The 144179-nt window shown below is 39.3% G+C and overlaps 2 protein-coding genes and 1 pseudogene across 2 annotated transcripts; all 3 read left to right on the forward strand.

Moving 5' to 3' along the window:
* The first annotated feature begins 35090 nt into the window (after positions 1–35090).
* Positions 35091–97135, forward strand: MTPN (myotrophin). Its single transcript, XM_032643038.1, has 4 exons — positions 35091–35521; positions 72295–72408; positions 73311–73394; positions 93920–97135. Exons 1-4 carry the CDS (start codon positions 35450–35452, stop codon positions 94004–94006), a joined length of 357 nt encoding a protein of 118 aa, XP_032498929.1. The 5' UTR covers positions 35091–35449; the 3' UTR covers positions 94007–97135.
* Positions 94167–96662, forward strand: LUZP6 (leucine zipper protein 6). The gene is made up of 2 exons (XM_032642556.1): positions 94167–94223; positions 96453–96662. Exons 1-2 carry the CDS (start codon positions 94167–94169, stop codon positions 96624–96626), a joined length of 231 nt encoding a protein of 76 aa, XP_032498447.1. The 3' UTR covers positions 96627–96662.
* A 5259-nt stretch (positions 97136–102394) lies between the features above and the next one.
* LOC116759904 lies at positions 102395–102505 on the forward strand (annotated as a pseudogene).
* The last annotated feature ends 41674 nt before the right edge of the window (positions 102506–144179 follow it).

The following is a 144179-nucleotide window of genomic DNA, read 5'->3' on the forward strand; positions in this document are numbered from 1 at the left end:
ATGTATATGTATAACTAAATCACTTTGCTGTACATCTGAAACTTATACAACATTGTAAATCAACTATGGTCCAATATAAAATCTAAAAATTTTTATAAGTCAAAAGAAACTGAAAACACCGTTTGGAACACACAGAAGTCTCATTACCTTAATATATAAAAAGGTCTTTAAAAATATTTTCATGCAGTAAAATTTTTTAAAAATACAAGACATTTATCTTGCTGTAGAATACTGAAAATAATAATAATAACTCACCTCTAGTTTCTGTAGAAATCCCAAAGGAATGGGGGGTGTGAAAGGGTGGTAATGAGTTAGAACAGCTAAGATAATTTTGAAACTAGTGTAACTGAAATAAAATAGCTTTATTAGATGTTAAAACATATTACAGAACTATAATAACTAAAAACATTAAATAAGAGCTATAAACTTAGAAAAGTAAGGGACAAATATTTGCAAATGATATGATTGTATACTTACAGAGCCCCCAAAAATGAGATAAAAAATGGGAATTTAGTTGGAGGACTGACACTAAACCCAGCTTCAAGACTTACTATAAAGGTACAGTAAACATGACAATGTGGTAAGAGTGAACGATTAGGTAAATAGATCATTGGAACAGAATAAAGAGCCCGGAAATAGACCAATACAAAATAGTCAATTGATCTTTGACAAAGGAGCCAGGGCAATACAATGGAGAAAAGACAGTTTTCTCAACAAATGGTACTGTAATAACTGGACATCCATATGTGAGGAAAAAAGGAATTTAAATACAGACCTTACACCCTTCACAAAAATTAACTCAAAATGGATTGTAGACCATAATGCAAAATACAAAACTGTAAAACTCCTAGAAAATAATATAGGAGGAAATTTAGATGACATTGGGTTTAGTGATGACTCCAAAGGCATGATGTATGAAAGAAATAATTGATAAGCTAGACTTCATTAAAATTTAAAACTTCTGCTCAGCAAAAGACACTGTCAAGAGAATGAGAAGACAAGCCACAGACTGGGAGACAATATATGCAAAAGACACATCTGATAAAGGACTGTTATCCAAAATACACAGAGAGCTCAAAACTCACCAATAAGAAAATGAACAACCCCATTTAAAAATGGGCCAGAGAACTGAACAGACAGCTCACTAAAGAAGATATACTGATGACAAATAAGCATATGAAAAGATGCTCTACGTCACAGGTCATTAGGGAAATGCAAATTGAAACAACAATGAGATACCACTACACACCTATTAGAACAGCCAAAATTCAGAACACGGCCAACACGAAATGCTGGCGAGGATGTGGAGCAACAGGAACTCTCATTCACTGCTGGTGGGAATGCAAAATGCTGCAGCCACTTTGGAAGACAGTTTGGCATTTCCTTACAAAACTAAACATACTCTTACCTTACAATCCAGCCATTGCACTCCTTGGTATTTATCCAAATGAGTTGAAAATTTATGTCCACGCAAAACTCTGCACATAGATGTTTATAGCAGCTTTATTCATAATTGCCAAACCTTGGAAGCAATCAAGATGTCCTTCAGTAGGTGAATGGATAAATAAATTATAGCATGTCCAGACAATGAAATATTATTCACTGCTAAAAAGAGATGATTAAGCCATGAAACGACAAGGAAGAAACCTAAATGCATATTACTAACTGGGAAAAGCCAATTTGAACAGGCTACATACTATAAGATCCCAACTATATGACATTCCAGAAAAGAATGATGAAACTATGGAGAGAATAAAAATTCCGTGGTTTCTCGGAGTTAGGGGAGAGGGAATAATGAATAGAGCATTGGGGAATTTTAGGGCAGTAAAACTATTTACATTTTTCAAAACTCATAGAATGTACAACACCAAGAGTGAATCCTAATGTAAAGTATGAACTTTGGCTGACAGTGATGTGTCAATGTAGGTTCATCTGTTGTAACAAATGTACCATTCTAGTGGGGATGTTGATAATGGGGGAGACTATGGTGGGAGCAGGGGAGTATATAGAAAATCTGTACCTTCCACTCAATTTTGCTGTGAACCTAAAACTGCTCTAAAAAGTAAAGTCTATTTTTTAAAATGAGGGTTTAGTAAAATTACAAAATAAATATGGAAAATAAACATAAGAATCTATATTTTAAAAATTGATTCTAAGTAGTAACATATAAAAACAACATCTGTAGAAACATAACATTAAATAAATAAAGAGACATACTTAGGTATTTGGTAGGAAGACAACACTGAGAAATATAAATTCTTCCCAATTTTTCCTCTAAGTTCTAAGTAATCTCATTCAAAATGGAACTTGACAAAATTATTTTAAAGCTAATCCGGAAGAATAAACAGTCAGTAAATTTCTTAAGGAAGAATGTAATGAGCAGAGTTCTAATATACCAGCTATTAAAATGTATCACAAAATATTGCAAAAAACAGGTCAGTGGAGGGAAAATAGAGTTCAAAATATACAACGGAATTTATTTTCTGATGAAAAGGCATTGCAAATCCCTCAGTAAAAGAAGAACCAGGGTGTTGAGTCAATTGACTAGTCATTTAAAAATAAGCACACACACACACACACACACACACACACACACACACACACAGAAATGTAAGCAAAACTGCGGAAATCTGACTAAGATTGATGGATTGTATGAGTATCAATATCCTGGTTGTAGTGTCATACTGTAGGCTTTCAAAAGGTTACCATTGAGGGGAAGTGGGTGAAGTGAGCAAGGAATGTCTATATTATTTATTACAACTGCCTGTGAATCTATGGTAATGTCGATAAAAATTTCAATGAGAGAGAGAGGGTTCCAAGAGTATATAACTTTTTACAGCAAAACTTTTTCAGACGGCCATTGTATTTACATTTATTAAAAGAAAGAAAGAGCAGAGAGGGACAGGGATCTGATTAACTTTTAATTTCATTTTTAAAAATTTTATTTATTTATTTTAGTTTTGGCTGCGTTGGGTCTTCATTGCTGTGTGCGCGCTTGCTCTAGTTGTGGTGAGCGGGGGCTACTCTTTGTTGCAGTACGTGGGCTTCTCATTGCGGTGGTTTCTCTTGTTGCGGAGCATGGGCTCTAGGCACATGGGCTTCAGTAGTTGTGGTGTGTAGTCTCAGTAGTTGTGGCTCACAGACTCTAGGGTGCAAGTTCAGTAGTTGTGGCGCACGGGCTTAGTTGCTTTGCCGCATGTGGGATCTTCCCGGACCAGGGCTTGAACCTGTGTCCCCTGCCTTGGCAGGCGGATTCTTAACTACTGCGCCACCAGAGAAGTCCCTAACTTTTAATTTCTAAATCAGTAATTTTCTTTTGATTCTGGTGTTTATATATACAATATTTTCAATGTAAAGAAATGACATTGTAAAGGAGTCCTCTATTTTACCCAATCTGTTGTCACTTACTGATTTATAGCTAGTATTATATTTATGATTTTTTTTTTTTTTTTTTTTTGCGGTACTCGGGCCTCTCACTGTTGTGGCCCCTCCCATTGTGGAGGTTTCCTATTAAGGGCTTTGGGAAGCTTAGGGAAACCCTCCATAGTCACACTAGGTCGTTCCCTTTAGGTAAAATGTATATGTTCTTTAAGGACACATGCGTATCCAAGCATATATCGTAAATTCCTTACAGGGATTGCTTAAGATGGTGGAAGAAGTAAGTACAGAGAAATGGGATTGTATTCGTTTCCTATTGCTGCTGCAACAAATTACCAAAAATTTAGTAGCGTGAAACAGCACAAGTTTATTTTCTTCTAGTTCTGGAGGTCAGAAGGCCAAAATGGGTCTCACTTGGCTGAAATCCAGGTGTTGGCCAGGCTGTGTTCTTTCTGGAGGTTCTAGGGAGAAATCGTTCATTGTCTTTTCCTGCTTCTAGAATCCGTCAGCATTCCCTGGCTCATGTTCACCTTCCATCTCCAAAGCCAGCACTTTCATTACCCCTGACCTCTGCTTCTGTTGTCACATCCCCTTCTCTGATTCTGACTCTCCTCCCTCCTCCTTTCATTTATAAGGACCCTCGAGATTACACTTGGGGCTACCTGGATAATCCAGGATAACCTCTTCATCTCAAAACCTTTAATCACATCTGCAAAATCCCTTTTGCCATATAAGGTAACATATTCTCTGGTTCCAAGGATTAGGGCATGGATATCTTTGAGGGGGAAGGTGCGATTAGATTGCCTACCATAGTGGTGAAGGAGGAAAGAATGAAATAGAGTGAGAGAAAGATAAATTAACAATAGAGATAACAATGTGTCTCTTAACTCCCTGCATCTGAGGTTAGAGAATCCTTGTTTCACCAGAGGACAAATCAGTGATTCTCAGACTTAGCTACACATTACAATCACCTAAGAAGTTTTAAAACCTCCCAATAACCAGTTCACACCCTATGCCAATTAAATCAGAATCTCTGAACATGGGACACATCAGGAGTCTTTAATGTTCCTCAGGTGACTCCAGTATGCAGCCAAGTTTGAAAACCCGTGGTGTAGGTACTTGGTGATTAGTGAAGGCCTCTTCCTGTGGGTTTTTGATTAAAGACGTGTTCCTAATAGGTTAAGGGATCTGCGGCTCTCCCAGTTGGCTGCCACCTACTTCCAGATACTTTTCAACCCTGACTGTTTCCTCCATTCTCGGGTGAACGGCACCCTGTCCTAGTCACTGTCTCCAAGGGCTTCTGTGTCCTCCTTTGGATCCGAGCCTCCAAGCTACCAGGATCCAGTCCACCATCTCACTGAGCTCTCCCCCTGCTTCATGATAGAAGCTGCTGCCTAAATCTCTTCTACCCCGTCCTAGCCCCCTCCCAAAGTGTGGTGACAGTGCTTTGCTTTCTGGAAAGGTCATTCCCACTTCCTCGGCCCAGTCTCTGTTTCAGGCTTCCGACATCCAAGACACCCAGAGCAGAGCGGCACAAGAAATACTCAGAGGGTGGAAGTGAGGATGTGGAGTGAAACACAGGAAGAAGACAGCTGCCTAAGTGCCCAAAGAATCGAGAGGTTAGCTCCAGATGGAGTGTGTGTGCGCGCGTGTGTGTTTTAAACTGCACGTGTAAAAAGTACTAGTGGTTTTCATTTTGAATAACCAATGGGAAGAAAAACTGTAACATCTCGTCTTGATTCCATAAAAAGTAATACCAAGTGCTTTTCATGAATTGTTTATTATTTGCATAATCATTATGCAACATGAATATTTTATATATATTATATATAATTTTGTGCTGCATAAATATATGTGTGTATATATCAGATTATAAATTTCATTTGACAGTGATGCTTACAGCTCCTTGTATTATGCATATTACAGGTTATAGGTTTGTAACATATCAAAATTTTGGTATATGAGGTTCAGTTTTGAAATCTGTTGTTTGACCTACAACATATCCAGTTAGTACAAACTGAGTCCTATTCTATCCAGTGATTCTTCACAGAGCTTTTTACAATATTCTGTCTGATAAGGTGCCACCCTTTCTCTGTGACCTGGTCTAGAAACAGGACTGATTAACTGAAATATTTTCAGTACCCTGCACATAGCTATAGATAGTGTATAGAATATCCATTCTTCCAGCAGGGGGCTCTCTCATCATTAGAAGTATAGATGGGAAAAGTTATTTAAAATTATTCACTCCGTTGTTCATTCATTCATTTGCTCATTCGCCAAAATATCATTGAGTTCCTACTAACTGCCAAATTATGTTACTTTCCAGGAATAGAGTAGGGAGACCTTTGTTCTCAGGGAACTTAGAATCTGATTTTTAATTTTTAGCTACCTCTACTGGAAATAATCAGTTTCCTATGTAAAAGCTTTTATTACTAGGACATTCATTTGGGGAGGGGATGATTCTGGTTGCTGAGAAAGTAAGTACTTTGAAAAGACTTGGAGTACACATTCAATTTTATTTCGTTCTCCTCTGTACTCTGAGAGATGTATTCCCTCCTGCAATTAGAAGAGAAATTGCCTCTGTTCCTTCGATAGCCTCTCCTGAGATCCAGCCAATGCTGGATTCTGAGAGGAAATGACTGATCTAGAGGTAGAAGCTTCTTGTGCCAACAATTTCAAATTTCTAGTCTTAGAATCTATTATTCTAAGAGCAGTAAGGGAATTAGAAACAATATTCAAGATGCAGAGATCATAGACATCATCTAGTACAACGGTCGTCAAATGGTTTTATACAAGGACCAAATCAATCTCAAGATTTTTGAGATTACATTTTTGTCTTCCTTCCAAATGATAATGACATCATTGCTTCTTATGGGAGGAAACCATTCCTACAACTCGGATTATCCACTTTAATAAATTTTTTACATGTGAATGAGAAGATTGGTACTGTTTTATGAACCAGTAAAACATTAACATGAGAACATATGTGAAGGGTAAAACATGGTGGCAGCTTCTAATCTTTCTACTTAACACTTCAGGCTGGGCACAGCTTCAGGGCCACGGAACGTACCTTGATCCTGTGTCCAAACATCTCATTTTGCAGATTAGGGATCTAGAGGCCAGCGAGGAGTCAGGACTTGTCCACGTCATGCAGTGAGTTCTCAGGGCATCTTTTTTCAGGATTAGTTCTTAAAGATTGTGAAATCAGAGATTCTATGAGTTAAAACATGTCTTAAAACCAATCCATCCTGCCCAAAGCGAAAGCCAGTTCAGGAGCCCCTCTGAAAAGACATCATTTAAGCAGGGACAGAATACTAACTGTCCAGATTCCACCCCTCAAAGGGACCCACTCCATCCTGAGAATTCCCATCATATAAAATCACACAATGGGCCCAAAGACAACTTCTCATTGTTTCTAGTTTTGTTTTCTGCTTCTGTATAAAGGGTTGCACTGCCATTATTTAAGAACAATGATCATAACTTCAGTTCTCTTTTCCAAGTTAAACACCCTCAATTTTTCAGCCATTTTCCATGTCATAGTTTCTCCTCAAATCCCACCCAGATCCTAAAATGTGGTATGTAATGTGAAGTTATTTCAGATGAATCTGACAAGCAGTGAGTACAAAGCAGTGAGTGGGATGTATGCAGATACAAAATATGTCCATTTCCCAGAAAACATTTTATCTATAGATGAGCGAATAAAGAGTAATCACTCTGAACAACGAAAAGAAAAACTGCCTTTCACGCCATTTCAATCTATGGAAGGCTTTTTCAGTCTAGCCAGTTCTCCAATCTAAAGAACGAGTTTATTTGGAAAAGAAAAGTCAAGACATTTCATCAATATGATAGCAGTACAAATCAACCCAGAAATTCCAAACGCCGCTATCTCCACCCCAAAATCCCAGGGCCTGAGTTCAGGGTTAACTGTGTCCAAATGGATCAATGAGTGCCTAGAGATTCAGTGCTCTCCTGGGGACATTTCATTGTCCTGAAGCACATATTCTCCAGTATCTAGGGATATAACTATAAGGCGTCTTTTGATTCAAATAATAAGCATACTAAAAACAAAACCACCAAGGAGTCAACAGTGCAAACTGCTTCTATTAATAAATAATATATTGATACGTATATGCAAATCAATGAGTAAAAAATACCCATTGCAACATTTTCCAAATAATATGCAGTTCCTAAAACTTGTTTTACCTAATTAACCATAGTAAAAACAAATCCATTGTCCTCAATCTTGCTGAAACTCCTTATGATACTTGGAGCGAATCAGCAGTTACTCAAAATAGTCCCAGCTTAAGGCCAGAAAGTCAATATTGGAAGTTGCTCAAATTTCACACTAGCCCCCAACTACTTACATGTTTTGTCCTCTGCACCTTTTCAGCCAGAAGCCAGCCACGTGTTCACCTTCTTGTCTGTGTGTCAGGGGAGACTTTCCTTTCAGAGACTTATAGTGACCATATCCACTGAGTCAAAAAAAAGTTGACTTATGGGAACAATGGGACAAAATATTTGAATTAGTGTCCTCAGAAAATTTGGAAGTCACATGACTAATGCTCATCCACATTTGGACTTGGACTTGTTCAATTTGCTGAGATCATGTCTTAATGGGTAAACTATCAAAATATTGCATGCACTCAATTTACTTTCTTTGGGAGCATTTTAACCCCCAAACGTGGGACATTAAGATAGTAGCTAATAATATACCTAATGGGATTTGTTGGGTCCCTTACTTAAACTGTTTCATTTTTCCTTCATAAAACATATTTTCATATAGGTACTTTATTCATCCACATTCTGCAGATGAGAAAACTGAGTTTTAGAAGAGTGAATTCACTTGTCCAAGGTCACCTAGCTAGGAGGCGACAGAACTGAGAACTGGATCCCAGGTCTGCCTCTAGAGTTTATGCAAAGTACCACACTTCACAAAGTATGCTTCTCATTAAGGAAGAGAGCATCTGGCTGTGGCTCTGTGTCTTCTGCTTGGAAAGAGTAAAAAGTACCTGGGCTGGGAAGGACTCACTTCCACTTTTGACAGTTTCCCTAGACAGCAAACCAAATATCTATATCCGCTTACAAAACACTTATTTTTGAAAATCCTAAAATCACCTTAAACTCATTGTTGAGATCCAAATCTGTTTGCTCTTCCACACAGAGGCAGCTTTGTGGAATGAAAATTCTACAGAATTGGAAGTCAGAAAACTGCATTCTAATTCCACCTTCCCCATCTACTACTGTGGGTAAGTTATTCCTTGGAATCTATTCCCTCAAACCTAAAATGAAAATAATAATGTTATCAAGTTTCTAGAGTTGTTATAAGTATTCAATAAGAATAATATATGTAAAAAAAATATTTCTCGAAATCCTACATGAACATTATAATTATTATGCTTTGTGTTTATATGATTTTCTCCTTTATTCATAAGCTATAACCATCTGGAATATTTTCATATTTCCACCTTTATTATGGCTAAACAATAACAAAATGTCAACATAGTGAAGTAATTTTCAAATGTTAATTTTCATAGTTTTCCAAGCATCCAAAAAGAATGCTCTAACTTTAATGTTCCTACTATTTTATTTTACATGTTCTAACAAGTATAGAGAATGGATTTAGCTAAGAATGATTTCAGATTAACTTCTCTAACATAAAGCACTCAACTTTTATAATATATGTGGAGCAAGTAATAAGCACAGAAATATGCAATTGCTTTTTAAGAAATAATTGTTTTCATTTTATTTGGTTTCAGAGTAATATGGAAGACTAAATTATATTATTTTAAATGGTTGTTTGTCAGGTAAAACTTTCAGGATCAGTAATAGATTAGGAAATAGAAGCATAGTCATAGAAAAAAGAAAAATAAACTTTAAAAGCATTGGACCTTAAGCTCTACCATTATTCCATAAACCACAAGAAGACCACACAGTGATTATATAATATTCCTACCTACAGTTAGTTGTGCCCTGTTATTATAACTTTTTTTTTTTTTTTGCGGTACGCGGGCCTCTCACTGTTGTGGCCTCTCCCGTTGCGGAGCACAGGCTCCGGACGCGCAGGCTCAGCGGCCATGGCTTACGGGCCCAGCCGCTCCGCAGCATGTGGGATCTTCCCGGACCGGGGCACGAACCCGCATCCCCTGCATCGGCAGGCGGACTCTCAAACACTGCGCCACCAGGGAAGCCCTATTATAACATTTTTAAGTGTAGATTTTAATCCAAGGTTTTCTTTTTTATAACCAAGAAATAAATGTATATGTGTTCATCTTGATGCTAACTTATAATTTCTTTCATCCTGCATCTTATCTTCATGCTTTTTTAAAAAAAAATCATATTTAGGAAATGCTGTTCAATGTATACCCGTAGGGTCCTTCTGACCCACATGTTTGGGTGACCCGCCCCCATTTCCTCTGACTTTACACTATTCCTGAACTAAATTCTCAGAATTTCCTTACTCAACGTCTGCTGTTATTTGCAGCATGTCCCTCCTGCCAGGCCCTATCCTATTCTAGCTGCATCCAGCTGTTTGCTTTGTGCACCTAGTTATCTGCAGGCCAAACTGCTCCCTTCATGGAACTAATGAAAGACCAGGTAGACAGGATATCTTCATCCTCAAAAGAAAAATCCGACTTCAAAAATAGCCTTAGCATGCTCCCTGCCCAAAAGTAGGGATGCTGGATGGGCCTTAGAACAATCATTTGTGCATAAGTTCATTCCTTTAGCGATGATGTAACCAAGTGGCAAAAGCACCATCTCTAGAACAACTTCCATTCCCAACTCTGCCACTTATTAGCTGTGACCTTGGGTGACTTAACCTCTCTGTACCTCAGTTTCCTCACCTATAAAATGTGGGAAATAATTGTACCTATCTCATAGAGTTGTTGCAAGATGTAATTGAGTTAATATGCGTGAAATACTTGAAGAGTGCCTGGCGCATAGCATATGCCCAGTGTGTTCCTATTAGTATTACTATCATTTTTTGTTTTTATTCACTCATTAAATATCTACTGGTCTCTGCTAGTGCTGTTACTCTAGGCATTATAATACCACCCTGAGCAAAGCAAACAAGAAACAGCCCTCATGGAACCTACAGAGAGACAAACACAAATCAAATAATCTCACGAATATATATAATAATAAACATGATATACATGCATGAGGGATGACTGCCCCCCTAAAAATCATGAGTCTATCTACCACAGTTCTTAACACCTGCAGTGCCTCTAATTTTTCCAGGTGACAGGAAGGAGTCTGCTTGGTTACTGACTAGTGAACTAGTAATGACTTGCTTATCTGATTCCTTTGTGCCTTATTTCCAAGAAAAGGCCTGGTTCCCACTCCTCCCCATCTTGTTTTGGAACAGCCCTATTCAGCAGTAGAACCCATATCTCATGCTTCGTCCGTCTCAGAGCTGCCCCTTTGAAACTCAGCCCAGGCCCTGACTCTGTTTAAACCAGCAGCCCTCCCGGGTTCTGCCACTCAGAGGGCAGTGCAGCCTCACTGTTTGCGTACTGCTCCACGTTGCCCATCTTCCTGCAACCTTCTACGGCACACGTTTTAGGATACCTGGATCTGGCTTCAAACGCTGCCTCTACCGTTTGTTACTGTGTGAGTTTTCCAGGTTACTCAGCTTTTCTCAGCTTTTGTAGTCTCATCTGTAAGACAAGAATAAAAATATCTACTCTGTAGGCCTGAGCAGCTTTACCTCTTAAACAACTTTTAGGTCTAACATTCAATAACTAAATTCGTTCATACAAGTATTTATCCCCAGGCACGGAGGATATTTATCCAACCAGTACTTATCCCCAAGCACTGAGGGTACAAAGGGAAAAAAAAAAGACATCAATTGGTCTCTTCGTTTGTGAAGATTATATTCTATCAGGAGAGGCAATTAAAAAGTAAAATAATGTCAACTGTAATAAGTACTATTGGTGAGATAGAAAAACATAGGGACCTTACTATAGGTAGAGTGGTCAAGAAACCAGAGGTGGCCAGAGGAAGGAGGACGGAGCAAATATCCCAGAGGTGGGAAAGATTAGCAAGTTTGAGGGTCTGAAAGACCACAGCAGCCAGAGATTGGTGAGCCACGGGTGGTGTGGCACAAAATGAGATTGGAGAGTAGACCTTCTAGACCTACATGAGAAATGGTTTGGGGCTTCCCTGGTGGCGCAGTGGTTGGGAGTCGGCCTGCCGATGCAGCGGACGCGGGTTCGTGCCCCGGTCCGGGAGGATCCCACGTGCCGCGGAGCGGCTGGGCCCGTGAGCCATGGCCGCTGGGCCTGCGCGTCCGGAGCCTGTGCTCTGCAACGGGAGAGGCCGCGGCAATGAGAGGCGCCCGTGCCACAAAAAAAAAAAAAGAAAAAGAGAAATGGTTTGGCTCTTTCTTGTAAGTTAATTTCTTTCCCTCCTACTACCACTTCTAGGCCCCAGTTTTGTTCTCTAAATAACAGATAGGTATTGTTACACAAAAGTCTAGTCGATCTCCATTTTAGGAATTAATTTTGTTACTACTAATCCAGTTCCTTATGGAATAAAGAAGGGAAAAGGAGAGCTGGACAGTGTGATATACATAATGTTCTTCTGTTTTCTTCCTTCTCTTCAAATGGTTTGCCCTAAGGGTTCAGTCCTACATACATGCTTTCCCTCGTAAACTCCTTCAATTCCATGGTTTTCTGTAGCATTGATATGGCAGTGACTCCAGTTTATATAGCCAGCTCTGACCTCCCAGAGCTCCAGATGCTTATCTAACAAAGGGTCCGCTCTACCTCACTACTTGGGTGTTCAACAGGCAACTCAAATTTAATGTGACCAGAAGAGAGACATTCATCTTTGCCCTCCAAACCTGTTCTGCCCCATCTTCCCTATCTTTACCACCATCCAAACTTTTATTCAAATCAAAATTGCAGATAAAGTCCTTGACCCTTCCTCATGCCCTCCCCCATCTAATCCATCAAGTCCTATAAACAGTACATCTAGGGACTGCCCTGGTGACACAGTAGTTGGGAATCTGCCTGCCAATGCAGGGGACCCGGGTTCAACATCTGGTCCTGGAAGATCCCACAAGCCACGGAGCAGCTAAGCCCGTGCGCCACAACTACTGAGCTTGCACTCCAGAGACGATGAGCCACAACTACTGAGCCTGCGCACCACAACTACTGAAGCCCGCGCGCCACAACTACTGAAGCCCACGCACCTAGAGCCCGTGCTCCGCAACAAGAGAAGTCACCACAATGAGAAGCCTGTGCGCCACAACGAAGAGTAGCCCCCACTCACCGCAACTAGAGAACGCCCGCGCACAGCAACAAAGACCCAACGCAGCCAAAAAATAAATAAATTTATTTTTTAAGAAAATAACAGTACTTCTAAAGTAGATCCCTTATCTATTTCTCAATCTCAACAGCCATCCCTCTCCCCTGGTCAGTCTGTAATCACTTGGACTACCTGGGCTACTGTAATAGTCTCCTAAATGACCTACCTATTGCCCCCATTAATCGTTTGTTGATTGTTATCCCTGACAATCAGTTCTCCGCGCACCAGCCAAAGTGATCTACTGAGAGCATGAACACGAATCACACCATATTACTCCCCTACTTAAGACTTCCGGTGCTTCCCACTGCACTTAGAATACAATCCAATCTCCTGACTCTGGACATGAGACCTTACTGGCCCCTTAGCTTCCCTCTCCTGCCTTACCTACGACTCCTACTACTCCTCTCCTCCTGTATTGCTAAGCTCCCACCACACTGTCTTCAAACACACCTGTATGGTCAGGCCACTCAAGATGGCTGTTCTTTTGCTCTCTATACATCCTCAGGTCATGCCTAAACATTTCTCTCTCAGAGAAGCCTTCTCTAGCTTCTCATTTTAAAGAAGTCCCTCATTCTCCCAGTCATTTTCTACAATAGCACTGCCTAACAGGACTTCCTGGGATGGAAATGTTGGAAATGTCCTAAAACCAGTGCTGATCAATATGGTAGCCAAGACCCAAGCCACATGTGGCTATTGAGCTAAGGAACTGAATTTTTCATTTTATTTAATTTTAATTTATGTTAATATGAACAGTCCCATGTACAGCTCTATAACATCACCATATTTTCTTTTTCTCAGTGCACTAGTAACTACCTGAAGTTATGTTCATTTCTTTCATAAGTCCCATGAGGGCAGGGATCCGGTCTACCTAGAAAAAGTTCTGGACCCAAAAATGGTACGGTATCGGTTATCTATTTCTGCATAACAAATTATCACAATCTCAGCAGCTTAAAACAAGACTCATTTATATCACAGCTTCTGTGAGTCAGGGACCCTGGGCATGGCTTAACCAGGATGCTCTGCTCCAGTGTCTCTCACAGGTCTGCAGTCAAGGTGTTGACCAGGGCTGGGGTCTCACCTGAAAACTTGACTGGGGAAGGATCTGCTTCCAAGCTCATATCATTGTTGGCAGAGTTCAGTTCTTTAAGGGCTGTTAGAAGGAGAGTCTTCTCCTAGCTGGCTGTTGCCTGGAAGCTGCCTTCAGTCCCTGGCTTTGTAGGCCTCCCCAACATGGCAGCTTATTCCATCTCAGCTCAATTTATCAAACATTCAAGCCAAGAAGGAAATGAAGAGATTGTGCTAGCAAGAGAGAAGTTGCAATCTTACATAAATTGATCATGGAAGTGACATCTCATGACGTTTGCTGCATTCTGTTGGGTAGAAGCAAGTTACTAGGCCAGCCTACAAGCAGCAAGAGAAGATTACTCAAGTACATGAATACCAAGAGGCAGAGATCATTAGGGGCCACTTGAGGGGGTCTGCCTGCCACAGGTGGTTATTAAATGTTCTCTGGATGAATGAGTGAATGAATGAAGACTCTATTCTGGTGAGTGGTTTTGCCAGGTGTAGCACTTTTATTTCTCACCGTGCAGGGTAAAGTCTCTTGAAGTGATCAAAGAAAAGATAAGGGGATCCTTCCCTGAGGAAATATGAAAAATTAAAAGAGCAATGGAAAAGGAAACTTCTTACCAAATTAGGCCAGTCTCTACTTGATAACTGTTAAGAGCATGGGCCCTCACATCAAATTGCTCAGGTTCAAAGCCCAACTCTGCATTTTCCCAGTTGTGTCCATAAGTTGTCTGTGACTCAGTTTGCTCATAGGATGGTTGTCAGGATTCAATGAGATAATAGATGTGGTGAATTTTGAACAGTACCTGGCAGAGAATAAGCACTCAAGAAGTTATTATTGGGCTTCCCTGGTGACGCAGTGGTTGGGAGTCCGCCTGCCGATGCAGGCGACGCGGGTTCGTGCCCTGGTCTGGGAGGATCCCACGTGCCGCCGAGTGGCTGGGCACGTGAGCCATGGCCCCTGGGCCTGCGTGTCCGGAGCCTGTGCTCTGCAGCAGGAGAGGCCACAACGGTGAAAGGCCACCACTTTAATGGACATTCTCCTTTAAAAATTATTTTGGCAGTCCAGCATTGGAATGCTCATCTTATGTTTTAGAAATTCCCCTTCTAATGAATCTTGGGAGGAGGCAGGCTTAGCCACAACCATAGAAGAAGATGCTACATCCTTGCTATTCTGGCATCTCTCTGAGACCTAGCCTCCATCAGTCAGATGGTGCCAGCTGAGAACCCAAGCCAGCCACGTGGGGGCTATGAGACTTGAATTCTGTGGTGGTGACAGCCGAAGGAAGACCAAGTTCCTCAGGGCAGTTGGCTGTATGCAGCATCTGGAACTTTACAATAGTATGGAAAAATGCTGAGATACGATTCACGTGCAGGTTGTAAAATTGAAGTTTAAATCTTCATTATGTAATTCAGCTTGTTTCATCTTTTTTAAAAAAATAAATCTAGTTATTTATTTATTTTTGGCTGTGTTGGGTCTTCGTTGCTGCTCGCGGGCTTTCTCTAGTCGCGGTGAGCGGGGGCTACTCTGTTGCGGTGCGTGGGCTTCTCATTGCGGTGGCTTCTCTTGTTGTGGAGCATGGGCTCTAGGCGCACAGGCTTGAGTAGTTGTAGCACGCGGACTCAGTAGCTGTGGCTCACAGGCTGTAGAGCGCAGGCTCAGTAGTTGTGATGCACGGGCTTAGTTGCTCCGCAGCATGTGGGATCCTCCCAGACCACGGCTCGAACCCGTGTCCCCTGCATTGACAGGCGGATTCTTAACCACTGCGCCACCAGGGAAGTCCCAGCTTGACTCATCTTAAATAATGGTTCAACCAGGGCAACTTTGCCCCTTGGGGGGCATTTGGTAATGTCTGGAGATATTCTGTTTGTCACAGCTGGGGACAGGGAGGGGCAATGCTACTGACATCTAGTGGGTAGGGACCAGGGATGTTGCTTAACACCCTGCAATGAACAAGACAGCTCCCTGCGACAGACAAAAAAATCCTTCCACCCAAGATGTCAATAACACCCAGGTTGAGAAATCCTACTGTGAACACAGTGACTTTCAGAGGCATCTCCAGTTTTCCTTCTTCACTCCCTAGTCCTTTCTCTTCCTGGCTAGAGATCTCTTCTGGCTCTCAGATCTTTGAAGAAGCGAGATTCTTTCTGAGTGGTCGCCCCAGAGCTCATCCTCATGCTTGAACTGTAGTAAATGATGCTACCGCCTGCTTTTCCATTCTGAAAATTCTTTGAACAAATTTACCTCAGTAAATACTCCTTGGGTTTGAGCCTTTTCTGAAACACTCAATTATGTGTATTTGAACCTGAGATTTAATACACTTAACTCCTGTTCTCACCAAAGGTGCACATCTACCCGCCTGTTTCTCTGAACAGTATAGTCCTCTTTGGGCTTCCTGCTTCTCCACCTAAAACTCATGTGGCCTTGGAAAGTCATACAAGCTCTCCCTACTTCATTTCCACACCTGCAAAGTAATATAATAAAAGTAACTTCACAGGGTAGTTTGATGCTCAGATAAAATAAAGTAAAAGCATTTAATAATCTATGAAACAGTAGAATGTTTTTGCCATTATTATTCTTTTCCTCACCAACTCTTTTCCATACCTTACTCCCCTGTGGTTAATCTGTGTAGGCCTCCTTGATAAGGATGTCACACAGCATGCCAGTTAAACATTTGCTTTTAGCGACAAAATCAGCATATCTGTAACATGCTTTTTTGTTACCCTTGTTCCTACCTATATCGGCAGTGAATCTACGTAGTTATGTTTTGAAGAGCAGAGTGTGGATGACACTGCAACTGGACCCTCCCCAAACCTAGTAGGAAAAAAAATTATAGATGGTTCAGTATTTTTACTATAAGATACCTGGGGATAGAAAATAAAATGAATCACCACAAAATACTATATTTTCTCTTAGGAACAATCATGATTTGTGGTTTGGTGGGGGGAAAATGGCATCAAATAAATCTAAAAAGGAACAAATGATAAACAAAATTCTATAACCTTTGAAACAGAAATTTACTCCAACCAATAGAAAATAAACATAAATGTGTCATTCAGATTGGTGCATAATATTTGTGTTAGTCTTAACGTTTATAAAACTTTTTTATTGATGACTTGGATAGTTTATGTTTTGAAAACACAGCTAATGAAAGTTTGAATTACTGTCTTCCTTTTCCCTTAGTAAGTTTCTCTAAACTTAGCAGAAATCATCCATTTACCTTGGAGGGCCTTGAGTCACTCAGTATCTAAGCATTTGAAGCTCTCCCAAAGAACCTGAGTTCCCCATTGCCTCTGTCCTCCACTATTGGATGGGAAAACCAGCCACATAAGGAAAGCTATAAAGAAATGTGTGGCATAAAGGACAATCCCAGTCCTTTGGCTGTAAACATTGGAGGGTATTAATGAGTCAACTGTTGATGACAGAGCCTTTTGAGCAGCAGGTCATGGAGACCCATCCTCTCCCCTCATCATGTTGCTCCCCGAGTTACTGCCCAGAGACAGCAGCATGAAACACTACTCCAGAGACTGCACGATGAGTGAGTCTGTTCACAACAAAGTGAATCCTGGGGGTCAACCATCCAGTTACACACATTAGTATTTATTTGTCTCTATCTCCTAGTAAACCAACTTTCAATTTTATAAAATTTGATTCCTTCTCCCCTATATGTATTCTTTAGTAAGTATATACGAAGAAGACATTTCAGCATTATTCAGTCAGGAATGCTATAAATGCAGATATTTTGATGTGTGTGTCTTGAATGGAAAATTCACTTCCCTGCAGCTACAAGCCTTTTTCTGGAAATTATTCTTGATGCATATGATCAGACTTTATGCTGTGTCTCCATCTTGTTACCACAGTCAGCACTGGCCATCTACTGATGCCGCTCTTGAGGGCAGATTGTTGTTTAATAGTCCAGTGAGATTTCAGCTCTTCCTTTAAGAGGTCATTAGTTGTGTCATGAACTCAACTCAATGTGGCAGACTTTGCAAGCTAAATCTGTGTTTCTTAATCCATCCTGTGTCATCTAGTTCCCTAAGGGTCCATTTCAGCAATTGCTGTCACTTGCGGCAGCATGACATTTGCCTTTTCTATCTTAGGTTCAGGATTGCAAAATTAACACCTCAGAGACGATTCATCTCAACCCAGGGATGTGCCTGAAAATTCAAGTACTGCCGAAGGCGAGTAGTAGTGCCTGGCGCTAGGATCCACATAGGTATGGACTGATAAAAGGAAAAACAGCATCCTTTCCAACTGATTGTATTTTGTTTATAACAATATATTTGCTTCTATAAACCAAGGCAGTAACAATAAATTATCCTTTAATAATTAAATATAAAGTGAAACATAATTCAGAACAAAGAAAAATTTTAAATATCTCAGTAAATTCTCACAAATAGACATCTGCAGTAAGTCAGGATCTTCCCTTGTCTCTAAACTAAACATCTCTGTTTGGTCAAGTTAACTCATCATCTTCCTAAAATGGTTGAGGCTGTTCAAGTTCAGATGACTGCCACTCTAAACATGAATCTAGATCCTTTGAAGTGGAGGCACCTAGACGGCTCTAGCACCATACTGATAACTCGAGTTGTGTGCCCAGCCCAAATGTTATGACCTCCCAGATTCATGGCCATCCCCGTTCGCCCACACATAAGCACACACAGCATGGTCGGTATGCTGCCCCCCGGCCCAACTTTGGTCTTGGACTATCAATCTTCAGCACCTGCTGCCTGGAACTCAGTGCTGATACCATGTGTTAGTCTTAGAGCACATAATCAGGGCATGGTGAGGAACGGGGCTCCTTGAAACTGTTTAACTATAAGGATCTTAACTCTTCATGACGTGGAATCTACCTGAGGCATATAACCTAAATAAGAACTCGAGGGAAGCCAGAGAAAGAGGAAACTGAATTTTATACTCATTAGACTTTCTAGGTGATGTTAGTGGCATTTTAGCACTGCACTGTCCTTACCACAGTGGAAAAGTTTGTCAGTAATATATTCTGCAGGTCAGACTTTCTTCTCCTCCAAGAAAATCCCTGCAACACATTCAGTAAGTCCACATTACTGTTAGGACTTGCCCTGACTATTCACTTACACATACCTACTCTCTGAGCACACCCAATCCCTGATTCTGCCAAGCCTATACCTGTCTTGGCCTTTGCAATTGCTGGTCCTTCTGCCTAGAGTGCTCTCCCTGCAGAAGCTTGAGTGGTTCACTCGTTCTCATCCAAGTCTCAGCTCAAATATTCTGCTCTCAAAGAAACTACCTTTCACCACCTTATCTAGCTAACGTCACCCCCCTCCAACAGCATTCACTATTATAACACCTTTCTCTACTTTCTTCATAGCACTAAATGCTACCTAAATTATCTTACTAATTTACTTGTTTATTATCCTCCACTTGACTACTTATCTCCCTGAGAACAGGTATCTTATCTGTTTTAGTAACTACTTTCTTCTCAATTCTCCAAACAGTGTCAGGCATATTTATTGAATTAATTATTTGTTGTAAATTCATATTATGTTTGAATATCTGATAAAGTTATGTCCACCTCATTACTCTTTCTTGTCACCTCACTTTATACACTTTTGTTTTATCACAATGACTGCAACTCATTTAACTGAATTGGACATAAGTTCTGCTCTACCTAGATATATGACTTAATAAAAGTAATTTTATTTTTCTGATTCTTAAATTCATATTTGCTGATAGAAAACTTAGAAAATACAGGAAAGTATAGGGAAGAAAGAAATCAACCAAACTCCCATAACTCAGAGAATGGCATAATTAACACACACACAATTAAAGGTTCTGTATCCAATTCCATTGTATATGGGGAGGAGGTAGGGGGAGGATGAGAGAGGGGTTCTCCACACCAACAAGAAATGTTCAGATACCAGCTGGGTGTCCTACAGTTCAACCTAATTATGACACTATCTACCAGGAGATAGCATCAGATTCCAGAGGTTAAGGGTTCAGTCCTACAAGACTGCCCCGACCCCCTCAGTTTCAGAAGTCAGTCGAAAGCCTAGGTTGTTATCTATGCTTCTGACTGACTGGCTATAAATCAGGGGTGCCTTGACCATCTCCTTAGGTTTGGTTACTTTGCTAGAGCAGCTCACAGAGCTCAGAGAAACATTTTACTTACCTGATTACCAGGTTATTATAAAAAGATATAACTCAGGAACAGCCAGATGGAAGATATGCATATGGCAAGGTATAGGGAAAGGGCATGGAGCTTCTAAGCCCACTCCAGGTAGGTTACTCTCCCAGTACCTCCACACATTTACCAGCCCAGAAGCTCTCTGAACCTAATCCTTTTGGTTCTTATGGAGGCTTCATTATAGAGTAATGATTGATTAAATCATTGGCCATTGGCAATTGATTCAACCCCCAGCTCCCACTTTCCTCCTCTGAGGTCAGGGAGTGGGGATGAAAGTTCCAACCCTCTAATCACATGGTTGGTTCTCCTGGCAACCAGCCCCCATCCTTAGGTGGGGTCCCAAAGTCATCTCATTAACATAATATAATTCACCTTTATAGCTCTCACTGTTCAGGAAATTCCAAAGGTTTCAGGAGCTCTGTGTCAGTGACAAAGACCAAATATATATATATATATATATATATATATATATATATATATATATATATATATATTTTTTTTTTTTTTTTTTTTTTTTTTTTTTTTTTTTTTGCAGTACGCGGGCCTCTCACTGTTGTGGCGTCTCCCGTTGCGGAGCACAGGCTCCGGACATGCAGGCTCAGTGGCCATGGCTCAGCGGCCCAGCCGCTACGCGGCATGTGGGATCTTCCCGGACTGGGGCACGAACCCATGTCCCCCGCATCGGCAGGCAGACTCTCAACCACTGCGCCACCAGGGAAGCCCCTATATTTCTAATTATAAATCACAGTATCACAATAATCTTATAAGTTCATTTTTATATGCTTTACTATCTCAAATTTAAAGTGCATACCATAGTTCACCAGTTCTGCTGAACTCTGTCAGTGCTTACCTACGGGAAAGTAAGTGGAATGATGTAAGAGGGAGATCAGAGACTGCAAGAAAGGGTATTTTCACTTTTTTACTCTATGTACAGTGATGTTTTCTTAAAATTTAAAAAATAAGCATGCGATCATGTGGTACTTTTTAAATGGAAATTAAAGAACATGGCCTTAGGTAAAATTGTCATGGCCCTACTTAAGATTATTCTTACTGTATGTATTTTGAAGCAACCTCAAAATTCGTTTTGAAAACTCTTTAGGCCCTGTTTGCTGGCATTATCTTGGTTCATCATCATGCAAAAGTGAGGTGACTCTTCAGGCACGAATCTTGGTTAATTAAAATTAAGGTCCCTAATTATGCTAAGAGAATTCACCCATGTATTAATTCAAGAAATATTTATTGAGCACCTACTATGAGCCAGTGTAGTGATAAATATCTGGTATAAAACTTACAGCAAGATAGACAAGATTCTTGTTCTCATTAGGCCTACTTTATAATGCAAATGGCAGACAATAAATAGGTATTAATCCGGGTAGGCTAGATTATTCTGCAGTAATATACAACCACCAAAATTGTAGTGACTTAAAACAAAAGACTTATTTCTCATTGATACTACATATCTATCACATGTTGGCAGGGAAATCTGCTTCTCATGGTTACTCAGGAACTCAGGCTGAGGGTTGCCACCCTATTGAAAAAGTATATTGGAGGAACTCACAATGCCAATTAAATGTTTGAATGTTCTTGGGAATTCCCTGGCTGTCCAGTGGTTAGGACTCAGCACACTTTCCCTGCTGTTGCCTGGGTTCAGTCCCTGGTCAGGGAACTAGGATCCCACAAGCCACACTGCACTGCACGGTGGAAAAAGAAAAACAAAAAAAACATGTTCTGGCCCAGAAGTGATATATCACTTACGTTCATGACTCATTTACCAGAACTAGTCACATAGCCCTACCCAATCACTAGGGGGCCAGAAAGTGCTCCAAAAGAGGCAGCATGAGCAGGCAAGACTAGTGACCACCACAGTCCGCCCTGATCATCAGATATCAGGGTTACTTTTCTTCCCACATGCAAAATATATGCGTGCTCTCTTCTAGAGCAATAACACAAAAAGTTTTATCCTATCACAGTATCAAGCTCAAAGTCCAGGATCTCACAGTAGTCAGGTCTAGTTGTACCGTCTCTTGATCTGGAGACATATGAGGTAAAAAAAAAATCTGTGCCACACCCCGTACCTAATATATAATGGCAGAGTAGGAAGAGGATAACTGACATAAATGCTCCCATTTGAAATGGTGAAGAATGGGATAGAGATAGCAATCACTAGTCTATGGCAATTGTGGAATCCTACCAGGCAGAAGTTGCAAGGATCCTCTCCACTAGTGTGGGGAATGTTTCTTGATTAGGCCCCAGTCCTGATCCACGGTAGGCTCCCCTCCCACATTGCATTGTTTCTCTGTGATCCTTAGGCTGACCTTCCACTTTTTAGGGAAGTTCTTTTTAATCATCCCCCCATGTTCTTATATTAAGTGAGCAGAAATAATAAGTCCTCCTTAGATTTTGAGCAGCATTCTCAGACTACTTCCTGACCACAGAAAGCTGAGGCCCAAGGGTCATTTTAAGTCTCATTCACAGTTGCCTGTAGCACTTACTGGTAGATATTTTGGCACTACCCAAAAAATTTAATCATCTTCTATATTTGATTCAAGTCAGTCCCATGTGCCATAGTCACAGCCACTATATTTTCTGAGATACAAATTTTTTCTTTTATTTCTCTCTGTGGGTAACTCGAGCCCATCAGGTTTTGTTAATGGGAAGACCTGGACCATTTTATCCAACTTACTGGGAACCGGCCCTGAACCAAGATGGCAGAGAAGAAGGATGTGCTCTCACTCCCTCTTGTGAGAACACCAGAATCACAACTAGCTGCTGGACAATCATCGACAAGAAGACACTGGAACCCACCAAAAAAGATACCCCACATCCAAAGACAAAGCAGAAGCCACAATGAGACGGTAGGAGGGGTGCAATCACAGTAAAATAAAATCCCATAACTGCTAGGTGGGTGACTCACAGAGTGGAGAACACTTATACCACAGAAGTCCACCCACTGGAGTGAAGGTTCTGAGCCCCACGTCAGGCTTCCCAACCTGGGTGTCTGGCAAAGGGAGGAGGAATTCCTAGAGAATCAGATTTTGAAGCCTAGTGGGATTTGATTGCAGCACTTCAACAGGACTGAGGGAAATAGAGACTCCACTCTTGGAAGGCACACACAAAGTAGTGTGCGCATCAGGACCCAGGGGAAGGAGCAGTGACCCCAGGGGAGACTGAACCAGACCAACTGCTAGTGTTGGAGGGTCTCCTGCAAAGGCAGGGGGTGGCTGCGGCTCACCGTGGGGACAAGGACACTGGCAGCAGAAGTTCTGGGAAGTACTCCTTCATGTGAGCCCTCCCAGAGTCTGTCATTAGCCCCACCAAAGAGCCCAGGTAGGCTCCAGTGTTGGGTTTCCTCAGGCCAACAGGGAGGGAACCCAGCCCCACACATCAGCAGTCAAGAGGATTAAAGTTTTACTGAGCTCTGCCCACTAGAGCAACAGTCAGCTCTACCCACCACCAGTCCCTCCCATCAGGAAACTTGTACAAACCTCTTAGATAGCCTCATCCACCAGAGGGCAGACAGCAGAAAAAAGAACGACAATCCTGCAGCCTGTGGAACAAAAACCACATTCACAGAAAGATAGACAAGATGAAAAGGCAGAAGGCTATGTACCAGATGAAGGAACAAGATAAAAACCCCGAAAAACAACTAAATGAAGTGGAGATAGTCCACATTCCAGAAAAAGAATGCAGAATAATGACAGTGAAGATGATCCAGGACCTTGGAAAAAGAATGGAGGCAAAGATCGAGAAGATGCAAGAAATGTTTAACAAAGACCTAGAAGAATTAAAGAACAAACAAACAGAGATGAACAATACAATAATTGAAATGAAAACTTCACTAGAAGGAATCAATAGCAGAGTAACTGAGGCAGAAGAACGGACAAGTGACCTGGAAGACAGAATGGTGGAATTCACTGCTGTGGAACAGAATAAAGAAAAAAGAATGAAAAGAAATGAAGACAGCCTAAGAGACCTCTGGGACAACATTAAACACAACAACATTCGCATTATAGGGGTCCCAGAAGGAGAAGACACAGAGAAAGGACCCGAGAAAATATTTGAAGAAATTATAGTTGAAAACTTTCCTAACATGGGAAAGGAAATAGCCACCCAAGTCCAGGAAGCGCAGTGAGTCCCATACAGGATAAACCCAAGTAGAAACACACCAAGACACATAGAAATCAAATTAGCAAGAATTAAAGACAAAGAAAAATTATTGAAAGCGCAAGGGAAAAAAGACAAATAACATACAAGGGAACTCCCATAAGGTTAACAGCTGATTTCTCAGCAGAAACTTTACAAGCCAGAAGGGAGTAGCATGATATACTTAAAGTGATGAAAGGGAAGAACCTATAACCAAGATTACTCTACCCGGCAAGGATCTCATTCAGATCCGATGGAGAAATCAAAAGCTTTACAGACAAGCAAAAGCTAAGAGAGTTCAGCACCACCAAACCAGCTCTACAAAAAAGGCTAAAGGAACTTCTCTGAGTGGGAAACACAAGAGAAGAGAAGGACCTACAAAAACAAACCCAAAACAATTAAGAAAATGGTCATAGGAACATACATATTGATAATTACCTTAAACATGAATGGATTAAATGCTCCAACCAAAAGGCACAGGCTTGCTGAATGGATACAAAAACAAGATCCATATACATGCTGTCTACAAGAGACCCACTTCAGACCTAGGGACACATACAGACTGAAAGTGAGGGGATGGAAAAGATACTCCATGCAAATGGAAATCAGAGGAAAGCTGGAGTAGCAATACTCATATCACATAAAATAGACTTTAAAATAAAGAATGTTACAACAGACAAGGAAGGACACTACATAATGATCAAGGGATCAATCCAAGAAGAAGCTATAACAATTTAAAAAATATATGCACCCAACATAGGAGCACCTCAATACATACGGCAAATGCTAACAGCTATAAAAGAGGAAATCGACAGTAACACAATAATAGTGGGGGACTTTAACACCTCACTTACACCAACGGACAGATCATCCAAAATGAAAATAAATAAGGAAACAGAAGCTTTAAATGACACAATAGACCAGATAGATTTAATTGATATTTATAGCACATTCCATCCGAAAACAGCAGATTACACTTTCTTCTGAAGTGCGCACAGAACATTCTCCAGGATAGATCCATCTTGGGTCAAAAATCAAGCCTCAGTAAATTTAAGAAAATTGAAATCATATCAAGCATTTTTTCTGACCACAATGCTATGAGATTAGAAATGAATTACAGGGAAAAAACCGTAAAAAACACAAGCACATGGAGGCTAAACAATATGCTACTAAATAACCAAGAGATCACTGAAGAAATCATAGAGGAAATCAAAAAATACCTAGAGACAAATGACAATGAAAACACGACAATCCAAAACCTATGGAAGGCAGCAAAAGCAGAGGGAAGTTTATAGCTATACAAGCCTACCTCAAGAAACAAGAAAAATCTCAAATAAACAATCTAACCTTACACCAAAAGGAACTAGAGAAAGAAGAACAAACAAAACCCAAAGTTAGCAGAAGGAAAGAAATCATAAAGATCAGAGCAGAAATAAATGACATACAAACAAAGAAAACAATAGCAAATATCAATAAAACTAAAAGCTGGTTCTTTGAGAAGATAAACAAAATTGATAAACCATTAGCCAGACTCATCAAGAAAAAGAGGAAGAGGACTCAAATCAATAAAATTAGAAATGAAAAAGGAGAAGTTACAACAGACAACACAGAGATACAAAGCATCCTAAGAGACTGCTACAAGCAACTCTATGCCAATAAAATGGACAACCTGGAAGAAATGGACAAATTATAAGAAAGGTATAACATTCCAAGACTGAACCAGGAAGAAACAGAAAATATGAACAGACAAATCATAAGTAATGAAATTGAAACTTTGATTAAAAATCTTCCAACAAACAAAAGTCCAGGACCAGATAGCTTCACAGGTGAATTCTATCAAACATTTAGAGAAGAGCTAATAACCATCCTTCTCAAACTCTTCCAAAAAATTGCAGAGGAAGGAACACTCCCAAACTCATTCTATGAGGCCACCATCACCCTGATACCAGAACAAGACAAAGATACTACAAAAAAAGAAAATTACAGACCAATATCACTGATGAATATAGATGCAAAAATCCTCAACAAAATACTAGGAAACAGAATCCAACAACACATTAAAAGGATCATACATCATGATCAAGTGGGGTTTATTCCAGGAATGCAAGGATTCTTCAATTTTCGCAAATCAATCAATGTGATACACCATGTTAACAAACTGAAGAAGAAAAACCATATGATCATCTCAATAGATGCAGAAAAAGCTTTTGACAAAATTCAACACCCATTTATGATAAAAACTCTCCAGAACGTGGGCATAGAGGGAAACTATCTCAACATAATAAAGGTCATATATGACAAACCCACAGCAAACATCATTCTCAATGGTGAAAAACTGAAACCATTTCCTCTAACATCAGGAAAAAGACAAGGATGTCCACTGTCACCACTATTATTCAACACAATTTTGGAAGTCCTAGCCACATCAATCAGAGAAGAAAAAGAAATAAAAGGAATCCAAATTGGAAAAGAAGAAGTAAAACTGTCACTGTTTGCAGATGACATGACACTATACATAGAGAATCCTAAAGATGCCAACAGAAAACTACTAGAGCTAATCAATGAATTTGGTAAAGTTGCAGTATACAAAATTAAGGCACAGAAATCTCTTGCATTCCTATACACTAATGCTGAAAAATATGAAAGAGAAATTAAGGAAACACTCCCATTTACCATTGCAACAAAAAGAATAAAATACCTAGGAATAAAGCTACCTAGGGAGACGAAAGACCTGTATGCAGAAAACTATAAGACACTGATGAAAGAAATTAAAGATGATACCAACAGATGGAGAGATATACCATGTTCTTGGATTGGAAGAATCAATATTGTGAAAATGACTCTACTACCCAAAGCAATCTACAGATTCAATGCAATCTCTATCAAATTACCAATGGCATTTTTTATGCAACTAGAACAAAAAATCTTACAATTTGTATGGAGACCCAAAAGACCCTAAAAAGCCAAAGCAGTCTCGAGGGAAAAAAATGGAGCTGGAGGAATCAGACTCCCTGACTTCAGACTATATTACAAAGCTACAGTAATCAAGACAATATGGTACTGGCACAAAATCGGAAACATAGATCAATGGAACAAGACAGAAAGCCCAGAGATAAACCCACGCACCTATGGTCAACTAATCTATGACAAAGGAGGCAAGGATATACAATGGAGAAAAGACTGTCTCTTCAATAAGTGATGCTGGGAAAACTGGACAGCTACATGTAAAAGAATGAAGTTAGAACACTCCCTAACACCATTTGCAAAAATAAACTCAAAATGTATTAGAGATCTAAATGGAAGACCAGACACTGTAAAACTCTTAGAGGAAAACATAGGAATAACACTCTCTGACATAAATCACAGCAAGATCTTTTTTGATCCACCTCCTAGAGTAATGGAAATAAAAACAAAAATAAACAAATTGGACCTAATGAAACTTCAAAGCTTTTGCACAACAAAGGAAACCATAAACAAGACAAAAAGATAACCCTCAGAATGGGAGAAAATATTTGCAAACGAATCTACGGACAAAGGATTAATCTCCAAAATATATAAACAGCTCATGCAGGTCAATATTAAAAAAACAAACAACCCAATCCAAAAATGCGCAGAAGACCTAAATAGACATTTCTCCAAAGAAGAGAGATAGATGGCCAAGAAACACATTAAAAGCTGCTCAACATCACTAATTATTAGAGAAATGCAAATCAAAACTACAATGAGGTATCACCTTACACCAGTTAGAATGGGCATCATCAGAAAATCTATAAACAACAAATGCTGGAGAGGGTGTGGAGAAAAGGGAACCGTTTTGCACTGTTGGTGGGAATGTAAATTGATACAGCCACTATGGAGAACAGTATGGAAGTTCCTTAAAAAACTAAAAATAGAACTACCATGTGATCCAGCAATCCCACTACTGGGCATATACCCTGAGAAAACCATAATTCAAAAAGACACATTCACCGCAGTGTTCACTGCAGCACTATTTACAATAGCCAGGTCATGGAAGCAACCTAAATGCCCATCAACAGACAAATGGCAAAGAAGATGTGGTACATATATACAATGGAATGTTACTCAGCCATAAAAAGGAATGAAATTGGGTCATTTGTTGAGATGTGGATGGATCTAGAGACTGTCATACAGGGTGAAGTAAGTCAGAAATAGAAAAACAAATATTGTATATCAATGCATATATGTGGAACCTAGAAAAATGGTATAGACAAACCGGTTTGCAGGGCAGAAATTGAGACACAGATGTAGAGAACAAACGTATGGACACCAAGCGGGGAAAGCCACGGGGGTTTAGGCGTGGTGGTGTGTTGAATTGGGCGATTGGAATTGACATCTATACACGGATGTGTATAAAATTGATGACTATTAAGAACCTGCTGTTTAAAAAGATAAATAAAATAAAATGAAAAAATTTAAAAAACCCAACTTACTGGGAACCACTTTAATCCACTCAGAGGTTTTAGTCATGAGTATGACAGTCATATCCTTGATATGATCCTTGACACACGGATGAGTTCTAATCAGCCTTTGTTGCTCATCTCAGTTAAAGATGAGAATCATTTGTATCTTTCAACTGTGCAAGTCTCCAAATCTCTGGACTCTCTGTAATCTCCTCCATTTCTAGTTGCAAGCTCAACAACTATTTTCTGATTCATCTTTTCCTATAATAGCTTATGTAATCAATAATTACCAACATCCAAATGTACCTAACAAACATATACAGAACTTTCCATTCAACAGCAGCAGAATATGCATTCTTCTCAAGTATGCATGGAACATTTTTTAGGATAGATCATATGTTAGGCAATAAAACAAGCCTCAACAAATTCATGAAGATATAAATTATATCAAGTATCTTTTCCAACCACAGTGGCATGAAACTAGTAACAGGAGGAAAGCTGGAAAATTCACAAATATGTGGAAATTAAACAAAACATTTCTGAACAACCAGTGGGTCAAAGAAGAAATCAAAAGGGAAATTTAAAAATATCTTGAGACAAATGAAAGTGGAACACTACATACCACAACTTATGGGATATATCAAAAGCAGTTATAGTGAGAATGTTTACAGATATAAATCATACATCAGGAAAAAGGAAGATCTCAAACAAACTAGCATTATACCTCAAGGAACTAGAAAAGAACAAAATAAGCCCGAAGTTAGCAGAAGGAAAGAAATAATAAAGATTAGAGCAGAAATAAACTTAGAGAATAGGAAAACAATAGAAAAGATGAACAAAATAAGAGTTGGATATTTGAAAAGATAAACAATATTGACAAACCTTAGCTAGACTCAACAAGAAAAAAAAGAGAGAGGACTCAAATAAAATAGAAATGAATGAGGAGACATTACAGTAGATGCCATGGAAATATAAAGGATCATAAGAGACTGCTATGAGCAATTATATGCCTAGGTTGTTCTAGACAATCTAAAAGAAATAGATATGTTCCTAGAAACATATAACCTACCAAGACCAAATCATGAAAAAATAAAAAACCTAAGCAGACCAATAACAAGTAAGGAAGTAAGGAAATTGAATCAGTAATCAAAAATCTCCCAACAAAGAAAAGTCTAGGACCAGATGGTTTCCATGGCAAATTCCACCAAACACTTAAAGAAGAATTAACACCAATCCTTTCAAACTCTTACCAAAAATTGAAAAAGAGGGAACACAATGGGGGAAAGTGGTGGTGGGGGGGGGTGTGATGAATTGGGGAGATTGGGATTGACATATATACACTAATATGTATAAAATGGATAACTAATAAGAACCTGCTGTATAAAAAAATAAAATAAAATTCAAAAAAAAAGAAAGTTCACCAAATCATCAGACTAGAAATGCATAAATGCCAGCTGGTAAAATAGCCATGCTGTAGCCAAGAAAAATGGGAAAGAACATTTGTTTTTCCCACAGATCCCCATCATTCAACAGCACCACCCTGTCACAGATCTCATAAACCTCCCGACACTCACTCTCACCCAATACTGACTCCAGAGACCCTCCCCCCATCACACACCCTACACACCCTCCCATCACTCCAAATTTCCCCATCATTCACCCTACGGATTCCCCCATCACTGACTCTAGAGACCTCCCATCACAGACCCCACAAATGCGCCATCACATACACCCACACACCCCCCCAAAAAAAGAAGAGGGAACACTCCCAAACTCATTTTACAAGGCCAGCATTACCCAGATACCAAAGCCAGATAAGGGAACTACAAGAAAAGAAAACTACAGGCCAATATCCCTGATGAATATAGATGCAAAAATTCTCAACAAAATATTAGCAAACTGATTCAACAACACATTAAAAGGATCATACACTATGGTCAAGTGGTATTTATCCCTGGGATGCAAGGATGGTTCAACATACACAAATCAATAAATGTGAAAAATCACATTAATAAAATGAAAGATAAAAATCATATGATCATCTCAATAGACACAGATGAAGCATTTGAAAAAATTTAACATTCTTTCATGATAAAATTCAAACAGGGTATCAGAGATGTCTGCATTCCCATGTTCATTGCAGCATTATTTACAATAGCCAAGAAATAGAATCAACCTAAGTGTCCTCTGACAGATGAATGGATTAAGAAAATGTGATATACTATACAGTGGGCCATGAAAAAAAGAAGGAAATCCTGTCATTTGTGATAACATGGATGAACCTTGAGGGCATTATGCTAAGTGAAATAAGTCAGACAAAGACAAACACTGTATGATCTCATTTACATGTGGAATCTAAAAAAACCCAAACTCACAGAAACAGAGTAGATTGGTGGTTACTAGGGGCTGCAAGGTGGGGGAAATGGGTGAAAGTGGTCAAAGGGTACAAAATTCCATTTACAAGATGAATAAGTTCTGGGGAATCTAATGTACAGCATGGTAACTATACTTAACAATACTGCCTTGTATACTTGAAAGATGCTAAAAGTAAATCTTAAAAGTTCTCACCAAAGGAAAAAAAAAGTTACTATGAGGTGATGGATGTGATAACTATCCTTGTTGAGGTAATACTTTTGCAATACATACACATATCAAATCACCATGTGGTATATCTTACACTTATACAATGTTATATATCAATTATATCACAGTAAAACTGGAAAGAAAGTAAATAAAAACATGCCCGCCCTCCCCCTCCCCTTCCCCTCCACCCCAGGCAACACACAAAAATAGCTCCCAACACATGCCACCAGCTTTCCATTTCCCAGCCTCTTCCACTAGAGCTACAAGTATACAGGGTACGTTATCTGTCTTCCATGCATCACCACGCTATCACAGGAGATTGTTTTGCCAAATGTTTCACTCCTGTGAAAATGACTCACTATCTATATGGCTTCCAATATCACTTCCTTTGTTGCGTACTACCTAGGCCCTAAATCAATGCCATGTATTTAAGGTTTTTGTTCGAGTAACAGCTCACTTCTGACAATAATTTCTGTGTCAGTCAAGACTGACTCAGGGGCTTCCCTGGTGGTGCAGTGGTTGACAGTCCGCCTGCCGATGCAGGGGACGCGGGTTCGTGCCCCGGTCCGGGAGGATCCCACATGCCACGGAGCCGCTGGGCCGGTGAGCCATGGCCGCTGAGCCTGCGCGTCCGGAGCCTGTGCTCCGCAGCGGGAGAGGCCACAACAGTGAGAGGCCCGCGTACCGCAAAAAAAAAAAAAAAAAAAAAAAAAAAAAAAAAAAAAGACTGACTCAGTGTTGCTGCAGTAATAAACACCACAATCTCAGTGGCTTGAAACAACAAAAGTTTAATTATTATTTTACTGGATATCCACTATGGGATGGAAGAGGAGTACTGTTCATTGTAAGTTGCTCAGGAACCCAGGCTGACTGCAGCCACTGTTTTGAATATTGCTGGCTGCTGTGGGAGAGGGAATAAAGCACTCTGAAGCGTCTTGCATTGGCAAGCCTGGAAGTGACTCATGTTACTTCTGCTCATAACTAATAGGCCAGAATTAGTTACATGACATTATCCAACCACAAGGAAGCCAGCAAGAGCAATTCTCTCTTATGCCTAGGATGGCAAACAAAGGGAAATATCTGTTGGATACCTGCCAAAATAGGTAACAACAAGAAGAAACAATAGTGAAAATATTTATGATAAGTGAACTTAAAGAGGTTAAAAACAAAAAAAGTGGACTATATGGTAGACATGATTGAGGGACCTGTTTAAAGTGGATGGTCTGAGAGGCCTCTCTGAAGAGGTAACATTTGCACTGAGACCTCAGGAGTGAGCAAGAATTAAAAGAACATTCCAGACAAGAAGAAACAAGCATAACAGCCCTAGGGTGGAATAAGCTTGTTTTTTTTCTGAAACTGACAGAAGATGAGATCTATGGGAAACAAAGAAGCAATGGGGTGGGAGGGGAGTGTCATGAAATGGGAGAGACCATCGGGGTCAGATCACAGAGGGCCCTGAAGGCCATAGCAAATAATTTAGAATTTTATCCTAAAATGCAGTAGGAAGCCATTGAAAGGTCTAAAGATAAGAAATGCATGTTTGGGGCTTCCCTGGTGGCGCAGTGGTTGAGAGTCCGCCTGCTGATGCAGGGGACACGGGTTCATGCCCCGGTTCGGGAAGATCCCAAATGCCGCGGAGCGGCTAGGCCCGTGAGCCATGGCCGCTGAGCCTGCGCGTCCGGAGCCTGTGCTCCGCAACGGGACAGGCCTCGAGAGTGAGAGGCCCGCATACCGCAAAAAAAAAAAAAAAAAAAAGGTAACTGGCTATGTGGTGAATTAATTGGAAAAGGGTGAGAGTGAAAATGGGGAGACCAGCTGGAGACGACTGTATCAGTGCAGAGATGACAGGGCTGGGAAGGGTCTTGTGGGGCCAGCAAGCTGGGAAGATGGTGAGAAGTGAACAATTTAAGATATATTTTGAAGGACTTACTGATGGATGGAATAAGAGAAAGGTTGGGAGCAGCAGGGGTTATATATGACTCCCATTGTCAAGGATGAACAAAGCAGGGCACTAGTTAAAGTGGTAAGGACAGATTTTTATCAGTAAGAAATATTGCTATAGGGAAAAAGAGTCCAACGTGAACTGAACAAAACTTCCATTTGTATAGAGATGAATAGGTGTTTTGAAGGGAGAATGAGGGAGGGGTGGTGGAGTGGGGGCTCTGTAGAGTCAGGGAAGTAAAAAATTACAAAAGATTAGTCAGTGTAAATGCGATTAGGCCAGCTGTGTCTGCTAGCGGCAATCATTGAAGTTAGGGTTCTACCCTCCTACACAGACTGGGGGAGAGAGGTCCCATCCTCAGGTGTTGACTGGAACAAACAGGGGCCTTGGCAGCCTTGAATTTTCTCATGCAGCCACTTTAAGGGGGACTGGCATTATTTTAGGATGTGGCCTTGAGCTGATAGGGCCTGTGTTCATGTTTATTCAAGTCTTTATAGACGAAGGTTGAGGCCTAGTCAAGAGGGCTCACAGAGGCCTGGATAGAGTTTGGTTTTAGTGACAAGGTGGTTGGTGGTGTCATTCACAGAGAAGGCGTGGTCCAGGGGACAACTAGGTTTAGAATCTAGAAGAGACCAAATCCTATTTTGGACATGTTAAGTTTGAGACATTCAAATGGGTGAGAAGTTGAATATCAGAATGGATCACATAAGAGAAGTCTGGGCTAGAGACATAAACCAAGAGCTGTCAGCAGGATGTAACTCAAAGATCACACAGGTGGAAATTAGAAAAGAGATAGGAACTCCAGGATTTACCTAGCAAATTCATCCTTGAGATTTGTTCTCAGAAATGTATCATCATTAGGTATATGAAGTTGCATTTCTGTCAGAAAGTAAAATTAACAGAATAACAATCAAGGTAGCTATTAAATATTTGGAGATTTTTCTTTTGATTTGAATCCTATCTCTATTTGCTAGTTCTAAATCACAGGCGTATATATATATATATATATATATATATATATATATATATGCGCTTATTGAACACTACTGTCATATCCCTTTAACAAATATGGAAAACTGAACAAGGCAGGGTTAAATAACTTGCTTGAGGTGACACAAAATTAACAAAGGTTGGGTCCTGTATTCAAAACTAAGCATTCTGTTTCCAGTCTGTGTTCTGAACCCCTATTGTATATGGCAAGCCTAGTAAAGTAGTTTATCATTTATCCGTTTAGTGGGTCATAAATAATGGACTATACATATATATATAATAGTTCCAGTAAGCATTTTTATTGGCTTTCTTTATGTTCATGTGTGCACGCCTGGGTCATTAGGGTTGAGGCACAATTCATTTGGTGGCTGTGCCCCAGGGTATTACAGCCAAACTCTAGGAAGAGTAGAACCGGTTTCACTAGAACGGTCCTGAAGCTTCAAAGCATTAAAAACAAACGAACAAAAAAATTTTAAAAACACAAATTGTACCGGTCAGTTAAGTTTGCTCTGCCCTATGGCATCAAACTGAATTCCTAGTCTCTGGATATCATTTGCTGGTCGGGGAGATGAGTAGAGTTTTTCCCTCCACAGAACATTACACGTAGTATTGGCACACTGACTTCACATTGTTGTCATAAGTATGGAAGCGTTCCTTGAGGGCAAGAATTGGTTTATGCCATCTTTCTTACTACAGCCTCTGTGCCTAGCAGAGTCTGACATGCAGTAGGAGCCTAAAGGATGCTTGACAGTAGAGGAAGGAAGGCAAGGAGCAAGGAAGCGAGGGAAGGAGAAAGAAAAGGAGGGGAGGAGGGAAAGAAAAGAGAAGGCAAGGAATTCAAATCAAACATTCCTACTGCACACTAGGAAGGTGAGCAACATGCCCTCCAAGGCTGTGGGTTTCTCTTAAGTTTTTCCCGCTTATGGGGCACAGAAACGTCCTGATCCCCTCTGGAACACCCTAAATCTCCCGCCACACACTTTCTGCCCTTCCTGACCTCCCACCCCCTTGTTTGGCCTCCCAGACCCGCCCACTCCTCCCCCAGCAATCTCCGCCAGCCGTCCCAGCCACTGCGCCTGCGCACGCGGGGCGCTCGGCCGCGGGCCGTCGGGGCGGGGTCCCGAGCGGGGCGTTCCGCCGACGGGAAGAGGAAGAGGAAGTTGGGGGAGGGCCCTAGCGGGGAGTGAACCGGAAGTGCAAGCGCTCCAGCTTCTCTTCGGCCAGGCGGAACCTTCTCAGCTGGGCCCGGTGGCCGCAAAAAACTTTCTTTCTCCCGCCCTAACGGTCGCCGCGGCCAACTGCCTCGCTCGCCTGCCAGCCTACCCCGCCTTCTCTTTGCTCCGGCTCCGCGCGGCCCTGTCTCCAGCTCGCCCGGCGGTATCCGCTTGCTGCTGCCACCGCCTCCTCGTTTTCTGCCTGGCTAGCCGGCCCGCCCCGCTGCAGTAATGTGCGACAAGGAGTTCATGTGGGCCCTGAAAAACGGAGACCTGGATGAGGTGAAAGACTATGTGGCCAAGGTACGTGGGGATGAGTGGAGTCGCGAGAGCACGGAGGTGGGATGGAGGGGAGGCTGAGGAAGCTGCTGGGAGCTGGGCTGGCGGGGGCGGGGGTGGGGGAGACCTCCCGGGTGGAGGCGGCACCGAGAGAGCCGGGAGGCAGGGAGCCTCCAAACTGAAAGATGGGTCCACACAACGCGGTCGCGTTCTGTGTCAGGTAACTGCCGTGGTGACACAGGCAGGCTCTTCTTGCCTTCCCGACCTCTTGGGGGAGGGGAGAGTGGTGAGCCGCTCTTTTAGAGTCACTTACGAGCCCTGATGACTTGAGTTCGGCCCTTTTCTACTCCAGAGTTACACTTAAATCTTTTTCTGGACGAGGTAATTCTCCATCTTGGACCTGCCCACTACTGAATGAAGTAACAAGTGATTAGGATCAGAGGAACGTTTTCTTTAACTTTGGGCCTGTTATGAATTTAAAGTATTCATTGACCGTGAAAAAGAGTACCGAAAATAGCAGTAGTTAAAATTCTGAAACTTGGTATCACTTCACTGTGAAGTCGTTTAACTTTGGGTGTGGCCTTTTCCCTCTCCCCCGCTAAAACAAATAACTTCTTTGCTTCCAGTGGTAAGGTTGTCATTTAGCATCTGGGTGTCTTTAAGTTATCTGAGCAGTTTTCAAACAAGTGTGTGAACTTTGGTTACTCTGTCTTTCTCCTTGATTCCATCAGAAATGCTTATATGTGTAATAAATAGTAAGGCAGTTTAGTCACAGTACTCTTGGGGGTAGAATCATGATGAAGAAAGCTAATCTCAAACCTAAACCCAGATGTGAATCCACGTTGTGATCAAGTGGTAAACTTAAAATTCCAAGCTGGCCTGCCTTTGGACCCTGAAATTGTGCATTGTGTAATTAGGAGAGAACTTACATGTGATTTTAATATGGTGATCTAAAAAGAAATCTTTCAAAACAAAAGTATGACTTTATTACCTAAGCATGGAGCACATCTTGCTTCTAAAAAGTACAGCTTTATGACATGATCAGGGAGGGCATCTTGCTCACCTTCTAAAAGTGTAAGAAGCCAATCCAGATTTTAGTTCTTGAAAGGATATGACCACTGGTTTGTCGCTATGTTTTTGCTTCAGAGTTCTGTTAGAAACAAGTAACCAGAAGCAGAGTTTCTTAAAACTTACAGGACTGTGCAAGGCAAGCTACTGATAGTTTTTACTCTGTTTAGTACCATTACAATTTAGACTTTTCGCATAGTCTGAAATCGGACTTTTTGGATGTTTCCCTTAAGATTAAAGGAAGGAAATTACTTGGAACACTTCAGTCCATGGTATGGTTCCAGTGGTGGGACACTGAAGTACTCTGGAAGTGAGTGGGCTTTTGTTTTTCTGTTAATGGTGGAACCTAGGTTATTTGATATTCTTGAGATATGAAAAGTTCTTAAGTACTGAGCTTGCAGCTATAAAAATAAGTTTATATAGTGTCTTCCTGTTATATTATTTAGTATCATCCTTGTGAGTCTTGTAAAGTAAGTCCTTTTATTAGTCCCATTTTACAGATAAGATCACTGAGATGCAGGGTACTTAAGAGAAAAAAAAAAAATCCAAAGTTATAGAGAGAACAAACGAAGGCAGAACTAAACTGCTGACTCCCAAACTTAGACTCCTTAACTTCTCCATGCAGTCTCTCACAATCTAAACTGAAAATTTATGATATCAAGATTTCTAGCAGGACATTCCCAAGGTCCACATCCAGGCAGATTATGCATAGTTTTCAATCACACAAAAACATTTTTGTAAAAATATGTGCGAATACCAATGGATTAATTTATTTTCAGTTAGTTTTTAAATTAGGTCATTCTATTCAGTTTGATTTTGATTTTTTTCCCTATTACTACCATACTGCTTACTCTCATTAACAAAAAAGATGTGCATGAGAGGGCAGGATAGACAGTCAAAGCAAAGTAAAAGAAAGTATTACGAACTGGTTTATCCAAAAAGGTTTGACTCTAAAGTAATTCTATGAACAGACCATTGAGCTTTTTCCTTTCTTAGTTTTTATTGGGTAACCTGAGTCTCTTCAAATATCTTTTGCTTTGTTAATGAAAAATAATAAAAAACAAAACAACCAAAAACTAGCACTCCATTTTTTTCTGACTGAGCTCCCTTATTGTGCCTTTTCACATTTCAGGTCCTCATAACATGGTTTCTTCTGCTCAGCCTCTATCTTCCCTGTTTATTCACTGATTTACCTTTTTCATCCACCAATTTATGCACACATTATTATTCTCTAAGTTTATGTAATGTGCATTTATCTGAGTGTGTACAAAGAAAGTACATAAAGAAACATTTGGACTTGTGTAGTTTTCTTCTAAGGGGTAAGAATCTTTAAAAATACTCTTCTGAGTACTCCTGTGAATATCTCTCACATTGCTAACATTTAAGAATGGACCTGTGGGTGAAGCATTTTAATATTTCCCTTTTTTAAAATTAATACTTTAAAAAACAATAATTGTATTTTTCTATCTGCTTCTGACTTCTATACAGAAATCTGGAGTATGGATAGGCATAAATTGTTGGTTTGGGGTAACTTCTTGAATTCTGAAAAATAAGTTCAGAGTTCCAAAACCACTGAAAATTGTTATGTTCCTAAATGGAAAAAGCAGCATATAAAGAAAAACTTAGATTACTCCATATTAAATATTCATCTGTGTCATTAAAACAATATCTGAAACAAATTGGTTTCTTGACTGGCCAAAAGACCATATTTACTTAATTCATCCATTTTTCTTGGGCACCTTTCAGGCCCCCAGCACTTTGCTAAGCCTGGCATAATAGTGAAGAATTTGGACGCAATGCTCAGAAAACTCATATGTTTATATTAAGCAGACCTATGTGGAAAAGCGTTCATGGCTTTAAAGTAGCATGCAAAGTAAAATAACATCTCACTTTTGTAAGCAGTTTGTCCAATTGGAAAACAAGAGAAAGACGCAAAGTAAGATATTCATGAGCAGTAATAGTAGATATTCACCCATCTTCAATCTGTATGATTCCTCTTGGTGCCTTATTTTTGCCTTCCATTTCTGCCTTTATGTTAATTTCTCCCATTGGAGTTAATTCGGCCCTCACTTGAGCTCCGGACTGCCTAATGGATAGCGCCATTCAGATAAATTCCAAATTGAGCTCACATTTTCTTCTCAAAAATTGTTTCTATTTCTCTTGTCCCCATTTTGACTAATGACATCATGACCCAATCATTTGCCCAAACTAGAAATTGGGGAATTTTCCCAAATTTCTGAGTGTTATCAGGACTCCCTTTCTTAGTCTCTCTCATCCATTCCTTATTCTACATTCTTATCATCACTACTTTAGATTAGTTGCTGCTGCTTAACCATCTGGACTGTATTTTCCTTGACTGTAGTTTCCCCCTCTTTCCTGATCAACTTGAACATCTCAGCTGGAGGGATCTCTCTCTAATACGAATCTGAGCATCTTATCTTTTTCAGCCAACCTTCTTCACTGCCCTTATACTTTTGTGATTCCCCATTATTTATTTTAAAAAAGGGCCAACTCCTCCTTGGTTTGGCTTACTAGATCGTGAAAATCTGGCCTATGCTTGCCTTTTTAAACTCTCTACACGCTCTCTGCTCCAGACCCTGCTAGGCTGTTTCTTACTTGTGTATCTTCACATGTGCTCTTTCATCCTCTTTGACCAAGTCAGCTCACCTCAGTCCCTAACTCCCAACCTGGTGAGCTATTTTTCCTCTTAGCTTAAATATCATCTCTTCCAGAGAAGCATTTTGACTTCAGATGGAGTGCTGCTTCTTTTACAGTTTCACTTATCAAATTGCTGTGATTTTGTTTATATGTCTGTCTTTAATTAAAGGCTGTGAGCCTCTGGAGGATAGATACTATATCCTTTTTCATCTTTGTGTCTCCAGTATAGTGCCAAGGAATTTCACACATTAAAAGCATATGTTCCAAGTAAGAAATTCTTTTTATTCTTAACTTCACTATAGTTTCAACATCTTGCATTAGTTATATAATAATAATTACCATTGACAGGATGACTTATATTGCCAGGTACTAGAAAGCATTCTGTAAGATTTTTACGTAAATTTTCATTTGCCCTTTACCACAGCCTTTCAATATAGGTAATAGTATTCCCATTTTGAAGATGAGGAAATTGAAGCTTAGAGAAGTTAAGTAATTTAACAAGGTCACAAAATAAGTAGCACAACTGGGATTTAAACCCAGAGCTGTCTGAATCTACAGCCCATTTATTTTTCACCAGATCAGTCTGCCTTGAAATGGTTATCTGGCTTCTTAGCTCACAGTTGCTTAGCATGAGCACATTAAGAAAATGAGAAAGGGGCTTGCAAGAGGCAAGCACAAGTTATCTCTGTGAATAAGGAATAGTTAAAGGGGTACAGTTTTTTAAATTTTCAACTGTTTAATTGTAAAATTGTTACATTTGGAAATAATTAGCATGGAGACATTGCTATAAACTTTAAGTCTTGTCAGGTGCTGTCTTTCTCAAAGTGTCTGTAAAGAAACTGATTGATTGATTGAAAGCTTGTGGAAACTTTTTTGTATGTGTCGTCATGCATAACCTTATAATTTGTATTAATAATTATGATCCTGTACAGTACAGGAAAAGTTAAATTGTGTCTGTTTGCCTTAAGAAGAAACAAAAGTTAACTGAAGTATTGAGACTTCTATTCAGAATGGTTTAAATTAAACAAATGGCACTTTTTTCAAAAGATATGTTCTTAAAACTTTATATATTTGAGTACTGTGATGCCATGTACAGGTATAATTTCATTTATTTATCACATCAACCCATGAACATAGTTAATATTGTTAACCCAATTTTAGAGATTTTAGAGATGAAGAAATAGAGGCAAAGATTAAATAACTTGCCCAAGGTCATAAAGCTCTTGAGTAATGAAGCTGAGATTTGAACTTAGTCTAGAGCTCTGACTTCAAAGCTCCTTGCTATTTATGTCAGCATACCATTGACTTTCATGTCTCAATAATGCTAGGTAACTCAGGGAGTACTGTATTATTGAGTAAGTATTAAAAATAATCACAGCAGGATGGTAATTATCCATTGAGACTACTTAGAGGTGAGCTTTGTGATTAGTTTTCAGGATCCAACTCTCTTAGAGGTGAATGCATGTGAGTTATATTGATAAGTAGTACCTTAGAATCTACAGTAGGTCTGATATATATACTCTCTTGTTTACATGTGCTTCTGTTTCACTTACTGTGAAATACTATACATCAGGCCTCTAACTTCCCTTTCTCTGTGGTTTCCTTTCCCTCTCCAGCCCCCAATCTAATTACACCTGCCTTTGACACTCTGGTATGTTTGAAAAGCAACAATAGTTCACCTTGTGAGAGAAAATGATCTCTTGAACCTGAGAGAAAAGTATCAACTCTAATCTTTAGAAATTGCATGACTTATTGGGATCACTTTTCACTTTCCTAATAAAATAGGCAATTGAAAAGAGGTCCTGATTCACACTATCTTCCATGTATCAGTTTTATGCAGTTTCCTTTTTTGTTGTTTCTTTTTGTTTTGTTTGCTTCTTTTTTAAATTATCAGTTTCTTTCTTATAAAAATTTGTCTCTGTGTTATGCCCTTTCTGCAGCAGGGCTTGTGACCCAGTCAGAAAGCCAGTAGGTCAGCTTGTATAAGGTGCCCTCGGTAGATACAGAAAGTTTAGTATAGATACTTTTCTATTAGTCTTTTACTTTGAATTTAAAATAATGCAAGATCTTTTTAACATTGGAAGACAGGTTTTCACTCAGATGTCCATATGTAGTGTTTTGCTTTGAGATTTTAAACGTTATCAAACTAGGGCAAACAATTTAAAGTGTAATATGTTAAAGCTGATTTAAATTTTAAAATGATATATGCTTATTATTTAAGAGATAAAGCTGTATTGATAGAATAAAGTGCAACAAAGGGTCCCACTGCCCATTATCCCTACCCAGGTGGTTTTTTTAATTTAAAATATAGATTTTATTAGGTATTTTTAAGACAGAAAAGTATTTAAAAAGGCAAAAATTGGCCCACAATTCTACTCTGTAGATTAATTCCTATTAACTTTAAAAAGTGACATTAACTCGGGAACAGATTAGAAAATGCAAGACCTGTGGCTCTCTGCCCCAGTCCCTGTGAACAAAGTTAACCACACTTAACAGGTTCACATAATTAATTCCAGAGAAACATTGGAAAACCAGCTTACTCATCCACTTCCCCACTTAAAAATAATTCTATACACACTTCTGCACTTTGCTTATTTTAATTCCTTAATAGTTTATTTTAGATTCTACATTGAAATTTATTCATCCCCCTGCCTTTTTAAATGGTGCATACCTCCATTTTATGGATATACCATAATTTATTTAACTAATGCTCCATGATAAACATCTTTTTCCAGCGTATGTTATGATGATTACCTTTGTACATATGCTTGACAGCTTCTCAGGCTATATCTGGATGACCCTCCCGATGAATTTTATCAACTTAGACACACATCAGTAGCACTTGAGACTGATCATTCCCTAAGACATTGCGTTTTTGCCATTTGAATAGGTGATTTGCATTTCTTTAATGAGGAAATCAAACATCAGAACTTTATTAGCATTTGTATTCATTTCCTCAGATTTCTTGTTTATATCTTTTGTTCATTTTTCTAGTAGGTAATTAGTCTGTTTTTTATTGATTTGTATGAGCCCTTTATGAATTAAGGAAGTTAGTTTTTGGGGTTTGTTTGTTTATTTATTTATGGCTGTGTTGGGTCTTCCTTGCTGCGTGTGGGCTTTCTCTAGTTGCGGGAAGTGGGGGCTACTCTTCATTGAGGTGTGCGTGCTTCTCATTGCGGTGGGTTCTCTTGTTGCGGAGCACGGGCTCTAGGCGCGCGGGCTTCAGTAGTTGCGGCATGTAGACTCAGTAGTTGTGGCGCACAGGCTTAGTTGCTCCGCAGCATGTGGTATCTTCCCTGACCAGAGCTCAAATCTCTGTCCACTGCATTGGCAGGCAGATTCTTAACCACTGCACCACTGGGGAAGTCCAGGAAGTTAGTTTTTTTATCATATGTTTTGCAAATATTTTTTCCAGTTTGTCTCTTGGCTTCATTTTTTTGGTTGTTGTTTTACAACAGTCTTTACTTTTTATGTGGTTAAGTATATCCCTTTTTCCCCCTTTTGTGACTTGGATTTTGTGTCCTATTTAAAGAGACCTGTTTATTCTCATCTATCAGATTATGAATAAATTTGGTCTTTCTTCCAGAACTTCTGTTTTTCATTTTTTTGCATTTTAGGCATTTGATCCTTCTGTTACTTATTTTGAAGTAAGGCATGAAATAGGAATACAGTTTGTGTATTTTTTTAACAGTTTCTACATTTATTGTAATTCCTCTTTACCTGCTAATCTGAACTATTTATCATAAAGAAAATTCCAATATGTGTTTGGATTTCTTGCTCTTTTTCTATCCATACTAAACTGTTTTAATGGTAGTTTCATAATATGTTTTAGTATGGGATAGAGCCACTTTCTCTCTTATATTCTCTTTAGAATTTTTGCAGGAGGGTTCCTATAAGGATTTTTCCTTTTTTCTATCATTTCAGGGAAACAAGGAGCATTTTTGGAACCTACCTCACATTTAACCCATATGACTTCATAAACATTAAACTTTTTTTTTTTTTCTGGCTCGCTGGCAGCATGTGAAGACATGATGCTTTAGATTTTAATTCTTTATGAAGTATCTTAAGAGGATATGGTACAGTACAGCAATATTCTGTGTCAAAGTATTTGAAACAATAAAGTTGTGCTTAGGTCTTCAAATCACAGCTGAATTGATAATTAAGAATTACTTTATGGTACTACATCAAAAGCCACCTTGTAATGAGAAATATGGCTGAAAGTAATTTTTTTGCAACTTGATTTATTTTTTTAGTCCAGAAACCATTATAAGGGTGTAGAGGACCTATGGTTAATGAAAGCAGTGAGAGAAGAAACAAAAACATAAGCTGACCCAAGAAAATGAAGAGAAAAGAGTCACATTATCTTAAAGTTCCACAGAACCATACAATAATTAATATGTATAAATGTAACCTTGAGCTTCAAGAAAAGTTAAAATTTGATCTACTTTTATCTAAACAGAGATGTGTATGATATATTTTGGAAAGATTTCTATTTGACCATATAAAGTAATGAATATTTTGATACTTGGGTCTAAATTCTTGGCCCTCTGAAAAATTTAGATATCAGAAAAAGGTAGATAATAAACATATTACCCATAGCATAATAAAAACCATAGTAGCAAATTCCCTGTCCTTAGGGAATTTGGAATTTTGTGATTGGTTTAACTATGATTGAATGTATTGGCTTTGCAATCAAATCCTCCAGCTGTGGCTCTCTTACTAACTGGATCACTTTGAATGAGTTAGCTAACTGCTCAGAACTTGAGTTTCCTCAATTGGGGAAAATGGGGATAATGATACCTACCTAATATATGTAAACTGTATACTATTTTCCCTGCCATATGGTGAGTGCCAATAAATGATAACCATTGTGATTAATAATAATAACCAGAAATTTGTTTAGTAGCAAAACTACTTAAAGATCATCTAGTCCGTCTCCCTTATTTTGTAGATGAGGAAAAATCAGATGTTAAAGGACTTGACCCAGATTATACTGCTAATTAGCATTGGGAGTTTAATTCACTTTTCCTGACCTGAACAGGTGCCTTTTTCACCACACTACAGTGTTTTCTAATGAAGTGCTTTATACTAGCTGTTACCTCTGTTGGAATATTCTTTTTTTGCCCCACCCTATTTGCTTGGTAAATTTCTGGTTATTTTAAAGTTTTTGTTCTGCATAGCATTCCCTGACTGTAGTTAATCCCTCGTTTATGCCAACATGGTATCTAATATAGAGCTTTCTTATTACATTATGTTTTAGTGTAGTTTCTTAAACTTGAGAGCTATGGGCTCCTGACTTGACTGACAAGTCCCTGGACTTGAGTTTGAAAAACTGAGCAGCTTAAGAAACTCAAATCTTGCTCTGTGAAATATGTCTTTAAGTTTTGAATGTTGAAAAAGAGTTTTGTCTTAATGACTGGTTAAAAAAACAAAGGTGAATGTATAGGAGTATATCACTTGTATTATTTAAGTATTTGAATAGGTATTTGAGCACACAGAGACTCCCCCTCAAAATATTTCTGCAAATCTTGATTTAAGATACAGTGTTTGTAGAGGGGGGCTTGTTTTCTTGGGGGTGGGGCTTCCCAGCCTTTGAAGCCCCTTCCTGTGTTTAAGGAGTTCCCTGCTATATAGTATGAATCTTGGTGAAGTGCAAGCCCTGGCTCCCACTACACAAAAGCAAAAAAGGACAAATAAATTGCTTTCTCGTGCCCAAACTTTAGGAAATTGGCTCATAGCCCAAACATGACTAATTGGATGCTTTTATCTGGAGCCTGTGTGGGCACAGTAAAAGATGTAGTGGCAGCAATAAAGCATCCAGTTTCCAAAAGGAGAAGTAGTGACATCTCTTCTGTACTCAGGTGGTTCATGTCACAGATTTTGATTTTTATTTCTTGCCTTTAAGCCTTCTCGCTCAGTTCCTGCCTGTTTACTGAGTGCGGTTCTTCAAACTTCCCAGCAATTCTGAGAACTACTTTTAATACCTGTTTAATGCATTACATTTCTGTTGATCAGTATGAATTGGTTTCTGTTGCTTGCAGTTAAGAACCCCATATTAATTTTTGCCTGCCTGTCCCCTGTTGAACTATGAATTTTTTAGAAGGTATCTTTGTACTCCCAATCTTTATCACATTGTCTTTTATCCACCTATATAGTTTAGTTAAATTTGAGTTGAAGCCATATCTCTAGGAATTAACCCTTCCTTGCTTTGTTGTTTTCAAAGTTGTTTTACCACATGCCTCTTTAAAACAGATGTTCTTAGTGTAAATGATATTCCTGCATTTCCTCACTTAAAAATAGCTCAGTTTTCAAACTTTGTTCACTTTTTCCTCACTACTGTAATAGTTGTGAAATACAGTAATAGTGATAGCAGTTGTATAAATATAATACAAACTTCCACTTGTAACCTCTCATGGCCATCATTTTAGAATTTCAGTTAAGAATTTTTAAATTCTTAATTTCATTGCAGCAGTATTTACAGTAGCCAAGATATGGAAGCAACCTAAATGTCCATCAGTAGATGAATGGATAAAGATGTGGTGTATGTATATACAGTGGAATATTACTCAGCCATAAAAAAGAATGAAATCTTGTCATTTGCTACATGGATGGGCATCAAGGGTATTATGATAAATGAAATAAGTCAGAGAAAGACAAATACTGTATGATTTTCATGTATATGTGGAATCTAAAAACCAAAATAAGTGAACAAACATAACAAAACAAATGGATGCATAGATACAGAGAATGAACAGGTGGTTGCCAGAGGGGAGGAGAATGGGAGGGGTGAGTGAAATAGGACATTAAGAGTTATAAACTTCCAGTTACAAAATAAATGAGTCACAGGAATGAAATGTACAGTGTGGGGAATATAGTTAATAATATTGTAATAACTTTGTATGGTGACAGATGGTGACTATTATGATCATTTTGAAATGTATAGAAATATCAAATCACTATGATGTGCACCTGGAACTAACATAGTGTTGTAGGTCGTTTATACTTCAATTAAAAAAAAATAAGATTACATATATGAAAAGTGCTTTGAATAAAGACGTGAAAATACTGTTACTCACTGAGGAAAATACTAAAATCTATAAATGTCTTAAATGTAAATGTTTCCATTTTATTTACTATATATATTAATAATTGCCTTAAATTGTCATTTAATCCCAATATAACTTAAATTGTTAAAAAAAAAAAAAAAGAGGATTTCCCTGGTGGTGCAGTAGTTAAGAATCCACCTGCCAACACAGGGGACATGGGTTTGATCCCTGGTCCAGGAAGATCCCACATGCCACAGAGCAACTAAGCCTGTGTGCCACAACTACTGAGCCTGCGCTCTAGAGCCTGCAAGCCACAGCTACTGAGCCTGTGTGCCACAACTACTGAAGCCCGCATGCCTAGAGCCCGTGCTCCACAACAGGAGAAGCCACCACAATGAGAAGCCCATGCCCTGCAACGAAGAGGAGCCCCCGCTCGCCGCAACTAGAGAAAGCCCACGCACAGCAATGAAGACCCAATGCAGCCAAAAATAAATAAATTAAAAAAAAAAAACCCTCAGCTTTCTCATCTGAAAATAGGGATTACAATAAGTACCCAATTCACATGTTTTAGCCATAAATTTTATGCAAAAATTTTACCCAATTTTTAAAAGAGATAATTAATGTAAAATTTAACAAAGCAGTGCCTAAGATATTGTAACTGTGTAGTAAATATTTGCTATTCGTGTTGTTTTTATTTAGACCCTTTCCTAAGGGGAGGCTTAGAGACATCAAGGCTCTCTTACAGCCTGGACTTTGTAAGCCATACAGTCTCTATCACAACTGTTCATCTCTGCTGTTGTTAAAAAGCAGCCATAGATGTTATGTAAACAAATGAGCATGTCTGTGTTCCAATAAAACTTTATTTACAAAAATAGGCAGCAGACGAGGTTTGGTCCCACTGGTCATAGTTTACTCACTCCTGCATAACATTGAAGTTACAAAAACCAGGTTGTCCGATAAACTAAATTTCATTTCTTTCCCCTTGAGTTTTTGAAATCTAAAATAATTAAAATATATGATCAAATATAAAACTTATTTTCGGGATCAGCCTTTCCAAAAATATGATCTTTATGGTTTAAAGGTATTGAACTGTAAGGAAAAGCAAGGCATGGGAAGCCATGTACAGATAGGGGGAAGAGAGAAGAGAGGCTGAATGAAATTCTTTAAAAGAAAAAGTATAGTGTTTCTACAGTAAATTTGAACCTTTAGGCAAGAGGCCTAAAATTATTCTGAAAATTAGGAATCATTACTTATAAACATGCAAAGAGAAACTAGATCTTTAAATTGTGAAAGGGAATTTTACAAAATCTTCTCAGCTATCAAAGGTCATACATCACCAAAAACGTGCCAGAATTCTTCTCTTTCCGGCCCTAGTGCCAGTCGCGTGACCTGGCTTGATTTCCAACTCTAGGAGTGAAAGAGAAGGTTAGTTAGCACAGTTCTCACTGGTTCATTCACAGTTCATTCATCAAATATCATTTGAGACCTACAGTGCTGGCCAGTGTATTCAATAACTCTTCTGAGGATGAGTTTTCTTTGGTAGGTTCAGATAAAAGGGTGTACAGGACAAACAACAAATAAGATAGATAGTTGTATGGGTTCTCAATAAATTATTTCCCTATTTAATACGTGACATATGAAAAGAACTTAGAAAGCAACTATACAAACATGTTAAGAAAACATACAACTATATAAAAAGAATAGATTGCTGTAAGAGCCAGGAAATCATATTTGGTTGCAATATAGAGGAGAATGAATGCTATAGAACATCACATTCAAAATGGAAGATAACGAGAACAGAATGCCTTCCCTTTGAGTACTCACTCTATGCCAGGTATGGTCCCACGTAATAAATATACATACAGATATGTATGAAATTTAATCCTCACATCTACCCAGGTAGGCCTTATCTCCATTTTATAGTTAGCGAAATGGAAATTAAGTAACTTGCCTGCAATCCTACAACTAATGAGTGGAAGGATTGGATTTGATCTGATTCGTTCTAGAAGAGTATTCTTTCCACATCATTTGTAATGAAATGTTTCAGAACTACATGTGAAATACTAGATGGAAAAAAAATCAAGATTAAGTATTACAGTAGGTAAAACATTGAGATCAAACCAGCAGAAGATAGGGAAGAACATACAAGTTTGAACTGATAAATAGAAATACAAGTTTTCAGAAAAAAGACCCCAGATTGGAAATAGACAGTCCCTATACTTCTATTCAAAATTAATAAACCCAAATGAAGAGCAAGATACATGCTGGCTAAAATGATTATGAAATTTTTTTCTTTTTAGTCTGTAAGCTTCTGGGCAAAATAATAACATTAATTTCCAAGGGGTTAAAAAAAAATCATCTTACCTTTAGATTATTTTCTATGATGGTACTGGAAAACAGTGAAATAAGCAGTTCTGTCAGGAATAAAAGATGAAGAAATATATTTAAGTTGTCATTCATGTATGATGGTGACAAAAAACAATCTTAAGAAAATATATAACCCCCTTCCCACTCAGCAGATTTCTACAGAGATCATGCCTGAAATTTTAGGGACTGAATTTTTCTTTCTCTTCCCTTTCTTCTCTCTTGCCCTGTACTTTCCTCCCTTTCTCCCTCTCTCTCCTTATCATGGGATTATTTACAGATACAGCCTTTAAGAATATAAACCATTGGAACAGAGTACAAGGGATTTCCCAGGCTACATAATATTTTTAGGAATTTATTCCAATTATGGAGCCATGAATTAGTTTCTTGAAAATGAAGCTACTTTTTGATCATATTAATCTTTTTCCACATTGAGATACTGCTATAATGTTTTGGATGGATTTTCTTAATTTTGGTAGTCTTTCTTCATATAGAAATATATATTTTGTTAAATTAAAATTGTAATTTTATACCACCAGTAAAAATTTTAATACTTCACTATTTTCAATTAGAAAATGTCTAATTGCTTTTAAACCTTTCAAAGAAGAAAAGTGTGCTTTTAATAAGTAAATCAACTATATAAAACTAACTTAAATGCCTGAAGTAGTCATTTTGAAAGAAAAAAAAAACTTGAAAGTTCCAGATAGATGTATAGATGGTATATATGGTAACATACCATAAGATTTGGGACCTTAATTATTGCAGGCTTCCATTTTAAAACGTTTTTTTGTTAGTAAGAAAGAAAGATGCTTAACACTTTTATGGATTAAAAATACTTATAAAGACTTATACATTTGCACTTAACATGTTTTCTGGTGCACATTTTATTTCTTTGCCTTCTGTGTGATGCTGCTAATAAGTAAATTAATGAAAATGAACCTATAATTTGAATACATACTTTCAGAACCTTGAATAGTCCTAGGTTAAGAGTCCCAGAGACAGAGATACATAATTATTTGTAAAATGGTGTTAACACAGGACTTCGTTTTATTTTGTAGTTCTCATCCTTAAACAAGTTATATGTGTTTTGTTTGTTTTTTACTGCAAACAGCTTTTTTCTTTTTGGCCAGATTCTCAGCCATCACAACCATTGAAGTGTGTCAAAATTACTACCACTCATAGTAATTTTGTCAGTGAAAATAACCCTCAATTGGGAACATATCTGAGGTGACTCATCTGTTGGATATTAGAAGTTGATCACTTTGGTCAGGATCAGCCTAGTATGGATTTTTAACTAGTAATAAGAAACTATTGTGTAAAACGTTTAAAGTGCTTTATGAAGCTGTATCTTCATATATTACATTTATTAAAGAGATGCTCATTAAATGATTATTTGTTATGGGTATCATTGTTCATTACTTTGAAATGAGTTCATATTTATAACATTGAGAGTTCGATGCATTTGGTGTGACAGAACTTTACTGTTAACTTTGTAGAAACTATGTAGACTAAGAGCAAGCTGATTTTATTTTATACTCTTCTCAGACTTTCTACCTTTCTGTTGTGCCATCTACCTATATTCTGTATCGTAAAGTTTCATATAATATTATCTGCAACTCTGGTACTGGTATTTATAACTCTGGTACTGGTTTTACCCACTAATGTCACCAATGCAGTAATATATGATTTTTCTTGGCAAAGTTATATCCTAAGGTAAGGACTTTTAACCTTGAGTGGCAGGGGAGGGAGGAGGACAGAGGGAGGGTCATAGGAAAGGAAGGTCCATAACATTCATCCAGTTCCCAAAGGATCTGTCATCATAAAAATACTAAAAAAGAAAAACAAAAAAAAAAAAAAACTAAACACCCGAGTCTTACAGTCTTTGAATTCTAAGTGGGGACAGGTAATACTTAGCTATAACTGAATTACTAGGGACATTGACTCAACTGTATAGAATTTGTTAAATTTAATAGTTTTGCTACATTCTACAATCAGTCAGGTGTCCAGTATTAATTTACGTGCTGCACTACAAAATGGTCACACGTATGCTAATTTAATCTACTCTTTGCTAAGTAGCTTTTGAGGACACTGGTTTCTTGTGACAGTAGAGTATGTACTTATGCCTTAGAGCTCAGTTGCAGCAACGTGTACATATCTTAAAGATCAAAGGAAGAGAATTAGTCATTTCTTTTCACCTGAAGAAAAGCCTAAAAAAGTAGGAAAAGCCTAAAATAGTAGTTCTCTGCAGGAGCCAGATTTCATTTAGAAATATTTTAAAGAACACTATCCCATCCGAATGTTTATTATTCAAATGAACCTCATCCTGTGTAGTAGAGGCCTATAAGAAGTACTGGATCTATAGTAACTATCTCCACCAAACTATACTTTTGAGATGCATTTTAAAAATGTTGCTATTAAGGATAGGAAATCTGAAACTATTAAAAATATGTTTTTATTCCATATTAAAGCCATGTAGGAGAGTGGGGAAGGCAAAGGTTGAGAAAAACTAGGGGAAATCTAGTGAAATGAAGAGTTAGACATCTAAAAATATAGAAATACTAAGTAAACTAGACTGTTGCTGATTTACTCTCTATTTGGATTGTGGGTGTTAGAGATAGAACACTTCCTATCATAAAGCCCCTTGAAATTTCTTTACTGGTGTACCTAACCTATTACCCTTTGTTTGCCTTAAACTTCTAGTAGCTGCACTTGCAATGAAGTAGTAACAGCAGCCTACCAGAAGAAAATTTGCTCTCTGGACCATATAAGTGATTAGACTAGTAATATCCATAGAACACGGATAAAGCAAACCAGAGACCTAATTTTTTTTTCTTTTCTATTGAAGTATAGTTGATTTACAATGTTGTTTTAGTTTCAGGTGTACAGCAAAGTGATTCGGTTTTTATATATATATATATAAATTTTTTTCAATTCTTTTCCATTATAGGTTATTATAAGATATTGAATATAGTTCTTTGTGCTATACAGTAAATCCTTGTTGTTTATTTTATATATGGTAGTGTGACTATGTTAATCCCATACTCCTAATTTATCCCTAACCCCCCTTCCCCTTTGGTAACCATAAGTTTGTTTTCTATGACTAGAGTCCTAATTTTTGCACTGTGCTATGAAATAACAATAATCACAATATCCCAGTGGCCACTGTTTAATGTGAGGTTCTTTACTGAGTGCTTGTTTACTGAGTGCTTGGTCTATATTTTTTTGTTTAATTGTCAGAAAATTTTGTTTTAAAAAAGACCATAAAAGACTTTTTGCAGATGAGGTAAATGAGACTTGAAGAAATTCAAGTAACTTGCCCAGGGTAACCAAGCTAGTAAATGGCAGAGCCAGAATTTATTTCTGGATCTATTAGATTCCAGAGAGCACTCTTGTTCCATTACAGGAACATGAGTATTATTATTTTTTTTAATTAAGGAGGGAGAGGAAGAATGGAGTTTGAAGTTTTGTTTGACTTAGCACAAACTGTTGTCTAAAGAGAAACTTTTAGAACCACAGTGACCATAGTCCAGCTCTTGCTGAGCAGGTTACAGGCCATTACTTGACCTGATGAACTTTGCCTGTTTTGTTCACTTCTGTATTTCTACCACTTAGAATAATGTATAGCTCATAGTGGGAGCTCATAAATATTTGTTGAATGAATGAAGGAATGACTAAATAAATGACTAGTGAATGAAAAACTCTTTAAAGCTTCAAGGTCTTATGAAAGATCTACAGCTGTGTATACCAGGGTAAGAGGAGTTTATGTAGAAAGAGCTTGCAGCTATTCTCTATCCAGAAGGCAAAATCAAGATCAGATTAAGGAATATCAGGTCAAGGTGAAAGTCATTGGTAAAATTTAGAGTCTAAATGACAGGAAAAGAAGAGCATCCAAAGTCTGAATAGGAAAGAGGGCATTAGCAGAGTCCAAGTGAACCAATTCACCTCCTTCTTGACGTTAGCAAACTGGCAGATAGGGTGTCTGAATGGGGAGGGGTGGGGGGAGTAACATCCTTATAGGATTTAACTCTTGCCACCCAGTGCATTAGGGGGGTTCTGTGTTCTTTGATACTTTTAACTACTTCTAAGGTGTAAGTAAGACAAAGGACGAGGAGATCAAATAAAAAAGATGCCAGGCCGCTTTGACTTAATCATGTAAAAAAGTGGTTCAGCATTTCAAGCTTCATAATTAAATAATAATTTAAGTCCTTGTAAGACTTCTTTACCTTTGGCACAGAATGTTGCTCATTGTTTTCCCATAATTTGTTATTCAAGAGGAAACAGTCAAATTGCTACACAAGATCACCAAAGCCAGGTATTAGTTTGCCAGTTTTGTTTAAAATGAAAAGTGAATTGAGCAAGTACTTTGGCTCCTAGACTTTGATTCAAAATATTAAGACTTTTTTTTTTTTAATTAGCTTGGAGATTTTCTGCAGTTAGTGCTGTAATTGCTGTATATTGTTCTTAATTCTTTTCTTCTGTTCTGAATGTTCATTTTTTATAAGGATATATATAATTTGAACAGTGTCAGGTTTGGGAACAATTATTCTAAAGGAAATATTGATATATTTTATATATGTACGCATATATATATATTTATAAATATATATAAATATTGGGGGGTTTCTCAAGCATTAGGAACTCTAATGAACTCTTATTAACACTGATTTTTACAAAACTAGAAGGATAGATCTTTCAAGTCAGATGTTCTGAGGTTAATTTTCTTAGGAAGCAAGATGGATTGAATGGTGTTTCTATACAGACTTTTTTATGGACTTCTAAATTTGTAAAGATTGTCATTACCTTTCAGCTTATATGAAAAGTTATCACAATTAGTGTACTTAAAATTTTTGTTGTTATTTCAAGACTTAAGCAGAATTATAAATGTTTTCAAAATCTAATGTGAAGTAAAAGAATTGTGGCAGACTTTAAAAATCCATACTTTTAATTTAACCATCTCACAAAAGCTCACTTGGTTTTTCACAGTTTTGGTTCTGTCTATAAGTAATATTCTTTAATATAATTAACATTTTTACCTTATTTTCAAAATAGTCTTAATTCTAGTATTGCGTTCCTCTTTACTCCATCAGTAATTTAGGACATTAAGTGTTGGTTTGGTTGTGTGTGTGTGTTTGTGTGTTGTTTTGTGTGTTATTTTTGTTGTCTCCTTGGTTTTTTTGTTCTGTTTTGTGTTTGTGCTAAAGCCTTTGGTACTAATTTTTAGTTTTACTGCATTGGGATTAGAGAATGGGTTCTGTAAGCTCCTAAACTTGGGAATGTATTGAGGTTTTCTTCGGTCTATTATAAATGAGTTTTGTTAATAGTCAGTGGAAATAGAATTGTAGTTTCCATAGAGTCAAGAGTTTGATATATATTAATTCAATCTCATTAATTATTAATCAAGCCTGGCTATATTCTTACCTGCCAAAGACTGAGATTATTATGATAGTCCCTCACTCCAATGCTGTTTTTTTAATGTATACTTCATTTTGCGGATTCTTTCTTCTTCTTTCCTCAGCAATGGTTATAGGAGATTGATAGACCTTTTTTTTTGAAGTATAGTTGCTGTAAATGTTATATAAGTTACAGATGTACAATATAGTGAGTCACAATTTTTAAGGTTATACCCTATAGTTATTATAAAATATTGGCTAGGGCTTCCCTGGTGGCGCAGTGGTTGAGAGTCTGCCTGCCGATGCAGGGGACGTGGGTTCGTGCCCCGATCCGGGAAGATCCCACATGCTGTGGAGCCTGCGCGTCCGGAGCCTGTGCTCTGAAATGGGAGAGGCCACAACAGTGAGAGGCCCACGTACAGAAAAATAAATAAATTAATTTTAAATATATATATTGGCTATACTCCCCATGTTGTACAGTTATCCTTGTAGCTTATTTTTTTATTTTTTTTGTAGCTTATTTTATACATAATAGTTTGTATCTCTTAATTCCCTACCCCTGTATTGCCCCTCCCCCTTCCCCCTTCCCACTGGTAACCATTAGTTTGTTCTCTGTGTCTGTAAGTGTGCTTCTCTTTTGTTATATTCACTAGTTTGTTGTATTTTTTAGATTCCACATATAAGTGATACAGAGTATTTGTCTTTTTCTGTCTGACTTATTTTACTTAGTGTAATGCCTCCAAGTCTATCCATGTTGCTGCAGATGGCAAAATTTCAGTCTTTTTTATGGCTGTGTAGTATTCTATTGTGTGTGTGTGTGTGTGTGTGTGTATACACATACATACACACCACATCTTCTTTATCCATTCATCTGTCAATGGACATTTAGGTTGTTTACATGTCTTGGCTATTGTAAATAGTGCTACTATGAACATTGGGGTACATGTGTCTTTTCAAATTAGTGTACTTGGGTTTTTTTGGATATATACCCAGGAGTGGAATTGCTGGGTCATATGGTAGTTCTGTTTTTATTGAGAAACCTCCATACTGTTTTCCATGGTGGCTATACCAATTTACATTCCCACCAACAATGTACGAGGGTTCCCTTTTTTTCCACATCCTCACCAACATTTGTTATTTACATTCTTTTTGATGATAGCCATTCTGACAGGTGTGAGGTGCTATCTCGTAGTGATTTTGATTTGCATTTCCCTGATGATTAGTGGTGTTTAGCATCTTTTCAAGTGCCTGTTGGCCATCTGCATTTTCTCTTCGGAAAAATGTCTGTTCGGTTCTTCTGCCCCTTTTTTAATTGGGTCGGGGTTTTTCTTTGTTTTGTTTTTTTTTTAATGTTGAGTTGTGTACAACACTTTCTGTCAGTCGTTTTCTTGATATTCTTCAGATAAAAATTCATGACTAACGTCTACATTTTTAAAAATGTAAAATGAATATCTTTTTCCCATTTACTTTTCTTTGCCTTTAATTCTACTTTGTCATATATTAATATTACTCTTCTTAGTTTTTTTTTTTTGTTCTTTTTTGGTTTTTTTTTTTTTGCGGTACGTGGGCCTCTCACTGTTGTGGCCTCTCCCATTGCGGAGCACAGGCTCCGGACTCACAGGCTCAGCAGCCATGGCTCACGGGCCTAGCCGCTCTGCGGCATGTGGGATCTTCCCAGACCGGAGCACGAACCCATGTCCTCTGCATCGGCAGGCGGACTCTCAACCAACCACTGAGCCACCAGGGAAGCCCCTCTTCTTAGTTTTTTAGATATATGTGCCTGTTGTATTTTTGCCCATTCTTTTATAATTTTCTCATATTACTTTGTTTCTTAGGTGTGTTGCTCAGTAACAGCTTCTAGTTGGATTTTTTTGTTTGCTTTTCTTTTTGTTGTCATTTAACAAAATTCAAGGTTCATTCTTTGATAGGTAAACCTATTCACATTTATTGATATAACTGATCAATTTAAACTTTCTGCTTTTTAGACTTTGAATTCACTTTTAAACTTGCTTTTATTTTGCCTTTTTTAGCTGTCAGAATTTATTTTATTCTTTGTCTTCCAAAAAGTTACTAGAACTTAAATTTATCGGAAAAAAAAATGTTTAGGTCTAGATTTTGCTAAGCAGTAGCCTTTGATTTTAGTTTTTCAAAACAATAATATCTATCTTGCTTTAATCTATTATAAAAGTAATGCATGCTCATTTTTAAAAAATGTAATACTACTAAAATAAGAAAGTATGACTATCCTCATAATCCTCTTCTCTAAAGGTAACTACTAATAAATTTGTTGTGTGTATTCTCTGAAATTTTATGATTATGTATAAGCATATTTTTCTAAGTTTTGAAGTAAACAGGATCGTACCTGCTTTACTGACTCAATAGCATGGTAATCTTGCATTTCAACAGTACAGAACTTGTATGAGTTACCTTCTCTGTGCCTTAGTTTCCTTGTACAAGAACAGTAGTACTAGCTTCCTAAGGCTTTTGTGATAATTAAGTGAATTAATACCTGAAAAGTACTTGTAACAGTGCCTGGCACATGGTAAGCATTCAAGGAGTATAAGCCACTCTTCATTTTCATTTTGAACAATTCCGCATAGTATTTCATGGAGGTTATGCCATCATTTATTTAAAAGCTTCCCATGTACAGCATTTAGTTGTCAGTGTGTCACTTAATAAGACCTTGTGTCTGAGAATCTAGTAGGCTTTTTATTTCCTCACCTACTTTCTACTTTATATAAATGTGTGATTGTTTATACTTGTTAAATTGTATATCTGCTCTCTCAAGACTTATTTTTTAATCATATATGCTTAAGGCTCATTTAATTTTACTTTTCATTATTAATTCTTTTATGCCAGAATTCCCCATTCTTGTGTTCTAATTTTGAATTCCTCTCTTTTGTTTCACTGGAGCAGCAGTTCTCAAAGTATTGTAGATCTCCAGGGGCCCCAGAGACCTTTTCAAGAGATCCATGAGGTCAAAACTCTTTTCATAATACTATTAAGACTTTATTTTCTCTTTTGATTGTGATCATAATTTTACTGATGGTGCAAAAGCAAAGGCAAGTAAAACTGCTGTGTGAATCAAGACAGTGGCACCAAACTGTATAACTGCTAGTCATTGTGAACTTTACCTACACACGTGTAGTTAAAAAACATCCCCTTGAGAAGATTAATAATAATTCACTTCTACTAAATCTTGATTGTGGAGTACACTTCTTTAGTATTCTATGTGAAGAAATGGGAAGTGTTCATAAAGTACTTCTACATTCGTTGGGGTTGCAGCTTGCTTGCACTAGCTGCTTTTTTTATGAAACACAATTTTAAAAAAAATCCACTGACAAATTATAAATTCAGCTATTCAGACTTGGGTATTTGGCAGATACTGTCTTGAAGATGAATTTAGTGAGACTGTCAGTTCAAGGAAAACAGCTGATAATTTTTATTGCCAAAGACAAAATTCAAGCTTTAAGAGAGAATGCAAATTTGGAACATTTATATCTGCCATTTTGAGTTTGACAGCTTCCCAGTATTTAAAGACTTTTCCAGTGAGATCTGAAATGATATCATTGAATGTGATGTTTTGATATTGTATAAAGAAATTTGTCAACATTTGGAAGATCTGCATAGCTCAGTAAACCAATATATTCTAAATTACCAATGCATGAGATTACAGAATCATGCTGCATGGATAAAAGAGCTATTCAAAGTGTAAGTAGATGGATGGATTTTAATGTAACAGAGTATGTTACATTAAATACATTTAATGTATTTGAGTATGAATAAATACATTAAATAAATAAATACAGAATATGTTACATTTTAATGTAACAGAGTATGAAGTTTGTTGATACAATTTCAGATTCCACATTGTAAATAACCTTTAACAAACTGCCACTGTTGAGTTTTTAATATAGTGTCAAAGAAGAATATCCATAATTGACCTAAAAGACTTAAAATTTTTTTTACTTGTTCAACTACATATCTGTGGGAGGCCAAATTTTCTTCATCTATTTCAGCCAAAACAGTATGTCAAAACAAATTGAATGTGGAAGCAGATATGAGAATTCAGTTGTCTTCTATTGAAGCGAACATTTTAAAAATTTACAAAAAAAATTGGGTCGGCCAGAAAGTTCATTCAGTTTTAAGTAAAAATAAAAGACATATTTTTCATTTTCTCAAAGAACTTTATTGAACAACGTGTTCGCTAACCAAACGAACTTTTTGGCCAACCCAATATAATACAGTGCCATCCTCCTCAGTTTTGGGGTGGGGCAAGTATAGTTATTTTTTATTAAAATTTCATTTGTTAACATGTAATGTCTTTTGTTATTTCTAAACGAATTAATAAACATTTAAAAGGCTTTCTAATTTCAAATTTGATCAGTACTTATAGATATAACCCATATTTTTTAAAAAAAGAAAACCCTGGGATCCTGAGACTAAAATGTTGGCGAATTACTGCACTAGAAGTCTAAGGTTTGCCTCCCTCTCTCAGGGGAGCACGGGTGACATACCTGCTGATTTGCTGATACCCAAGACTGCCTTTACACATAAATATTGATTTGCATAATTTATTCTTTCCAAACTGCAAATCAGAAATTCTCAACCTTCTGCCTACATCCAACACCTCACACGTTTCCCATTAGTATAAGTGTCAGTAACTCTCCTCAGGGGATTATACCTGATACCCAAGCCTCCTCCAGATATCATTATTGTAGATAGTTTCTCCCTCTTCTTTAGAATTCAGTGTTGTAGGGAGGTCAGAAATAAGAGATCAGGCTAATTTAATTTTCTTTCCTGTTAATGTATTTTTTACTTTTTATTTTATTTTTATAAAACAGAAATTGTAAAGCTATATTAATGGAGGGGATCTATTCAATTTTGTCTGTAATCTAATGACCTTTTATGATCTGTAGGCTCAGGTCTTTCTTGAGCTCAAAAAAAATTTACTTTTATAACTAGTTTGGTTCCCTTTGTTCTGGTTCTGTATTATTTATAGGTTTCAACTTTAATTATACCAGTCATCTTTTTCAAATTATTTTTTTTCTTTATCAGCTCCGTATTATGGGAAATTTCTTAAGCTTGTTCTCAATTCTTTATTTAATTAAATTTTCTTAATTTGAGTAGTGCTGCCCAACTCTGCTGACTTTGGTGCAGATTTTAATTTTGCAATTGCAATTTCAGTTTCCTTACTATATTTTACTTTCTCAGCCAGCTTCCTTTTCTTATCAGCTGGCATCTCAGTTGTTCACTCTGTATGTTTGCCTCTTTTCTTTTTAAAATACCTTTTTCATAGAAACCATGTCTTTTGGATTCCATTTTGGTAACTGTGCTTTCTAAAATTGTTGAGTTTTCAGTATGATATTCCTTTTCTTTTGCTATATGATTAGTTTTCATACATCCCCATATTGTTTTTCTTCTGGTGGTTCCTTTTTTTTTTTTGGCCACGCCATGCAGCGTGTGGAATCTTAGTTCCTCGACCAGGGATTGAACCCTTCCCCCCGCTCCTCCCCGCAGTGGAAGTGCAGAGTGTTAACCACTGGACTGCCAGGGAAGTCCCAGTTACTCACCTATTAAAGAGGGAAAGCTATCCAGATTCAGGGTTGTGAACAGATAGGATGTGAGGATTGCTTCTGACCATACTTATCACCTGCGTATGTGCTAGAAGAATTCTAATTTGGGGTGCCTTTGTTGGCCTGATGTGAGATCTTTTTTTTTTTTTTTTTTTTTTGTTTTTGTTTTTGTTTTTGTTTTTTCCGGTACGCGGGCCTCTCACTGTTGTGGCCTCTCCCATTGCGGTGCACAGGCTCCGGACGCGCAGGCTCAGCGGCCATGGCTCACGGGCCCAGCCGCTCCGCGGCATGTGGGATCTTCCCGGACCGGGGCACGAACCCGCGTCTCCTGCATCGGCAGGCAGACTCTCAACCACTGTGCCACCAGGGAAGCCCTGTGAGATCTTTTATACTCTCTATTGCCTGCTTCTAATACACTATGTAAAAAATTCTGTCTTAAGGCAGGAATGTGCCTATGTCTCTCTGACTCTGTCTCTGCTTAAGATGATCCTTTGTGGGTGGAGAAATAGTGGGTCACTTTTTTTCCCTCTGACGGGAGCAGACCCTGCAGCTAAGAATGAATATGCAAGTAGTTGGCCAATACGCTTGGTTTTCTGAGCTTTTTAGGGTAGTCTTTTTCTGTCTGTTTTCACAGAAGTTGGGACAGGCATATCAGGGAATGTTTCCTTGAGGATATATTACTTATACTAGAGTTCAGTTTGCTTTCCTTTTAAGTCTGTGAACATAAAATTCAGATGATGTCAGAACTTCCAAACATTTAGTATTAGCGTTAGGGTTTAATGTGTTCCTATTGGGTTTAATTTATTTACATTTAAAGCATGAAAATTCTGTTTAATTTTTGAGCTAAAATTAATTGATGGCACACTCACCCAAATTTCATAAGAATAATATCAACAGGTCCTACTTTCCATGAACTTCACCATTTTATGTTCTCCAAATTCAGCATAATTTAATTCTGTACTTCACATTTTAGCATCTTGATCCAGTCATTTATTAGTTTCCGTAGCAAAGCAAGGCATAGGCAATGACTGTTAGTGTTTTTACAAAGCATATAATCAACCCATAACCCCTTTCCCCACTCACCAAGGTAAAGTGGTAAGACTTTATTTTCTCTTTTGTGACCTGATTTCAGACATGTTAAAAATACAGGAAAATGTGTGCTTTGGAATTGATGAAATATGATATTGTTATGTTCTGTAAAATAAGAACTTTAATATAGGGTATTTGGTATTAACCTACATGTCCAGAATTAGGAGAATATTTAAGTAAACCGGCACATCTATTTAACAAAATATTATGTGGCTTTCAAGAATGATAGCAAGATATTTCATATATAAAATAATAGTGTGATTATAACTTTTTCAAGCAGCTACTTTCATAGAAAAAAAGTAAACAGAAGTACAGCAAGGTAGTAATAATGGTCATATTTTGGATCGCAGGATTCACTAGAAGAAACATCTCTTATTTTTCAAATTTTATTTATTGATCATGTTACTTTTTAAGTGTGTGTGTATGTTAGTAGTAGGGTTGTTTGTAACACTTACAAAGAGATCACTTAGACCTTAAGTTGTGCCGTAATAATTTCCATTTTTGCAGTTCCTAGACTGTTAGATAAAGGAACTCTCAAGCATTTCATTGAAATTTGGATGTTTTAATGGTATGCTTGGGGGCGTATGGGAAAGGATAGTTAGATGAGAGTGTGATGAACTAGATTTAAGACTGTTTGAACAGTAGTACCCAAATACACTACCTATCTCTTTATGTAGCAAACTGAAGGAAGCTTCCTGACACTGGTGGGGCTCATTCCCTAGTCTTTTCTTATTTAATTTTAATGTCTTTAGGTGACCATCTTGAAGATAGGTGAGATGCAACTGGAGGGAGGGGCAGATGAGGACTAACAAATTCCTTTTAATAAGACTCTAGAAAGAACTTGGCAGCCTGGAAAAATAAGATGACCATTTTAAGATGCAATTTAGTAGCAGTTAATGTAATGGCCCTCCATGTATACTCAAAAAGTCAGTAATCCAAGTTCAGGATAACAGCAAGTCATATAGAAAAGATTTCATTTTAGTTACTATGTCATCTGACTGCTAAACAATTAATAATCTAACATGCAAATAGGGACTCCTTGTTCCATGTGTCCCCAGAGGATAGGATCAGAACCTGTAAAAAGTGAATTTTCCAGCATTTAAATAAGGAATAGACTGATTTGTAAGGTCTTGAATTGCCTTTCATTAGAGAGATTCAGCTATGTGTTGGGCATGCACAAGCAGGGATTCAAATGCAATATGGGTGGTTGAATTAGATGACAGAATCCTTTCCAACAAGGAGATTATGTGACTTTCAGACACTCTTAACAGTGTTTTTTAAATACATACCTCTTTATATTTGTTTTGTATATGTATATGTTTTGGTAAACAACAGGTTACATAATATGACAAAGATGGTATAAATGATTACACTAATTCTTTAAATTGGACTTTTATGCACAAGTCACCCACAGACATTGTAGACAATATATATAAATAAGTAAAGCATTGTCCTTTCTTTAACGGAGTTATATCATTGAAATACCTAATTAAATAAACGTAAATGTAGTAAGAGACATATAAATAAGAACTATGAGGATTAAAAGGAGGGAATTTTATATCAAAAGTATAGTGGGCAGGGGAGTATCAGGTAAAAGTTTTAGAGAGAAAATAGATCTTGAAGGGTAAGTGGAATCTCATTACACCAAGACATGAGTGGAAGTGGGGTGACTATGCCAAAGAAAGGTGACATCATGAAGTTTTCCAGATGTGGGAAAGCACTGGTGTGTTGGGAGCGCAGTGTTTCAGAATAAAAAAGCCAGAGTGGTAAGTTGGTGTTGAATTGAAGATGAGTATCATGGTGAGTGAGGATTTTCTGTTCAACAAAAGGGAGCAGTTGAAATTTTTTTGCTTGAGGAAGAGGTGTGATCAGTGTTACTCTTTAGGAACTTTAATTTACTTGATTTACATTTGTTGAATTGTTGAAGGTGGAAAAATTGAGTGGAAAGCTATTCAAATGAGAACCATTGAGGCCTCTAATAATAATAATATTGGTTGACATTTTTTGAGTGCTTGCTGTACAGGTACATTATGTTATTTCATTGAAGCCTCAAAACAGTACTGTATATAGTAGATGCTTTCCAAATGAGCACCTCTTGGATTTCCAGTTGGCCTATGAGAATTCCATACACCATAATATATCAATTAATTTCTCCAGGCACCATTCTCGCATATGCGTACCTCCACACTCTCCAAATCAGTAGACACCCTGTTGAATACTGTTATTTCTTAATTTAGCATTTTATACTATGCTATTATAATCAGCAATCAAAACAAATTTTTATTGAGGTTTAAAAATACCATATTTGGAATTATGGTAGAAATGAAAAGTGTAAGATGTAGTTTCTGACCCCTAAGGACCTTTAAAGTCTAATTAACACCACAAGATAAAAATACATGAAAAACTAAATGGCAGTAAAAGATGAATTGCCCACACACTAAGTTATTGAACATTCTGTTCATTAAGGCTCTTCTGTATTTTGTAGTACTCAACTAAATGGCATTCATTTATTTGCCTGCTAGCTTCCCAAGAAGGCAGCAAATTCTTTGAGTCAGAGCTGGGCCTTTCTATTTTATCCCAAGCAAGTAGCACAGTAGCAAGTAGGCTCGTTAAGTATTTGTTGAATTAAATTAATTGTAAATAGTGTATCTTTTTCAAATACTGTATTTCATCATTTTTAGATCCATGCCTACTTTTGTTAGTAAAACAACTCAAAGTAATAATAGATTTGAAAGAAAAAAATTTTTAACTTTGAAATGTATGTATATATTTTTTACATTGTTCATGTTGTTGTATTAAATCTTCTTGCTTGAGCCAACTTTTGTGGAAAGTTAAATATACCTACTGTAGCAGCCATTTTCAGCATCCAGTCTCTTAAACTACTTTGTTTTCATGGCCAGAAGTACAGAAACACCTATTTCTTTGGTCTAGAATATAAGAGGGGGCGGGGGGAACAATTGTTCCCAGATGCATTTAACCGTAAAAGTGAGCTAACTGTAAAAGACTTTAGAGGTCATCTCCTCCAACCACAGATTTTTCAGTGAGGAAACTAAGGTCTTCCAAGCTTCTTACTTCCCCATTGTGGGCAGTAGCAGAGGTAACTTAGAGCCGAGGGCTTCTGTTTGGTGTTCTTTCCACCATTTAATACTACTTCTCTTCATAAAGTAGAAAACTAGGCAGTGAACGTTAGAGGAAGGGGTTCCTAACCTCTCAGGGGTCATGGCCCCCTTTAGACTCTTTACCTAGAAAATTTTATGCACACACAAAGAATTAGTAAGCTTTTTGAAAGTCTGTTCACTGATTGCCTGGTGGTCTGTAGATCTCAAGAGGAAAGGTACACAAATTAGCATACTATATTCATGGCATCAGAAATAGATGAGACTGAATTAAATTGTACTGTGCTCTTCAATAGTCAGCTTATGGTCTTCCAAGGAGTTACTCTAAGCCATAGAGTACACATGGCCCAAATTCCTGAAGCATCCTTGGGCAAAACCCATAGCAGTAGCTATGGGTTTTGAGCTGTGGCTTTTATATTAAAACAAACAGAACATACATATGTATATGTGATACATGCATATTTGTGCAGATGTATTTGAATGAATTTTTAATTTGTTTAGGATTCTACTTTCAGACTCAGAGAAGCATATATTTTCTATCCTTTGCTATTTGGAGTACTTCAGTGAAAAAGTTTGAGAAGTACCGGGTGGAGAGTTAGTAGGGTAGGTTATTTTATATTTTTGTGAGTGTATTAGGTAGATAGATAGATAGATAATAGATAGAAATTCATACATATTTTGTTAAATTAGTTAATAGTGAAGAGTAAAGTTCTTGTGGGCAGAGACCCACAATTCCACTTTCTTATACCCTTAGCATGCCTAGCACAAGGCTAGGAACATGGTTTCTCAGTAAATGCTAGTTGATTTATTGATATTAAAGATAGAACTAGATCACTGTACCAATATATTTCTAGTCAGATAAGAGAATTTATCAGTATAGCTGAGGCTCATGGTTATTTAGAGCAATGGTACTTGAGAAGTAAAAAAAAATGACCAGCTTTCTCAAATGCCAATAACGTCATTATTGAGGAGCATCAGGAATCAACACATCCTAAAGCATTCATTCATGGTCACTTCGTGGTTCTGGATAGAGTATATTAATTTAAACTACTCACCAGAAAACATCATGAAACAGTATTATTTCATATATCCAATATTACATATATATTATATATACATATATAACATCTGGAATATGTCATATTTAGAAAAAAATAGCGTCAAAACAACTTTCTTGGTACAAGAAAAATATGGTAAAAAGTACAATTTTAATGTAATAAAAATCTGTTGTATATTTAACAACCAACAGGCTTCATAGTGCAATGACAGGAAGGAGATTAAAATGAAACTGGTTAAATTATTCTTGCTAAAAAGGGAAAGGTGAAGCTAGACAAGCCTGGATGTGGTGACAAGTTAGATTTGTCAGCCTCCTTTACTTGAACTGCATATGGCAAATAGAAGCTGTGTGCAGAGTTACTTGTCACCTGCCTGGTTATTTACACCCATATCATGGTGAGGATTTATTGCTGCCCAACTCTGTGACAGTGATATTACTGCATGATGGTGTCTTTAAAAACACATAAACATTGTCACTAAGGAAATCCCCCCAAATTCTGTAATCAAGGTATTCCTATAAAGATACTATTACAAGACTATAAGGCTAACCAATTTTTAGCAACTGTTTGAATTATAAATATATGATGATAATCTGAATTCATAACCAGGATTTCAAAAATTTGTTTTAAACATGTAGAAGTGGACAAGTCAGAAGAGGAGACGAAGGAATAGAGAGCAGGAGGAAAACTACAATAATGTGGTGTCCCTGAAATCAAGGGAAGAGAGAGTGTTTAAAAAAGGAAGGAGTGATCAACTTTATCACTGTTGGGAGGTCAATTAAGGTGAGGACTAAGAGATAACCTTTGCATTTTGCAACGTGGAGGTCTTTGATCTCAGCAAAAATGGCTATGGCATAGTATTGAGGGTGGAAGCCAGATTAGAACAAGAAGTAAGAAACTGGAGATAGCAAATACAGACAATGCTTTTGGTAAGTTCAGCCGTGAAAGGGAGGAAAGAGAATAGTAACTAAAAGGTGAATATCAGGTCTAAGGATAGTTTTTTGTGTTGCTGTTTGCGTTTTTAGCCGAAGAGTTGAGAATGGCATATTTCTGATGAGAAGGAGCCAGTACAGCAGGAGAGGTTGAAAAACACAGACAAGAAAAGGGATAAATAAAGAAATAAGTTTAAGAAAACAAGAAAGGATGATATCCAAAACTTAGGTGAGGGATTGGCTTTAGATAGGAAAGGATTTGTCAGTTGCAGGAAGGTGTGGTAGAGAGAAGCTCGGGAGGAAGTTCATGTCCGAAGACAGTTTTCTGTTTGAAGAAGGATATGAGGTTATCTGCTGAGAATAAAAAGGAAGCAGGAGGCTTATAAAAAAATTAAAGAGATTTAAAATAGCCAATGTGGAAGGTAGAAAAGCAAGATAAAAAGGAACATGGTAAGATTGTCATGTAATGCTAAGGGACCTGTTGAAATTGTGCATCTCTCTCTTCTATCCCCAGAATCTGGGAGACAAAATTAGGGTTAAATTTTTCTCTGTAGATGGTAATGTTTCATGAAGTTAGAATGAAGATTATAGAATAGGTGTCTAACATCCTCTCTTCTGATGTAACTCACTAATGCCAAGGGTGAGGAGAAAGGAACTAGATAGAGCACTATCTTCCCTCCCTATTTCACTACCACTACTGAAGTTACCACCCATCCAGACTGCTGGAAAGCTGGTGAAATTGTCATTCAAACCCCTACATCAGTAAACATACCACTGATCTCAAGTAACTGCTGCTGTTACTGGATAACTAATGCATTATCAGTATTTGCTTGAAATAGAAGATGACTTACTTCCAAGTCTTTTGCTTCAGCAATTTCACCATTTGTTCAGTCTAAAAGCTTCTATCATGTAAAATTTAGTATGTGTCAGAGGTATACTAGGCACTGGAGCTGCAAAAGTAAATAATAGTGACATGATACCTGACCTGTGTTCACAGAGGATACAGACAGAGGCAGGTAAGTAGAATGTGACAGGGAAATACAAGGTGCTTTGGGCACCCCTGTGAAGGTCGTATGACTCAAAGTTGCAGTAGTTAAAAGATGACTTTCCAGAGGAAGTTTGATTAAAGCTTGATTCTAAAGAATTAATAGGAATTAACTGAACAAAGGACAGTGGGGAGGAGTGCTGTGAGAATTAAAGCTGGAAAGGTAATCACTGGATATAGATCACTCCAAGTCTTGTAAACCGTGTTTAGACCTATTCTCTAGGAGCAATGGGTGGTCATCAGAGTACTTTTAAAAGGGGAATAATGTGACCACATTTTGTGTTTAGCAAGATCCCTGTAGCTGCAGAGTAAAGGATGGAGTAGGCATAATGGGGGCTGGAAGTTGGGGGTGCTAAGAGGTTTTTTTCAGCAATCCAGACAATTGTTTTGACCTCTAAAGCCCACCCAGCTAGTAGGAGTCGTATGGATCCACTCTTATGCCACTTAAAAACTTCTTGTTCTGTGTAGTTTGTTGGTTACAGAGGTAAGGAGCTTTTCATTCAGCACTAACAATGAAGGAACTTGACCTCAAATAGCTTTTGCTCTTTAAGTCTCCCATGAAGGTTCTGTTACTCATTCCTACACCTATTCTACCTCAAATATTGATTTGTTAGCATCTCATTTTACAAGAATTAGAGCCACAGAGACTTGATTTAGGAAAATCTATGTTACTGAGGTGTAATTGAAATGTAAGAAACTGCAGATATTTAAAGAGTGCAATTTGATAAGTTTTGACACGTATACAATCATGAACCCATCACCGTAGTCCAGATAATGACTAGATTTCATTACCCTCAAGTGCCCCTTCATAGTCCCTCCCTTCTGTTACCCCCAAATAAGCAACCACTAATCTGCTTTCTATCAGTATATATGTTTGCATATTTTATAATTTTATGCCAATACCATGCTTTCTTGATTACTGCAGTTTTTAATAATTCTTGAAATCAGGTAGTGTTAGCTCTCCAAATTGTTCTTTCTTTTCAAAGTTGTTTTGGCTGTTATAGATTGTTTGTATTTCCATATGAAATTTATAGGGTCAGTTTGTCACTTTTTAAAATTTTTATTTATTTTTGGCTACGGTGGGTCTTCGTTGCTGTGCACAGGCTTTCTCTAGTTGCGGAGAGCGGGGCTACTCTTTGTTGTGGTGCGCAGGCTTCTCACTGCCGTGGCTTCTCTTGTTGCGGAGCACGGGCTCTAGGCGCGCGGGCTTCAGTAGTTGTGGCATGCGGGCTCAGTAGTTGTGGCTCACGGGCTCTAGAGCGCAGGCTCAGTAGTTGTGGCACATGGGCTTAGTTGCTCTGCGGCATGTGGGATCTTCCCGGACCAGGGCTCGAACCCGTGTCCCCTGTATTGGCAGGTGGATTCTTAACCACTGCGCCACCAAGGAACTCCTGTCAATTTCTTTTTAAAAAGCCTGCTAAAGTTTTAACTGGTATTGCATTGACTCTATACATCAATCTGTGGAAAACTGACATCTTTACAGTAATGAGTCTCCCAATCCATGAACATGCTGTGTATCTCTCCATTTATTTCTTTAGATCCTCTAATTTCTCTTCAGCAGTGTTTGGTAGTTTTCAGTATATAGATATTGTACATTTTTTGGTAGACTTACTAAGTATTTCATAAATTTGTATGCTATTGTAAATAATATTGGTTTTAGTTTTGATTTGCAATTATTAATTGCTAGTGCTATATAAAAATGCAGTTGATTTGGTATATTGATCTTTGTCCTTCAGCATTGCTAAAATTACTTATTAGTTCTAGTAGCTCTTTGGTAGATTCCATTGGACTTTCTGCATAGACAATCACACCATCTGCAAATAAAGACAGTTATACTGCTTCCTTTTCAAAAGAGATGGGGTTTGTTTGTTTGTTCCCTAGTTGCACTGGTTAGAACCTCCAGCACAGTGTGGAATAGAAGGTAGAAACTGACATCTTGTCTTGTTCCTGATTTTAGGAGAAAAGCATTCAATCTGTCACAAATTAAGTATGATGTTAATTGTACTTTTTTTGTAGAAGCTCCTTATTAGGCCAGGGAAGTGTCCTCCTTTTCCTAGTTTACTGAGTTTTTATCAGTAAAGGATGTTGGATTTTGTCAGATACTTTTTGAGATGATTATATGATTTTTCTTTGTTTAGATGTTAAAATAGTGAATTATGTTGACTTTTTCAAATATTCAACCAACCTTGTATTCCTGGGGTAAACACTACTTGGTCATGGTCTATTATACTTTCTATATATTGTTGGATTCAGTTTGCTTAAATTTTGTTTAGAATTTGTGTTCTTGAGGGACATTAGCCTGTGGTATTCTTTTCTTGTAAGTCTTTGTCTCGTTTTAGAATCAGAGTAATGCTCACTCCGTAGAATGAGTTTGGGTTCTTTCTGTTTTCTGGAAGAGTATGTAGAATTGGTATTACTCTTTTTTCCTTAAATGTTTGGTAAAAATTTACCAGTGTAGCCACCTGGGGCATGGGAGTTTCTTTGTGGGAAGATAGTCTGTGAAGTCTAATATTAGCACTTTGTCTTTTTTTTTTTTGATCATTCTGGCTAGAGATTTATCAGTTGTATTGATCTCAGAGAATCAGATTTTGATCTCTATTATTTTCCTGTTTTCATTTCATTGATTTCTGCTTATTTTGAATTTAATTTTTTAATAGACTATTTTTTAGAGCATTTTTTAGGTTCATAGCAGAACTGAGCAAGGTACAGAGATTTCCATATGTCATTTCTCCCCCTAGTTTCTTTCTTTTTTTTTTTTTTTTTTTTTTTGCGGTACACCGGCCTCTCACCGTTGTGGCCTCTCCCGTTGCGGAGCACAGGCTCCGGACGCGCAGGCTCAGTGGCCATGGCTCACGGGTCCAGCTGCTCCGCAGCATGTGGGATCTTCCCAGATCGGGGCACGAACCCGTGCCCCCAGCATCGGCAGGCGGACTCTCAACCACTGCGCCACCAGGGAAGCCCTCCCCCCTAGTTTCTTAAGGTAGAAGTACAAAGATCGTTAATTTGAGGCCTTTCTACTTTTCCAATACAGGCATTTAGTACTATAAATTTCTCAGTAAGTACCGCTTTTGCAAAGGCCTGCAGAAGAAAATCCTTTCTTTCCTGTCATTCACACAAAGCCTTTCCAGTATTGTCACTTTTGTCTGCTAAAATAAGAATTGTAAAGCAGCATCTGCAGGGATAAAGGAGAAAGTTTAAACTCACAACAGTTCCTTTTCATATGCATTTTGCATGCTTGTACTAAGTAAGGAAGGAAGATATTGCGTATTTTGACTCAGGAAAATATCTTTTCTGCGGTACGCGGGCCTCCCACCGTTGTGGCCTCTCCTGTCGCGGAGCACAGGCTCCGGACGTGCAGGCTCAGCGGCCATGGCTCACGGGCCCAGCTGCTCCGCGGCATGTGGGATCCTCCCCGACCGGGAAACGAACCTGTGTCCCCCGCATCGGCAGGCGGACTCTCAACCACTGCGCCGCCAGGGAAACCCAGGAAAATACCTTTTTGACAAAGCTATCTTGTTGAATACTTACTGCAGTTATTTCTTTACTTTGTTTCACTGAAAAGCCCTATCCAGTTAATCCTCTCCAGTTAATGTAAATAATGGAAAGGAAATAATAATGAAAGGAAAACTAGTTTTATCCAAATCATTTGAAGGAGTACCTCATTGCCTCAAAGCCTCACATTTCTACAGTTGTGAATAAAGACTAAGGTGGTACACCAAGTCACCCTTACGTTTAAATTTGTTTCTGAATATAAAGTATATTATAATAAATCATATCTTTGTATTTCAGCCATTATGCAGAAACCTGCATTAACCTAATTTTGGATAATCTTTTAGAACCAGTATAAACCAACATTAGGAATGCACAGCAATAATACTTAACCTCTATTAAACATATTACCCTGTGAGGTAGTGTGTTAGATACTTTACATGGATTATCTCATTTGATGATACACTAAAACCCCATGAGGTTTATTTTTAGTCCCATTTTACAGATAAGAAAACAAAGATTTAAAAAGTAACTGGTCTAAGGTCCTACAACTGACTGGTAGAATTGGAGCTCTAACCCAGCCTTCGTTGATCTTAAGTATGTTATACACCTTTCTTCTATATTCATATACTTTATAAGAGGCCCTATTTTACTGTAAATATCACATGTTGACTTGAATAAACAACCCATTAGAGGTTACTGCTGTGAATTACTCAAGTACTCTTAACAGAAAAGGGTTGTTTTATCATTAATTCAAAAGAGGACAATTATTTTTGATGAAATTCTTGATCCTCCACAGAGACAATATATTTGAAATGTACATCTGGCCTGGAACTCGGGAACACTCTGTGTAATTTCGTTTCCTGACTTAAAGCTCTGATACCTCCACTGATTGTTGTAACAGGCACGTGATCTCACCTCTTGGAATGCTGTTTGTTTGTTTTTTTTTTTTTAAGTACCAGCCCTTGAATAATAAGTAAGATAATATAGCTCACTCTGATACTTACTGGAGGATGTAAAACCCTGGAGTTAAACGTTTTCCTTAACGGAAAAAAAAAATACCTCTGTATATTTAAAGATTTCAAATTGTTTGAATTTAATAACTTCATTGTTTGAAAAACTGATGCATTATCTTTATAGTGACCCTTAACATTAAAAAGAAATTTTCTTTTTAAAAAGAAAAGTAATCCACTGAGTAATGGATTTCATTCAGAATTTGAGTATATCTCATATGTACATAGGTAACATAATAATAGCTAATCATATTTCTATTAATATTAGCTATAATATCTTAAGTGCTCTACATGGATCATTTAGTTTAACCCTCACCACAACTCCATTAGATGTAGGTATTGTTATCTCCATTATGTTTAGTCATGTCATTATTTGATTAAAATCTGCCTCCCACACTGGATGGTAAGCTGCGTGCAGTCAGCAGCCATTTCTGATTTTGCTCACTATTGTCCCCTGTGTGCACAGAGCCGGCCATACAATAGCGCTTAAATGCTGAATGAATGAAATGAATTCTTAATTGCTAATACTCATTACCTTGTGATGATGATGTCTGCCTCCATCAAAGTAGTGATGCTTTCTCTGAAGTATTAAAATACATGTCATATGATCTGTGTAAAATCTAAGTATTTGAACTCATCAGTCTTTGGTGGCCACATCTTGACATCGTGCTGATTGAACTCCTTAGAAATAGAAATAGAGCACAATAATAGATTTCATTACATTTAGCATTTTTTTATTGTTTTCAGCTTGACTAATCATGATTTGAATTGCTGTCATACTGTGTGCTCTTTGTACAGAATTTAAAGTTCTTGGTTACTTATTTCACTTTGCAAGAAATGTAATTCTTTCATGAAACCCTTGCAGCTTTAAGAAAGTAAAAATAGCAGGTGCCTCAATTCCCTTCTTCAGTCTACCATCCTTATGCATATTGTTTTCATTTGGCTTCTCTTATAAGGGAGAAGACGTCAACCGGACACTAGAAGGTGGAAGGAAGCCTCTTCATTATGCAGCAGATTGTGGGCAGCTTGAAATCCTGGAATTTCTGCTGCTGAAAGGAGCAGATATTAATGTATGTAAAGAACATTGTCATTCTAGAAAAAATTCTTGTATGCTTTTGGGTAATTGTTTTCTGTAGATTTATAAAATAGTTACTGGTGGAAACCTCATATGAAGTAAGAATATAGTCTGAAATTATACCAAATTTCTGTAACTTAGAAATACATAGTTGTGACTTTATTTAAAATAAGCAGAACAAATTGATTTTTTTTTAACTGATAAAACTGGGGGGTAGATGTTTCCTTTTCAAGTTCTAAAGCAACGTGAGAGTTAGCACTGTCTGTAGGTGGCAAATAGCTATCACCCAGTGGAGCATAGGACTGCAGTCATGAGAAATCTAAACTGGAGTTTTGGACAAAAGTCAGACAGCAGTCGTCTCTTGACTCTTGCCTTTTGTAGCTGTTGCATTTCAGAGTTTTAGAAAAATGTTTAAGTAACCATGAGAGCAAGTGAGATGAACTTTTCACATCTCAGGGGATACCATGTCACGTTTCACATCTCAGGGGATACCATGTCACGTGGCCCAATTGTGGCAATCTTTTACCTCTTCATTGGCTATGTTCCACCCCTCTCGAGATTCCCTTCCTGCACCACATTGGCACATCTACAGTAATGCGGAGTTGAGGCTCAGAGAGGTTAAGTAATTAGTCATGCAGTAAGTGGCAGAGCCCAGATTTGAGATGGGGTCAAAGCCCTGCTCCATCTCTTTCACTAGGCTGACTCCCAAGGAGAAACTGCGTGTGGGCTTGGGCCTCTAGCAGCTCCTAAGAGGCTAAAAATGGGTAAACACTGATTTTGAAATATTTATGGGTAAACGCTGATTTTGAAATATTTATGAGCATTCCCTAATTAGATCTAGAAGGAAGGAATAAATGAAAAATGGATGAGGTGATCTATATCTTTATTATTTCATAGGCTCCAGATAAACATCATATTACACCTCTTCTGTCTGCCGTCTATGAAGGTCATGTTTCCTGTGTGAAATTGCTTCTGTCAAAGGTGAGGTCAATTGCTGATTTTTAATTGCTTTTTCCATTACTATGTAACTGTTTAAGCTAAGTATTTGGTTGTTAATTTAAATTTTGTGTGGCATCAGGGACAGAAAAACTAGAGGTAATATCCAAAATTGAGGTCTAGAGCAATGTTGCTCAAAACAGCTGGTCCACAAGCTGTTTGTTACCAGTTCATGGTGGGTAAAGAGGTTGGGCTAGAAAATAAGTCAACACAGTCTCCTTCATCAAGAATATCTTGCTATTTAAAAAAAGTTAGCCAAACTAGGCATTGTAGTTAATAATCAGTAATATAGAAAATGTTGTCCCATGCTAGTAACAGTTTGCAGACTGGTACCATATTCACATACCACGCTTTGAGTAACGCTGGTTTCAAATTTGTAAGAACTTCATTTTCTGTAGTACGTACTGAGCAAGATTATTAGAGGCAGATTGCTGTAAGGGCTCTCCAAGTCATCTGGTTTCTTGATGTGATTGAGATCATGGTAAATTTGTAGTTTTCCAGTGTTTTACCTTTGCTATTACAAGCTCTTAGATGAAGTTCAACATCCAGCCTCAGAAATTAACCAGTCAGTTGCAACCATTCTAGGTGTATAAGATGGGACCTGCAAATCTTGGAAGACAAGAAATCTTCATAAAATAAGGCACCAGTATCAATCCCAAGGTTATCATTTCATGGCCATACTCTGGAAAGTGCTGTTCATAACATTTCATTTGGAATTTTAAAAATAAGCCCTGCTAAAAGAAGAAAGAATTAGAAATTAAATGAGTAAATGTATATGAAGCATTTTGCCACAGTATCTGACACATAATAAGTACTCAATAAATAGTAGCTTTTACCTCTAAGACTAAAGAGGATTTTATGCTTCATAGATTGAACTTCAGTAAGATTTGGAGAACAATGAGAAAGTAGCACATTTGTCTCAACACTTCATTGACAACTTTTCAAAGATACTGTCTGAAAGCAGTTAATTCAGGTCCTCTAAAACTAGGGGGTTTACCCATACCTTCATGTTAAACACAACTACCGGATTCCTTTAAATGTGTGGTGGTGGTGGTTTTTGAAAGTTTGGGGCGGGGGAGGGGTTGGGAGGTTTTGGCATATGGCAACAGGAGTTTTTCCATATTATACACTGTACTGATATGAAAAGCCAAAATAAAGGGGGATTATTATTCTTTGCCACTGTAATGGATCCAGAATCTGTGGTAGGATGTACTCACAAAGATTTCCAGCCACTGTCTTTCTCCTTACTGTCTATTCCTCCACAACACCCATGAAAAGATTAAAAAGTACCTTTGAAAACTACTGGATAATTTCATCCCTGGGGGAATACTTTTGCATATTATGTTAAAAACTGGTTGTCGAAGGCTACAGATATTAATTTACATTTCATGAAAGATGTTTATAATTTCAATATTTTGTTGGTTGGGACCCTGTATTGCAAGTAACTAAACCCAGCTCAGACAGGCTTAAGCATTAAAGAGATCGTGTTGTCTCACATAGGTCTACAGTCGAGGCACAGCTTGTCCATGGGCATAAGTCACGTGACCAGCATCTGACTTCTTTTTTGGATACTTCTCAGCTCTTCCTCAGTGTTGACTTAATTCCCTTGGCCTCAATCTATCTGCTAAGTATAGAGCAAAAGAAACAGTTAATACTGTATTATTGATATATTTGAAAGTTGCTAATAGGGTAGATCTTTAAAGTTCTCATCAAAGGAAAACAATTTTTAAGCTATGTGAAGTGATATTAATTAAACTTATTGCGGTAATCATTTCACAGTATATAAACAAATCATTATGTTGTATACCTTAAACTAATAGTATTATATGTCAGCTATATCAATTACAAATTAATAAATTCATAAGTCAGAATTAAAACAAACAAGAAATGAATGGTTCCTTCCTTCCCCTTCCTTCTCCCCCTTTCCCTGACCTTTTCTATCTAGCCAAGGGTTTTCTTTGAAAATAAAAAACTCCATGGGATCCTTTTTAGTTTAGGGCTCTGGTCATTTACTAAATGAAATGCCCCTAAGCAGGCTCCTCCCTCCTAGCCAGATCTCAAACTGTAGATCAGAACTGTATTTCTTTCTGATAAGCTTCTCTTTCCTCCTAGGACAAACAGAACAAGATGTAATTATTCTTATGATAGAGCCAAAACCATTGTTCCATATTTCTTATTCCCAAAACATGATGCTCTAGGTGACCAAGACCTTGTCTATAAGATTCCACTGTTAAGAAAGAATCTTCTACATTAAATAAGTTCATGAAGAGCTGGCTTGGTTTGAATGTACATTAGGCCCCTGACATGTTATCCCAGAAGGGTCTTTATAAATATGTGCTGTGTTGCTGAATTACTGGTTATAAGTTGAGTTTCCTGACTTTTAAGTAAGTAGTTTTTAAATTTTACTTGTGCCCATAATATTCTTTCATTTGTGTCTGATCCTTAATTTTTGTAGCTAAACAAGTGACATTCAGAGATGGCTGTACTGATGGCACATCATTTGTAACCATGTAGAGCTGTTATTGACTTTAGATGAAAGGGTTTTTTTTTTTTTACCTTTTTGAAAGCAACATAAAATTTAGTTCTTTTTTCAAAATTAATTACTTCAATTTTATTTTTGCATAAGCTCCTTTAATGTGTACCCTATAGTTCTATTAACCAAATTTTTGAGGGGGGAAACTGTGCTCTTTAAAAAATCCTTAATTGCTAAAATAAGGCTATTCCAGTACACTTTTTTAAAGTGCAGTCAATGTTTGTATTATGAAATCTGGTTTATTCTGTCTTTTATCAAAAGTAGAATCTTTATCAATTACTATTAATTCATTTTAAAAGTATGTAGTTTAGAAGTTTTCCACATTCATTGACATCTCTAATGTACAACTGATCCGTGAACAGCAAAGGTTTGTATTGACCCAGTCCACTTACACACAGATTTTATTCAGTAGTAAATGCTGCATATACTGCACGATGCACGGTTGGTTGAATCCACAAATGTGGAGGAACTGCAGATATGAAAGGCCGACTGTAAGTTACAAGTGGATTTTCAACTGCAGAGAGGGTCAGTGCCCTTAACCTCCCCCCACCACGCTGTTCAAGGGTCGACTACATTATTCCACTGGTATATCATTAGCATAGGAAAAAAGCCAAAACAATAAATTTTAAAACTCAGTATGATCACAACTAATAGAGAAAAACAAATTACAGAAAACAAAAGAATGGTAGAATGTATAAAATCAAACTCTATGCTATATGCTGTATTACTTACTGGACTTTTTAAAAAAAACTTTAATGCAATGGAAGATGAAGTTCATGACACAAGTAAAAATTTTAAAAATTTAATTCTTTATTGTCCATATAGCAAAAGAGGAAAGTAACAGCTGTGGGAAATCTAATATAATCTTTGTTTATATAATCTCCAAATACATAAGTATAATCATCTCCATTTTATGGATGAGGTGACCATCTGTCCTGAGGAGGTTAAATAACTACCTGAAGTCTAATAGAATATAATGAAATCAAGATTTGCTCCAAGTTATATGACTCAAAAACCCATGTTCTTTCTACTACTTGAGAGTGGCTTTCAGACTTACTGTCAGGGATAGCTATGAGAGTGGCTTTCAGACTTACTGTCAGGGATAGCTGTGAGAAATGATTATGGATATTTCTGCAGGTAAAAGATATTTGGCCTGATTTTTAATTGATACATTCATGAATGAAAAAAATGTAGCGATCAACACTTGTGGGACTTCCGCTTGAAGCCTGAGGTCTGAGCACATGCCATGGGTATCTCCTTTTTGCCCTCTGATGACAGAGAAGATGTTTTTAAAATGAATGAATCAACATCTGTTTTAGACCATAAGACAGCAGGGTTCATTAGACAAGAAATTATAATGAAGCCTTGAGAGACAGAAGGCAGGTAGGATGAAGTTGAAGAAGAAAACATTCCCAAACACGAGCATGAGAGGACTGTTGTGAAAGGTAGGAGTTGATCCAAGGCAGCTTGAAGCCCAGAAGTGGTCAGTACCCTTGAGGAACAGATGAGTGAAGAGTTGGATGTGCTTTCAGTAAGAAACAAATGAGACCCAGAGGTGAAGACTGAAGGAGGTACGCAAGAAGTCAGTATGTGAATAAATCTAAACAAATATTGAAATACAAAACAAACATGAACATTTAAAATAAGCTAAAACAAGGGTCCCCTGGTGGCGCAGTAGTTAAGAATCTGCCTGCCAATGCAAGGGACACGGGTTCGAGCCCTGGTCTGGGAGGATCCCACACGCCACAGAGCAACTAAGTCCGTGCGCCACAACTACTGAGCCTGCACTCTAGAGCCCGCGAGCCACAACTACTGAAGCCCATGCTCTGCACGCTCTGCAACAAGAGAAACCACCACAACGAGAAGCCCTTGCACTGCAACAAAGAGTAGCACCTGCTCGCCGCAACTAGAGAAAAGCCCACGCACAGCAATGAAGACCCAATGCATCCAATAAATAGATTAATTTATTAATTAAGCTAAAACTATAGAACTGTTAAATAATAATTTAACAAGAAGCAAGGGAAATGAACAAAACTCCTGGTATTCTCACCAAATCCAGAGTACATGAGAAACATTAGTAAAACTGGTGAAAGGAAACTGATGAAGCAGGTAAAAAATGCAGGCTCGAGAAGCATCCTGGGTAATTGAGTGGTCCCAGGGAGTAAGAAGCCCAAGTGAGAGTATGAAACAGAAGAAGTGGCAGCTGCACAGCAGTCATTAAAAAGGCCAAGCCTAACCAGACTTCAGCCTGATGTTATGAAAGCAAAAACAGACCGTGTAAGCACCTGTCATTTTGAATCGTAATTATCTCACAGTTGAATAAGGTTCCTCCTTCTTTGCCCTAAAAAAATCTTAACAGGAAATTTTTGGAATAAAAGAGATATTTAAAAGATGTATAAAAATATTACTGAGCTGATCTTCCTGATTAGAATCTCAGATACCTGAATAATAGCAGTGTTGCATGAACACATTATTTAGAAGAGAGTTAATCTTGAAGTGGTACTCTTGAACTATAATATTATAATCAATGGATGTTCATAAGTCCAAAATTCATTTATTTTTCACAGTTACATATAATTTGAAATCATCTAGTTTCTGTGTAAAGAAACAGTTCTCTAAGAGAAATAATAGTTTACCTGTAGCATTAATACACTATCATGTTAGACATTTCCTTTAACAGTATATAGTATTTAATATATACCAGATTTCTATAATATTTATACTTATTAAAATTCTTTATAATCTATGTAATCCCTTTGATAATAAAGGATTTTAAGAAGTATCCTTATTTTCTAAGGAAAACTGTTTCTAAATAATCCACTAAAGGATATTGTGGGGAAAGGAGAAATACTTAACATCTTTAAAAGATAATACAAGTTAACCTTTAAGTTCTCTATCATTTAGAATTTAGACAGGTAAGCTTTCAGTCATTTACTCTAGTGTGGTTTATACTCTGTCCCTTATATACTATATATTGCTATTAAAAATGACCAGTCAACCTCCTATTAAAACAAGAATTCTTTTAAACAAATAAATAGAAAAATTACCCCAGCATGAGAGAATCACAGATCTCATGAACTGAAAATTTAATGAAAGTTTTTAAAACATTATAATTACTGTTTTATTCTTAGATTACAGAAACAAACTGACAGTATACTTGTTATTATAAACCCATTTGTTGATTTGTTGTTAGTGATAATACGAAGCTATATCTGAGAGAGAAAAGTCCAAAAGAAACTTTGCTTTTTTGTTTTCCATCATTTCTCTGCTTCATACTGTGTCAAAGAATTTACCTCCTTAGGATATCTGCTGTAACCTTACAACGGAAATATGTAACCACTGATGCTTGTGCAACTCATGTTAGTGACGCACAGCTGTTTCAGACCACTCTGTACATTCATTGTGTGGGACAAATGAGTGAGAAACAAAGATTTACTCAACAACCTTCCTTTTATAAAAAGAAAGTCAAAATGATTAACGTCTTACGTACAATTGCTGTAGAGAAGAAAAAGTACTAAAAATCAGTCTGTTAAGAAAATACAGAAAACCACCTTATCTGATAACATTGATGATTTGCCCCCATGTATTTTCCGTGCTGTGTTTTAAAAAATCAAGCGGCCAGTTAATAATAAAATTTGAATACCCCTCTCAAATACCAGCATTGTCAAATCCTCAAGAAGGATCTACGGTACAGATTTTGCTGCTTGAATTGAGAATCAAGTGCGTAAGATATAAGGACTTAGAAGTCAAGCCTTTCAGCCTAAATAAGTAGGTGTGCTGGTAGGTAGAAACATTTCTTTACTCAAATTACTCACTGTTCCACTCCCAGTAAAATCTAAACAGTTTCACACATTCTGAAGCAAACATTTTATGATTACTTGGAATCCCCAGAGTTCTCCATATAACATGGGCATGTTTGGTTTCAAAAAAATTTTAGGACAGATGACCTGCAAAGAACTGAGCAATGCCTTTCTGAATTGCCTTAGTTTAAGAAACTGTGTTAGAAAAGGACTAGCAGAATTGATACAGCTAGAAAACTTACCCCCCTAAATAACTGAAGAAACCAGTTGTTAATGCTGTTTTGATATATCTCACAAATCTCATCCACAAGTATGCCCATTGTAAGCTCATTGTTTTTTTACCTATTTAGCTCTTTTAGACTGGAGTGCATCATTATTTTAGATAGTTTCTGTTAGTGACATAAACTGTGAGTTGTGACATCACACACCCCCAAGTTTGGTTCTGAGTTCTCCTTCCTAATAGCTTCGGGGCTTTGAATAAATTCCTTATCATCCCAGTCTAAGCATCCTCTGCTGCAACATGGGGCCAGTACTCATCACATAGAGTTGATGAGCAGGTAAATTAGCTCATAGTTAAAATAGTACTTATACATAGGAAATGTCATTTAAGTGCTTTACATGTATTAATTCACTTAGTCATCACAGTAATCCTATGAAGTAGGTACGATTTTTATCCCCCATTTTACCATTGGGGAGACTGAGGCCCAGGGCATTAGGAAGCTTTCCCAGGCTCACACAGGAGGAGAGTTAGGATTCAAACCCCATCACTTTGGCTCCAGAGCTTGTGTCTGTAACCACTACATTACACTGCCTCTCAGTGTAGCCAAGTAGTTAGAAGAGACACTGTATGCAAGTCATGGACGGCAATACTGAGCTCATCCTAAATTCTCAGTAAATACTAAGACCAGTTAGGATTGATGCAGATGACTTTGATGTATTTCTCAGAAAAGGGAAGACTTGCTGCAAGAATGAGGGTTCCCTGAAAAGCAAGTTTTATGAAAATGACTGTTTCAAATAAACAAACTTTTCATCCAAAACTTACAGTGTACCACATCATAGGTAATATATTGGCTCACTATCTGAATGTCTTTGGAGAGAAGTAATTTGAAGGCTCATTTATACTTTCTCCCATCCCTTATATTTCCATGATGAATTTCTCTCTGAAACCTTGAAATGATCTTTCTGTTTTTGCTAGATATGACTACAGTGGAGATGTTAAAAATCATATTTTCACAAACAGTGGAGATGTTAAAAATCATATTTTCACAAGGGTAACATAAGAACAAATCTAAGACCATTTATATGCAACTGAAAATGAACTGTAGTCACTGTCTCCAAAGGAGAAATAAAATGAAGAGAAATGTAGAATACATGTCATTCCCTGTTGCATGGTTAGCATGTTGTTTAGAGAGGCAGAGGGGGTGCAGATGAGGAGGAGCATGGCATTGAAGTTAGAAAAGCAAGATTTAACACCTGGTCCTATGCTTCGTTTCATGTCCAATGAAGCACAGTTAACAGATAATAAAGGACTATGACAAGTGCTGTAAGGGAAGTAGGGTTCAACTGTAACAAAAACTCCTACTACGGAGATTTAAACAAGAAAGTGGCTCTTCTTTTTCGTGGCCAAATAATATTCCATTGTATAATTAGTTCTTATTTTTAAGAGAGATTAAGAGAATTTTTGATCTAGGAGTTACTGCCGAAATCATGTTAGGTTTGCCATTTTATTTGCAGAAAGTAGCACAGAAAGGTTAAGGGACTTGCCTAAAGTTACACAGCTAATTTGTGGTAAAATTGGGTGGCCAGGTTCAGTATGTCCTTGAACCACACCACCTGCTTTTTCTTATTTTGAAGTGTAGTTGATGTACAATATTATATAAGTTACAGGTGTACAATATACTGAGTCACAATTTTTTTAACTTGAAGTATAGTTGATTTACAATATTGTGTTAGTTTCAGGTGTACAGCAAAGTGATCTGGTTATAAATATATGTGTGTGTATATCTATATACTTTTAGAAATTCTTTTCCTTTACAAGATATTGAATATAGTTCCCTGTTCTATACATACATCCTTGTTATTATTTATCTATTTTATATATGGTAGGTGCATCTGTTAATCCCATACTCCCAATTTATCCCTCCTCACCCTTCCCCTTTGGTAACCATAAGTTTGTTTTCTAATCTGTGAGTCTGTTTCTGCTTTGTAAATAAGTTCATTTGTACTGTTTTTTAGATTCCACATAAAAGTGAAACCATAAATTTGTCTTTGACTTCACTTAGTATGATAATCTCTAGGTGACAACATGGGTGGACCTTGAAGGCATTACGCTAAATGAAATACGTCAGACAGAGAAAAATACTGTATGATCTCACTTATATATGGAATCTACAACAAAAACGAAACAAACTCAGATACAGAGAACAGATTAGATTGATGGTTGCCAGAGGCAGGCGGCTGGGTGGAGGGTGTGTGGGGTCAAAAGGTTAGAGGCCTAGAATTACCAGGTAAGTCAGTCCTGGGGATGCAACAACAGCACGGTAGCTATCCTTAGTACTGTATTATATACCTGAAAGCTGTGAAAGACAGTAAGGCTTAAAAGCTCTCATCAGAAGGAAAAAAAATTCGTAACTCTACAGTGATGGATGTTAACCTTATTGTGGTAAATTTTGCAATATATACATGTATCATATCGTCATGTTGTACAACTAAAACTAATATAATGGTCTCTGTCAATTATATCTCAGCTTAGAAAAAAAACAAGTGGCTCTTAATGAAATGCCTGAAGGTGAGCAGTCCAGGGCTGAGTAGCTGGCTCCACTTGTCCTCAGTACCCCACACTCTCTTCTTCCCTGTCTTCCCCACTCCTTACAGTTGCAAGATGACTGCTGAACCTCCAGGCATTGTGTCTGTTTTGGGCAGGGAGAAGGGAAACAGTTAAGGACACTCTCCTCCCTGAGGCTTTATTGGAAAAGGAAAGCTATCCACAAGATGCCAGCTTTGTGCCAGATGGCCACCTGTAGCTTTAAGGGAGTCTGGGGATTCAGTGCCTTTTCAGCCTCTATAAGAGAGGAAAGCACAGAAAAAAGGGGTTTGCGCTAGACTTTGGATGAGCCAAGCTGTAGTACTGGGTTGGCCAAAAAGTTCATTTGGTTAATGAATCCATTCAATAAAGTTCTTGGTGAAAATGAAAAATGTGTCTTTTATTTTTACTTAAAACCGAACGAACTTTTTGACCAACCCAATATACACCTTGAAGTATGATCAGCAACGTGCCAGGGGGCATACAGGAAGAGAGGGAGCCAGCTGTCCTGGAAACTCCAGAAGGGCTTCAGGGAAACAATTGAATAAGAGTTAATCAAGTGGTTAAAGGGAGAGCACAAAGAATTGCTTTGTTCCTTTACATTTTAAGAGTCCTTGTTGGGACATTTAATATCAGATATATTTATTCAGGCATTCCTTTTGTACTTGATTCTAACCCACTTTCTTTCCAAAAGTGAGTTGAATATACCAAACCATGGTTGCTAAATTTTTATTTCTGAGATAGTGGTTATATTCCAAGGTTGTGAAACAGTATCTAGCAACATAATACAGAAATGTCCGCCAAGATGTCATGTGTGTATCTAAATGCTAATTTTTTAATTGATTTGATAAATTTTGCATTGAAACAAAGCTGCATAGTGTTCTAACAATTGATTAGTATAATTATAATCATCATCTTTGCCACAAAAGCCTTCTGTCAAGATAATGTCAGATAACCTGAGTACAAGTTTAAGAGTTTCATTCTTAAAATGTTACTAATCCAGTTTTCTGGCCTATTTGTCCAGATTAAGAACTGGTGGTAATTTTTTTTAAAACACACAAAAAAACCTGGTGGTATAAAGCAGAATTGAGCTATCTGAAGTAAGAAGTAGATAAAGATGCGCTCTTGTTTCATGCCAGTATATCTTACCTTTCTAGCTACGTTGTAAACTATTCTATTCAAGGGCAGAGACAGTATGATGAATTTTTTTAAACATTCCCCATATTCTACAACTTACTATCAAATAATACTTGATTGTCTAAAACGGTAACTTTTGAAATGAAGAAATTACTGGTGAGGTTTTAAAGCTTTTTTACTCCCTAGAATGACAAATGGCCTCTCTACTTGGGCCACTTAACTTGGCTGTAGCAGCCTTTTCCTCCTCCAGGAAACTATCACAATCAGAATCACGCTGTAACTATAAGCAGGTGAGCCTAGTCCTGATCTAGTCCTTTATTATATGTGTACAGTCCCTGTCTGTAACAATTAATTTTAAAAAACATTTAATTTTTCTAATATCATTTGATAGCCTGTTATTGACACTGTGCAAGGCCTTGTGGTTTCAGAGACTGATAAACATGGTTACTGCTGTCACCACATTTAGTAAAATGTAAAACACGTGCACAAAGTGTTGTGATTGCTGTGACAGGAGTTTACATGTAACAGCAGAGACCTAAAGGAAGAAGAGGTCACGTGTGGTCCTGGGAGTCAAGGGCATAGTGTGTTATAAATAAGGATGTCATTCCAACTTTAGGTACCACAAATGTAACTTCAAAAAGCAGTTGACACTTGAGTTGAATCTTAGCAACTTAGTGTCCAAGAATCTAATAGAGAACTGGAGTACCTTGCCAAGCAGAAGCAGCAACGTGAGAAGGTTGCAGAGGCAAGAAAGAACCAGCTTTCAAAGAAACAGCTTTTAGTAGTTTTATTGATTTTTGCTATTGTTTTCTTCATTTCTATTTCATTTATTTCTGCTCTGATCTTTATGATTTCTTTCCTCGTACTGACTGGGTTTTCTTTGTTGTTCTTTATCTAGTTGCTTTAGGTGTCGTGTTAGATTGTTTGAGATTTTTCTTGCTTCTTGAGGTGAGATTGTATTGCTATAAACTTCCTTCTTAGAACTGCTTTTGCTGTGTCCCAGAGGGTTTGGGTCATTGTGTTTTTGTTGTCATTTGTTTCTATGTATTTTTTTATTTCTTCTTTGATTTCTTCAGTGATCTCTTGGTTATTTAGTAGCGCACCATTTAGCCTCCATGTATTCGTGGTTTTTTACAGTTTTTTTTTTCCTGTAATTGCTTTCCAGTCTCATAGCATTGTGGTCAGAAAAGATGCTGGATACGATTGCCATTTTTAAAATTTTCCGAGGCTTGATTTGTGACCCAAGATGTGATCTAGCCTAGAGAATGTTCCATTTGCACTTGAGAAGAAAGTGTAATCTGCTGTTTTCTAATGGAATGTCCTATAAATATCAATTAAATCTGGTCTATTGTGTTATTTAAATCTTGTGTTTCCTTATTAACTTTCTGTTTGGATGATCTGTCCATTGGTGTAAGTGAGGTGTTAAAGTCCCCCACTATTATTGTGTTACTGTCGATTTCCTCTTTTATAGCTGTTAGCATTTGCCGTACGTATTGAGGTGCTCCTATGTTGGGTGCATATATATTTATAATTGTTATATCTTCTTCTTGGATCGATCCCTTGATCATTATGTAGTATCCTTCCTTGTCTCTTGTAACATTATTTTAAAGTCTATTTTATCTGATATGAGTATTGCTACTCCAGCTTTCTTTCACTTTCCATTTGCATGGAATATCTTTTTCCATCCCCTCACTTTCAGTCTGTATGTGTCCCTAGGTCTGAAGTGGGTCTCTTGTAGACAGCATGTATATGGGTCTTGTTTTTGTATCCATTCAGCAAGCCTGTGCCTTTGGTTGGAGCATTTAATCCATTCACATTTAAAATAATTATTGATATATATGTTGCTATTACCATTTTCTTAATTGTTTTGGGTTTGTTTTTGTAGGTCCTTCTCTTGTCTTGTGTTTCCCACTTAGAGAAGTTCCTTTAGCCTTTGCTGTAGAGCTGATTTGGTGGTGCTGAATTCTCTTTGCTTTTGCTTGTCTGTAAAGCTTTTGATTTCTCCATCGGATCTGAATGAGATCCTGGCAGGGTAGAGTAATCTTGGTTGTAGGTTCTTCCCTTTCATCACTTTAAGTGTATCATGCCACTCCCTTCTGGCTTGTAGAGTTTCTGCTGAGAAATCAACTGTTAACCTTATGGGAGTTCCCTTGTATGTTATTTGTCGTTTTCCCCTTGTTGCTTTTAATAATTTTCCTTTGTCTTTAATTTTCGTCAATTTGATTACTCTGTGTCTCGGTGTGTTTCTCCTTGGGTTTATCCTGACTGGGACTCTGTGCTTTCTGGACTTGGGTGGCTATTTCCTTTCCTATGTTAGGGAAGTTTTCAACTATAATCTCTTCAGCTATTTTCTCTGGTCCTTTCTCTCTTTCTTCTCCTTCTGCGACCCCTATAATGTGAATGTTGGTGCATTTAATGTTGTCCCAGAGGTCTCTTAGGCTGTCTTCATTTCTTTTCACTCTTTTTTCTTTATTCTGTTCCATGGCAGTGAATTCCACCATTCCATCTTCCAGGTCACTTATCTGTTCTTCTGCCTCAGTTATTCTGCTATTGATTCCTTCTAGTGTATTTTTCATTTCAGTTATTGTATTGCTCATCTCTGTTTGTTTGTTCTTTAATTCTTCTAGGTCTTTGTTAAACATTTCTTGCATCTTCTCAGTCTTTGCCTCCATTCTTTTTCTGAGGTCCTGGATCATATTCACTACTATTATTCTGAATTCTTTTTCTGGAAGGTTGCCTATCTATCTCCACTTCTTTTAGTTGCTTTTCTGGGGTTTTATCTTGTTCCTTCATCTGGTACATAGTCCTCTGCCTTTTCATTTTGTCTGTCTTCCTGTTAATGTGGTTTTCATTCTACAGGCTGCAGAATTGTAGTTCTTGCTTCTGCTCTCTGCCCTCCAGTGGATGAGGCTAGCTTGCATTAGAATTTTCATATGAAAATCTTGAACTAAGAAAGTAGTGGTAGCAACGACAGGTGGAAAATGTTAGGAACATTATGGTCTAAAGATTTGGTGACTGATAACATGTGAAGTAAACAAGAAGAACTGCATAGTGTCTCCACAGTTCCTGGAAGGTGGTTCTTACCATGATAGTGAATACTCCAGAAAAAGAAACAAGTTTGTAGGAAAAGATCATGGATTCACTTTAGGAATCGTAGAGTTTGCGGTATTTCTGGGACTTAAGTAGATAAGTCTCAGTGGCATGTATAAGTGTTTATATATATATGGGTTTAAAGATCAGGGTAGATGTTCAAAAGTTCAAAATGAGTATAAAGGTTGGAACTTAAATTGTAACATGGATGAGATCAGGCAAAAAAGCGAAGAGTGCCAAAGACCGGAACCATGGAGAATCCAGCATTTAAACAAAGCAGAGAGCAAGTAAAGGGGAGGAGGGTGGAGTGGAAGTAGTGGGTGCAGGAAGGAGAGGCAGGCTAGACAGACAGAACTTGGAGATAATATTCTAAAGCATTTTCAGGACAGCATGGATTAGACTATAAATTGCCTTCTGTGTCCATTTTTTACTCTTTTAGAAGGGGAACCCCAGGTTTTAACTGGGTGCATACATTGCAGCCTAGCTAGTCCTTGTATCTCAGTTTGCCTTGCAGTGGATATGACTTTGTTTCTAAGTTTGGGCTGATGGGATGTGCACAAATGATGTGTGCCACTTCTAGATCATCACCTAAAATGTGAAGCCACTTACTGGGGACTTTCACCCCCACATCCAGCAGGCTGGAAGCACATGTGGAGGTGAGCACACGTAGCAGTAGGCTGTTTTATGAGAGAGCAATAAATTAACTTAGTTTAATACATTGTGTTTTAGCCTCTTCGTTATAGCAGTTTAGCCAAACTATAACAAATTGGATCAAAAGTTGTTATTTGTAAATGAATGAACAGGAGTGGGGAAAACTTGGGTGTGGATCTCCCGATTCTGTCACTTGGGAGAGTTGCACAGGGTTTTGATATTGGAACAATAGAAATAAAACTGATCATAGTTGTCTGCTAGGTGCCACAGTGAGCAGTGTTTACCCAGAAGTAATTTAAGCACTGTTTATATATTTTAACTGTAAAAGTCTATCAATATCCAGGACCAGATCGCTTTACTGGTGAGTTCTACCAAACATTTAATGAAGAATTAATACCAGTCCTTCTCAAAGTCTTCCCCAAAACATCAGTACAGATGGGACCGCTTCCAAACTCATTTTACAAGGCCAGCATTAGCCCTATACCAAAACCAGACAAGGATGCCACAAGAAAATTGCAGACCAATATCCCTGATGAACATAGATGCAGAAGTCCTCAACAATATGTTAGCAAATCAAATTCAGCAATACATTAAAAGGATCATACTCCATGATCAGCTGGGATTTATTCTGGGGACACAGGATGATTCAGCATCTGCAGAGCCATCCACGTGAACACCACAGTAACAACACGAAGGATAAAAACCATATGGTCATCTCAGTAGATGCAGAAAATTTAACGTTCAGAATAAAAACACTCAACGAAGTGGCTGGAGAGGGAACATGCCTCAGCATAATGAAGGCCATATTATGGCCACAAGCTATACATCATAATCCACAGTGAAAAACTGAAAGTTTTCCCCTAACATAATGAACAAGATGAGGTCGCCCACTCTCATCACTTATATTTAACATAGTACTGGAAGTCCCTAGCCAGAGCAGTTAGGCAAGAAAAGAAATAAAAAGCATCCAAGTAGGAAGGGAAGAAGTAAAATGTTCTCTGTTTGCAGGTGACAGGATACTCCATATAGAAAACCCTCAAGACTCCACTAAAAAACTGTTAGGGGCTTCCCTGGTAGCGCAGTGGTTGAGAGTCCACCTGCCAATGCAGGGGACACGGTTTCGTGCCCAGGTCTGGGAAGATTGCACATGCCACAGAGCGGCTAGGCCTGTGAGCCATGGCTGCTGAGCCTGTGCGTCCGGAGCCTGTGCTCCACAACGGGAGAGGCCACAACAGAGAGGCCCGCATACAGCAAAAAAAAAAAACTGTTAGAACTGTTCAACTAATTCAGTAAACTTGCAGGATACAAAATCAATATACAAAAATCAGTTGTGTTTCTATACACTAATAACAAATTAGAAGAGATTTTTTTTAATTCTACGTAAAATTGCGTCAAAAAGAATAAAATACCTAGAAAGAAATTTAACCAAGGAGGCAAAAGACTCTTACGCTGACAACTGTACAACATTGATGAAATATATTAAAGAAGACACTAATAAATGGAAAGAGATTCTGTGCTCATGGATTGGCAGCATTAATATTGTTAAAATGTCCATACTGCCCAAAGCAAGCTTTAATGCAGTTTCCATCAAAATTCCAATGGCATTTTTCACAGAACTAGATTAAACAATGCTAAAATTTTTATGGAACCACAGCAGATCCTGAATAGCCAGAGGAATCCTGAGAAAAGAGAACAAAGCTAGCAGCATCACATTTCCTGATTCCGAATGATATTACAAATATGTAGGAATCAAAACAGTATAGTATTGATGTGAAAACAGGTACATAGATCAATGGAACAGAATAGAGAATCCAGAAATAAACTCATACACACACAAACACACACAGTCAATTAATTTACCACAAAGCAGCCAAGAATATATAATAGGGAAATACTGTTGAGAAAAGTGGACAGGCACATGCAAAAGAATGAAACTGGACCACTATCTTACACCATACACAAAAATCGACTCAAAATGAATTAAAGACTTTAAAATAAGACCTGAAACCATGGAACTCCTAGAGAAAAACATAGATAGTAAGCTCTTCGACATTCGTCTTGGTGATGAGTTTTTGAATTTGACACTAAAGGCAAAGGAAACCATCAACAAAATGAAAAGGCCACCTATAGAATGGGAGAAAAATATTTGCAAACCATGTATCTGATAAGGGGATAATACCCAAAATATATAATGAATTCATATAACTCAATAGAAAAAAAAGTAGGGAAAAAAATCTGATTTTAAAATGGGCAGAGGATCTGAATAGACATTTGTTTATACAAAGAAGATATACAGATGGCCAACAGATACATAAAAAGGTTCCTCAACGTCACTAATCATCAGGCAAATACAAATCAAAACCACAATGAATTGTCACCTCTTACCTATGAGAATGGCTGCTATCAAAGATATAAGAAATAATAAGTGTTGGCAAGGATGTGGAATAAAGGGAACCCTTGTGCACTATTGGAGGGGATATAAATTGCTGCAGTCTCTGTGGAAGACAGTATGGAGGTTCCTTAAGAAATTAAAAATAGGACTGCCATGTGATCCAGCAATTTTACTTCTGGGGGTTTATCTGAAGGAAACAAAAATCCTAACTCAAGAAGTTATCTACACCTTGTGTTCACTGCAGCATTATTTACTGTAGCCAAGACAGGAAAATAACCTAAGTGTCTATCCACAGATGCATGGATAAATAAAATGGGGTGGGTGTGTGGGTGCGTATATACACACACACATATGCACACATAATGCAGTGGATTATTATTTAGCTATTAAAAAAAGAAGAAAATCCTGCCATTTGCAACAACATGGATGACCTTGAGGGCATTATGCTAAGTGAGATAAATCAGAGAAAGACAAGTACTGTATTATCTCACTTATATGAAGAGTCTCAAAATTCACAGGTAACAGAAAACAGATGAGGGGGGGCGAGGAATGGGTAAAGGTGGTTAAAAGGTAGGAACTTCCATTTATAAGATAAGTAAGTCCTGGGGATATAATATACAGTATGGTGACTATAGGAGGAAAAAATCAATCAATAAACAACAGTTTTTACAGAACCGAATATAAAAGTTAATCTTGACAAAATAGAAAAGCTGGCACTTTAAGAGGTAGAGGCAGTAATGGGAAGGTAGAGAAAGTATCTTATAAAGTAGAGGAATTTGATGGAACAAGAAACAGGTTTTAAATACAAAAATATTTACAAAGCAACAGAAACTGCTATTTGAAGTATAAGACATTGGGAGGATGTGGGGAAGGGATGTGCTCCCTGCTAGAGCAGCATCCATGCAGCAGGGAGTCAGAAGGTAATCTCTGAAGTTAATAACTCAAATAGTGGCATGAGTATAGTACTTAGAGCCACGGAAATAATCACTAGAACTAATAACTACTGAAAATGGTTTCCTCAGGAAAGGGGTGAGGCCAGATATACTTAAGTTCTCCAATAACTGCATCAAGTATCAAAAAATCATTTTCTTTTACAAAATTGGTTTATCTTTTTTAGAAGAACTGGTTTGAGTTCATTAACTTTATTCCTAACATTTTATTCTTTTTGATGCTATTATCGATGGAATTCTTTTTACCGGGAGTTTTTTGGTGTGTATTCTGAGTTCTGTGATTAGTTTGTATTACAATTAGAAAAAAAAGATGATTTGTATAAAATTTTTCATACTTTTATCAGATTTTTGGGGTTGCAAATAGCAGAAGTTGACTCTAACAAGTAGAAAAGGAATTTTTTGAAGATGGTGGATTAGTCATAGAATCAATAGGAAAGCTGGAGGACCAGGCTCAGAAGAGGCCAGAGCTATGGTAGCTGTAAGACTCTAGATAGCAGGAACTTCTCAACTGTCTCTTCTGGGTGATAACACAGAAATAAATGAGCTCTGACTTCTTGTTGTCTTTCTTTTGTTCTCTCTAATCAAGATTCAAAATCCAGAAGTGAGCGTCCTGCTTTGATGCCTGGCAAGGAAAGTACATGGCACCTTAAGTTACAGTTCTAGGAGTCCACACAATGGGGACAAATGATTCCCCAGAATGAAATTAGGGTGCTGTTATCAAAAGAAGGGAAGTCTGGCAGCTAAAAAGCAACGGATATTCACTATGATATTTAACTTTTTGTTAATGCAGAATTACAGTTTACAATGTTAGTCATAAAAACAGTTATCAATATTGATATCAATATTGAATAAGAAAAAATTTGTTTTGCTAAAAATAGAATTACCATATGATCCAGCAGTCCCACTCCTGGGCATATATCCAGACAAAACTATAATTCAAAAAGATACATGCATCCCTATGCTCATAGCAGCACTGTTCACAATAGCCAGGGCATGGAAACAGCCTAAATGTCCATCAACAGATGAATGGATAAAGAAGATGTGGTACCTATATACAATGGAATACTACTCGGCCATAAAAAAGAACGAAATAATGCCATTTGCAGCAACATGGATGAACCTAGAGATTTTCTGACTTACTTAACTTTGTATGATAGAGAAGGACAAATACCATATGATTTATATGTGGAATCTAAAATATGATACAAATGAACCTATCTATGAAACAGAATCAGGGACACAGAGAATAGACTGGTGGTTGCCCCAGGGCAGGGGGTGGGGGGCAGTGGGAGAGGGTAGGAGTGGGAATGTGGGATTAGCAGATGTAAACTACTATGTATAGAATGGGTAAACAACAAGGTCCTACTGTATAGCACAGGGAACTGTATTCAATATCCTGTGATAAACCATAATGGGAAAGAATACGAAAAAGAATATATACTGTATATGTATATAGCTGAGTCACTTTTGCTGTACAGCAGTAATTAACACAACATTGTAATTCAATAAAAAATAAATATAAAAATTTGTTTTGGATACAATGGTCCCAATTATTGTCACTTAACCTGTGTTGGAGTACTCACCACACTGAAGTTCTCACTCACAGATTTCTCTCTCACTTACTGTAAGTTCCATATGTTCCATAATGCAGTTAAATTCAATTAGAAAAGAGAAAACAGACTTTTATAGTCATATTGAGGAGGACTTTGTGATAATTTAACACTTGCTAGAATGTCTGTCATCTCCTTCCTGGTTTACCTAATCAACTTGTACTTACTCAAGGCTCAGCTCAAGCATTACCTCATCCAGAAGGACTTTCTTTCACTCTCCTAACCACATCCCATTATGGTTCACAGACCACTCATCACTGCATAACACTGTTGTTCTCATCCCACTGCGTCATACTGGTTGACTTGTCTGTCTCTCACACTAGCCAAACTGGCAGGCTCTATCTTGTTTTGTGTCTGTGCATCAAACATTCAGTAAATATTTGTTGAATGAGTGAACGGATTTGCCAGCAGAAAGGGGGTAAGGCATTCCATATTCCAACAAGTGTAAAGTCATGGCACCCGGTACATTGAGGAATGGTGACATTCCAGAGGATTAGAGTATTGAAAGGTTAATGGGAAAAGAGACTGGTGAATTTGACTCGAGTTTGTCTCTACAGGACCATGCATGCCAAGTTTAGACAATTCCATAGGCCTCAGGAACAGAAGAATGAGTGAGACTTGGCAATGGGAGGAGGACAGGACACAAGAGGTTATTTGGTGAATACATACAGGTTGGGCTGGAGCTAGCAGAGAACCTTTCCATGGTGGAGTGTTGCTATCTGTGGAAGTTAGCGAGGTTCAGACTTGGTTTGGGAGCAAATTCACCCACCATGCACTAGGTACTTTTTTAGATACTGGGGACACAATAGTGGATAATATGAACAAGATTTCTACTCCCATTGAGTTTTTACTCTAATAAGGGAAGACAGATAAAAACAATAGACACAAAGGTATGCGTACACATTCTCGAAACTAGAGTGCCATGTTGCAAGTAAAATGTTCCATGACAGCACCCTCTGCATGAAGCATTGAGAGCAAGCTGGAGAGAATTTCCCTAGATGATAGCAGGGACCCTCCTTTCCTAGCCCACATCCCAGCCATTTACTGCTAAGTTAAAATTAAGTATAATGACCAATATTGTACATGTTCTTAAGGAATTTGTCTAAAATAAAAGGTTTGTAAGTTCTAGATTTTACAAATGTGTTTTACTTATGCAGTCTCCAAAAAGTGTTGCAAAGAAGAAAAAAAGATAATTTTGTCGCAGTAATACTTTCTTCTTTAGCAAAAGTGATTTCCTTCCCAACCCTCCCTGTTTTATACTACATAGGGATCTTCTTTTTTAAAGCTTAATTGAGTAAATATATGATAGTATAAATAAAAGCCAGTCATTGCCTATGTTATTGGCAGTTTCTAGTTTACATTTCTAGTGCCTGAAAAATAATCTGGTGTTTTTACAGCTTAGTCTCTAACCATCGGGGCTTCTCCTTCACTAGAATGGACTCCGGTAGTAAAGGAGTTTTGCCTCTGCCAAGCGCCCTGGCTTTCACTCTCTTCTCCTGGTTGTGGGCCTCGTTTAATGATAACGGCTCTTTCCTCTTTTCCAGGGTGCTGATAAGACTGTGAAAGGTCCAGATGGACTGACTGCCTTTGAAGCCACTGACAACCAGGCAATCAAAGCCCTTCTTCAGTGATGGACGGATGGGCTAACAGCTCTGGAAGAATGACTCTCCTGTGGCCTCACACTGCTGCCTGTCTGTCTGTCACTATCTGCCAGCTTCTTCAGCTAAAATACTTCTAGAGGGGTGAGGGGAGAGAGAAATTCATAACAAATCGGACTACCAGAAAAAAACAATGTTTGGGAGGAGAGGAGAAAAACAAGATCAGGCTTTTACTAGGATTCCTGATCAGGTCAGCCTCTTTTCCATTTCCAGTAAAAAAAAAAACACAGCTTATACCCATGGGAGAGTAAAGACAAAATATACCATTAACGTTTGACCTTTTCAGCTCCCTGGCTAATTTATTAATTAGATTGCATTGAGGGTCTGACTATACCAAGGCCAACTATACATTTGGTAGCCCCATCTGTGCGAGCAGTAGTGGCTGCTGTGACGTAACTTAGGGTGCTGAGATAAGCAATTAGCTCTAGCCTTCTGCCTTAAGATTCACTCTAGTGGGGATCTCCCGGCATAGTTAAGAGCGCTGCCTGTGGTTGGTGACCAAATCTTCCCTCGGTGACTTCCAGCTTTATGTGAAAGCTCATTTAAGGCGAGGAGGGGCACACTCCTAAACTGCTGGGCGGCTGAACTTTGGATTTCCTCTCCCCCTTCACATGGATTTCATGTATCTTTAGATAAAACTGACTAGTTTTATTTATAAAATCTCAAAATTTTGGAAGTCTAAAGGAGAAATCATTCCAGTATGCATATTTTTTTTCCTCTAGATTCAGACATTTATAGAACATTGAAAACACTTTCAAACTCCTGCTGGTAGTAAAAGGGGATTTAAAAATAGAATCATAGCCATAAGCCTGTTAGTATCATAAAGAGAGAACAGTTGTCTTAGTACCTATGGATTTTCTTCATTTGCTATTTGAATGGATTGGCCTCAGTTGTGTTTGGAGAATCAAGGAACATTCTTTGGAATGCCTCTCTCAGACCCATCCTGGATGCTGATTACTTATTGCACCAAAGCTATCACTGGGGTGAGATTTACTGTTTGGACAAATTTAACCCCATCCCTTAAAAATATGCGTGTTACCAAGTTTCCCTGAGGTGTTGATAGGCTTCTGCTGAATGTATGCCAACCCACCTGCATAATATATATTTTTTCCTTTCTATATTATGCATTGCATAAAATGTGAGAACTTCAAATTGTATTCTGTGTTCTTAAAATACAGTGCCCTAAAATGGTGTTCTTGGGACCTGCAGAAAATATTTAGACACATTTTCTAATGTTTATTTCATGAGCAGTACAGCTAATTAAAACATATACCCTTAAATTTGCTGTCCTGCATATAAAATATTAAGATTCCTTTGACTTGCCATCCATATAAGCTTACTAAAAATATAAGGGTTTTTCCTTAGCCATGTCATGCAATAATTGAATGTACCTCAAATTTTTAAAACGGGGGAGGGTGGGTGAGGGACTTGTATTCAGATTGTGGATAACAAAGAATTAATGATGATTTTTTAAGGCAATGTAGCATTCTACAGCAGGGTTAAACTAGTACCAAGAACAGTCAGCCTGGCCAACAAGTCTTATTGGCCACTTGCTGATTGGTTGGTTGGTGTGTGGGTTTGTGTGTGTGTATTTTTCCCCATGAACCCTTTTTTTATCCTGTGGCTTTTTCACTTAAAACTAGCCTAACCCTGTAATCTTCCTGCATCCAAGAAAACAATCACAAAATGCTGGTTTAAATACTTTGATACATTTGGCTAAGTCTGCTGTCTTAATGCAGCCTATTTATTAGAGTTGGATTAAAAGTCGGTAATCAGTACTTCATAACATCACTGAACTGAAACACAGAGCTCTCCTCACTGAAGATGGAGGGCACTCTATCAGACTGTAACTGTCAGCGGAGTGACAAGCTGTTTTGATATCTTTGTTTCCACTTCTTGGCATACTGCTGTTTAAAAGGCTTGGATTTTACTCTCGATGCAGTCTTACCTTTACTCTCTAAGTGTTTTTTGTAGTTGGCTGCTGCAGAGAGTGCATGGTCCTGTCATTCCTAAACCTGGTCTGCTTCCACAGTCACCTGGTCTGGAGGCCATGTGATTCTGTGTACACTTCATCCTCGTGTTCCTTGTAATGCAGTAGAGGCTACTCTGCCTTCCCTCTTCTTTCTCAGCCATTTTGTAAACCCCATAATTATGAAGCAGTTGCTTGAGAAAATAACAGATAAACAGAATAGACTGACCAAGATGGTTTAGTTTCTTTTTTTTAACTAGGTTATTTATAATGTATTTCTGAACCACTTGGCAGAGAAATTCACAACACTTAATGTTCATATTTTGACTAAAGGAAGCTAAAACCTTGTCTGCTTTTTGGTACTACATGCATTAGTAAAAGATTAAGTAAGTTTTGTTCTCCACTGAAGTAATATTTAACATCTCAGAAAAAATCTTGCATGTTCTGTAGTTTTGTATTAAGTCAGTCATATCGTATGCACCGTATCAAGTGAAGACAGGTGGTTTACCTGTCTCCATTAGTATGCTGACAGATTCCCCCTTGCAGCCTCAGACTGGTATCTGTAGACTTACAGTTGAGCTACGGCACGAGAATCGATGCAGTAGTTCACAGCTCACCTTCTAAACCCAGTGGGGCATGAAGGCGAGGTAGGTGGGTGCGGTGAGTGGAAGCTGCCAGCAAGTACGTCCTTGATTCATTGATTTCTTTCCCCCAAATAATGGATTTCAAATCTATATGTACCTATTTGATTTTTTTTTTCCTAAATCTTCAACTGAGCTGCTGTTTTCTTCCATGCAATACTGTATACTCGATTGTGTATAGAAGCAGCTGGTGAGAGTGCCCTCCTGCACAAGTAACTGCAGTGTTTTGCATGCAAAATTTTAAAAAATTTAAATTGTCCTGATTCTATTTTGTAAATGGAGAAACAATCATATCTTTCTAAGCAGTAATGGAGGAAGACTAGTGCTTTGTGCGTTTTGATATATTTGAGTTCATTTTTTCCACAATGTAATGCGTTTGACACAATTGGGTTTCTCATATTATCCTAGTTCATGTACATCAGAATGCTAAATAATATTGTGTTGAAGTTTTGTGTTGCAAGAACAAATGGAATAAACTTGAATTGTGCTACAGCCAGCGTGTCAGCGTTTCCCTCACTCCGTTACTACCGCCTTCCTCCTCCAGTCTTCTCTACAACTGTATCGGTGCCTTCCTCCTCAAGTCTTCTCTACAACTGTATCGGTGCTTTGACTCAAACTTTTAATTAATCTGAATTTTTCCCCTCTATCCCACTTATGGAAAAAAATAAGTGGAAAGAAAATAGGACATAGGAAAGATTCAATAGAAATAAACTATATTACTTTTCTCATCTAGTGGTTTTGCTCTTCTCACAGTTGCCTGATACAAATTGTTTGCCTGTAATAAATGTTGAGTAGTTAGGAGCAAGCTGTAGCTAGGAAATGCTAGAGTGTCAGGATCTTAACAGGTGTTAAAGAAAACAGGGTCACAGTAAACCTCTTTAACCCTTTCATATGCTCATTTAAGCTATCGCAGAACTTTCACGTAGCACAGTATATCAGACTGTTAGATTTTTTTTTCCTCTTCCTGTTAAGACCAGTGATTCTCAAAATATGGTCTCTAGACGAGCAACCATGACCAGGGAACTTGATAGAAATGCCCAGCAATCCGTGTTGTAATAAAACCTCCAGGTGATTCTGATGCACACAAATTTGTACGAGACAAGAGAAAAAAATAGTCAAAAAGCTTCTAAATAGGATGTCATCAAGGGTGGCTTTCTAGAGAGTAAAATGGAAGCTGTAACACATGAGACAGCAAAACTCTGGACACCCAAGAAAATCTTAAGATGAACTTCAAAGCTATGTTCTGGGCAAAAGAAGTCGGGTTAAGATATAACAGTGGCTCCAAAAATGTAACACTGGTAAGAATGACCCTTCATTATTAGGGATTTTTCCCTGAACGATGTCCCATCAATTGCCATAGACAGTATTTCCACAGTCCCCAGCTATGGTGTTACAGTCCCCATAGCTGAATTGCTGAGGCTTGAGCCTTGCCCAAGTCCTTTGATTTCCAAAGTGGAGTGAGGGAAGCATGCAAGGACGTTGGGGAGATAATGTCATGAACCTCCTTATTTCATGCTGAGCACATTGTGGGTCACTGGCAGGGCTCTAATCACTTAGCTGTGCCCCTGTCGGCTTCTGCCTAGCTAGTCCTACAGCAGGAGAGCCCTTTGGGAGACCAGTTGCTGCTTTCAATTCTGCTTCCCTGGGCTGGCATTAGTGCCTTGAACATGGATTCTCCACGGCAGTGGGTGCAGCACTGGCTCAGAAACAGCCACCTTTGCGGCTGCGAACCATTTCCTGTTTTAAATTTACCATCTTCCCCAGACACTAACGGGATAATCACACATCAGCCATAGGATATCTTTCTTCAAGGATTTTACTTCATTGAAATATAATTACTGATTGAAAATAGAATTTATCAGCTTTAATGGCACCTGATACATGGCAGACATTCACTGTATTTGTTCTGAACTAATGTCAAACCATTACACAGTCAAATGCGAGGTAAGCTTTGTTTTAGTAAATCCTGGCTAAAGGATTACTGGCTTTTGGGACCATGGGGCTACACCTAAGTGTCACCGTACTCAAATATTGGCCAAGCAGCCTCAAAAGTACTACTGAAATTTCAAACCCAAATCAGTGAAGTAGAGACAAATATCACAGTCACAAAGATTCACTGAGGAAACGCTGACCATGAGGTCAAATGCAGGTCACTGAGCTACTTGTGGCATATACTAAAGCACAGCTGTAAATAGAGTAGCAACACAAAGGACTGTCTGGTCACCCCAGCAACTTCTATGCATTCAGCAGCTGCAGCAGCAAGGGTATCCTTATTCACACCATGTGGACAGAATGATGGGTCACATGTCTGGCAACAGCATCTTATCACACAAAGGAAAATAATGCATAGACAATTCCTAGCAACTGGATGCTGATATTATTACTAGATAATTTTTTTTTTTTTTTAAAGAAACTGTTTTACTAAAGTTTTACTAACAAATCTGAGAATGTATCTGTATATCCTTCTCCGGATATCTAGTAATGTCCCATGTGTTTATGCATATCCCCTGTGGCAGGCTACCAAGTCTAGCTATGTGCCACTGCTGGTGATTTGCTAGTCTAATTTCAGTAGGCTTGAAAGTACTCAGATCTAAGTTAATTTATATTAATTTTACTACTAAAATGTTTTAAATAGTTATTGTATTACAGCTAGTTGCGCTGAGAACTTTTTACCACATTACATTATTCAATTTTTACAATAATCATATGTTAAAAAAAAGACTAAGGTTAAAAAACTTGCAGTAAACAGCTCATGAATGGTACAATTTAGTTCTGTCCGATTTTAGAGCCCACATTCCTTCAAATTAAATGAAGAGTAAAAGCTGTTCTCACCCATATATCCAAAACCAATGCTCATACCTACTCCCTTGCAGAAAGCTCAGAGAGGCTCTGCAGCCCTGGTGCCTTTTTTTTTTTTTTTTCCTCTTAGCAATAGATCTCCAGAACTTATTTTGCATAACTGAAACTTGGTAAGCTTTAACCAACACCTCCCCATGTTCCCCTCCCCCAGCCTTTGGTAATCCCCATTCTGTCTCTGCTTCTATGAGTTTGACTATTCTAGATTCCACACATAACTTTTTCTGGCTTATTTCAGTTAGCATAATGCCCTCAAGGTCCATCTATGTTGTTGCAAATGGCAAAATTCTCTTCTTTTTCCAAGGCTAAATAATATTACACCTTATGTACATACCACATTTTCTTTATCCATTTGTATATCAACGGACATTTGTTTCCATGCCTTGGTGATCATGAATAATGCTGCAAGGAACGTGGGAGTGCGTTCAACTATCAACTATCTCTTTGAAATCTAGATTTCACTTCTGTTGGCTATATACCCGGAAAAGGGATCACTGGATCAAATGGTAATTCTATTTTTAATCTTTTGAGGAACCTCCATATTGTTTTCCATAGTAGCTGCACCAATTTACATTCCCACAAAGTACAAGTGTTCCCTTTTCTCCACATCCTTGCCAACATTTGTCCTTTGTGAGTTTTTGTTTTGATAACAGCCATCCTAACAGGCGTGAGGTGGTATCTCATGCTTTTGATTTGCATTTCCCTGATGATTAGTGACATTGAGCTCCTTTTCATACATCTGTTGGCCATTTGTATGTCTTATTTGGAGAAACATCTATTCAGGTCCTTTGCCCATCTTTTAATCGAGTTATTTGGGGACTTTTTTGGCTATTGAATTATAGGTGTTCCTTATATATTTGAATATTAACTCCTTGTCAGATGTATGGTCTGCAAATATTTTCTCCTATTGCGTAGGCTGCCTTTTCATTTTGATGGTTTCTTTTGCTGTGCAGAAGCTTTTTAGTTTTATGTAGTCCCACTTGTCTTGTTTTGCTTTTGTTGCCTGTGCTTTTGATGCCATATCAAAGAAATCATTGTACAGTTCAATGTCAGAAGCTTTTTCCCTACGTTTTCTCAGTCTTATTGTTTCAGGGTTTGTGTTTAAGTCTTTGATCCATTTTGAGTTGATTTTTGTATACGGTGTGAGATAATCCAATTTTATTCTTTTACATGTGGATATCCAGTTTTCCCCACACCATTTATTGAAGAGACTGTCTTTTCCCCATTGAGTCTTCTTGGCTCCCTTGTCCAATATTAGTTGACCATACATATATGCCAGGGTTTATTTCTGGTCTCTGTTATTCTTTTTCATAGTCTGTCTGTTTTGATGCTAGTACTATACTGTTTTTGATTACAGTAGTTTTGTAATACATTTTAAAATGAGGGAGCATTTCAGCTTTGTTCTTGTTGCTCAGAATTGCTTTGGCTATTCGGGGTCTTTTATGGTTCCAAATGAATTTTTAAGGTTGTTTTTCTATTCCTGTAAAAATGTCATTGGGATTTTGATAAGGATTACACTGAATCTATAGATCACTTTGGTAAATACTGACGTTTTAACAATATTAATTCTTCCTATCCATGAACACGGGACATCGTTCCAGCTGTCTTTATTTCTTTAGTCAGTGTTTTGTAGGTTTTAGTGTACAAGTCTATCACCATTTTGGTTAATTTTATTCCTAAGTATTATATTCTATTTTTTTACACTATTGTAAATGGAATGTTCTTAATTTCCTTTTAGTTTGTTTGTTTGTGGCCACCCATGTGGTTTGTGGGATCCTAGTTCCCTGACTCAGGATTGAACCTGGGCCTTCAGCAGTGAGAGTGCAGATTCCTAACCACCAGACCGCCATGGAATTCCCCTTAATTTCCTTTTTGGATAGTTGTTTGTGTATAGAAATGCAGCTAGTTTTTGTAGGTTGATTTTCGTGTCCTTTGACTTTACTGAAATTGCCTATTCTAACAAATTAAAATTAAGTTCTTGAAATTAAACTAACACTATGAACCTGGAAACCCTATCATATACCCAGGCTTATCAAAAATTACTATTTAAGGGAGTTGGATCACCATTTTAACTGATCATCTATTGTGGTCTGGGCATCATGCTAAGTATTTCATGTGAACTGACTCATTTAATCTTCATAAAAACCCTATGAGGTAGGACTATTGTTATCTATTTTCAAATGAGAAAACTAAAGCTCAGAGAAGTCAGGTAACTTGCATGTGGTCACACAGCCAGTTAGTGGTAGTCTGGATTTAAACTCAGTCTGACTCTAAAGTTTGTGCTCTCTGCACATTATATTGCCTCTCCAACTCTCACTGAACCAACCTATGACATTTTATTCAGTAAATGCAGTGTTTTCCAAGTTCTTAAAAAGATACTTAGCAAAAATTTTATGAGTTTGTTTATGATTTTAAGCAATTAGATGAAAAATAACATGTAACATGCCTTGATCAATTACTTCTTATGATGAAATCAAATTCTGCAGAGATGAAATTTAGTTTTCAGTTTGAGAAACAGAAATACTTGAATGTAATATATTTTCGCAGTCTAGAATTATTATGATATAGATCAAGAATCAGCAAACTATGGCCCACAGCTCTAACCTGCCCTATCACCTGTTTTTTATAAATAAAGTTTTATTGGAACACAGCTTATACCCATTCTCTTACATATGATCTATGGCTACTTCTACTTCATTAGCAGAGGTGAGTAGTTGCAACAGAGACTTTATGGCTCACAAAGCCTAAAATATTTACTCTCTGGCCCTTCACAGAAAAAGCTTGCCAACTCCTGATATAGATGTTTAGTTGGGATAGGTTGAGGAAAACTCTGTAGGATTGGCCAGGACCTAATTAGAGAGTGATGAGCAAGTCATGGGAGAATGTAACCTGTTAATTGAAGCAACTTAAAAGCCAAGCCTGGAAACGCCTCATAGATTAACTGTGTGGTTTCCTTTACTCATAGAACTACCTGTTAGATCTGTGGGAAAGAACTACAAGACAGAGCTGCCAAGTAAACTATGAAAAACCTAACGAACTTTTTATCTTAGGTATTGGCATATCCCAATGATCTGTACTGTTCTAGGGTGTGATGGCTTAGGAGTGAATATGATTTGAACCTAATACATTTTTAGAGGGTGTCAGATTCAGAACCAGGCAGATCCGTCTCCTGACCCTAAACATGGTCCTAAAGTAAATCACTTGAGGAAATTGGATCCTAAAGATTACAGGTGAAGAATTTTGAAGTGTGTCCATATTTGATTGGAGATCAAAGAAGCCTAACTAAAAGAATTGTGGGCTGACTCACATGATAACTTCTTTTTGAAAGGGCTATTTTATCTTGAAGATTTATGAGTTTGGAGGAACTAAGATGATTGGCAGTGGAAAGAATCAGAATGTGTGAAATTCCTTAAAAATTTATTGACTTAAATAACTTTGTGTTACACATAATAAAAAAACCCTTTACTTTAAAAAAAAAAAAAAAAAAAAAGCCAAGCCTATAAATAATGCACCTCTCTTCATACCTAGGGTAGATTGTTACAGTAATGATCCCCAGTGAATCATGCCTGGGTATCCGGGCCCTTGTGCAACCCCTTCCCAAACTGACTCTTGGGCTTGGCCATGTGACCTACCAGGGCCAAATGGGACAGCAAACATGAAGCCAGCAGAAGCATGAACAGGTGCTTCCTTGTTGGGGCATGCCCCCTGAGGTCTCAGCATGGAAACAAGTCCAGAGTTATAACTCAGGAGAGACCACATGAGGAACTGAGGTGTCCCAGTCCACAGTCCCAGCTACCCGCCAGACAGGTGCGTGAAGCCATCTTGGACGATCCAACACCAGTTGAGCCCCCAGATAACTGCAGCCGCAAGTGACCCCAGGTGAGATCCGAAGAACCACCAGCTGCACCCGGCTCAAACTGCAGAATCATGGACAAACATACAGTGGTTGTTTTAAGCCACTAGGCTTTGGGGTGTTTTTATGCAGCAAGAGACACCTGATACAACACCCTAGATGAAGGAAATCTACTGATGAGGGCTCAGGAGCAGTACCTGGGGGCAAGAAGACATGTCTAATTAAAAAGAAAGTGAATTTTTAAAATATACACACCTGCGAGATACAAACAAATACAATGAAGGGCCCAGGATTTCCTTTTCTTTCAGACTCTTGAAGAAGAGAAAAATAGGTTAAAAGCAAAAACCTTTGGCTTTCTGTCTAGGAAAGTTTAAGTGCTATAAATAAACTCTTGTGTTTCTACAGAATCCTTTTTATCCCTTTCTATCTGCCCAGACAGAGAAAGTGTCTCATGCATCCTGATAGGTTTTTCCTTTTGCCTCTTGGAGGAGTCAAAGGCTAATGGGGATTTGCTGGTATGAGCCAAACACCCGTGCCAAGCTAGTGGCTTTATGGCAAAGTAACAGCTTAAACAGTATGGGGAGGGGGTGGAAAAAGGGGGCAGCACGGCATGAAATATAGAAGAGCCACAAGGGCTGAGACTCTCATCTGTGATTCCCACACTAACCACCAGGTGAGCCAGTGCTGGCCTTCCTGCCAGACATGAAGGCAAGGGGGCCCTCAAGCATGGCCAGCAGGGTGTGGGCATGAGAGCTGCATCCGGAATGGCAACAGCAGCAGAAGGTCCCTCACCCTTAATTGTTTATCACTTCCCAGCACTCTCTCTCTCAGTCAAGACCTGTGGAATCGTTTCAAAGCAGCCTTCCTAAGACCCAAACCAGCCACAGGGGCTCCAGAAGCTAAAAATGCCTTGGGTTACAGGGGCAAAAAGGGACGTAGTGAGGATAGTCAGTTCTCTAAATTGTGAGTTCATTGGTTCATTCAACAAACACTTATTGCGGATCTATATATGTCAGGCCCCGTTGTGGGCACTGTAGCCATAACAGTCAACACTACGGACGTGACTCCTACCCAGATAGGGCTTACATCCTAGGAGGAGAGAAAAGACAACGGCTACTCCCTAAATAAAACCAGTACAGATGCTGACATGTGCTGGAAGGAAGTGGACAAGCTGGGCTAGGGTACACATGGTAGGATGCTGGAGGACCTCCTGGCTCACCTACGTCTTACTGGTTTCTGACGTTCAAGGTGTTTATACCTTCAAGGGAAATGTTTTGGCCTCAGGTAAGTAAAGCTCCACGTGGTTAGATTTTTTCTGCATTTTGGTTTATTGTGTCGGGTAATATTGATGCAGGCTAAGACATGGGAGGGAGGTGGCGAATGGCAGCAGCGCTGAGACCAGACAAGACGTTGAGCAGGCCCTCCGGTGGGCGGGGGGGGATCGCCTGGCACCCCACTAATGACCCTGCCTGCAGGGCAGCAGTTCTCCAAGGCCATCTCTCTGCGCTGTGTGTGCTCACTGATCAAGCAGCATCAGCAGCAGGGCCCTGCCCAAGCTCTCTAACTAGAGTGCCCTAATGGGACCACGCGAGAGACAGAAGCTCAGCGCTCTCTGTAGGGAGCTACTAATGCTTCCAAGTCCAGGGAGAGGTTGGCCAGCGCTTGGCTTGCTTTACAACATAGGAACGAGGTCCCCAGGCTTTGTCACCTCAAGGAGGATGTGCTTTCTAATATCTACTCCTCACACTAAGCACAAAATGCTAGAGAGGTGCTTGTCATCTTTTTCTCACCCCCTTTTCATTTTGAATGAACCATTACATAAATCCTGTGTTCATCTCATTTCGGTAGCTGTGAGCTTAAATCTTGTTTCATGTCATTATCAGCAATTCTTTTCATGATGATAAGAATCAACACAAACCCCAGTTAAAACCTGGACATCTGCCACCCAGTTGCCACAGACAACCGAACCACTCACCCAGGAGGTATGGCTGAGGTTTGACGATGTGGAACAAAAACGGGAATTCTTCCTGAGGATAAGCAAACCAACTGCGTATATTTTGGTTGTGTGACCCAGTGGATTCTATTTTAAAAATTTAAACTCCCCCTCATTTAAGATTAAAGGTGTGTGTTTTAAAAGGTCTTATAGAGAACAGACTTGTAGTTGCCAAGGGGGAGGGGGTTGGGGGAGGGGTGGCGTGGGAGGTTGGCATTAGCAGTTGTAAGCTATTATATACGGAATAAACAACAAGGTCCTACTGTATAGCACAGAGAACTATATTCAGTATCCTACGATCAGCCATAATGGAAAAGAATATAAAAAAAGAATGTAGGTGTAACTGAATCACTTTGCTATACAGCAGAGATTAAAACATTAAAAATTAACTATAGTATTTAACTATACTTCAATAATATATATATATAAATAAAAAGGTCTTACTGATTAAATATTAGGGATTTGTTAAAAATCTAAAACTGCTGCCCAGAACGTTTTCATTTGATTAAATTTCCTTTTTTCTGAGATATTCACTATTATAAGAGCGACTTCACATGCCTCCTAAACTGTGGAGTGTTGAACAAAGGGAAAATATCTTTATTATGATTTCTCTCCTGCCACAGTTATTTGAGTTATACTACCTTGTGCCTCCTGACATTTTAGGAAAGAATTATGTTTGGAGCTTTGCCATGTCATGCATTAACTTGACAATCTTTTTTTGACAAAAATCCCATCCATACTTTTGGCCCCAGTCATTCTCTTTGATGTTGTTGTCTTCTTGTTAAGGAGGAAGAAACGTGCTTTCACAAGCCTATTGGCTAACATGTCAAAGAGAAGCAGATTCCAGGTATAGGATAAGGGGCTGTCTGAGGATGAACTCAAGCAGACCCCCATGGAGAAACACTTCCTTTGCTCACACTGTTTTGTCCTTTCCTGCACAGGTTGAGACTTAACATACAGATGACTTGCTTGCATCCTAGATAAACTTGTCCAGGAGCTCGCACCCGGCTGAGCTGAAATGTGATTACCAGGAACTCAGACACAGTTCTCACACCAATGACAAACCAAGTTCCTTGTGTCCATAAGTAAATCCATCTAACCAAAATTGAATTAAGAGGTCCTCATTGCCCAATCCTGCTTCCTCCCTTGATGATGCTTAATGGGTCTAACAAGGATCCATTAAGACCACCCAGGCTGAGGCTTCCCTGGTGGCGCAGTGGTTAAGAATCCTCCTGCCAATACAGGGGACACGGGTTCAAGCCCTGGTCCAGGAAGATCCCACATGCCACAGAGCAGCTAAGCCCGTGTGCCACAACTACTATAGCCTGCACTCTAGAGCCCGCGAACCACAACTACTGAAGCCTACGTGGCTAGAGCCCGTGTCCTGCAACAAGAGAAGCCACCGCAATGAGAAGCCCACGTGCCGCAACGAAGTGTAGCCCCCGCTCGCCACAACTAGAGAAAGCCCTCACACAGCAACAAAGACCCAACACAGCCAAAAATAAATAAATAAAATAGATTTTAAAAAAATTTTTAAAAAACACCCCCCCCCCCCCCGCCTCCAAGGACTAACGTAAACAGCTGATGAGCAGTACCGCCAGGTTTAAACTGGATTGACTAATGAAGTCAAACGTGTGGGTGATCCAGCAGGAAGGCGGCACTGAGAGACCTGGGAGAACGCCAGTTTTGCAGTACAAGATGGTTATGAAATGATTCAAGATGTTTAAAGACAGACAATGTATTCTGAGAACGCAGTTGTGTGAGGTTTTAGGAGATATGAAAACATCCTGTTTCCAATCCCAACAGGGAGGGTTCCAGGAGCATGGAGGCATGAACAAGAAATACCCTGGAAATAAGAGTTTCAGGCCAACTTGACAGGGCCCTTCTGTGTCATAACTCCTAACATCTCATCTCATTCTCAAGGAGACATCTCCACAAAAAGCCCAGCACACCATCAACCCAAGGTACCTAGCGTTCATTTGTTAAGCCAGGACTCTCCACCCTGTTGCAGAGAGAAGCTGTACACAACTAGAAGAGTTCCTTACACAGATGTTTAATATCAAAACAAGAAACAGCAACCCCAAAGCCAGCTCAGGGGTACAGACAATAACTCAAGAGCTCCAGGAGTGCCCTCACCAGGAGAATGACTCCCAAATCCACATCTTTCTTGAAATCTCACCCAGGCTCTGGGCCCTGACTTCCAACTACTTTCGACATCCACAACTAAACCTATGATCCTCACTGCCCACCCACCCACAAAAAGAAAACATTTCATTCCTGCTAAATACGTTTATGAAAATCAATTAATTGAGTGTATATCACAATATCACTTTTTTAATCATGTAGATTCAAAACCTCATCAAAATTGCTTGATTACACACCCTTAGTTTCAGCTTCTCTTGTAGTCATTTCTTCCCTAAAAACCCTCCATGGCCAAGCTTAACTCTCCATTCACATTAGTGCCCCTGCCCCCTCCCCTTGAAGGTCCGGATACTGTCACAACCCCCGGCAGAAAGGCCCTCCCTCTCCAATCAATTAACACACGACATTTAGACTAACTTTATCATTATCCCACTTCTACCAATTCATCCCTCTTATGGGTTGGATTGTGTTCCCCAAAAAGGTAAATGCTAAAGTCCTAAGCCCCAGTACCTCAGAATATGACTTTCTTAGGCAAAAGGGTTGCAGATGTAATTAATTAAGATGAGGTCATACTGGAGTAGGATGGTCCCTTAATCCAATATGACTGGTGCCCTTACAAGGTGCTTAGCTGTGAGGGGAGGACACCACTTGAAGATGGAGGCAGAGATTGGAGTGAGGCAGCCACAAGCCCAGGGTGGATGGCCGCCACCTGAAGCTAGGAAGGGACGAGGAATGATTCTACCCAGAGTCTCGGAGGGAGCATGGAACTGCTGACACCTTGATTCCTAGCCGCCAGAACTATGAGACAGTAAATTTCTGTTGTGTTAAGTGAACCAGTTTGTTCTACTTTGTGACAGCAGCCCTAGGAGACTAATACAACCCCCTTCCCTTCTAAAACCTTCAGTGGCTTCCTACTGCTTTATTATAAAAAGTGCGATTCTTTGGCCTGGCTCCTGAGGCCCTTTCCCACATCATCTTCCCTTTACAGATGTATCTCCCACTCTTTCTTCCTCACCTTTTCTAAACTCCAATCTCCACTGACTTCTCCATTCTTCAAAGTCCTGCTGCCCGTGATTCCACTAAAGTATCCTTTTACTCTACACCAAGTAGATGTCATTGTTTTCCCTAGCAATTCAGAAGCACCTGGAGAAACGGGCTATGCCATTTTTTTTACCTCCCCTGAGCATACAGATACTCTAAAAGTACTCATAGATTAATTGATCTAGTAGCCTTTACACATGCTTTGCCCTTGGGTAGGCTGTGAGCAACATGCCGGGGCCCACTGTGTTAACCTTTGTGTCCCAATGCCTCACACCATGTCTAGCATTTCATAAACTTTCAATAAATATTTTACTTAATTCATTTAAAAAATCCAGCCTCCATGTATATCTGTTCTGAGTCCATCCTAAGTAAAGCAATATCTGCCTCCTTTTAAAGAAATTACTAATGAAATACCTTAAAGTTCTTCAGACAAAAGTGGCTGAAGAGGGGGAAATGCCATTCTCTTTCTCCAGTAGCCTAAGAAGTCATTAGAAGGGCCCCAGCCTGGAGCCTCAGGGAGCCTTATGAGTCCCCCATGACCCATCCAAGAGGGGAGTCTTCCTCCCTATTATAAGACTTTGTGTTTAATAATACACGATAGGGCTTGTTCTTCTACCCCATTCTTACCTGTGTTTCCAGAGCCCTTTGAAAGCATAAATAAATGATAGTTGACTGATCCCCTTTCCCCAGGATTTTGCCAGTGCTGAGAATCTTGAAAGTTTTCCAAGACATGATTTGCCACTACAAATGCCAAGTGGGGGAGTTCCTGCCCTCTCCTATTCATAGTGGTGCTTGATAATTCAAAGTGCCAACTCCTTCCAACAGAGTCAGGCAGACGAACGAGCTGTCACAAATCTTCAGATGATAGAGCTGTGCGGTGGGCTTTTCAAACAGCCCAAGCCTTTGCAGGTGGGAGACCTTTGCTCAGCAAGGAAGTTTTCCAGACCTCCAAGATGCTACACCCAGAGAGCCTGCAGGGACCACCATGTGACTCTGAGGGACAGAGCGAGGGAAGGCGCCCAGAGGAACATTACTGCTGTTCCAACTCTGTCAGCCAACCATTGCCCCTCTTCCACCACCTCTTCTACCCACATTCTCCAAAGCATGTGAATTAGCCTCTCTGACAGCGAGATAGCTATTTCCTGGGCCGTACCCTCAGGTTACAAATCCTCTGATCATCCACTGGATGTTTAGAGGGTTAGGACGGGGAGCGGGGGAGGAGAGGTGCAGTGTGGGGAATCCAACCTTGGAAAGTAATTAGAAGCCAAAGAAGAAAGAGGGGAACTTCCAGTTTCCAGGTCCATATGTAAGAAGCTTAGAAGTCACCACTCCATTCTGAGAAATGGAATATTACCTGCCATATCGGTAAACAAAGATGTCATGGTCAGCAGTGACTGCTGCCCTCCAACGTGAGCCAGTGAGCCCTGAGGAAACTCAGGATGTGAAAACACAGGGATACTGGCCCCAGGTAGCTGAGGTGCACGTCAAAGGTATGATTTCAGTGAGCCCAGACTCTTGCATCTTCCCATACATAGAAAAGCGCTAAATTCCTTAACTTGAGATATCCGGTTTTCTTTCATTAACAATCATCTTTTGACGGTCAGACTACCTGCCCTTTGTTGCAAAACTTCTCTATAACCTGGCTCCCCCCTCGCCTCCCTGGAGCAGTTTTCTCAGGGTTACTGAGATGCTGCCTCCCAGGCTTGATGTCCGAAAAATTCCCGCTGAATAAAACGTAACTCTCAACATTTAGGTTGTGAATATTTTTTAAGTCAGCAATCCTAACAGCAAGTAAAACGCTGAACAGACGGAAAAAAATCAACAATACTTCTTGCATCGGTACGAGAGCGGGGGACACAGGGCAAACCACTGCCCTTAAGACAGACGGGTGAATACAGGAGTCACAACTTACCAGAGCGAGGCTCGGGAGAAGAAACAGCAGGAGCTAGTGCCCAGGTAGGACGCGTGTAATGAGCGAGCTGCCGGAGACTCAGTGTAGACAACTCTGACAGTTAAAAACTTCAGAGTGACCAAGTCACGGTCGGCCCACAACACACAGGGAGACTTCCCGCTAGGAGCTCAACCAGCTTCCCGCAGCAAATATATGAGAAAAATTCCCGCGAGCTTCCCGCAGAGGGAGGGGCAAAGGAACCATTTTTAAATTGACCGGAGCTGCTGTGCTTCTCAACAAGGCCTGCCCGCAGGTGAAGCCAGTTAACCAGAGCCTGATCCGCTGGGCTATTATTATCGGAGCCTAATTGACCTGGGGAAGGGAAATACCCAGCTCCAGCTGGCTCTGGCTTCCACGTGGAAGAACAGAAATGTCCAGCTCAGGCCCACTCTAGCCTTCATGTCTCACCTAAGAAGGGAGGATAAAACTGAGAAACACTTGTGAAGTTCGCAGTTCAGAGGCACAGGCTCCCTAAAACACGGAGACCTACTTAAAGGACTAGAGAATGCTTTCCCCTCCCCTCACACCTCACCACCACATTACTGAAGGCCTATTTTCAGTACTTCCTTTTACCTGGTATATCATGTCCAGCTATCAAGAAAAAATTACAAGGCATACCAAAAGGCAAAAAACACAATTTGAAGGGACAGAGCAAGCAACAGAACCAGATATGGCAGGAGTGTTGGAATTACCAGGCAGTGTTTTAATTAGCAATTAAAACAACTCTAATTATTACACTAAGCGTCCTAATGGATCAAACAGACAGCATGCAAGAACAGATGGTCAATGTAAGCAGAGAGATGGAAATCCTAAGGAAGAACCAGAAAAGAAATGCAAGAGATAAAAAACCACTGTAACAGAAATGAAGAATGCCTTTGATAGGCTCATTAGTAGATGGGACACAGCTGAGAAAATAATCTTGGCGCTAGCGCCTATATCAATAGAATCTTCAAACCAGAAAGGAAAAAAACAAAGACTGAAAGAAAAAAAAAAAACCAGAATATCCAAGGACTAGGGGACAACTACAGAAGGTGTAATACACACATAATGGGAATATCAGAAGAAGAAGAAAGAGAAAGGAACAGAAGACATATTTGAAACAATAATGACTGAGAATTTCCCCAAATATCAGACATCAAACCACTAATTTAGGAAGCACAGAGGTCGCACACCAAGCAGGATAAATGCAAAAAAAAAAAAAGAGAAAAAACTGCACCTAGGCATAGCATTTTCAAATTGCAGAAAATCAAAGATAAAGAAAAAATTCTGAAAGAAGCCAGAGGAAAAAAATACCTTACCTATAGAGGAACAAAGATAAGTTCAAAGCGTTATCGAAGGGTTCCCTAGATATTTTTGCTAGTTCTCAGCAACTTTCTGACCAACAAATACTCAAAATACTTTGCACATTCCCAAAAGAGTGAAGGAGACCTACTCTCTGTTTTGGGAATGTGAAAAGCTGGGATGAAGAGTAGATTGGGCCTTCCGGAAGTGCATAAACTGTAATGGCCCAAGGTGAACACACACTTCCTCTTCAACATCCATCTCCCGCTCCTGGTGTCACAGGTGCCCTCAGCCATGGGCTACTCCTGGGCCTCCTTCACAAGGAATCTGCTTTCACCTAGTGTTACATCATCATACCATCCTGTAATCCAGGGATGTTTGCATTTTAACTGGGGACTGAAGAACCTTCCAGACTCAACAGTTCATCCCTAAGGTAGCTGGAATATAGCAGGATACCTTATTTTCAATCACACAGGTTTCTAGAAGACTCAGAATTCTAGGCACTATGGCAAATGGGAACAAAGACAAACATTTTTAGAAGAAAAAAATGTCTGTTTATCATTGGCACCCCAGTAGCAGCAAGCATACCCAGCACCCAGATCTTGGTTTCTAAATACGGCTCTCCAACAAAAGGAACCAGGGCTCCTTGAAGAAGTAGTTGATTCCAGGTCTAGGCAAGAAAAACGTGAGATGATCCTGGAGCATCTTGTGGTACCAGAAGGTAAGAATGTGCTCAGAAAGGATGAAAGAGCATAGAAACCAACATGAAAGTATTCCCAATGGCCAAAGCCGGTACATACTGAACAATAAAATAAATAACAATGTTTAATTGTAATCCATAGACTAAAGTAAATGTACATGAGTCTATTCTCATATTTTAAAATAATTGAACAAATAAGTAAATTGGCAAGAAGGTATAGCTCTTTCAAAAAAAATTCCAATTAATAAACGTAGAAGGAAATATAAAATCACCATTAGTAATAATTACTGCAGGCAAAAAATCACCAATGGATGCTAAAATTATTGGGCAAAAGCTTAAGATAAACAATATTTGCATAGTCTAAAAGTATCCCCCCAAGACATTAATTAATTACAAAAGGAAATACAGTAACTTTACAGTGGAAACACCCTTCAGACATACCTTAAATCAGGGATTGAGGAAAAAGCACTAGTCATAAAATTTATTGAGGTCATGTCACCCTGGCATCAGATCAGGGCCCCACCCTTCTGACCTCATTTAACCTTAATTACCTCCTAAAAGCCCTATCTCCAAACACAGTCACAGTGGGTATGGCTTCAACATATGAATTTGGAGGGGAGACAATTCCATCCACAGCATTTTCCAGAAATATATAACCACAATCTATCCATGAAAAACCATTAGACAAACGCACATCGTCTGTGAAACAACTGACCAGTACTCTTCAAACACATCAAGGTCATGAAAGACAAAGAAAGACTGAGGAACTGTCATAGGTTGAAGGATTTGAGGACTTTTCAGTGCAACATGGGATCTGGGATTGAATCCTGTAACAGGAAAAAGACAGTAACGGAGAAACGGGTTAAATCGGAATAAAGTCTATAGTTATTTGTGTTTTATCAATGTTAATTTCTTGGTTTTGATCATTGTCCTATGGCTGGATAAGATGTCAACATTAGGGCAGCTGGGTAAAGCATATCTGAAATGCTCTGTGCTCTTTTTGCAACTTTTCTCTAAGACTAATACGATTTCAAAATTAAAAGTTTCTCTAAATGTCCCTTCACATCCCGTACCTTGCAATAGTGGTGGGAATAGAGAACTAAATCATCGCCCATGTTTCCTTTGGGGGGCCGGGGTGGGGCGATGGTGCAGAAGGGAGTGACTGCACAGTTCTTCCACCCAACAGGAGGAGAGAGGGAGCTAGGAAACGGAAAGATTCAAAGCGAAAGACAGATTTAAAAGCTAATTTCATGGAGACTGATGTGGAGCACAGAATCCGTAATAAGGGAGCTGAGCGCTGGCCTATTTCCAGGTGTCCAGCTCAGAGGCGGGCCAGGCACCTTTATTTTAAGACTGTCAGCTGTTTGTGTCCACAAAAGAGAAAGAGGGGACGCTGCTTCCACGTGAACAGCCCTGTGGTCGCTCTCCCTCCCAGCTGGTTGGTTCTGTGGCTCTGAGGGCTTCGAGCCTGATTATCGTGGGGATTAGCACCTGATGGTCTGGGAGGCCCAGATAATTCTGTTTATTTAGGACAATCGGCTGTAAAGTGGGTGGCCAACCCCCTCTCTCCCACACCCAACTCTCCATCTTTCAACTCTGGGCTTCTAAGCACTTCTGTCATTGCTGTCGTTCATTTTACAAAGGCTTTTTTGAGTACCTACCTTGATTAAGGCATAAAGAAGTCCCAGAAGATAGAAAATACGTCTCGGCTAGGAATGGAGCACCAACACATAGTAGGCTCTCAAAAAAGGACTTGCGTGCCCTCAGTGCATAACGTCCAGGAAGCTTTTCTACTGACATTGTGGTACTTCTGGCCATAATCTCTGAGGCACAGTGGCCAGACTATAAATTGCTGCGCTGAGGAATAGCTGTAAACGTTTCTAAAGATGCGATCCTTAATGGAATGACTCCTCTGTACAAGATGCACCATGAACCCTAGATAAAAAGTAAAAAAGACTAATAATAATAATAGCTTTTATTGAGTGTTTACCGTGTGCCATGTATGTAAACCTCCCAAGAACCCTATGAAGCAAGAACAATTATAATCCCCGGTCGGCAGATGGCTAGTAACTAGCAGAGCCTGGATGCAACCCAGGTAAATGGAATGGAGTCCATGCGCTTAACCGTTAGGCTCCCCTTCCTTCACATTCCTCACTTCTGGTCCAACCTGACTGAGGAACTTTGGGCGACTCTTTAAAATTCTCTGGGCCCTGATTACCTGCTTATAAGAAGGGGATAATAATTCCATCTTGCCTACATCAAAGGGTCTATTACCTAAGAGAACATTTATAAAAGGTGAACACATAGTAGATCACAAAGAAATTCCCTAAAATTTCAGGGACTCTATAAAGAGACCACATCGTTGACCATAACGCAATTAAATCCAAAATCAGCCCCCCAAACATAAAAAGATAGTTGGGACTTATTTTAAATTAATGTGCTCATAAATAAGTCATGGGTTAAAGAAAGTTAAGTCTCATTAAAACAACAAACTGATTATATATTTATCCACAAAATCTAATTCCTAAGCTGCAGTGGGGAAAAAGTGAGAAACAGCCTATTTTTGACTTCAGGACTCCCAAAAGATCTAGACATTATGGGAACCAGGAAGCAAGGATGGAGAAAGGTCTGCAAATAGGAGGATTGACTGAAAGTGGGTTTAGGAAGCATGTAGCCCTCAGGGTACCTTCCCTCTGCTCAGCCAGTGACTGCCCCTCCCATCTCCTCCTGTCCAACAGCCCGGAAGGATGTGCATTTGCTAGAGACAGTAAGGCAGTGGGTCTCTGGCCCAGGGAACACTAGGCATGGCTGAAGGTTTTAATACTGAAAACAGCAGATTCAGTCAAACTTATACTGAATATTGACACTCTCTCCTCTCAGCCCTAGCGGTCTTCCTGGACTCTCAAAATGCCAGTACCAGGTGTGTATGCTTCAGGCAAGACCTTGAAAGAGGCTTCACTGACAAATCTCAACCTAAGGATTCTGAAATTCAGGGTCCCCCAGGAACTGGCCCAGCCAGAACCCGTTACAGTGACCCTGACAGTCAATAATCCCTACTAATGGGCTCAGGGCTGCCAATCACCTTTTTTTTTTTCTTATCGTGGTAAATTATATATTACATAAAATATGCCATTTTAACCAGTTTTAAGTTCAGTAAACTTTAAGTGTACAGGCATTAAGTACATTCACAATGTTATACAATCACCACCACTATTTCCACAATTTTCATCACCCCAAACGGAAACTCTGTACTCATTAAGCAATAATTCCCACTCCCCACTGCCCCTCAGCCCCTAGTAACCTCTATTCTACTTTCTGTCTCTATGAATTTGCCTATTCTCAATATTTCATATAAGTGAAATCATACAATATTTGTCCTTCTGTTTCTGGCTTATTTCCCTTAGTATAATGTTTTCAAGTTTCATCCATGTTGTAGCATGTATCAGAATTTCATTCCTTTTATGGCTGAATAATATTCCATTGTATGTACATACCCCATTTTGTTTATCCATTAATCTGTCGATGGACACTTAGGCTGTTTCCACTTTTTGGCTATTATGAATAATGCTGCAGTGAACACTGGTATGCAAGCATCTGAGTCCCTCTTTTCAATTCTTTTGGGTATTCCAATCACTTTTTAATTCTTCATAGTCATGAAGTGACAACCAAGGATCGCCAGACATTTGAGGAAAGCATTTATAATGAAGGACAAAACACAAACAGAAAAAAAAGAAACTTGGAGGAAACAAAGACTATCCCGAGAGAAGAAAACAAAGCAAAAAAACTGTGAATATCCTAAGAAAGATAAAAAGAAGACACTGCATCTATAAAATATGAATCGTATGCTCTAAAGATGGAACTTTCAGAGAGCACAAAACAGTAGTTCTTAGGAAATAAATGTATAGGGCAGAAATAAAATGCTCAATGAATAAACATTTTAAAAGTTGAGGAAATCACCCAGAAAATAGAAAGACAAAGAGACGAAAATAGGGGGGAAAGAGAATAAAAATAGAAACCCTAAAGAGGAGAGGTAGCATCTGAGCAAATAGAAGCTCTATAGATGAGAGAGGAAACAGAAAATAAAATAACAAAAAGATTAATAAAATAACGTAAATAATAACAGAAAATAAATTGTTATTACAATCAAGAAAATTTCCCAGAACACTTGCACACTGTTGGTGAGGTTATAAACTGGGTCAGCCACCATGAAGCACCATATGGAGGTTCCTCAAGAACTTAAAAATAAAATTGCCATATGATCCAGCAATCCCACCTCTGGGTGTATATCCAAAGGAAATGAAAACAGGTTACCCAAGAGACAGGTATGCACTCCCATGTTGTTGCAGCATTATTCCCAACAGCCAAGATATGGAAACAACCTCAGTGTCTATCAGTGGATGAATGGATAAAGATGACATGGTATATATATACAATGGAATATTGTTCAGCCATAAGAAAGAAGAAAATCCTGCCGTTTGCAAGAACGTTTATGGACCTAGAGGACTTAGGCTAAGTGAGATAAGTCAGAGAAAGACAACTACTCTATGATATTTTTTTATACGTGAAATCTTAAAAAACCTAAAATTGTAAAAGCAGAGAGTAAAGTGGTGGTTACCAGGGTCTGGAGGGTGAGGGGGGTAGCTGGAAATGGGAGAGCTGTTGTTTAGGGTACGTACTTGCAACTAATAGATAAATAAATCCCGGAGACCTTATACAGCTAGTCCCCAACTTACGATGATTTGACTTACAATTTTTTGACTTAATTATGGTGCAAAAGCAATATGCATTCAGTAGCCGCAGCTCCCAGTCGGACATGTGAACACAAAGGTAAACAATCAATACAATTACAACCATTCTGTTCCCAGACAACCATTCTGCTTTTCACTTTCAGCCAAGTATTTGATAAATTACCTGAGATTTTCAACACCTTATTATAAAATAAGCTTTGTGTTGGATCATTTTGCCCAACTGGCAGCTTACGTAAGTGTTCTGAGCACGTCTAAGGTAGGCTGGGCTAAACTATGCTGTTTAGTAGGTTAGATATATTAAAGTAATTTTCGACTAATGATATTTTCAATTTACCATGGGTTTATCAGGAGGCAACCCCATCGTAAGTCAAGGAATATCAATACACAGTACAGTGATTAGAGAGAATAAAACTGTACTGTAATCATTAAACTTGCTAAGAGGCTAAATCTGAATTGTTCCCAGCCCTAGAAGAAATGATCATTATGTGAGGCAACAGAGGTGTTAGCTAACGTTACCATGGCAATCACATTGCAATATAAATGTGTCAAATCAGTATGTCGTACGCCTTAAACTTACACAATGTTGTATGGCAAATAAATCTCAAATTTTAAAAAAGTAAAGAAAATATCCCAGAGCTGACACAGGTGAGCTGGGCTCATACCAAGGCACATCACCATGGAACCTTCAGAGCACTGCGGACGGACAGAAGATCCTACAAGCTTCCAAAGAGAGGAACACAAAATCACATACAAAGGGTCTGGAGTCCGGGTGACTTCTGACTTTTCCCCAGCAACTCTGGAAGCCGGTGGACAATGGAGTAATGTCTTCAGACTAGTTCGGGACAACAGTTTCTGCCCTAGAAATCTTTTCCGTTATTAAAGGCACTTGTGCCGCACACACCCAGATGTGAGATTTCACTGCGGCGTTGTTCTCCTCCACCCGGGTTCAGCTACCCACCTTCTACCGCCACGGGTTTGCCACAACCACAAATGGCTTGTACTGTTTTTTATCCATTTCTTCCTTAAATTAAGTCACGTTTTCTTACTTTTATCTTTTGTGACAAAGTAAAAGGCAAATATGAAAATAAAATAATTTTAAAAAACAAAAGCGATGATTTCAAGTTCTGAACGGCTCCTGTTGGCTTCCCAAGGCTCTGATCCTGGAGCCTCCCTCTGCATGAAGAAGGAGGACTAGCAAAGTTAGAGAGGTGTGAAAGGCCAGTGCCCTGATAACTCTTTTGATGTAACCAAGAAGACTGAAAGAGATCTGCAGGGACTAATTGTCTCCATCAGTTGAAGTTATATGATGCCACCTCAGTGCACCCCCTCCACCCCACGCCCAACCATTCTACCAGCTTCCTCTTAAAAATGCCACACCAAAAGGACACAGAGGCTGCATCCCACTCGCCAGCAAGTCTTCAGCACGACCAGTTGGCCTGTGTCTATGTAAAGAACAGCACTAAGCGCCTTTAGACCCCACCGGGCCTAAGACTGGACAAGAACACTAAACCCTGTTTCGGTTTCAAACTGTTTATCTCTGTTCTTCAAAGCTCTGAAACCAGAAGAGGCCCTTCCTGCAAAAGGGCAGGTTTCCTCTTGGGGACCAAAACCAGAGCTTGCTGCAACCAGCCCCCGCCCGCATCTTCAAGTTGACTCCAGTCATCTCAGTTTGCCACTTCACAGAGTGGCCTCTGCAGGCCTCTCCCTGCAGGTTTGGGCCACGTGTAAACGGTGGCTTCAGGGGCCTCTTGGGGCCTCTAGCAACACTTGCAGTTTCCCTCTGCGTTAACACAACCACTGAGGCTGGTCTCCAGAGACTTGAAGACTCACTGGTCCCTGACAGAGACAGGCGGCTTCATAACTATGAGTGCTCAGTACACTCTCTGGCAAAGCTAAGCCAGGTCTCAGACTGCAAGACTCTATGTGGCCTGCACTGTCTGTCCCCCCATGACCCACTCCAGCCATGAGACAGGTACAAGCAAAGTCTGGTAGTCAAGACACCAAGGAGAGATTCTAGGAGTTGTGGTTATGTTAAGTCAACAAGAAGCTTTTTAAACATTACTCTTGGCCTGACTAACAACAGTAACTGCTGTGCTAAAGCATGTAACTTGGAGGCCCCAAAGCAGCGTGGCCCCTAGAGGCCTCTTTCATCTGGATTTTTTTCTATAAATGTTGGCGAACCCTGCAGTTCACCCTTAGACAATCTCTCATCTTTTCCATTCATCCTCTCTCCCTTGTCAGATCATCCAGTCTCATGGTTTAAATGGTTAAGTAGCTTGTTCAACGTCCCATACCTAGGAAATGGCCAAGTATTCAACTGGAGTCCATTTGGTGTCAAAGCCTATGTTTTAATCACCATTCCTGAAGGATGACTATTTTGGGGTCTTACATCAATCTGGGATAGTCAACCTCTTGGGCTGTCCTTGCCTGTTCTGCTCTGATGGACTCGTTTGTCCTTCCCAACCCAACAAAGAGAAGATCCAGGTGAGCTTCAGCTTCAGAAATGCAGCCTTCCATTCTCTCCCACTCACCGGCGTCCATACCCTGGGCTCCTGGGCAGGGTTAAGCAGCATTGAGGCTGCCAGCCCTCATCCACCAGCAGGCAAGGGCTGGTGAGCTCTGGCCCTGAAAGTTTAAAATAGCCGTCTTGTCCCAAGGGTGTGCCAAGCGCTCAGAGCCAACACTGGGCCCTGGTGGAGACTGACTGAGGACCAGGAACAGTTGCATTCACAGGATTTCACAGGGGCTCTTGGGGAGGAGGCCCCACAGTTAATTTGAAACTGTCTTTGGTGATATCTGTGGTTAAACCCAAGGGACATGGTGAAGGGTGCCAGTCACCCCAAACATGTGGAGCTGGTGAGGTCTGTTGTTTGACACATTCTAGATATTGAGAATGAGTCATGATTGGGTACAGGAAGCAGTGCAGGGGCACCAAATGTGAATCTCCTCTCTGTTGACGCTTACAGCACTCAAGAAACTAACATTTAGTGAGAGCCTATTACATGCCGGGCACTTTATTTGCACACTTCACCTCCAAAACCCTGTGTGGTAGGTATTGATATCCTTACTTTGCAAATGAGAAAACTGAGGCTCTGAGAGATTGCAAGTGGTGAGGCTCAGCCTCAAATCGAGTCTGTCATATCCGAAGCTCAGACATGAACTTGCGTTACACAAATGTGCCTTATGGGAAGACAAGTGCCCTTTAACTCCAAGGGAGCTTTATATCTCAGGAAAGTAACATGTTTCTAACCAGATATGTCCATAGTACTATCCAAGTTACCAAAACCACAACAACAAAACAACTTTCCTATCTGGAAAAAAAAGGAGTTTATTTATACTGGGGAGCACAGAACTTGGAACAGATGAACGGCCTGAGTGGGAGGGTACAGAGGCGGTAGCCCCCTCCCCCTGCGGTGGAAAAAAAAAACACTTGCCCACCCTAGAAAGCTGCTCCTAATGTCTTTCCCTGCACCCAAGAGGTGTCCCTTTAGGTTGTTTAAAATATTTATAACTGCAAGAGTCTCTGCAAATTTCTCATGTTAGACTGACCTAGTGGAGAGGGATTGCTTAATCTGGTTCCTCACTGCTGTGGCTGCTGGGAGGATCTAGATCATTTACAGGAATGGGGGATGCAGCTTGAGCAACTCTAAAGCAGTTATCAGAGTTGGTCTTTCCATAGCTCATAAATTTGTTTGTTAATAGCTCTACCATCAATTCACCGAGTCACATCTGCATCTCAGTTAATGCTACATATCAGGACCCCCATCTGTGAAATGGGAATAATGTAAGACTCTCCAGATGGGAGAATCCTCCAGCAGCAATCTGGTTTATCCCCCATGCCAGGGACCACCACGCTTTCCACAAGGTGAAGGAGGAATTCCATTCTTGACGGTGTTTCTCAACTCTCCTATAAGTACTTCCCAGGGTCTAAACATCCCACAAAGAAATTTTTTCTTACATCTGATTTCAAATCCTCCAGGGAAATTCCAGCTCATTTTTTCTCTCTGAAGATAGAAAATCCTTCTCACAAAAGATTTAAATATATTCAAATAACATGACAAAATCAGGAAAGAAAATGTTGTAAAATATTCAATCTTACCAGCCCACCTTCACTTTCATTTCTGTGCATCCTCTTCCAAATTTTATCCATGTGTGTAAATATTTTCAATTATTATAATCCTAACACAGGCACCATTTTGTAAACTCCCCTTCTCATTGAAACACTTCTTCACACACAAGCTAATTTTCATCTCTATCTTTTAGGCAAATCCTCAGTAGTGTACTATCCTTCCTACACAGATTATTCCTGGAGTCCTCACCCATAGTCTGGAAAAGAGAGAAAGAGTACTTTTGTTTGAGGGGTGTGTTTGTCTGTTCAGTAAGAAGATGGGACTCATTGAGCCAGTTTACCTCATCTTGCCATATCTTCCTTGAAACCAACAACATTTATGTATAAGATGGATGGTCGAGGTTACGTCAAAGCTTTCTTGTTTTAAGATTAGGGTCCCTGTTCCTTACCTCCTAATCAACCCAGATATGGACTCGTAATTCACCTGCTTAGTTTTCAGTATGCCTTGACCATGAACATTAATGGTTGCTCCATGCTACCCTGGGAAGGGAACAAAGAACTGCAGGGCTCTGGATTAAGTAAGACGTCCTCCCCAGTTGTCACAAAAACATTCACGTCAGTGTTTAGCATCTGCAAACTGAGCTCTTTCTTGACATTACAGGTCTGCTAAGCTCTGGTTTGCTGAGGACAGGGTCCCACCTAACGCTTGTGTCCCCATTAGGAGACAGAGTATGTATGGAACACCCTTTCTACTTCAAGTTCTTTCAGTTAAACATCACATCCATGGCCAGGTGACAAGGTTGTTCTCAGTATAACTCACTGGCTGCTGAATTGGGAATAAGACCTCCATTATGCTTCTGGTTACAGTTAAATAAGAGGGAAATATGAGGCCTTCCCTGAGCATATCCTGGGAACTAATTTTTTTTTTAACAAAGACAGTAAAATTAGAGCACCAGCCCTCAGAAATAGCAACAAGAAAGGAATGCATATATATAGGAAAATAAATGCCCACCCAGAATAAAAAGTTGATTTCAGTTTATGAGTATAAGACTAAATAAGTGAGACTCCACGGAGCATAATATCGAGCCCCACCTGACTCCCAACCTTTCTTCCACCCAGCACTTGGGAAAAGATGCCATCTCTCAACTTGGAACAATTCTTATTGGCAATCCAATTTCTGAGTGTCATTGTGTGCCCTTCTGCAAGCATAAAGACACAACGACTTTCTGGCAGATGGCCCCAGGAGAATTGTCAGACATCCTGATAAATAGGAATCATTCCCATTTTCAGTGTTTGACCACACATTTCAATGCCAATCTTCTATAATTTTATGATGTCCACACTGACTTTTCCCAATAGCCAGGCATACAGCCAAGAGTGAGTGAGCATCTCTACCCCTTACTGTGTAAGTCCTGCTCCTCTCAGAATAATGGACAAGGAGGCTTTTTCACAATGGTGTGCAGCTTGTAAGAACTGACTGTTAAATTTTCAATAATTTTGTGAGCAGGTTGATATCACTGTGATAGCTGGAAATCAGCCATGGTGAGATGATTTACACCACAGAAATTGGCAGATACGACAGATCAGTGCCAGTTTTTAAACATTCACCAGCACATCAAGCTTGTTATTGAACTCTTGGGATTTTATAGACATTCAGAAAGGGTCAAAGCTTGAGCTATTTTATTTTTAAATTCTCTCCAGAAAAGACCAGCAAAGATAGAAACAGAGAGTCCTAAAATGTTGCGATTGGAAGGGATGCTAGAGGTCACCTAGTGAAAATATTGTGGCCAAGAAAGGTGACAGGAATGTCACACTGCCAGTTACAGACAAAGAGGACAAGACCCAGATCCCTCATCTCCAGGTCACCATTCTTTGCAAAGTCCCAAACAGACTCCAAAAAAACAAGCAAAAGACAGTCATTGCTTTCACTCCATTGTTAAGGAAGTAAACTTTCCCATCTTAAAAATGAAACACTTGATTTTCACCATGACTTTCCTCAAGCTAAGAAGCAGGTGGGTCAAGAATTTCCCAAGCATTTCATGGAAAAGAGCCACTTCCTGCTTCACTTGAGATTTCCAGATGGGGAGTGAGAACTGTTCTGAGCAGGTGAAGCATTGGCCTCCAGGCAATGGTCTTAGTCAGTGGGGCTGCTGTGACACAGCACCATAGACTGGGTGGCTTATAAACAGCAGACATTTATTTGTTATGGTTCTGAATGTTGGAAATCTGCGATCAGGGTGCCAGCACAGTCAGGCTCTGGAGAGAACCCTCTTCCATATTGCAGACTGCTGACTTCCCATTGTGTCCTCACATGGTGGAAATGGGACAAGAGGGCTCTCTGGGGTCCTTTTTATAAGGGCACTAATCCCATTCAAGAGGGCTCCACCCTTATTATCATATTACCTCCCAAAGGCCCCACCTCTAAATACATCACACTGGGGGTTGGGATTTCAAGTATGAACGTTGCAGAAGCATAAACATTCAGTCCACTGCAGGGCTAGTTCAGGTTGCTGGAGTCTTAAGAGTTAATACCTAAGTGACACCTCTGAGTTCAAGCAGTACTGAATTCCCTGAGCCCCTATAATGCTGAGGAGATAAGGTCCCTGCCCCTTCTTCTACTACAAGCTAACCTGGCACAACTATCTTCAGGCTACCCACGTTGGCGGCCTGGGAAGCACATCAGAATCTCTGCCTGTAAGGGCCCTAAATCTTCATCACCCTGAGGGCTTGGGGAGCTGGGTAGGGAATGGACTGTGACTCCCATTTTGTGGTTTGTGGCAGAGGAGGTTCAACAACTTTTCCAAGTTTACAAGAAAGACAAGGCAAAACTGGGAACTTCTGACTTCTGGATTTATTCAGGCTGGAAAATAATTGAGAGCATCTCAAAGAATAACAGTAAAGTGTTAACGAGCTAATTAGCACTTGTGCATTGTTTGTTCATAGTTCATATGGGACCAGCGTACCTGCCTTTGGTACTTAGAAGTTTGTTCTAGACACTTAATTAAATAGAGTATTAAATATTCAAAGGAAAAACTTAGGTGTTAGATTATATGGGTGATTTTACAAAAAATTACAGAATATTTTATAAGAAAAGTACATTTAAGTCAATGCAGTCTAAAATGGCTGATACTCAAGTTCCTCTTGAAGTAAATGTAACCACGGGTCCTATGCGACTTTAAACAGATGTTATCGGCCATGTTGTGACAGACATTTTCAATACATCCATAGCACCTAGTAGGACTTAATCCACCTCATTGACATTAACTGTGTGACTTGGATCTATTTCAGTGAAAGGAAATCATTGCCGTGCTCTGAGGAGTCTTCGTTGCATCACTGCTTCCATTAATTTCAACATTCAGTGAGTGCCTACTGTTTCCAGGAAACAGCCGGCTTCTCAAACTGTAAGGTACGTAAGAGTCCCCTGGGCATCTCCTTGCTAAAATGCAGATTCAAACAAGCTCCCAGGTGATGTCAATGCTACTGGTCCAAGGACCAGACTTCAAGCAGCAAAGAGCTGACAACAGAAATAAAATGATCAACAAAGACAAAGTCTTTGTACCTTAGGATTATAAACAGGCACATAGGAAATTTCAATATAATGTTGGTGGTACAATAGAGACACCAAATACCCAGACTCTGGGGCACCAAGAAGAGATATCTAATAGCTAGGGAGGGAGGGATGCCAAGGAAGTCTTCTGGAGAGAAAAGGAGGAAAAAAACAGGGGTGGCTTTGTATCAATATCTCTGGTTACAGTGTTTAGAATTTTTTTGATAAGCGGCAAGGAGACCCTAAGGGTTATTGCATGTGGAAGCCATATGGCTTAAGCTGTGTTTAGAAAATCACTCTGGAGCCACTGATGGAGGTTGGAGGAGACATCCTTGATTCTTTCCTTTTCAAGTCCTATTGATTCTGCATCCCAATTATATTTCAATTGTATCCACTTCTTTCCATCTCCTCTGCTAGTCCCTTAGGGCAGCCATCATTTCTGACCTGGAATAATGCAATCACCTCCTAACTACTAACTGTGCTCCTATAACCTATTTCCATGCAGCAGCTAGAGTAATCTGCTTTGAAGGTAAATCAGATCAGGTTACTCTCCTGATGAAAATCCTCCAATGGCTCCCCCTTACATCCTAAATCCCCAAACCTACCCATGGCCTATATGGCCCAACACAATCCTACCTCATCCGAGACTATTCTTCCCTTCACCTGACATCCTCCAGCCACGCCAAACATGGACCTGCCTCAGAGCCCTTCTACTTGCTGTTCTCTCTACCCAGAATCCTCATTCTTCAGGTATTCCAGAGACAGGTTCTTTTTCATCATTCAGGTCTCTGCTCAGATGTTACCCACCCAGACAAGGCTACTCTGAATATCCAAATTTCGTTCAACCCATCAGTTAGCTTCTATTCTATTATTTTGTCTTTGGAGCACTTACTAGTATCTGGAATTATTTAATGTAGATTTATTTAGTGTATAATAGATTTAATTATATAGTAACCTACATATCACTCCAACACAGGCTCTATTCTGTTTACCAGTAAATCCCCAACCCCAGTAGTACATATGGTAGGTGCTCTATAAATGTTTTGACTGAATGGATTTGCTGGAGGTAAGATAGGTGCCAAGGAGACCTATTAGAAAGCTTTTGGAATCATCCAGACAAGAACAGAGGAAGCCTAAACTAAGGTATTGGTAACAGAGATGAAGAGATAATAGGTTGAGAAACATTTAGGAAGCAGAATCAATAGGACTTGGTGATTGAAGAGGTGGAACATGTGAATAAAGGAAAAAATAAAGACGACTTGATGACTTCTATCTAATGCATTAGTGAGTGGCAGTGTCACTAAATGAGGTAGAGAATTCCAGAACTAGAGAATGATGAGTTCAGTTATGGATAAGATAAATTTGAGGTTCTTCTGGAATATCCAGATGGAGATGAATATACAGGTCTGGAGCTTGGGAGAGATGTCTGTACTGAGGATATAAATTGGGGATTTGTCAGTATCCAGATAGTGGTTAGACTGCTCAGAGAGAATACATATAAGAAGAAGATGAATGCACAGCAGATAAAATCTTGGGGTGCACCAATTAGATGGTAGGTAAAGAAAGTGGAGCCCACAATGGGATAGTCAAATAGAGATGATGAGAACCCGGACATTTTTCTCTATGTCAGGGAAGCCAAGGGAACATAAAAGTTTCCAGGAAGCAGGAATGATTAATGGTGTTAGATTTAGCAGAGAGGTCGAGGAAGATAATGAATGGAAAGTACCCGTTGGATTTAGCAATTAGGTGCTCAGAGGCTCCTAACATTCAATAGAACTGTGTAGGTAGAAGTCAAATTGTAGTATAATGAAGATCGAATCGGGGAAGAGATGATTAAAAAATGGTATAATGAGGAGGAGATGATTAAAAAATAAGTCTTTCAAGAAGTTTGAATGAGAATGGAAGGAGAAAGAACAGCAGCTAAAGAGGTCACAGGAAGGTATTGTTTGAGCATGTTTTTAACGATGGGAAAGACTTAAATACAGTATGTTTGTGTGCTAAGGGTACAAAAGCCAGTAAGGAAGGGGAGGTTGAATATAGGAGAGGGGAGCTAAGTGATGGAGCAAGAGCCTAGAGACGGAGGGGAGGGTTAGATGATGGGATCTAGGACACAGGCAGTGGCATCAACCTTCCACAGAAAGAGGGACGCTCTATGCTGAGTCAAGAGAGATGAAGGGAATGGTGGAATGAGATAAGTAAATGAGATTAAGAAAATAACATGGCCTTGACCTCCTCAGTAAAATAGGAAGTAGACAGATAGTTTAGATTTTTTCATACAAGCAGCAACATAAAAACAATAGGAGCCTAGAAGTCACGTCCAGGCAGCCTGTGCTTCTAACATACCTCTGAACGTGGGAGCCTTGGGGACCCCAGACACATGGTCTATACCTGCCTCCCATTTTGGTGTCACCTCCCATTTACTCTGCTACCAAATGCAACCCAGCTTCCATCCATACCACTCCACTGAAACAGTGCTTACCGTGGACATCTGTATCAAACAACACACATGAGTTGTGGGAGTTGGGTGTCATAAGTATGTCCTGAGTATCAGTGTGGTCAGTCCCAGCATGGCTTTCCAACCATCTGGATCATGTACTTTCATTTATGATTCAAGATGTGTCTCAAGAAATTTCTTCAGAAAACCACATGGCCTTTACTGAATATCAGTTCTATTACCTAAAGGCTAAAGTGTAGCTTCCATGACTTCAACAAATGCTAGCTAATAGATCCAAACCCTAGGGCCGAAGTCAGCAAGCTATGGCTCGTAGGCCAAATTCAGCCCAATGCTAGTTCTTATAAATAGAGTTTACTGGCGCACAGACATGTTCCTTTGCTTCTGTAGTGTCAATGGCTGCTCTGGCACTATAGCAGCTGGGTAGAGTAGTTTCAAAGGAGACCCAATTGCCCAGAAAGTCTAATTTACTTATTACCTAACGGTTTACCAAAAATACTTGCTGACTCTCGCCTTAGATGAATAAAGGTCTGCAGGATAAGACACAGAAAAGGAGGATGGAAGTTAGGGAAATTTCCCCATTTACTTGCTTGCCTGGATTCTGACCCTTATTCCCAAATTTTCTGGATTATTTGACTCACAAAATATAACCTTAAGCCAGTGAGGGAATCACAAAAGATTGGGAGAAGGTTTTTCCTTTGCTTGAGAAAGAAGTCTTGGTCAAAAGTAGGAACTGCCATATTTTAGAGGTATTCATTCAATAAATGTCAACAGAGCAGCGATGCTGTGTGAGGCTCTGTGCTGAGGCTCTATCGTGGCACAGAGATAAACCAGGTGCAACACCTGCCTTCCAGGGGCTCCCTGTGCAGGATGTGAACTCTTTAAGGGCAACAACCATGGCCTATTCACCTTTGTGTCTCTGGTACGTAATTCTCAGTGCACCCACGATGAGTAGGTGCATAGTAGCTGGGTGCTGCTCCACTGATGGAACGGGGCAAAGACTGTAGTGGCTCCCAGCGTCTGGGCTTGACTTAGGTCCAAGGAGTTATTCAAAATCCATGTGTGCATCAAACAATATCTTAGATGGAATAAGTTGTCTTATACACAGTTCTTCCTAAAGGTATGTTTAGTCTGTTTTGATTACTCAGTATATATTCAATTTAAAAGCACTATTGGGGCTTCCCTGGTGGTGCAGTGGTTGAGAATCTGCCTGCTAATGCAGGGGACATGGGTTCAAGCCCTGGTCTGGGAGGATCCCACATGCCGCAGAGCAACTAGGCCCATGAGCCACAACTACTGAGCCTGCATGTCTGGAGCCTGTGCTCCGCAACAAGAGAGGCCGCGATAGTGAGAGGCCCGTGCACCGTGATGAAGAGTGGCCCCCGCTTGCCACAACTGGAGAAGGCCCTCACACAGAAATGAAGACCCAACACAGCAAAAATAAATAAATTAATTAATAAACTCTTACCCCCAACATCTAAAAAAAAAAAAACACAAAAACTCTAAGGGATACACATTAATTAAAAAAAATAATAAAAGCACTACTGAACACCAACTGCTACAGACTAAATGTGCCTCCCCAAAACTCGTATGTTGAGGCCCTAACCCACAAAGTGACAATCTTTGGAGACAAGGTCTTTGGGAGGTAATTAGGGTTAGATGAGGTCATGAGGGTGGGGTCCTGGTCTGATGGGATTAGTGTCCTTCTAAGAAGAGACTACAGAGGGCTTGTTCTCTCTCTCTCTACGCACGCACAACAAAGAGGTCATGTGAGCACACAGAGAGAAGGCAGCCACCTGAAAGACAGGAAAATAGTCCTCATTAGAACCCAACTACGCTGACACCCTGATACTGGACGTCTAGGCTCCAGATCTGTGAGAAAATAAAAAAGAATGAAATGAATGAAATAATGAAAAGAATGAAATAATGCCATCTGCAGCAACATGGATGGACCTAGAGATTATCATACTAAGTGAAGTAAGTCAAAAAGAGAAAGACAAATACCAAAGGATATCACTTATATGTGGAATCTAAAAGATGACACAAATGAACCTATCTATGAAACAGAAACAGAATCAGGGACATAGAGAACAGACTGGTGGTTGCCAAGGGGGAGGGGATTGGGGGCGGGATGGAGTGGGAGGTTGAGGTTAGCAGATGCAAGCTTTTATATATAGAAGGGGTAAACAACAAGGTCCTACTGTATAGCACAGGGAATTATATTCAATATCCTATGATAAACCATAATGGAAAATAATATAAAAAAGAATGCATATATATATGTATAACTGAGTCACTTTGCTATACAGTAGTAATTAACATGTAAATCAACTATACTTCAATTAAAAAAACAAATAAAGCTATTATGAACATTTGTGTACAAGTCTTTGGGTGGACATATGCCTTCATTTCTCTTGAATAAATATCTAGGAGTAAAAAGAAATATATGGCTATGTATTTTGGTAGATGTGTTTAACTTTTTAAGAAACTGCTAAACTGTTTTCCAAAGTAGCTATACTATTTTCCATTGCCTCCAGCAATGTACGAGAGTTTCAGTTGTTCCGTATCCTCGCCAGCACAAGGCATATTCAGTCTTAATTTTAACCATGCTAGTGGGTATATAAGGGAATCTCCTTGTGATTTTAATTTGCACTTCCATAGCAACTAATGATGTTCAATGTCTTTTCTTGTGCTTATTTGCCATCTGTACATCTTCTTTCGTGAAGAGTCTGTTTAAACTTTCTATTTTTAAATGGGGTCACTTGCCTCTTTACAACTGATTTATAAGATATATATTCTTTGCATATGTTTTGCAAATATCTCTCTATATATGATGAGCCTTTTTATTTTCACAACAGTGTCTTTTGAAAAATAAGCATATCTTGAGTATGTCCAATTAATTGATTTTTTTTACATGTGCCCTATTTGAGAAATCGTTGCCAAACTCAGTCACTAAGATTCTCACATATGTTTTCTTCTGGAAATGTTATAGTTTCAGTTCTTATATTAAGGTTTATGATGACTGTCAAGTTACTTTTTGCAGATTGTGTAAGGCAGGGGTTAAGGTATCTTTTTGATTGTTTGGTTTGGTTTTCTGCATATGTCTATCCAATTTTTCCAGCACCATTTGTTGAAAAGATTATTGTTTCCCAATTGAATTGTCTTGGCATCTTTGTTGAAAATCAGTTGACCATATGGTATTGACAAATGTGTGGGTCTATTTCTGGACTCAGTTCTGTTGCATTGATCTACATGTCTATTTTATGCCAATTCCATACTGTCTCCATTATTATACTTTATAAGTCTTGAAATCAGCTACTGTGAGTCCTCCAACTTTGTTCTTCTTTGTGAAAGTTTTTTGACTATTCTATATTCTTTGAATTTCATTATAATTTTTAGAATTACCTTGTCAATTTCTACCCAAAAAAGAAGGCTGCTGGGATTTTAATTAGGTTTGATTTGGATCTATAAGTCAATTTAGGAGAATCGACATCTTAACTATATTGGTACTTCTAATTCATAAACATGACATCTCTCTCCATTTACTTAGAGGTTCTTTAATTTTTCACAGCAATGTTTTATAGTTTTCAGCGTGTCCGTCTTTTACATCTTGTGTCAAAATTGCTCCTAAATATTTTATACTTCTGATGCTATTAATGACATTTTTAAAAATTTCAATGTCCAATTGCTAGGATATAGAAATACAATTACCTTTTTTATCAGTCTTCTATCCTGCGAATACAAGATATTAGTTCTAGTAGCTTTTCTGGGAGATTCTTGGGGTTTCCTACATAAAGGATGACTTTACCTGTGAGTAAAGACTATTTTACTTCTTCATCTCATCTGTCTGCCTTTTATTTCTTTTACTTTCCATACTGTACCAGCTAGAACCTCTAGTATGTTGTTAAATAGGAATGGTGAGAGCAGATATCAGCCTGGTTCCCTATCTTAAGGAGAAAGCGTTCAGTCTTTCATCACTAAGTATGATGTTAGCTATAAGTTTTTTGATAGATGTATATACAGGGTTTTGTTGTTGTTGTTGTTTTGTTGTTGTTGTTGTTTTCTTGCGGTACGCGGGCCTCTCACTGTTGTGGCCTCTCCCGTTGCGGAGCACAGGCTCCGGACGCGCAGGCTCAGCAGGCATGGCATACGGGCCCAGCCGCTCCATGGCATGTGGGATCTTCCCGGACCGGGGCACGAACCTGTGTCCCCTGCATCGGCAGGCAGACTCTCAACCACTGCACCACCAGGGAAGCCCTATACAGGTTTTTTTTTTTTTTTACGGTACGCGGGCCTCTCACTGCTGCGGCCTCTCCCGCCGCAGAGCACAGGCTCCGGACGCGCAGGCCCAGCGGCCACGGCTCACGGGCCCAGCCGCTCCGCGGCACGTGGGATCCTCCCGGACCGGGGCACGAACCCGTGTCCGCTGCATCAGCAGGCGGACTCCCAACCACTGTGCCACCAGGGAAGCCCTTTCTGTTCCTGGCTGAAGAAGTTCCTTTCTGTTCCTGGTTTGCTAAGAGTTTTCATTATGATGGATATTGATTTCATGCCTCTATTGTTCTATCCTTATATATTCTTAATTTCCATCAGTAAATCATAAAAAATTTGTATTAGGAAGAACTTCTGTTACTCATAAAAGATATTTAATTTTCAATATTTTCAGTATTATTTATAGGACTTAGGGATGGCAGAAAAGTCAAGTAGGAATTTTAAATTGTAACGACATCTATGTGTTTGATCTTATGTGATTTTAAGTAATGTATTGTCTGGTTAATTTGAGTCATAAGCACTTCAGAAAGCTTCATTCTGATAAATAATGGTTTATTAAATACTAATTTAAATTCTTGAAAGAAAGAGTTCTAATAAGAGAGAAAAAAGGAAAAGAACACAATTGTATATACAGAGCTTGAGACATTGCCCATAAAACAACACTGGCTTTAAGTTTCTGGACTGTGAGAGTCCCAAGTGCATATCAAGTACTGCTTTCTCTCATTTCTTGCTAATTCACAGAAAATGTTATTCTCAAAGTTCTACTATACCTACAAACTCACCTGGGTAAGACTGACTCAGGCTTACATAAGATCCAAAGAACCTTGAATACCTTATATAAATCTTTCAGATTAATTTTCTTTGGAAGAGAGAGTTTGTCTGGGGTCAAAAGTAAAAATAACTCAATCCTCAAAAAATTTAAATTTATTCCATCACCTAAACAGTACATCTAGATTTGTCAAGATGTCTTCTTTTCTTGCTAAGGACTCAGTCCACAGAGATGAAATAAAAATGATTCATACTCATAAACATTCAGCAGCCTACAGAGAGTTGCCACCAACGCAAATAAATGAAATGTCCTTTTCTCACAGCTGGTTCTTATATGAATGCAGGAAATAAAATCCTTGCCCCTGGCAGTCACTTCTTTCCTCTCTTCTAGATGACACCAGCCCTGTTCAAGGCTCAGCCTTGCACTTGCCTGGAGAAAATGACATATATCCCTGGGAAGGAAACTTCCCCAGGCCAAAACTTTATGCCATCCACAGGCTGATCTCCAGGATCTCACTCAAAGAGAGCCTTGATGATTTGGGTTGGAAGAGTTGGGAATGAGAATGGGTCAGATCACTCATCTGAGCTGGGACCTCCCTGACCCTTCTCACAGCCCATTGCCTCTTTGGGCAGTTCTGATGCAAAAAAACCCAGCCAACTTCACACTGAGGGGTGGGGGAACACATCTCGCTGTATGTTTCACCCAACGGTCCTTGTTCTACCTCTTGGCAACATGCTATTGAACAGGTCCATCCTTCATGAGAGTGGAAGGCAGTTCTCCAGGGCTTGCTGAATCTCTCTACTCTTCACTGATCCAAACATATCCCGTTATGTCTAGGTGTTTCTTACAGCAAGGAGTCCAAGACCGTATGTAACAACTCCAAGAGGAGTCTGATCCCCGTGGAGTTAGGTTGGGATTTACTCCTCTTTCCTGCTTCACATTGTGTTTATGTTAATGCAGCCTTCTTAAGGTAAATCACATCATACTATTAATTCCTTTCACAATTAGTATGGCCTAGCCCAGTGAAATATAACATTCCATTAAGAAGCAGTTCTTTAAATACGTAAATGCCTCTGGAAGAGTTTATAAAAAACACTCTAGAGAGGAACCTAGTTGGGAATTGATTTCTCAGATCTCCTTCCTCTGTGGGAAGCCTGACAACTGGGTACTGAGAGAATACTTAATTTGAGGGAAGAAGAGGTAATTTTTGTGAGAACTGAGGAAGCCAGGCCTATTGGGGTACCACAGAGTACAGAATGAAGGGGAGGGGAGGAAGGACACAAAACGAAGAGGGGGCATTGTGTCAAGGACAGAATCCAACTTTTCTGTAGCTTTCCCAGGGTTGATACCTGGGAAAACGTGCCAGCATAGCAAGCCGGCTCTCCCGCCCGTCCTCCCAGCCAGATCAGTCGGCCTTCTAGCGTGGAGAAGGGATGTCCCCATTGCTGTGTTCAACAATTTCAAGTTTCACACCCTCTCCTGACAGGTTCTAACCCAACCCCCTTTCCCTTTAAGCCTTTTTGAAATGACCCCTTCTCTTCTCCTAATCACTATAGTCATAAACAACTGCATGGCTCCTTAGCATGGCTCCTTAGCTCCCCCGGGAGGAGGGGGGCAAACCAGACAAACCGCCTCCATAGCCTGATCAACAGCTGTCGGATGGCAGCCGCAGCGTTATGGAACCAGAAGGACATCATTGTAGTCAAGCTGCTGGGTTCACATGTCTTACACTGACGCCTAGAAAGACCAGGTGCGGGGGATGGGATGACTGTGCTGAGGGCTGGTATCTAGCTATTGAAAGACCAGGGGAGGGAGGAAAGAAAAGTAATACACTCTGAGCATCTCCAGGCACAGGCTGGGCGCTTGACATACATTTAACGCTCACACTAACCTTGTGGGGTATGCAGTATAAGGGCCCTGTTTCAAGCGAACTCACAGAGGTTAAGCTCACAGACCTTGTCCAAGGCCACACAGCTAATGGATGGATGAATAAGATCTGAGCAACACAAAAGTCCATCATATTTCCACCTTCTTACATAGCCCCCTGGGACTCAAAAGAATCGCATCTGAAGCCATTTGTTCCATTTGATTCTTGGTTGTCAAACTTTTAACACCACACGCTGAAAACCACAGACACATCTATGCAATCCTGCAGTGCTGAGAAAGAAGGTAATGTTAAGAAAAGGCTCCAGTTCTGCTTTAAGTCTGAAAGGCAGAATCACAAATAACTACAGGGCCTGCAAGTAACAGTTTGTATCTACAAGCTAAGAAGCCACAAATGGGTGAGCAGAGGGAGGGGACCAACAGTTACATATCCTGTCCAGGTGCATCTGCCCTACATGGGCAGAATCCATACCATCCCCTCACACATCGAAAGCAGTGATGTTAAGAAAACACACATGTACACACAGACATTCATCACAAACTTCACTGTAGCTTTGTTTCCCAACTTGCATCTCATTTAGGTACATAAAGACGCGACTTTGCCACTTTTGCTTGGGAGGATGGAGCTTGGAGTTGGTGGTAACGTGGGAAGAGAAACACAAAGAGCTGGAGTTAGCTGTGGTTGGAGAGGTGCTGGGATTAGTGGACTGGGAGGTGAGGAGAGGGGAAGGAATGGCTGACAGCCCTCCCCCCCAGAATGATCTGGAAAATACTGGTTCATAGTGAACCTCAGACTATTTAGTCACTATGAAGGAGTAACTGGTTGATTCCAAACACTTGTGCCCATAAAAGAAAAAAAGTAATGTAGTAAAAGCCCATTGACTCTTACTAACTTTTAGGGCAAAATTAAATGGCACGTCTGTCTCCTTGTGATTCTTTCTTATTATAATACGTGAAGGATCTTAAACAGTATGCCCACACTTTGTGAACTCACCTCACAGCAGATAAAATATGTGAAACACACAAACAAAAACACTGAATGTCATAGTTGGACTCCAAAAGAAGATAAACACCTCTGTGGAGCAGTTGCAAAGCAAAGCGATCAGGCCTAAAGAATGGATACAGACCACTGAGCCACAAAGCAGGCAGGGGCTGCACATGGTTCAGTCACTCTGAAGGAAGCTGTGGCAGCCTGCTCGGGCTGCCATTACAAAGTACCATAGACTGGGTGGCTTGAACAACAGAAGGCTATTGCCCCACAGTTCTAGAGGCTGAAAGTCCCACATCAAAGTCCAACAGGGCAGTTTCTGGTGAGAGGTCTCTTCCTGACTTGTATTCAGCCACCTTTTCACCGAGTCCTCACAGGGTCCTTTGTGTATGAAGAGAGAGGGAAAGAGACAAGAGAGAGCTCCCTAGCATCTCTTCTTATAAGGGTTCCACCATTATGACCTCATTTAACCTGCTACTTGGAGGCCCTGTCACTAAGTAAGCCACACTGGGGGCTAAGCTTCAACATAGGACTTTGGAGGGGGGACACAAACATTCAGGCCATAGCAGAGGGGATGGGCCTCACATTCACTGTCGGAAGCCGGTTTGGGGAAGGGACTTGGGGAAGGAGGAGATGAGAATTTCCTGCTTTGTGAAAAGAAGCTGAGAAAAAAGGCCATGGATCTGCTGCCTGGGACAAAGCCAGAACCTCATGATCAGGAATTAAGATGTATCATCTGTGTCATCTCCAATATTTCCATGGAGCAGGAACCCCAAAATACCATCATGAGGCCTGATTCTGGACTGAGAGCCTGAAAGGCCAGGTGGAAGCGTCAACAATAATTATCAAACTCTAGATAAGAAGACAGCAAGAACATAAACAAACACAAAATCTTCATTAAAGGGGCTTCCCTGGTGGCGCATTGGTTGGGAAGTCCGCCTGCCGATGCAGGCGACGCGGGTTCGTGCCCCGGTCCGGGAGGATCCCACATACCGCGGAGCGGCTGGGTCCGTGAGCCGTGGCCGCTGAGCCTGCGCGTCCGGAGCCTGTGCTCCACAATGGAAGAGGCCGCAACAGTGAGAGGCCCACGTACTAAAAAAAAAAAAAAAAAAAAATCTTCATTGAAGATGACCCTACAGGTATCTTTAGTGAATATTTGTGTTTGTTGCCACCGCTGCTGCTTCCAACGTCTTGAGGTGGGTGCTCAGCTTACTGCTTTTTAGGCTTCTATTTTTAAATGTACATGTTCGTGCCATAAATTTTCCTTTAAGCAAGGCTTCAACTGCATCCACAAAGTTTTGATCTGTTGTATTTTCATTATGATCCAGTTCAAAATACTTTAACATTTTTATTGTGATTTTTCTTATTTGATGCATGAATTATTTAGGAGAATATTCTCGATGTCCAAATATAAAGGATTTTGAGTCCTTTTTCGCTGTTTTTGTTGTTGATTTTTAGATTCAAAATTGACAGCTGAAAACTGTTTCCTTTTAGTTACTTAAGTTGTGGTACGTCTGTACAGTGGAATACCACACCGCCGTTACACACAAACATTTGACTCTGTATTTATAGACATGGGAAAATGCCCAAAACACATTATTAAGTGGAAACGGTTAGAAAGCAGTAAATATAATATTGTATTAATTAAGTTTCTTCAGGTTGTATGCAAGAGGAACTGATTCTGACCAGCATAAGCAGAGAGACAGAAGAAGGAAGGCGAGGAAAGGAAGGGAAGGGAAGAGGATGGGAGGAGGGGAGAGGAGGGAGGGGGGAATTTACTGGAAATATGCTGGGCTATTTCATGGATGAAGAAAGCCTAAAACAACTAAAAACAAAGAAAGGATATGAACCCGCATAGTTTCAGGGACCTCAGCAGAAAAAAAATTTACAAAATTTTTAGATTGGTCTAGATTGGCTCAGATGTCTGCACTAAAACCAATCAGCTTTGGTTCATCAAATAACAGAAACATGTTATTTTATGTTTATATAAGACCCACCCAACTCTGATTATTGGGATGTTCCCAGAGTAAGAAGAATTATTGTGCATGTACCCAAGTGGTACCATTACCAGTGTGATCTCATTTTTGTAATATAATATGTGTGGGTACGTGTATATGTGCATCTCATGGTGATAGAAAAATGAATGATGTTCATCTTCTTTTATATTTTTCTGTGTCTTTATTTTTTCAAGGAACATGGATTATTTTTATAATTTAAAGAAAGCAATTTTCCTTTGGGGGGAAAATCTGTCACTTCAGAATATGCTAACCTATTTTATGAGTCCTTAGACAGACCTGACAGCCAGAGGGTGCAAAGCTTTTATCAAATACTCTTAAGAAAGGAAAGGAACCACCAGCTCTTTTCCTCTTCTCTCCGCTGTCTGCCCACCTCTGCTTCCCTGTCACTCACCCAAATACAAGTCCTTGATACAAAACAAACACAAGGAGATTATCCTGTAGAGTATAGGGTAAAAGTAAGGACAGTAGATCCAAATCATCCCGAAAGAAGGAAACAGTTTTCAGCTGTCAGTTCCGAAATCATCATCTGGTAATCTAATCCTCTGAGAAATCTGGAGTCTTTGAGTCTGTGTCTTTCTCTGCTCCTGATTCACAGAAGATGGTTTTTCGTTGCTGTTTCCACTCCTTTTTCTTTATATGTACACATTGCAGGAGGGGAAAAAATTCAGATTTTTTTTTTTTTTTTTGCGGTACACGGGCCTCCCAATGCCGTGGCCTCTCCCGTTGCGGAGCACAGGCTCTGGACGCGCAGGCTCAGCAGCCATGGCTCACGGGCCCAGCCGCTCCACGGCATGTGGGATCTTCCCGGACCGGGGCACTAACCCGTGTCCCCTGCACCAGCAGGCAGACTTTCAACCACTGCGCCACCAGGGAAGCCCCAGATATTCTTTTAAAATCTTTTAAGCACCTCTTGTGCCCTCTGCTCTGCCTGTGTTGGGAGTTCTCACATACATCTCATGAATGAATATTCATTTGACAAACATCGACCATCATCTCCATAAGACAGACCAACTCAGGCTTTGGCATCAGAATGTCCTGGGTTTGACCTACCTAAGGAGACAAAAGACCTATATGTAGAAAACTATAAGACACTGATGAAAGAAATTAAAGATGATACAAATAGATGGAGAGGTATATCATGTTCTTGGATTGAAAGAATCAATATTGTGAAAAGGACGATACTACCCAAAGCAATCTACAGATTCAAAGCAATCTCTACCAAACTACCAATGGCATTTTTCACAGAACTAGAACAAAAAATTTCACAATTTGTATGGAAACACAAAAGACCCCAAATAGCCAAAGCAATCTTGAGAAAGAAAAATGGAACTGGAGGAATCAGGCTCCCTGACTTCAGACTATACTACAAAGCTACAGTAATCAAGACAGTATGGTACTGGCACAAAAGCAGAAATATAGATCAATGGAACAGGATAGAAAGCCCAGAGATAAACCCACATGCCTATGGTCACCTTACCTTTGATAAAGGAGGCAAGAATATACAATGGAGAAAAGACAGCCTCTTCAATAAATGTTGCTGGGAAAACTGGACAGCTACATGTAAAAGAATGAAATTAGAACACTCCCTAACACCATACACAAAAATGAACTCAAAATGGATTAAAGACCTAAATGTAAGGCCAGACACTAACAAACTCTTAGAGGAAAACATAGGCAGAACACTCTATGACATAAATCACAGCAAGATCCTTTTTGACCCACCTCCTAGAGAAATGGAAATAAAAACAAAAACAAACAAATGAGACCTAATGAAACTTAAAAGCTTTTGCACAGCAAAGGAAACCATAAACAAGATGAAAAGACAACCCTCAGAATGGGAGAAAATATTTGCAAATGAAGCAACTGACAAAGGATTAATCTCCAAAATATACAAGCAGCTCATGTAGCTCAATAACAAAAAAACAAACAACCCAATCCAAAAATGGGCAGAAGACCTAAACAGACATTTCTCCAAAGAAGATATACAGATTGCCAACAAACACATGAAAGGATGCTCAACATCACTAATCATTAGAGAAATGCAAATCGAAACTACAATGAGGTATCACTTACACTGGCCAGAATGGCCATCATCAAAAAATCTACAAACAATAAATGCTGGAGAGGGTGTAGAGGAAAGGGAACCCTCTTGCACTGTTGGTGGGAATGTAAATGGATACTGCCACTATGGAGAATATTATGGAGGTTCCTCAAAAAACTAAAAATAGAACTACCATACAACCCAGCAATGCCACTACTGGGCATATACCCTGAGAAAACCATAATTCAAAAAGAGTCATGTACCAAAATGTTCATTGCAGCTCTATTTACAATAGCCAGGACATGGAAGCCACCTAGGTGTCCATCGACACAGATGAATGGATAACGAAGGTATGGTACACATATACAATGGAATATTACTCAGCCATAAAAAGAAATGAAATTGAGTTATTTGTAGCGAGGTGGATGGACCTAGAGTCTGTCATACAGAGTGAAGTAATTCAGAAAGAGAAAAACAAATACCATATGCTAACACATATATATGGAATCTAAAAAAAAAAAAAGGTTCTGAAGAACCTTGGGGCAGGACAGGAATAAAGACGCAGACATAGAGAATCGACTTGAGGACACATGGAGGGGGAAGGGCAAGCTGGGACGAAGTGAGAGAGTGGCACTGAGAATATATACACTACCAAATGTCAAATAGCTAGTGGGAAGCAGCTGCCTAGCACAGGGAGATCAGCTCAGCGCTTTGTGTCCACCTAGAGGGGTGGGATAGGGAGGGTGGGAGGGAGACACAAGAGGGAGGAGATATGGGGATGTATGTATATGTATAGCTGATTGTTTGTTATACAGCAGAAGCTAACACACCATTGTAAAGCAATTACACTCCAATAAAGATGTTAAAAAAAAAAAAGAATGTCCTGGGTTTGAAGTTTGGCTTTGCTTTTCCTATTTGCATGTTTGAAAGAAATCACATGACTGTTATGAGCTTTTGTTTTCCAATCTGTAAAAGGGTTTTTGTAACTGAGGAGGCACATGGGTAGGACAGCTTTAATCTCATACACACATAAATTGTAGTTCACATGTCTTCCTTGCCCTCTAGATCATTAGCAAATTAAGGGAAAGAATTAAGGCTTTTTCATCTTTATATCCCCAAAGCCTAGCATGGTGATGACGGGGTGTGGGTGGGGGCGGGAATATAGAAATAGGGACCACCATTTGTTGAGCTGTATTAGCCACTGTTCTAAACATATACTCTCATTAAATCCCTTTACTTGTCTACATCCCCAGCTGTACCCTAGCCACGTTTAAGCAATCCTCTACCTTTTGTGCCTAGAAGGGTGCCAGGTACAAAGTGGGACTCCCATAATTATTTGTAGAATCAATACATGCAACCAGCCAGTCATACACCCTTATATTTAATCACCATCTCCTTCTCTCATATCAAAGGTACTTTTCCCAATAGAGACAAAAGGTCGTGGGAAGTCAGATGTTAATGTTGAACCATTGGAGAAACTGAGGCACAAAGCTATTGAGTGGCTCATAGTCACTGACCCTCAAGTCAATGGAAAAATGCACCCATAACCATTCCCTACGCAGTTTCCAACCAAGTGAGAGAAGAGAAAGCCCCAGGGTATGAGATGAAGAGTAAGCACACCCTGGGATGAGCATAAAGACAAAGGAGACCATCCACCAAACTTCATGGAGCACAGAGCCTCATCGAGAGGATAAGAGACCTAACAAAATGGGGATGGAAATTACTACCTAGAAACCCCATATTTAACCCAAAAAGCCAGACAGTGAGTTGCCCTGTTGGGGAGAATTCCCAAGAAGCAAATGGTGAACACATGTCTGGAGCCTCCCAAGGCACTATCAGCTCCCAGAGGACTTGGAGACCATGGCATCAGTGAGCACTTCCACTTTCCTCTCAGGAAAAACAAATAGAAAAGAGCCATTTTGCTTCTCAGATGAACTTTTGTTTCTGTAATTCCAGAATGTGCTTGGGCTGTCCAAGGGTGTTGTGTCAGAACACAGTTCACGTTTTATTCCAGTGGGGAGGCCGCTCTTCTTTTTACCAATTACAAAAAAAAAAAGAGATTGAAGAAAGGATCAAAATATTGTCGGTTTGTTTAATGGAAGAGAAACTCACGGTTTTTAAGAAAACCGTGGGGACAGTGTAGAATTAATTGCTGCTAATGAAATTTAGGATCAAGAGTGCCAGCCGGTACAATTCCTGCTCAGAACAATTAGCCTCCCATCTACCAGAATGGTATCTGTCACAGACTGCACCCCAACACTGGCCACTCCTCCACAGATCTATGCCAGTGTCACAAGGTAGCAGGTGGGTCTATGTTACCTGGTCTCACAACCAGAAAAACAACCCAAAGCATCATCTTCCCAAGTAAGGGCAAAACACTAAGTAACAGGCCAGCCAAGAGGTCTTTCCATGGTTCTGGAAAAGAGCTTTGTGGCTCCATTCAGTGCCGTGGATGAATCACCAGGCATTAAGGATTGTATTTCCAGGGCCAGGACTAGGCTGAAGCAAGTCCTGAAAAATTCAGTACTTCAGATAAATAAAATTCTAATGCAGTATTTTTAAAAATCAAAATTAATGCAAAAGCCTCTATAGAAAATGGTTTGGTGGTCCTTCAAAAAATTAAACATAAAATTACCGTATGATTCAGTAATTCCACTTCTGGGTATATACCCAAAAGGAATTGAAACAGAGACTTGAACAGTTATTTGTAGCCCCGTATTCATCACAGCATTGTTCACAGCAGCCAAGGTAGAAACAACTCAAACGTCCATCTCTGGATGAATGAATAAGTAAAATGTGGTATGTACACAAAATGGAATATTATTGAGCCTTAAAAAGGAAGGGAATTCTGACACCTGCTACAACACGGATGAAGCTTGAGGACATTTTGCGAAATGAAGTAAGCTAGTCATAAAAGACAAATACTGTGTGATTCCACTTGTAGAAGGAGCCCAGGAGCAGTCCGATGTGTAAAGACAGAAAGCGCAGCTGTGGTTTCCAGGAGAGGAAAGAGTGGGGAATTAGTGTTTAATGATACAGAATTTCAGTTTGAGAAAATGAAGAAAGTTCTGGAGATGGATGGTGGTGGTGGTTGCATAAGTGTGAATGCATTCAATACCACTGAACTGTGCGCTTGAAAATGGTTTCAATGGTACATTTTGTGTTATATGTACTTCACCGAATGCAAAAACATTCATGATGAACAAAATGCCAACATTTTAAGTAAAGACAGGATCAATATTATTGATTTTTCCCTTTGCCTAAGGCTCCAATATGCTCCATACAGCACTGCTGCTGTCCAGTCTTCCTTTAACATCTTGGTATTTTGTCATCACAGATTGTTTTTGCATTTTGATTTTTGTAAATACGGCCTTGAAATATTATTCATCTTGATTTCTGAGATTTGGGGCTCCGCCTTAAATTTTGTGACCAAGGGAAGTGCCTCGCTCTCCCCTCTTGCCTCGTCCTGGTCTCCTCTATCTTTCTACTGCTCTTCTGTGAGAGTCCAAACTCCTCCTGTCTCTCCTTTGCTGCTTCTGGACAGAGAGAAGGGACCCAGAAGCTGGTGCCTCTGAATCGTCAGACATGCTTCTGTTTGCGAACCTTCCTGACGGGCCCTGGGTTCATCATTTACTATATTTGGGGCTCGTTTCACGTGCCAGTCCCCTCTCGCCCTAACCCCGTCATCAACTGGAACCTTCCAGCCTGTGACCCCACGTTACCCTTAGCAGAAAGCCCTGCAGAGCTCCCATGCCAGCTGTTTTTTTCCTCTTCTGGAGGAACTGATTCCTCGTGATCCTCCGAGCTGTAATCTCATCAGGCTGGAATAACTTGACACTCCCATTTGTCTGAAACAGAAGTCGTTTGTCTTCCAAACCTCAGGGTTGGGATTGTTGAGAATTCCACCCACTGGCCTCCTCTTAGAGGGCTGTGACCACTGCATCAGCTGCTTTTGGCTTGCCTCTGAGAGGGTTCATGACTAGTGGGGTAGGAGAAAAATCCTGGGTAGAGAGTGAGTGAGAGCTACAGGCCACGTGGGGCTGGAAATCAATCCAGGACTCTTCATGCTGAGAGCTGCTCGCCACTGTCAGGGGAGCCTAGCTCACCGGATCTGGCCCCAAAGGCAAGACACAGCTCAGCAGGGGTCTGCAAACTCCACAGAGGCAGGACTGTCCAGCAAGGACACTGATTCTTGGGTCATTGCTTCATCATAGCAGCACATGCCATTGTCATCACATATGACCACAACACCGTGATACTGTCCATGGAGCAGCAAGTGAGGTGTAAGGAAAACTGGTGTCAAGTCCAACCCTGTCCCTTAGCGGCTGTGCAACCTTGGGCCCTTTGGGCCTCAGAGGCTTGACTCCATGATGGGAATAATAACAGCTATTGATATTTCACGGGGGAGCCCAGCCAATAAAAGGAGTTCATCGTCTCCGCAGCACTAAACCAATGTAATATATTGTTTGATAGTTATCTAACCAAAAGGAAGGATGAGGCACTTTTCAAAATGACACACCAGGACAAGGGATTGTCCCCTTGTGATACACAAGGCAATGTGGGCCATGGGTTTTGAGAGGACTACTGCAGGGACAGTGGGGACTCCCCAGGAAGCAGGAGCGTGTCAGGACTTAACACCCTTTTGCTTCATGGGACTACAGACGCATTATAGGCTGGGGAGGGGCGATTGGGCGGGGGAGCGTCATGACCCAGAACATCATGGAGGAGCAGGTTGTGCTGTCCCGAGATGGACAAGAGAGCACACAGCAGGATAGCATTGCGCCAGCATCTCTTCCAGACCCACCCCTGAGCCTACAGACGAGGAGAAGGGGTCCCAGATTATCCTGCTTAGAGAAGAGGAGGCACAGTGCGTAGTGGTCCCATGAAGCAAAAGACGAGCACATTCCGGATGAATGAGAGCTATGAATCTG

The sequence above is a fragment of the Phocoena sinus genome, chromosome 9, assembly GCF_008692025.1.
Source record: "Phocoena sinus isolate mPhoSin1 chromosome 9, mPhoSin1.pri, whole genome shotgun sequence".
Taxonomy (NCBI): Eukaryota; Metazoa; Chordata; class Mammalia; order Artiodactyla; family Phocoenidae; genus Phocoena; species Phocoena sinus.

Bases quoted from the DNA above. Each gene is read 5' to 3' on its own strand.
- MTPN (XM_032643038.1), top strand. From the start codon at position 35,450: ATGTGCGACAAGGAGTTCATGTGGGCCCTGAAAAACGGAGACCTGGAT. The intron at 35,522-72,294 runs GTACGTGGGGAT...TTCTCTTATAAG, and splicing joins TGAAAGACTATGTGGCCAAG to GGAGAAGACGTCAACCGGAC. The intron at 72,409-73,310 runs GTATGTAAAGAA...ATTATTTCATAG, and splicing joins TGAAAGGAGCAGATATTAAT to GCTCCAGATAAACATCATAT.
- LUZP6 (XM_032642556.1), top strand. From the start codon at position 94,167: ATGTTTGGGAGGAGAGGAGAAAAACAAGATCAGGCTTTTACTAGGATT. The intron at 94,224-96,452 runs GTCAGCCTCTTT...CATGTTCTGTAG, and splicing joins TTACTAGGATTCCTGATCAG to TTTTGTATTAAGTCAGTCAT.